This window comes from Trachurus trachurus (genome assembly GCF_905171665.1).
Source record: "Trachurus trachurus genome assembly, chromosome: 22".
Taxonomy (NCBI): domain Eukaryota; kingdom Metazoa; phylum Chordata; class Actinopteri; order Carangiformes; family Carangidae; genus Trachurus; species Trachurus trachurus.
This window is the reverse complement of record NC_139907.1, coordinates 23,565,008-23,709,186: the sequence shown is the minus strand read 5'-3', so window position 1 is coordinate 23,709,186 and position 144,179 is coordinate 23,565,008. Positions and strand designations below refer to the sequence as shown.

The 144,179-nt window shown below is 42.3% G+C and overlaps 3 protein-coding genes across 3 annotated transcripts in view; 1 reads left to right on the top strand and 2 right to left on the bottom strand.

Annotated features, from left to right (window-relative positions):
* Positions 1-44,976: 44,976 nt before the first annotated feature.
* vrk1 (VRK serine/threonine kinase 1) lies at positions 44,977-58,141 on the bottom strand. The gene is made up of 13 exons (XM_083997527.1): positions 58,041-58,141; positions 57,306-57,465; positions 56,551-56,606; positions 55,032-55,101; positions 54,339-54,426; positions 53,817-53,925; positions 53,220-53,312; positions 50,926-51,058; positions 49,622-49,742; positions 49,108-49,166; positions 47,659-47,828; positions 45,674-45,761; positions 44,977-45,292 (listed from the first exon to the last, which is right to left on the bottom strand). The coding sequence occupies exons 2-13, from the start codon at positions 57,463-57,465 to the stop codon at positions 45,162-45,164; spliced, it is 1,278 nt and encodes a 425-aa protein (XP_083853653.1). The 5' UTR covers positions 58,041-58,141; the 3' UTR covers positions 44,977-45,161.
* Positions 58,142-59,964: 1,823 nt separating this feature from the next.
* Positions 59,965-125,175, top strand: LOC311005876 (NACHT, LRR and PYD domains-containing protein 14; the record flags this gene model as incomplete). Its single annotated transcript, XM_083998483.1, has 11 exons — positions 59,965-60,127; positions 62,328-62,428; positions 74,626-74,671; positions 79,680-79,780; positions 79,975-80,094; positions 81,566-81,713; positions 84,481-84,636; positions 85,779-85,891; positions 88,374-88,515; positions 90,047-90,213; positions 125,047-125,175. 11 exons carry the CDS (start codon positions 59,965-59,967, stop codon positions 125,173-125,175), a joined length of 1,386 nt encoding a protein of 461 aa, XP_083854609.1.
* Positions 125,176-141,322: 16,147 nt separating this feature from the next.
* ak7b (adenylate kinase 7b) overlaps positions 141,323-144,179 on the bottom strand; it is a gene marked incomplete at both ends in the record, with an annotated part of 9,106 nt that continues 6,249 nt past the window's right edge. The window contains 6 exons of the mRNA XM_083997616.1: positions 141,323-141,361; positions 141,455-141,613; positions 142,949-143,169; positions 143,283-143,480; positions 143,579-143,632; positions 143,725-143,853. Coding sequence (XP_083853742.1) covers positions 141,323-141,361; positions 141,455-141,613; positions 142,949-143,169; positions 143,283-143,480; positions 143,579-143,632; positions 143,725-143,853 — 800 coding nt within the window. The remainder of the gene's footprint in view (positions 141,362-141,454; positions 141,614-142,948; positions 143,170-143,282; positions 143,481-143,578; positions 143,633-143,724; positions 143,854-144,179) is intronic.

Here is a 144,179-nt window from a genome sequence, read left to right as displayed (position 1 = left end):
CATGAGAGATGAAGACCTTGTGCTTCTGCTCGCCTTCACCTTTTTTATGTTATTATATTTTTGCCCAGCACCTAACACTGCCCTCTCTGTATATTACAAGTGTCCTTTTATGTGTCGTGTTGTGCTGGCTGGATGACCCGCTGCTGACAGTAAACAGCTGAACTTCGCAGTACGGCTCTGCATAGAGGGCGACTGAGATGAACTGAAGAAGAGGAGGAGGAGGAGGAGGAGGAGGAGGGGGGAGTGAGGTCGAGGATGAACAACAGATGCAAATGAAGACCCTGTTTGACAGGAGGAAGCAGCTTCACTAAAGTTTGGGAAAATGTATCTTAAGTATTTCCAAACCACAACCCTGGCTGTGGAATCACTTCCTCTTCTTTTGTACATCCACTTTAGCTGTCTGCTTCAATTATACAATATTCCCACTTCACACACATTTCTTTTTCTTCTTCTTCTTCGTCTTCTTCTTCTTTGAAAATTCTGAAATGCAAACTAGTTGGCAGGCATAGCTTGTTGAATGTGTATTTCTATCAAGGGGCCCAGAACAAATGCATTTCATTTTATTGAACCACCCTTGTTGTGTTTTGGCCATGACTCAATCTGTTCTGATTAGGCTAGAGACAGGGACAACACACATATTCAAATGGGCTAGACCTCAAAGGGTCACTGAACAATTTCCTCTGTTCATGGAAAAAGGATATTGCTCAGCCATTGGTATTCCCTTGTGGCTCTGCCGTTTTTTTTTCTCCAAGGGTCTTAGAATGAATTCCTGGATACATTAACATATAAGAAAGTACAAATGACATAGAATATAGCCAGTGGTTTTTTTTCACCAAATAGCCCTTAGTTAAGGACACCCTTAAGTCGAGGTCAAACTCAGAGCCAGGGAAATTATGCATTCTCGCCCTGTCTGAAGTAAACTGTGGGTTTTCCATGTATTAAAATGAATTGTTTTACAAGTTTTATCCCCCAGAAATGGGACACCACTGGGAGCCAGTGAGCCAATTTCAGTGGTGCTGTCATGGCGTGTGAAAAGAGCAGGGGCATACATTTCAATATCTTCCTCTTGGCATTTACATTGTTGAAAGGAGGAGAAACTGATACTGCACCGATGCTACTGTTGTCTCTGGTGTTGCGTTAAGGTTTTTTTTTTAATCTCACTGCTTTATTGGATAGAGCGGTTTTACATTACACTCATCCAGGGTTTGAGGGGAAATTCTCTGGTAACCTTGGCAGATGTGCCAGAAATAGCTCTTACGCTGTAATTACTCTATGAGATAAAGATTCAGTGAAGCCTCTGAGATGCCTGAAAGCATCAGATCATCCAACAACACACCTGTGACAGAGGATCAATAGGAACATTGAGTTTAAGGCAGGCAATGTAGGCAACTGTACCAGAACAAACATAGCAATGTGTTGTTGTCCCCTGTGTATATTGCTTTTCGGGAGGCTTTCATTTTATAAATTGTGTTGTTTTAGTCACTATCAGGTTTTACTGAGGAGGGTCAAGGCCTGGATTTCACTTTGTACTGGTACTTTGTTGTTATAGTAATTACCAGTGTGTTTATGTGTTTTTATAGCATGCTAGCTTTTCAATCCAATGCTAGGCTGATGGAGCTTGGAGATGTTTTGTTTTGTGTTATCTCTCATTTGGTCTTTTACACTATGTTTCTCCTTTTAGCTCATAAAACTCAGACTAGAGAGGCAGTTATCTTTGTCTAGTTCCTTATTGTCCTCCAACACATTGTCAAGCTGGTGTCAGGCCGGGCCAGCTACATGAACACAGTACAGTAACAAGGATGTGAAATCATTATTATTATTATGTGGAGCTCCTATTTAATAGCTTGACACATGCTGTATCGGGAGGAAGGTGGAATAGATACATGGTTTGTCTTTGGTAGAACAGTAAGGGAACTTACCAAAAGCTACATGCTGTGTCACAGATAATAGAAAACCAAAAGCTAAATTGTTTTTTTGGTGTCTTCCAAAAAATGTGTATCCTCTGAGGATCCTGCATTCAAAACTTTTAGTCTGAGTGTTTTTTGTTTGTTTGTTTGTTTGTTTGTTTGTTTTTCTCTGTAGCCTCTATGGTTGAGGTTTGGTTTATGAACCATTTTGACCAAAGCAGGTCGGTCATAATTTGGACACTCACAAGATGACACTGTTCAGACAAAACACATATACTGTAGGTTGATAAAAAATCTTTGAAGTCAAGGTCAGTGTACTGGCTGACTGGTTTGGGACCCTGTAGCTGCAATAAAGCTGGAGTCCTGAGGTGCTCACAATCTGAGTCTGAACACAAAATCAATAGTTAACTGACAGTTAAGAAAACAGCTGTACATTATATACCATATAATAGCCTACAGTCAAATACTTCAGAAAACATGAGTATGCACACTTTGGTTATGAATTAAGCACTTAACTAAATTTAAAAAAGTGTTTTTATGCATGTGAAAAACCAGTTGTGTCATTTTTTAGGTGATTTAAGTCAACTTTATTTCTGGATCACATTTAAAGTGCTGTACAAATGATAATTTGTGTTGAGGCTAAAGTCCTCGCTGCAGGCGGCCCCAGCTCGAATCCCGCATCGGGTGGCCCTTTCCTGCATGTCATTCCCTCTCTCTCTTCCTCCCCATTTCCTGCCTCCCTCAACTGTGCTATCTAATAAAGGCATGAAAAGCCAAAAAATATACTTAAAAAAAAAACTAAAGTATAACACATTAAGAAACACAAGAAAATATATGGGAGCAAATGCACAATTATTAACAATGGACTAAAAACATGTTTCTGTGCCAAAAGGAGGCAGCTATAGCCTTATATGAAGCAAGATGGTGGAGGGTGGAGAGAGCATGCACGCTTACTAAGAGGAAGATATGTGTGAATGGAGCAAGCTGGTCATGTGGATAGGATAGTAGGTTGGATGGGGAGGCGTCTCAGGCGAAGTTAGCTCAAGAGGTATGTACTGGTTGAGACGGAGGTAGCCTTCCAGGTAGAGAGGCTGATAGGTAAGTAGGAAGGAAGAGGTGGAGGGAGGCAGAGGAGGTATGTAGATGGGCAGGGATGGAGGAGGGTGTCAGGCGGAGGCTTTTTAATTCAGATTTCATGTGGGCTCACTCAGCAGTCACTGGAGTCTAAAGTGACTCTGGGGAGCCTCACAGTTCTATATGCAAATAGATCAACGCACCTGGCCAGTGGAGCAGGCCTGCTGAGAGGTTACTTATGCAAATCTGATTGAGTGAGAGCATATTGCCAGAGCACAAGCAGGCAAGCAGGCATGTGTGCATGATCATACACACACACACATACGCGCGCACACACACACACACACATACCAGCAGTTATTTTTCACAGAGGCTCTGGGACGCCATGTTCGCTCAGAATTGAGGTGGCAGACAGAGAGGGAAAGGACAAAGAAGAGGACAACTGAGAGGGAGAGGGAAGAGAGCGGAAGTGAATATGGGGAGGGAGTGAAGGACAGTGACAAGACAGATAGATAAAGGCTGGAGGTGGGAAGGAGGAGGACAGGTGGAGGGAGATGGAGAGAGAGAAAATGTCAGAGGGGGGTGAGAGAGGGAGAAAGAGTGGGACAGGAAACGGCAAAAGAAGCATAATTCTTCTGGACATAATAGCATCTCTCACTCCCTCTGTCCTCATCCTTTTTTCCCTCACCCGTGCCCTGTTAGCTTTAAGGGCACGCTGGAGGTATTAGGGGGTAGGGTGGGGGGGGGGGGTATTTCCCTATGCACACTTTGTGAATGGGCAGAGACGGACTCACCCCTCCACCCCTCCACCCCTCTCTCCCAGAGGCTGCCATTAACCTGCTGATTAAGTGGTAGAGCTTGGCTGGAGCTCAATCCCAGTCTGATGCACAGGCCCATGATGTAGACAAATGACTAGAAATCACATTGGCATGAACAGGGCTCTCAGTCAGGCTGCCCCCCACCCCCCTCCCCCCAACAGTGCAGACCCCGAGCACAACACATTAATAAAGAGAGATTTAGTCTGGTGATGATTATTGATAACAGCGTGCACAGTGTAAAATGGCGGCAGGGATAAGAGAGGGACGTTGATGTTGTACAAAAGTGTTTTTAATGGTTTTGAAGTTCCTCTTGATCCATGCTTTTCACAGCAAAGCAGCTATCACATTGCTAATAGGAGAGTATGACAAATTATTACATTCTGGAGGAGTAAAATTATTTATCTAATGAAAGCTATTTGACAGCTAGGTGACACACTAACATTGTTTTCACTCCAGACTCATGAATAAAACTGACAAATGTTGATATAATAATATTTCTAATTCAACATTAGATTCAATTGATATTGTTTTTTCAGTTAAAATATACATTTGGTAATGTTAGCATGATAAAATGCCCACAATAAATATGTCAACTTTATTTCTCGCCAGCTTTGTTGAAAACAAATGCACATGGCTAGGAGGAGGGTTAGCAAAACAGCCGAAAAGCAACCAGACTTGCATAGTTCCCCTTTAACATTGTCCTTAGTTATGTTCAGCACCTTAGTTTAAGCTGCTAGCATGGCCAAAAGTTAAATAATTAGAGCTGAACAGATCTGATCCTGATGATATCAGATGGAGAGTCAGTCAGAACACCAAAGTCCAACCTACAGTACATGAGTCATTTCACTCCAAACCCTGGCAGTTGTTAGGATTTATTGTCAGAGCAGCTTGAATATCTGCATCAATTTCAATGAGTTTCATTCAGTATTTGTCAAGAGAGTCTGGATTACAAACGTCAGTTTCAGTGAACAATGTCCTCTGGGGGTGTCTGTCCAAATGTTACAATTTCTGGGCAGGACATCAAAGAGTTGACTCTAGTCCCATTCATAAAGTCAAACATGATACACTTCCATCCACCAGCTTTACTCTCCCCCTACAGAGGGCATGTTGCTTTCTACTCTGCCAGCAGGGGTACAACTGTCAAACATACTGGACCATATGTCATTTATAGAGAGGGGAGGTTTTTAATTGTACATTTCATCTGCAGCCATAATTTGTACTCCAGTGGATCACATCCCAAACAAGTCGTCCTCCATCCTCCTGAACCCTCTGCCATGTCCATCCACACCACACAGGCCTGTCAGGGAATATCTACAGTATGTTTTCATTCTGATCGATGACCCAGTGTATGAGCGCAGAGGACATGCCTTTTACTTTTACTGCCTTGCCTCAGGTGTTTACTGCTCTTACCTCAGTGGCTGTTTATCACCTAAGTGGTGTTTTGTGTTACATATCGGAATATAGCTGCCTCCTCTGTTTGCTAGAAGGATGTGGAAATCTTCAAAGACAGACTTGAGGATAACATGAGGTTTAAGCGTGCGGTATTGACTGAGCTCAGTATTACTCAACCTGTCAAAAATGTATAGAATTCAGTCAATACCATGCTGTGAATTTAAGTTAATTCATAATATGATCTTGACTGGCAGTCCTATATTTAGCTTTATGATCAAATAGAAATAGAAAATATCTGTCCACATGAACCAGTTGCACCCATGTTTTGAGTGAATGATACATCAGGTGCACTGTAGTCAGTCTGCAGCTATAGTTGCTGAAACAGATATTAGCATCAACAGGTAGCCACCTTCAGAAATGTTGCCTACAAAATAAAAGTGAAATTAGGTTATTTTTTTTGTAGCAATGCTTTACGTCAAATTATTGTCAGCTTTTATTTTGAAATAGCAGGCATACTGTACACTGTGATGTGGAAACTATAACACCAGTTCAATACATGAGTCAGCTGTACAATATAGCCATATAATATCTTATATTGGCCTTTGATTATGTTCAGATGGCCATCTAATGGATTATAAATCCCCTACTGTAAACTTGTGAGACTACAAACCTGTCTGTGTTAGTTATATCTTGATAATGAACACTAAATATATTTGTGTCATTTGTCCTTTGTGCCCTCCTAAGTTCAATAATGTATCAACAAAATCAAAATGCTGTTGATGCCATGATTACAAGCATATTAGCAAAAATGCTAAATGAACGGTAAGCGAGCAGCGCAGAGTAAAGTATCTGACGGACTAGAACGTCTCCCTGATTGTCACATGACACTTGGCTTTCCGCTTTGCTTGAGTGCACTTTTTTCCACAGTGTGAACCATCGCACCCGGCATGAATCATTCCACCTGACATCAACTGTGTTTAATTAGTTTTAATGTTGGAGGAGATACCCGTCCTTGCTATATGTGCTAACATGTCAATTTGCTCTTTAGCAAGTGATGAATTGGCTCTGACAAATTCATTTGATAAATCATAATCACTGTATATCCAACTTGGATGGGGTGGTAGTGGTTTGGATGAGGAAGATCATATAAAATTGTTACATGTTTATGTGTTTGACCCACCACACACAGGTCACATGACAACATGTTAACCGAGTGTGTATGGAGACTCGTGTGTCATCTGCAAATGCGATGATTTTTCTTTTTTAGAACAAATGGATCCCTAATAGACGCAACACCACTTGAACTAAAATCGTTCTCTCAACACGTATTTGTTTTTTGCTTCTTAACTGAGGGGTAGAAAACCAGCCAACGCAGCCAGTGGAGGGAAAAATAATGCAGTGTCTGGCTAATAATAACACAGCCCCTTTCTCGTTAGTCAATGCCTCTTGCTCCAGTAATGGCCCAATTAAGGGAAACCAACCCTGGTCCTCTTTAGGTATGTCACAAATTGATTATCTCACCATGAGCAGACAGCCCAGTGCTCCCAGATCACAGATAACAGAGATGGTGTTTGTCACATGTGGAAAGTCTGCCCGGGCCCAAACTGGGCTAATAAGCGACTGTTTTCACACTTGTTTAGGCTTAAGAGTGCTCATGCAAAAGAGTGGAGGAGTGAGGAGGAGGGGTGGGGGGGTCAGGGTGAGAGGGAGGAACAGCATGGATCGGTGAGTTGCTCGTTCAGTGCCACTCTCTAAGGCCTTTTTTTCCACTATCTGCACATTCAAACCACCCTCATCCCTTTGTTTTGTTTTTCTTCTCCGCACATTATTCTCATGCATGCTTCCATACCTTTCACTCATCCTTCTTCTACCAGGCCTCCATCATACTCTACATGTTTTCTTTAACTCAAGCTCTTTTTTTATATATATATATATATTTTTTTTTTTACCCCTGTGTGGCCATGTCTGCCACACTTCCCTGTTTTCATTAAGCTGAATAACATTGGGATATTTGTTCTCCAACATAATAATCTCCAAGTTATCAACCCCATCTCTCATACACACTTGCAATGCTTCATTGCCTTTGCAGACACACAGATAAGGAGGTGTTTCGAGGCTGGTCCTTGTCTCTGGCTGCCGCTTAGGGTTAGGACCTGACCAGATGCCCTCTCACGTTGTCCCTCCATTCCCTTTCCAGGGCCCGATCCTCCACTCACTCCACCCTCCTCAGCCTCCTTGCCAGCTGAACAACAACAGGGTCCCTGCCTTGGTGACTGACAGCCTCCCTAATTGTATCCACTCACTCATGACAATTTGATTAAAATATTACGCCAAAGTCTCACCCCCTGTTTGTTCCTCCCTTCCAAATCTAATTTTGATTTAAAAGAAGAGAGATTACCTCCACGAGCATGACTGAGGATGCCATTAACTTCTACTTAATCTTTATTACTGCTGCAGTTTTAACAAATGTATAGCTTTCGTTTCACTCCCTTTGTTTTGTTTTTTTGGCCATGTTGTCCACTTTTTCATCTTCGTCATTGTGTCAGTGATTCAGGACTGGAATACAGAGGAGGTGCATCAGTGGTGTCCAGAGGTTTGACCGTCATTACCCATGACATTACACTGAGTTGAGAAGAATATCAGGGTTTTGGAAGCTCATGAACTCCACCTTCCGTGTTACAATCAGGAGCAGTTGCAAAGCAGAGTTGGTTATGTCACAGATAACTACGGCTCTCTACAGTGTTTAAGACCTTTACCTTTAATTGATGAGGGAAACCAAGAAATCCCATGAGCCTCTGTAGTGTAGCTCTGAACAGCTTGCGGCTCTGCTCTGCCGTTCTGAAAGTAGCTTGCACCGACAATTAAAGGTAATGAACCTACTCCTAAAACTATAGGGATTATGGCAATGGGCCAGTTTGCCAAAATGTTGAACTATCCCTTTAAGACAAGATGTAATGAACCAGAATTGGGTTGTTACTCCAGTCCTGCTCATAGACTCTGGACAGGAAGCATAATGACCAAGAGAAATCACTGTGTCATGAACTTCCATCTGTAAAACCATTTCCCTCCCATTTCCAGAGTTGAACCTCAAAGGGTGAAGCTCAGTCACCCCGTAACCCTCCCTCCCCACATACACAGAAAATACATACAGATTCAGGATCAACACTGGTATGTAATGTATGTTCGTATATGTACTGTATATGCGTTCAAACACACATGAATACGCACAAAGAGACCTGTACAAACATGTACTTTTACCTTAAGCTGCCCCCCACTCCCTCCAGCTACATGCTTGCCAAGCTTTTGAAAGAAAAATAAATCCGGTGTAATATGATAGTTGAAAGTTGTGAGGGTGATAAGGCGGTGGGAGGTTGCAATGGGTTTGGAGAGGGGGTGGTGGTGGTGGGCAGCTCAATCATTCACTGAAAAAAAATTGCCATGTATCATTCACCTGATTTGAATTGTAGTCCCCCACACCACCACACCACCCCCTCTCTTTTTTTTTTTTTTTTAACCCCTGCCAATTCATTTTGTACATTAAAAATTGGTCAGGGTTGATAAGATTCCATTTTCACGGTTGGCAATGCAGAACTGGCGAAAGAATACAATTACAGACCCCAGAGTAAACTCTCCGAATGTCAACTTGATGTAAATGATCAGAAGGCAGGGCGCCACAAAAGAACTGGCTTCAACTTCAACAGCCCCCACAACCCCTCTCCCCCCCCACAAACCTCCACCTCTCTCCCCTTTGTATATGTCTGTGCCTCTCCACCTCGAGCTCTGCGTCTCTACTCGACAGCCTTCAGCCCCGGCCGTGGCAGGCAGACAGGGCTGCTGAAGTGCTGTTTGTCCTGGTGGAGCACAGAGGAGAAGTTGGGTGTCGCGGTGGCAGCTTGACGGCAAACTGACATTCATACGGCGTCTGAAAGGATTCATAACACCGGGGTTTTTTGGTGGTGATGAGCTTGTGCTAATGTATATGCAGACTGGACACTCTACACTAGCCTGTGTGAGGTGAACATGTGTTTTTCTTGTGTACAAGCATGTCAACGGTTGACATACACATGTACGTGGATGTTGTTTCATATTTTTCATTTTTTCATATTAAACCTACCTATTAAACCTAAGTAGTAAAATGACAAGGAGTCCCATCTCTGATCTGTTCTCAGATCTGTTGAGAAGTTGAAATTGGAACTTGTTTCTATTGAGGAAGGGATTCCACTAAGTGTTTCCAGTTATTAGCCAGTTCCATTGAGGGAGCTGTGGAATAAATGTCCTCATTTGATGTCACTGGAGTCAGTAATGGTCAAGTCTCAAGGATAAGCCCATAATACTTTACCTGCTACCAACACAACACACTGGGACCTCTGGTCAAAATGCATGCAGTTGAGTTATATTGTGGGATCTAGATCAGAAACTAAGGTTGGGCAGCTTTGAGGTCTTACAGGCCGCCTAGCAGTGTGGAGGTCACACATAGGAAATAATAGGGACATCTCTTCCCATGTACTTGGTATTTTAATTTAAATTTTTTATTTTATTTTACTTTCCATGTGGGGGTCCACTAAAAAGAAGAAGCACAATAGTACTGGGAGAAGCTGTTTACACCTTCCTTTCACTTTGCAGGCCTTTTTATTAGTTCTATTAGTTCTAACTTTTGATTTTTCTGGTCATATTTTATCAGTGGCTTTTAGCTCCTTCAAATCAATTTGTTCATTTATCCTAAGCGGATTTCTTTCTTCAAGCTTAACCCAGCATCAGTTGCTGCCTAAAGCACCAGCAGGACTGTGGACGTGAACCTGGACTCTGGGTGTGGGTGTGTGTAAATCGATGTAAATGCGGGAATCATAATAAGTACATTTCCCCTCGCTGGCACCGTGTTTGATTCAGATGTCGCCTCCTTTGACTATGAGGTGTCATCAGCTTTGACCTGAACCCCCACTCCCCCACACCCCGCGGTGTCACCCAGTGTCACCCAGATCCGGATCCAGCCCCTCTGTGGTGGCAGCAGGATGCTTTGACACCTCGCAATTACAAGGGTTGTGTCCCTGCCATCCGATCACACATTACCAGCCACCAGCGTGCCCGATGACTCCCCGCCACTCTCCCTTCCTTTCCCTTAATGGCTCTTCCTCACTGCGTCTCTGTCTCCATCTCGCCCCACCCACCCACCTCATCCCTCTCTCCTCTATGATTATTCAGAGGTTTGCGCATTAGTCAAGTTGGCTGTGAATGGCAGGGTTATGCATAAATTGTTAACCATGGCTGAACTTTGACACTCTGCAAATGGATGGAGAGCATGCACAGGCCAAGACGTCTAATGCAAAGAACACAGGCCGGTGCTCGCCGAGGTCAAGGGGTCAAAGAGATGGCTTGCATCAACAGCAGCTTCCTTAATACGAGTGACAATATGTCTGCTTGTGTACAGCAGACAGGCAGTGGTTCTACTCCAGTGCATCTGATCCAACAATATGCTTCAGTTTAATCTGTGACATTTGCGTAGGCTTTGAGACCACAGAGCATGTTGGTAGCAGCAGGCAAGATAGAAGGAGGCTCGGCTCAGAGCAGGTCTGTGCTCTGAATGGAAACGGCTATCTACAGAGAGAACAAATAAGAGTATGATGATAACAAACTGACTGTCATATATCAAATAATGAAAAGGTTTTATATAAGAAAATGTAAAATATGCTGCGTCTTTGGCCATGATGCTGACTGCAGGTAGGCCTATCACCGAGTAAAGTCCTGTTGAAAATTGTATTTCATATAATTTTTTTTATCATGATCAGTATAAAAGCACACGAGTCATTCTCTGATATGGGATAATTATAATATAATTATATTATAATGCTTCAGTGTTATTTATGGTATTTTCCTGGAAGAGCATGTGGCCGCTTAAACGTCCACTGTAATTATCGTTTTATTGTGTGTCGTTACTTGGTTACCAAAGATGTCCATTTGAATCGAAGCTCACCGTGCGCTGGTGCTCCATTGACTTTGCCAACAGTTGCTTAATGTATTTTGTGTCTCTAGAATCACCTCCATGTGCTCGTCTGTCTCAACCAGGCAACGGTAGTTCCAGGTTATGTCCCTGTTCACCCTGTCATATAAAATATGAACCGTTTATGTGCGTAATTGCTGGGTGGAGTTTTGTGTTATGGCTAAAATGTGATTTGTGAGGTCACTCTGACCTTGACCTTTGACCTTTGGCCACCAAAATCATATACATAATGTACATTAGCCCAGATGAACGTTTTACCAAATTTGCCATCCCACTTTTACATAAGAATAAATTCCCTAAAGGCTGAAACATGGTTTTGGATGTGACCTTTGACCACCAATGCTTTCACACATTAGGCTGTGTTGAGGGACTATTTCCTCGCTATGACGACTTGTGGTGGTGTGTTCAAATTAACATATCATGGCAACCGCAATATACATATCGAAATAAACACCTCTTTTCAAACTTATGTATGTTTCTTTGTCATCATGTCATTATCTGAGTCAAACTCAATCATGTTGATCCAGTTTGCTGCTGAATATTTAAATAGTTAATTTAATTTACTTAATTCACAGTATAGTCAGTATCACCAGAGCAGTTTAAAGGTCACTCTGTATTTAATAGTGGTGGCTAAGTGTCAGGTTGTGTGTTTGTGGATGTACTCTAAATGGCTGTGGGGCCATATTTTCAAAGATGTCACATAGCATGCATCACGGGGCCTCAGATCATCAATATTCATTTCCTTAAGACAGTGGCAGGCAGCGTTGTGTGACGCTCAGCACTTAACAAACGCTGCACTCCCACCACTTAAACATATGTCAGTTCACCGTGAAGATGTTTTCATCAAGGACAAGGGATCTGAGCTCGTCCTCAAACGTACAAACACACCGTAAACACAGCTTGGTGATGGGGGAGGGCACACACACACACACACACATATACATAGAGCCATGAAGATGCACATAACCTCTGGGCACACATGGACAAACAAATCCTTCTGTCCAGGGCATCTGGGTAGAGAGAGGTGAGAAAACTGGAAAAGACACAAGGGGAGAGCAGAGAAGAAGGAATGACGAGGGAGAGGAAATGAGAAGAGAATGTGAGGAAAGGATACAAAAAGAAATGAGAAAAGTAATGGAGAGGAGAGAAGATGAGAAGAGGGAATCAGGGGAATGAGATGAATAGATTGATGAAGTTAAGAGCAGAGGAAATGGGAGAAAAGAGGGTGGAAACAAGAGACACGAGAAGAGAAATTGAAAGCAAAGTATTTAAGATTCGAGAGAAGAAGGAAATGAAAGAAGAAGGGAAGAGGAAAGGGAAGAAGGAGAGGAGAGGAGAGGCTGCAGGAGAGTGTGCCAGGGCACAGAGAATCAGTCAGATGATCTCCTCTCCCTCGCCCACCAGACAGCCTTTGACACCAATGAAACGTGGCTTCTCTGTCCCTAATGACCACATGGCTGAAGGTGGTGGTGGTGGAGGGAGGGCTGGGGTGGTGGTGGTGGGGGGGGGGGGGGGGGGGGGGGGGGCTGTCTGATGAGGCCGGAGAGGGAGGATCAGTGAGACAGAGAGGAAGCGGATGGGAAGGGGTTACTTCATTATGCATCAAATTAGAAAAATTCATAATTTATCATTACACCCAGCCCGAAAATGCCACCCAACTGAGCCTCACCCCCACCAAAAACATCATGGCGAGCGAGGAGAGGGGAGGGAGGAAAAAAAAAAAACTAAAAAAAAAAAAAAAAACTGTCAGAGCCCCAGCAGCAGCCGATGGGCAAAATTAATATGCAAATATATGCGAGAAATTAAAAAGCAGAATTACACAGGCAAATGAGGTAGCTACACTTGAATTGTTAGGATTATGAATAATTACTGCGAATTTCCTGCTCCTAATATAACTTGTTTTTTGATAAACAAAGACTTAATTATCGAGATGCGCTGGAGAATTTCCGCGGCACTCATTAATCTTGCAGAAAAAACAAGTCCCCGGTGGCCGCCGGTAATGAAGAGAGCGTGCCCTGAATCGGCGCGAGGATCAGAGCCACGGGGCGCCAGGCGAACCGCCACCAGACGCCGCCCTGCCACTGTCCCTCGCCATACCCAGGAGGGTCATAACTTCTTCCGCTAAGTATCAAAGGGACTTATTTATGCTGGCAACACAGCCATAAGTCCAATTTTATGAGGCCCGGGGCTGGGGAGGGATGGGGAGTGTGTGATGCAGGGAGGATGAGGGAGGTAGAGGAGAGAAGAGGGTATCTGTTGATGCGCTCTGGAAATGCCACTTTTGTCACTGCAACCTCCTCTCCTCTCCTCCCCTCCCTCCCTCTCTTTCTCCCTCTTTCTCTCAATGTGTTCTCTCTTCTCACACAGACATGGAGCCTTAGGTGTTTTGGCAGAGTGCTGCCCTCTACAGGGGGCAGGAGGCCACTCAGGGGCCGTCCAGCGCTTTGTGTGTGTGTGTGCGTTTGTATGCATAAGTCAGTGCCTGAGTCCCTTTAGAAGCCGTTTGAGGCGAGTGTGCCGGTTGGCTGGTGGTCAGTTCTTTAAGAGGCTCTTTGAGCACAGTTCAGATCCTTTACTTGAGGACATTATAAACCTCCTGAGTGCTACTTGAGTACAAGTGTTATGCAAGTGTTAAATAAAATGTACTGAAAGCAAGTAAATGCCTCATCTGGGGGAGTGTTATACTCGTGTTACTTAGTGATACATTATAAGTGAGTCATTCTTTGCACTTAGCACCTTACCATCCGGGTTGTCAACTTTTTTCTCTAGGGTGGAAGGGAAGTGAGAACAGTGTGGACACGTGCTTCAGTGAACTAAAAGCTGTCGAATGGATGGATGGGAGTAAAAAGGACATATTGTATGAAATGGATATACTGTAAATTCTCAAATAGAAGCTTGGGTTTTATTTGCTTCACCTGCCGAACTGACCCGGCTTATATTTGAAGCAGGCGTCAATATGAGACAAGCTTTTATTTAATTTTGAACAAATCTTATATGCTCAACATCAATTACTCTCAAATCGAGGCTGCATTCATTCATTTAGAAGTTTAAACGGCACCCATTCAATAATTGCATACTCTGGCTCCAGTTCTTTCCTTGGGTCAATTGGAGTTCTCAACAGGCCGGCCTGAACAGCAAGACCGGACGCCCCTTGGTTCGGGTCGAAAACATATACAAATACCTCGGGTCGGACCACAGGATTCCTTTTTTTTTTTTTTTTGGTCACATTTAGGCCGAGAGTCCAGCCGCATCGGGTCCGAGCTTGAACACCCACGGGTCGGACCGGGTTGCGGTTTAATTTTCAGGTCCGTTGAGAACTCTAGCATGAGTTAAACAGCTTAGAAACTGCTCAAAGGGGTGGTTGTGGGCTTTGAGAGGTTTTGTTAATTCACAAGAACTTGCAGAAAATAGAAATAGACCTAGCTTTAATTGAGACCGACTTTAATTTGCTCAAACCTGTAGCCAGACCCCGACAGTAGAGGAGACTGGCGCCTATTAGAGAATTTATGGTAGCATATAATTACTTTCCACCACTGACAATTTACTCAACATCCAGCACAAAACTCCTGACCTGCCAGTAGATGCTGTCTAGCAGCAAATGTCAAACAGGTGAAACTAGAAAATAAACTCTATAGCCTACTGCTAGCCCCTGCTAAAACACTTAAGTATATTTTAAATTGGTAATGAAAAGACAGCAAGCAGTGGGAATTAAGGATACAATCAGCTAGTTAACATTAATTAGCCAAGCTGTAATTTAAGGCTAAAACTAGAAACTACAGTACGCCTATGAAGCTGTTTAGCCCAAGGTTAGCTGAGCGAACTAGCTCTCTCTTATATTGTAAAGCTTTTTATTCTACTCTAGTCATCAGATAAGATGTCACTGATTGACATGTACTGGTGTAGTCTGGCCCCTCATGCATGAGACAGGGATGTAGTTGTGTATTTATCTCATTTAGCAACTGCTGCGTACACGCTGCGCTAAAGCATTTTGGGAATCAGCTCCAGACAGACTGATTCATCACGTTAGGTTCCACAAGAATTACTGGCATAACAGCAAGACGTTCTTTTAGGTAAACCATATCCCATCAAGATAAAAATACACTTTTTTCACATAAACAAGGAGCTGAGGCATGATCATTTGTTATCACCTGTAGACTGAGTGATGGTGGAGGATAAGGAGTGTATCCTGTGGGGGAGCAAATAGGGCCAAATCATGGCAAAGACTAAAATCCAGATTTCCAGACACATAAAGTGTTTAATGTGTTAATGAGGATCGTGTTGATACCTTTCATCATGTTTGCGTCATTTTGCTTCAAAACCCATTGTATCATATTAATCTACTTTTTAGTTGTATTACTTTAACCGGACACCTGAAGGCTGTGACAGGCCTCCATACTAACCTTTTCACTGGCTATGCCTCTGGCAACTCTGTTTTTCACACCAAGGCATGATTTATTTGTTGCACCTTTTTTAAATAGCTTGTGTCCCTCTGAATGAGGTTATTCCTTTTTAATTATGTGGAATAAAAATGTTTTTGTTTTGTTTTTTCAGCCAGAAAGTTTGACATTGTAACATGAGAGTCTATGTGAATTGACTCAGTTTTGGAGATAAACTCTAGTGGCAAGTAGAGGAACTGCAGCTTGTGGCACCTGGACGAGGTGGGGCGTTGCCAAAATTCACTTTAATTTGCCTTAAGTTTCTTATTAACACTTTAACATTTAACACTTTTGACGCCCTGTCTTAAAACCTGACTTCATCTATTGCCATAGTCATGTCAAGATTTATTTTAAGTGTTTTATGTTCTTTATATTCTTAATTCATGCATATTGGTATCATCAATGATATCATCAATACCAATAATAATTCATGTTTTAATCCAAAAGTGTATTTTTACCCATTTTGTATCCATTACCTTTCAAAGCATTTTGAATCTTGAAAAGTTGTATCTTGCAATCCTCTGAAAAGCTTACAGCATCTTTTCCAAACAAAGACACAGCACCGTGTGTGTGTGTGTGTGTGTGTGTGTGTGTGTGTGTGTGTGTGTGTGTGTGTGTGTGTGTGTGTGTGTGTGTGTGTGTGTGTGTGTGTGTGTGTGTGTGTGTGTGTGTGTGTGTGTGTGTGTGTGTGAGAAACACCAACGTTTGCTGTTTTCCTGACCCTGACCCTGAAATCGATTTTTACCAGAGTTGCAAAGCTCAAATAAAAACAGAGCATTATGAGCTGTTGACTCTGGCTCAATAAGATCCATGTGATGTAAACCATGAAGTGTCCGCACGCCGCACAGCGAGTAAACCTCACTTTTATTACATCACACCACAGCGAGGGTCTGTGATATTTAACTCATTTATGGAGTTAGGAGCAATACGGGTGTAGCCGATGCCGTGGATCTTGTCAATATTTCATGTTGAGAGCAATTTAATATATTACATTCTCTCTGTGTGCTCATTGAGCTGCTGCAGTCATCAGCCTCCTCTCTGATTCTCCTCAAAACATATTTGTGTGGCATATATTTGCTTTGTAAGCTCCCACCATGTTCCAGGGCTGCCGTCTCCTCCCTGCTGGTCCGTTCAGACCAGCCACATGTGTCTGCAGAAAAAAAAAGAGAAAGAAATAACAGACACAACATGAACACGGGAATGTGAGTTCAGAATAAACTGTTAAAGGTAATTTATTGATTAACTTCCAAATCAGATTTTTTTATGTTAATCTCCAGTTTGGGTTGAAACTAGCCGGATTAAACATGCTTTCCTGATGAATTTACACACATTGAAGCAGAGATGATCAGTGTTTTGTTGACAATGTCTTGATGGTAACTTGAACAGACTGATCTTCGTGTATAAGTATCTCACACATTCAAATCTTTAAGTTTTAATCTTTTTTGACGTGTTTGATAATAGCAACATGAGGCAATTTTACTAATATTATTTGAAGGCATTAAAACAAACATTTGATTTTTGTGATCAACACAAAACTTAATTACATCCTCAACAAGCATTGCATAAATCTGTATGCCTCTTTTGCAGCAACAGTCAGAACCAGAGGCATATTGTCTTCTGTCTATCCATATATCCTATTCATCTAATTCTTCAAATTTGGTACAAATTCACTGAACTTAAGGATGAACTGATTATTTTGGTGATCAAATATTTAAGGTCAAGATCACTGTGATTTCACAGACATGTTTTAGACACAACCTACGGTAACTCAAATGGTGTTTTATCAATGAGGTCAAAGGTCAACTTCAGCGTGACATTATGTTCTGCTGAAACACTGTGAACATTTCCTGTAACTTGGGTAGCTTTTTTGATGGACAACAATGAGGACGTGAGCACCTAACGGGGAACTTCCCTCAAATTTGGTACAAACATTCACTGATGAGACTTTGGTGGTCAAGTGTTAAAGGCCAGCCCTGTAGAAACATCAATAGGTTGGTGCTGTACTAAAGTTTGTGACCAGATATCTGCAAAGTGAACACACTTTAGCAAACTAACTCTGAACGGCCTGTTAACATAACACAGGCAGGAGTGACAGATATCACAGCATCTGTTTCCACACTCAGAAACACTTTGTGCAGCTCTGCAGGGTCAGCTACAGTATCTCCCTGTTTCCTTTTCAGAATCACCAGAGAGCCTGACAACCTCCGTATGAAAACATGATGGGAGTGACGTTACATTGTGAGTGACGATAACTTTTTTAGGTCAACTCCACACACACACACATACACACACACACACACAGGCAATCATTAATTAGACAACATCCTGCCATCGGCTCAAGATGTCTGTTTGAAAAACAAAAGAAAGGGCGGAAGAAAGGAAGGAAGACTATCTCTCTCCTGATGAGGCCCGTACCTACGAGCTGACAGACCTGCTTTGATGCCACCATCTCTCTCTTCCCTCGTTCTCCTTCTCTCCTGTTCCACTTTTGCTGACATGTCTAAGAGAGAGAGAGAGGGAGAGCGGCCTTTGTTAACTTGATATGGAGGCATTAAGTGAGCAGAGTCATGCAACATATTTTGATTGAGAATATGACATGGACAGACACCCCTCCGAGTACTGAGTGTGAGCTGCATTTAGCAAAGGCATGTACTACAGTATGCTTATAGTGTATATAAGAGAGCAATACACTACTGTGGTGTTAGTGATTACACATCCTGTCATGTCTGTGTATAGTGTGATTCGAGATTAGGTCGAGGTTTGAGAGTAATAATGTGAAAATATCAAAGCATCAAATGCACACAGCCTGTATTCAGGAACAGAGCCTTAAAGACCAACTATGCAAGTTCTGTCGCTTTTCCGCTGTTTTGCCAACCCTTGTCCTGGCCATGTGCATTTGTTTACAACGAAGCCGGAGATAAATCAATCAACAGATCGGTAGATAACTTTATACAATGTTATGACATGTGTAGTTTAATCTGTCATAAACAAGCCCCAGCAATCTTGCAAAGTTGTTTTTCAGCAAAGGGATGCAATAATTGACACGCAAGGCAGAGAGCCTCCATTCTCCCTCATAGCCATTTACTAAACCATCACAATTACTCCAATGCTGTATAATTAAGGTAAAAATGTAGCATAGTTAAGCTACAAATCCTGCATAGTTCCTCTTTAAAACCAGCTGTCAGGACTTCTGTAACTTTGTGATGTCACAAACAAGCAGTCACCAAGCCCCACCCACTTGGATCCACCATCAAACTTTGCAGAATTTGATTTCTCTGAGTGTTTGACCAGAAATCATCTCTATTTGTATTCAATTAGCCAATCAATGGAGAGGCTCAGAGCCTCATCTGTTGTCATTGGCTGACACCAACCCATTGCTACTAGATCTCCAGAAAGACACTTGAAAAAGAAGATGTAAAACCTAATAGTGACCTGTTAGAGGAACAAACAGGAAGTATTTGTGACTTCCCCCCATGTGATGAGGCCTGTGTGTCTGTGTGTGTTCATTCACTTTCCTCTCCTCATGAGGGAGAGTAACTTACCACGATAAGTAGGCTAACTAATGGCCACCGTGTCATCAGGGCAGTGTGTGTGTGTGTGTTGTGGTGCTTGCTGCAGACTGACCTCCCCGCTGCCTGGCTGCGGCCCAGCGCACCCTTGTCAGTTTAGTGATTGTAAAGTAGCCACAGGAGGTGGCGAAGCTCAGCCAGCGCCGCACCGGCCAGCAGCATTAACTGGCTACTCAAAGCCAATTAAAACGCTTGTTTTGACCCAAGGGGCCAGGACAGCAGCACTAGCACCACCACCACCACCCCCTCTCATGGCGTTTACGCTCTCTCTCCCCCTATCTCTCTCTCTCTCTTTGGGGCCTTCATTAAGGACGGGATGCGGAGGATTGATCTCCAAGGACACCTCGGACAAACAAATGTGCAGCACACACACGCACACACACACACACATGGATACTGCATTATGAGCAACAACGCAAGTGCACAGTCAACCACACGCACGCACACAGGATGTAATTAAGCGGAGCGGTAATAACAGCGGCACGTTCTGCGGCCAACAGGATTACATCAGCAGGAGTGGTGTTGAAAGGAAAAAGCGAGGTTGCGTCACAATAGCGCTGAAGTTGGGGGGGGTGGGGGGGGGGCAGTCTGCTATAACCTGCAAGCACCAACATGAATATGCATCGTAAGCATTCTTCAACATGACGCAACCGAAACCCAATCAGCTGAAGAATCACAGCCGTGGTGCTGATGAGAGGCAGGCAGAGTCTTTGGCCAGTCGTCGTGGTTTTTGCATTTCACAGTCTGTCCAGCCTCAAGAGACTCCCCAGAGATCAGTCTGGGTTTATCCCATAGGGATTTGAAGGTGGTCATACCTGCTTTTATCTCCTCTAGTCTGCACTGCTATATATGTCTGTGCCAACTGTCTACAGCAGAGGCGTCAAGCTCAATTTAGTTCAATGGCCACAAACAGTGCAATTTCATCTCAAGTGGGCCAGACCATTAAAATAATAGCATGATAACCTATAAATTAGGGTGACCAAACATCCTTTTTTGCCCGGACATGTCCACTTTTCCCATCCTGTCCGGGGCGTCCAGCTTTTTTTAAAATTAATTTATGAATATGTCCAGTGTTCATTGTTTTTCACGGGACTGCTGACCCTGAGAGATTAAATTACACACACACGAGTGCTGAAGCCCGGACCCGACGCGGCCCGACTTAATTCTCGGCCCAAACCCTCATGTTCGATTGGGTTGGTCAGAGCTGACCGGCCTGTAGAGAACTCAAAATTTGCAAGAGCCCATACAGATCCATGAACATCTGGACACTCAGAGGAACAAACGGCCCACTGCTTGAGAGCAGGTAGACAGTAAAGAGGCAGGCGCGTGTCTGTGAGTGAGTGAGTGAGTGAGTGAGTGAGTGAGTGAGTGAGTGAGTGAGTGAGTGAGTGAGTGAGTGAGTGAGTGAGTGAGTGAGTGAGTGAGTGAGTGAGTGAGTGAGAACTCCCCCCCTCCCCAACTCCAAGTATCATTTTAGTATCTCGAGCTGGAGCCGAGTGTCCTCTTTTTTGGAAATTAAAATATGGTCACCCTACTATAAATAAAAAGATCTCTGAATTTTTCCCTTTGTTTTAGTACATAAGATGTTTATAGTTGATGAACTGTCGTTTAACAAAACATTATGAACAACCTGAAATGACTTGTTAAAATGATGTGCAATTTCAACAATATTCTGCCTCTTCTATCTTACAGTATATGTAATTTTCACTCTTGAAAATTCATGCCGCGGGGGGTGTGGGGTGGTGCAGTAGGTTGAGTGGGTGCCCCATATGTAAAGGATACAGTCCTCACTGCAGTCGGCCCCGGTTCGAATCCTGCAATGGGCGGCCCTTTACTGCATGTCATTCCCTCTCTCTGCCTCCCGATTTCCTGCCTATCTTAACTGTACTAACCATTAAAGGCATAAAAAGCCTAAAAAATATATACTTAAAAAGAAAAAAATATGCCGTGGGCCTGATTGGACCCACTGGCGGGCCGGTTTTGGCCCACTTGCCGCATGTTTGACACCCTTGGTCTACGGAAACAGCAGGCAGACTTTTTCATCAGCTTCTGATACATTTTACATAGATTTTTATGATGCTTTTCAAGTTATTCCAATGGCACATTGAGAGAAAGAACAGAAAATCAGAGAGGGAGGGCCTACAGGTTGGGCTGGGGATGTTCCTATTGATGACTTTTAAGGCCTGCTCTGGACGTGCACCTCAGCATCCACATCCATCTATGATCAGAGTCATCACTGACCATGATGTGCGTGTCATTTTTTTCCTTTTTCCTTTTACATCTAGGTCTTCCAGAGAGACAGACAGAGTTCGATCGATACAGAGAGCCGGTAGAACTTTGTCCCCCGTTGGCAAACACGCCCCCATAAAGAGAGGCCTGAAGCCATGCCTGGAGGAAGCACCAGCTCAGCAGCACTCTGACTACATCTGACCAGGACCCAGGGACCAGTGCCATAATGTGCTTTTAATTGGGGGACCAGGAAGCGTGGTGCGAGGCCAGGTTTCACAACACATGTTCCAGGGTTACTGCTTAATGTGTAATAAATGGGATTTATGGCACGTTACTCAAACATGTCCCCCTGGCAGTTGCAGAGGGAGTGATATAGGGTGATGCACAGATGTGGCGATGTCTTGCTCAGCAGTGAAATTCAAAGTAGGGCCGCGCGACATTTACTGCTGTTTGTTGTGGCTTTTTTCTTCGGCATTTGGGGTTTTACTGTTAACGGAGAGGAAGAAAAGACGGAGGAGGGAGAGATGGTTTGGGACGGAGGTGATAAACTGTTGTGTGAACATGATGTGCTGCAGGTTGGAAACCGTTTCAACACTTTAACAGTGGCTTAGCGGGATATGAAAACATTCCCAGTAATGAAGCTGTTCTTCTTATGGCAGTAATGTTCATTGCATCCCATAATAATAAAGGTTTGGATTGAATAAACAGCTTGTTTGTCCATTGGAGTGGGAATCTGCTAACTCCAATGGTGTCTTCTTTTTTAGGAGCCTGGAATCTCAGTAGAAATTACTGCCTATAAGCCACTGTTTAAATGATACATAAAACACATGTATCAGTATTCAAAGGTATGACACTTAACTTCCCCTTGATTCTTCTCTATAGTCATGCACTGACTGGATCATGACATTGGACTTCCTGTCTGAGCCTTTTAGGGCCTGCTGTTCACAGAGGTTCTTGATCTCTGAAACAAGTTATGCTTCCATTTTCTGAATAAATAGAATAAAGTTTGGTAACACTTTATAATAGATGCACTATTAAGCATTAGTTAAGCATTAATAAATACTGATTTCTTCATTTATAACACATTAATACTCATTAGTACAGTTAGTGCTTATCAATGATGAGTAAAACATTTTTAACTGTGTTTATAAACTACATTACTAATAAGTATCTGTGTGTTATAAAATTTGAGGAATTCAGTATTTAATGCTTAATGCTTAATAGTGTATACTTATTTATAAAATGTTACCTAAAGTTTTTTTTTTCCTGTTCTTTTTGCCTCTTTTGGGTTTATGGTGCACATGTCCTATTCTTGGAATCACAAAGAATGTAATGGTTTAATTTTGGTGGTTAAAGGTCGAAGGTCAAGGTCACAGTGATGTCACATACTGTAACACAATTTTGGCATTGTTAGCGACTTTTCTCCAAATATGGTAAAAACATTGATTTGGAGAAACTGATTATGCGTGAGCTTAGAATTATAGGGTTCTATCTCTGTTTTGGGTAGTTCCGAGATATTGAGCATCAAAGTTCCAATTCGGCTTGTGTTTTGGTTGATAGAACCTTTTCATTTTATGAATAACTAATTAAAAAAATGTTGAAAATGTAAAAATAACACCACACAGGCATTAACAGACCACTAATGCATGATATTATGCAAAAAAAACTCAATTTTGAAAAAAATGGAGATAGAACCTTATAATTCTAAGCTCACGTATGGTCAAACCATCACACAGCTTTTATGACAAAATGCCAGACAAATGTTTATCATCCTTTATTACTCTGGCTCGTAACCTGACATCAGTCTGAGTCTACTTTTAAGAGTCAGAAAGTAACTAATAATCTAAATGTAAATGTGTTCAGTGTCCATCAGTGATGACTGCACCCTGCAGGTGACTGTTGGCACGTCACAGTGACAGACTCCTTCAGTTAACCCTCAGATAAACACTCGGAAACAAAGGCACTAAGAGCACTGATACTAAATTTATAACCCAAGCATTAAAAGTTAATGAGGGAGCAAACACTCTCACCCGTGAAACTGTTGCATGACCTGACAACAAAAAGCCACCCAGTGTGTTTTCCCGCTCTCTGCTCTTTATCCATCACAGTCTTTTGTTCATTTCCATTCAGTCAAAACAGCAGCAGAGTGATAGCTCTGCTGTCCCCGAGGACCATCCCTCTAAGACATGTAATGCTCCTGGAGACACTCGACCTTTTTAAATATTAACATTTCCTCCCTTTTTTCATTTTATTCACCCGGCTGAGTGAAAAATAAATAAATAAGAATAAGCGAGGTGCTAACAGGCAGGCACCTCACATGAAACACCCTGCAGCTTGGGAGCGTTGCAGAGTGCAAACAAGTAGCTGGAAGGTAATTTCACAACATGCTCTCTCATCACCTGTGTAAAGGGAGACTGTACTCTGAGCGCTGCTAATCAGTTCCATTTTAACATGTCATTATGTTTTAAATATAGACGTTTTGATGCAAGATCGACCATCTGCCTTTTGCAACAGATAATAACAACATACCATGCAAAGTAAGATCAGTCATCTGGAGAACAGAGGGAAATCTGCAGAGAAGATAAAGCCACTAATGGCGATTGTCAGGGTCTGCATTTAAACACTTCGTGCAAATGAATTAACACAGATACAGGCCACCTTGAGTTTCGAACTCCTGACCTGGTCACATCAGGGAAGGTGTCGCCAGGTCACTGTGTAATGCAAACACATTTACTTTATTGCTGAAACTGCAGTAACCCACTTCACACACTATGGGCACTCTAGAGCCCGTCTACACAGATACGGGTTTCGGTTAATCCGTTTTTTATCGTTTCAGGGTTTCATCCAGAGGGAAATAGTGTTTTTTTTTCTGGTGGGGTGAAAACGGTATTTTTTGGAAACAGGTCCCAGAGTGATGAATCTTAAAACGCTGCCTCAGCCTTTTTTGTGTTGACAAAAACGGATCGTTCGTGTAACACCGCATCCTGACATACAGCGAGCGAGCGAACCAGCAACGAAATCTCTCCTGATATGCAGCGTGACGATTTTATCGCAGGTATATGCTATTGGTTCAGAATCCAAACCAATCAAATTATTGAGGGACGTAAACAAACTTCTGGTGCTATTTTTTAAAATTCCTGACATTTCCTGGTTGCCATTTTTGACATTTTGGAGTATTTTTTAAAATTGTATTTCAATGCAATTCTCTCATATTCTCCTCTGGTCAACAGGAAGCAGGGTGTACTTTTAAACCAATAAGAAGTGTTGAGGGGCGGGACACGGCCGCGAAATGTCGTCCAGGATGGGATGCAACGATGATGTCATACCCCACCTGTACCTGTAACCAGCCACACGGTTTGACGTTACGTAACAACAACAACAACAGCGGCCGACTACTGCCGCTCAGACACTGTGGCTGAACTGCACCCATTAAATCATCACCGATTGTCATATTCGCACTGACACGACTTCCAGTCAACATTTAATCGACTTATGTTTGGACTTTGAATACCGTGAGGAAGTGCTCCGTCTTCCTCTCTTTTGTTGGTGTAAATGCGTGCCATCGTTACAGCGCCACACAAGCTCCACACAGGCCTGGCAGAGGTCAGCGTTTTCATTGGATCCATGTGTACGGAGATATTTCTTGAAACTATGCCATGTTTACAGAAAACTTTAACAAAACGAAGCAGCAGTGAAGCTTTACTCACCCCATGACTAATACTATCTGAGGAGAAGTGTAGGTCTACAGGTGTGAAGTAGATATGGTGAGAATCATCCAACACCTTCAGATTGCTGCTCCTGCTTGTACCTGTATGGGAGCAGAAAGAGACAAAACATCTGTATGAAAACATCAGCGCAAAAAAACTGGGAAGAGGTCAAAGGTCATGGACAAGGAGAGAGTGGACTGCTAGAAGAAAATCAAGAAGGGGTCTCAGTGTTGGATGGATCCCAGTGCCGAATGTATGAGTAATGTCAAGCATTCATTAGGAGTTCAGTGTGTGTGTGTGTCTGTGTGTGTGTAACAGGCCACTGGCTGCTGTGTACATGGAAACATTTTGTTGGCGTGTGTGTTTGTGTGTGTGTGTGGCAGTCAACGCCCACGCCACGGATGCGTTTGTGCATGTGTGTTGCTGTGTGCGACACATATGTGAGTCCATGTCCCTTCTCCCTCAGGAGGCCCTTCACCACGCTCTTAATGAAGCCCCATGGAAAGCATGGAGGAGAAGGAGGACAGTCTGTGTGTGTATGTGTGTGTATGTGTGTGTGTGTGTGTGTGTGTGTGTGTGTGTGTGTGTGTGTGTGTGTGTGTGTGTGTGTGTGTGTGTGTGTGTGTCTTCCTCTTGTTTTTCTCCCCAGTCGCCTTTTGAGCTGTGGCCTTAATTGGGGGCCCGAGCGTCCAATTAATAGCGAGCCATCGTGGTTGTTTGGTATGGTGAACATGTGGTGGCCAAATGCAATGTTTTCGTCCCAACCCGGCCTTAACCCCCCCCCCCACACACACACACACACACACACACACATACGTACACACACATGCACACTCCACCCCCAACCCCCACGAGACCTCCTCTTATCTTGAGAGACCGCACAGGTTAACAAGTTTCCCCCGCCTGGTGCTCGGTCCACTCCACTTCACACCTTGAAAGAGGTGAGTCTCTCTCCAACCTGTGTCCTTTGTCAACCGTCCCGCATGTAGGTCACAAACAAGGGGGTGGGAGAGCGGAGAGGGGGGAGCAGGAGGATGGTGGAAGGACGAGGAAAGGCAGGCGGAGAGGAGGGGATGCTGGGGGAGCCCCTCGGTCCCTACTTCATTAAAACCAAATAAAAACGGGAGGTCATTTATCTCTTTCCCTGCAAAGCCATAAACACAAATAGGTTCAGCGTGGTCCTGCCTCCCTCCCTCTCTCAGCCTGGGAGTATATATCACCACAGATAAAGCCGACCTGTGATGATAGGTTGTATTCAATTGTAATGTAAGTGAAATTTTAGATTGCTGATATGACTAGAGGGGTGTGGAGCCGGTGTGTCTGCTGTTTTGTGTGTGTGTGCGTGTGTGAGAGAGAGAGAGCGGGAGATTAACCTGCATCTTCCTTTCTTATTTGCTTGTCAGGGACAACATTAAATCACTGCTCCCAGTCTGAATGATGAGCACTGCTGCTTTTTATTCTGCAGTCAGGTGTGTGGGGGTTTACTGAAGTGGAAGTGTTATATGTCGGATATAATGTTGTAGATCAGTCGACGCTGGGTAGAATTAAGGCAGGTAAAAATTTCTAGATTGGAACCAGCTCAACTTTTAAAAGTGTAATAGTGTTAAGACGAAGGCAGCTCATGTCCTCACCTTTGGTAATGAGTCTCAAACAAGTCGAAAGCTTGCTCCAGAGTCCAGGAGACCTGAGCCTTGGTGGTTTTTTTCACCTTCAACTCACAGCTGAACACACTGGAGCATCAACAGAACAAGTCTCAGACATTTTCCATGATGAAGCAGGAGAGGATCTGACTGTCAGAACAACACAGACTGACCAAATCCAGATAAGAAGAGCCTTAATAGATTGAGCCAAGAAGACCAGAGGTTCTACCTGCTGCCATAGGGGATTCTCTCTACAGAGCACTTTGGTGTCTTTAAAGGGATAGTTCAACATTTTGGCAAATTGGCCCATTGCCATAATCCCTGTAGTTTTAGGAGTAGGTTTGTTACCTTTTATTGTCGGTGCAAGCTATTTTTAGAACTGTGGACCTCTGCCCCTGACGGGAACACGCATCATCGGTTTTGCATGAATTTACCTCAAAAACAACTCGTAACATTGTTATTATCTCATAGCGTGGTGAATGTGCAGGTCACAACTTGTCCATGAGAGCGTTTTGTATTTGTTGGATTGTGTATTTGATGAGCTTGATGAGGGAAACCAAGAAATCCCATTAGCCTCCATAGTGTAGCTCTGAGCAGCTCATGGCTCTGCTCCGCCATTCTAAAAAGAGCTTGCATCGACAATTAAAGGTAACAAACCTATTGCTATGACTATAGTGATTATGGCAATGGGCCAATTTGCCAAAACGTTGAACTATCACTTTAAGCATAATTTTGGTTTTGTTTGGTTGGGTCTGGTTCACCGTCTCTCTCTCTCTCTCTCTCTCTCTCTCTCTCTTTTCTTTTTACAGCTCTTTACATTCAATTTCTAGTTATAATTTTTCATATAGTAGCTACACTCACTCACTACATGTGGCAGCTAGTTTAGCTGGGGTTGAGGGAAGATCCCATTCTATTAAAGTGGGGTCCAAAGGTTATGTTATACATTGGTTATGGTTACAAACCACCTAAGACTTTACAGCACAATTCATACTGTGAATCTCTATCACACACACACACACTGGTATTACATTTTCAGGATTTACTGTTAAAAGATGGAGACAAAACACTAAATTCCCGACCTGCCCTGACATGAATTTTAACACCTCACAATGTGAAAACAATCCTTCCTTCCAGTGACCATACACAACACTAAAACTTAATTTGGACAAGTAGTTGGAGTCTAATTAGAGAGGATGGCTCGCTTTCCTCTGTTGCGGCCCCATGCTGTGATATTGGCTGATGAGACGGTTGGATTTTTACACGAGCCATTATTCCAATCCATCTTCCTCCTCTGCTGTCTGGAGCAGCAGAGGAGAGGAGGTTAGCTTCCTGTCCTCCTCTGAGAGCTGGAGAAAGAGAGAGCATGGCTACAAGACCGGCACCTGTTACATGGACCGATGAGATGAGGGTGCAACATGTAGCTCAGTTTGCTGTGCAGCTCTCCCATATATCACAGACTATAGTGAAACACACACACACACGGCTCACAGTTACATTTCCCAGGACACTGACTTCAGGGGTCTTAAGGTGTTGTAAAACAATTACACACACTATAATTTCTCCTGTAAAACCTCTGCAGTAATTTCTGTATTAAATAGTACAGACCACAGCCCACATCATTTAATAAGGCAAAGGTGCTGTTCTATAATTACAACCATAAAACTGTGCAGATGATGGGATTTAGTATGACTCCATATTAGAGGACCTGTTTAACTGAGCTTCATCTATTTTCATGTTCATTTAAACCTAATGTTGTGTATGAGAGTAAAAACACAAGATTTATTCTTTCTATTCACAATGTGTATTCACAAACCGAGTCTTAAAACCAGCTATTACGCGTTCTGTAACGTTGTGATGTCACAACAAAGCCGTCAAAAAGCCCAGGATTTGGTTTTTGTGGATTGTGTGTTGTGTTTATTTCTGAAATCTGCAATGTTTTTATTTACGCACCCAGAAAATACAGTCACAGGTACAGTCAGCCAATCAGAAGGGAGGCTCAGAGTCTACTGTCTTCTAATTGGTCCAACAGCACCAGAGAAAAGCCCAGGAGCGATGTGCCTTCTTATGGATCAACACTTTATATTAAACATGGAAGAACTGTAAAATATGGACCTTTAATTGGCAATTAATTTCTGCGTTAATGGTCAATAAATTATTTTTAATTATTAGTATCATCATTAATTCTTTATCACCATCCAGGTCAGTGGAGAGGTATATTGTTATTATTTTGGTTCAGGGGATGATATTTGCCTCAATACTTTGTACAAACAACAGATTAGACTTTAATGGTCAAAGGTCAAAGGTCAGTGTGACCTCAAAAATCACTATTAAGCCATAACGTGAGAGTTCACACAGCAATTATGACACATTTCACACAAATGGCTGATATTTAGGACCCTGGACAAACGTGGGATGTAACCTGAGGCTATTCTGAGTGGTGGGGGGTGGGGTGGGGTGGGAGTGGAGCGTTCAAGGGGGGATAATACTGCCTTTGACATAAATGCAAAGTTGTTCTATGTATGGAGGCATGGTGGGTTTGACGAAGATGTGAAAACTGTTGTGTAATTAGTCTCTTACATGATTTATAAGAGACTTTTATATGATGATGACGAGCTCCATGAACCCTCTTCTCTAATAAAGCTGGCCAGGCAAAATACAGTGGATCACTACAACCATAACCCAACTAACCAAACTGAAGTACACTTCATCCTTAGATTCCCCATAACTTGCCATTAGTCCAGATGAATAAAGGATGCTGGTCTGTTTTGCTGGTGCAGTAGAATCCAGTCCTCCTGTCCCCTCACTCTGTCTCCATGTGACTTTCACTCTGTCCTGTGTTATTCAAATCCATCATGTTGCCCTCGTCCTGTGCTCTCGGACAGTCAAACAGGAATAGTAAAACGTGGATCTGTATTTGAACGGCCTCCGTTGCCTGACCCCCTGCAGCGGCCTGTGACCCCTGCTCCACCGTGCAGCCTGACGATTGAATCTATCCCCTAATCCAGGATCCGGTCTCCGGGCCCCCTGCTCTCACCTTCGCCCCAAACCCCCCGACACCTTTGCATGGCGCTAGCGTGAATGTAAGTGGGTTAACGCCGGGCTAAGGCTATACCTGCATCTCGCCTCCATCAGTCTCCGAGGCGACGGCTGGAGCACAGGTCTTAGGGAATGTCCTTTTTTTTTTGAATGACATCCATATTCTCTGGAGCGTGGGAGAGCAAGAAGAAGGGGAGGGGGGGTTAAAGGAAGGGGAGAAACAGCACTCCTTTGGATTTGAGCTTCAGCGTGACCTCTGACCCCTCTCTCCCTGGCTCAGATATCAAAACACACAACCATCTGCCCCATACTGCAGGGCTAGCGGGGAGCACGGGGTTAATATCATACACTTAGGGAGCAGAATACAGACTGCAATTATCTTCTATTCTCAGACAGAATCCTATTATTTGATCCTGGAGTTGCGACAGATGGAAGGGGGGGCAGTCGAAGCCTCACTTCCTCGCTCTCTCTCCCTCTCTCCCCGTTCCCTGCCATTCCTCCGCAACACCGACCGACGGGACGAGCGCGGAACGAGGACATAATGGTGAGAGAGGGCGCGGAAGGGGCAAGGGGAGGGTGAGAGAGGGCACGGGGGTGAAGGCGAGGTTGCCGGGTTGTGGCAGAAAAAAGAGGAGGTGGAGGAGGGAAACCTGAGCCTGGAGGGGCCAGCCTCCTCCTCCTCCTCCTCCCTCCTTAATCTATCCGTCCATCACAATGGGAGGAGAGAGCGTTTGAAGGCGATAGATAAAGACACACAGTTTGTGGAAAGAGGAGAAGGAGGAGAGAGAGAAAGAGGAACAGCTGGTGGAGGGGAGGCACATTCAGCTTCTCCATGCTGCATCTCCTGCAACTAAATATTTTCAGTGGATCGTTTAAGGTTGAGAGCGGCCTTTTTCCATTTGCTTTTCTGGGATCGGAACACAATTCTCACGGTGCCTGAGGAAGACTCTCACCTGCGATGTCTCTCATCAGTGTAATCTGCTGACCTGGAGGGACACCAGCATTGATGCTCTTCATGCGGTCCATTAAACACCTGTAGTCATCACACTACAGCAGAAATGACACCTTTGTCTCTGAGTTGAGCGTCTGATGTTGCGAGGATGTTCCAACAGCTGCAGCCTCACATATTATTTCAATCTACACTGAATTGTAAACACCACCCCGCGCCTCTGTGGTTGTTACATTAGAGAGCAGCATCAGATCAGTTCAGTCTGTATAGAAATATTAATAGCAAAATGAAAAATGACAGTGTTCAGCCTCTGAGCTACTATATACATACCGTATACACAGCCGCACCTACAAGTCTTAGCTCTGGCAGATGGAAACAGCTGTTTTGCACAGTAAAACAGTGTAGTCGTGGCAGGAATACAGTGTTTTATTGGTTCATGAACTGTATAGTTAAAAATGAAACAAAAACAAAATATAAACTTCAATGAATGTTTTCTATACTGGAGCTTCTGCAGGGAGCTCACACACTCCTTTGTCAACTAACCTGAGCTTTAACACACAGCTACTAAACTAACAATCAGTTCTAACACCTAACAATCACATACTCAATTTAAATTTTAAATGCCTATTTTATTCAAAGAGATTTTTAACACTTCTATCAATATATTCATATATCATAATGAAGCACTTAAAGGTCTATAAATATCTGGTAAGTGTGTGTCCTGAAATAATCATAAAATGTGATATTTTTGAAGCTGTGAGACATTTTTGAATGCTGTACAAACATTCCCAGATGAGTGACCAGATTTTTTTTTTTCCTTCTCTCAAATGAATAAACCATGAAGATCAGGCCCGCATCTCAAACACAGATCATACATACACATCTGCATAGATTTGTGGGAGAAAAATATTTAAGTTAAAAGATTTATTATGTGTATTCCCCAAATCCATTGATACCATGTTCAAGTGCGTGCACGTACACACACACATACACACACAGTCGAGGCCTGGGAGCGGGTGTGTTTTCCAGGCCGACATCTGAAAGTGGATCCTGAATTTCCATGTAGTATCGGGCCCAGGAGAGCTGGTTTACAGGGCAGGGAACCAGCCTCGCTCATTTAATTACGACCTATCAGTGGCATCAGAGTGTGCAGCTACTGGTTTAAATGGAAAGTGGGATGAAGCAGGCGCTGGCATCAAGGCCGGGGAGCGAGCATGCAGCGAGCCGCTGGAACAGTTTCACGCAGGGATTTGAAACTTTCCTCTCTCGGAGCGGTTCATCGCACAGCTCCACGCTAATGCGGGATACGCAGTGATTTAAGAAATAAAGGCCACATCCACTTTGAACGCCGGGAAACGGTTAGAGCCTCATAAGGGCTATGAAGGCTCATTAGAAAGCAATATGAATCAAATATGATTGAGATCAGTTACTACATGAATATGATAATTATCGTCGCGATAATGATATTTAGCAGCGTGGTTGTGTTGTAGCTCATGTGTTGTTCAACTGATGAGGACGTTTTCCAAAGTTGTTTGTGGTCTGTATGTTTGCATGTTTTCTTTACTTGCAGCCTGTTGAGTGTCACAAAAATGGTTTACCTCCCTCTCAGTGACCAACTGACAAAACACAAAGGCGAAGATGTTCAACATGCCTACAGATTTGATGTTAAAGTTTCATCAATAAAATCTAATAGTCTTACTCCAAATATGAGCCACATTATGATTATACTAACCAATTCCTTATTTCTAAATTGGCAATTAAATTAAATGATTAAGCACATAATAAAATTTCTATTCTATTTCAATTTCTATTATTGGGCTTACATTGCGGAACAATACAAATATGTAGGCTACTTGACATTCTAATTTCAAATCAATGATTGACAAAGCTATTATTGAGGGTTACAAATATGAATTGGTGTTATTTTCTGAAATTATGGAACAATGTCGATTTGCTGTTTTTTTGTTTATTTGGTTTTTTTGTATGCGTGTGTGTGTGTGTGTGTGTGTGTGTGTGTGTGTGTGTGTGTGTGTGTGTGTGTGTGTTTTTGGTTTGGGGTGGTTGTTTGTATGTAGAAATATTTATGCATCTTGGTTTGGCCTGATTCTTTGTATTCACTTCTTTGATACATCAGACAGATAATACATTGACATTTTTGTGTTTTATTTTACAATATGAGATTGTCTACTGTATATACCATATTATGTGTGTTGACCAAATGGAAGTACTGTAGGCTACATACGGTAGGTAGTTTAAGTGAGATGTTGCACATTGTTTTGAACCTGGAGTCCATTTGAAAGACTGAGTCTAAGATGACCACAGCAGTTTTTCCACCAGCAGGTATAGGCTATATCATGTCATCATGTCAAATAAAACCTGTTTCCTATCAACTCAAATTATTACAGAAACAGGACAAAGGAGAAATGATCAGAAAGACAGAAGACTCTCAATCACATGATCTGAGGACAAAAGGAGCAGTCTGGCAGGATCTGTTCTTCAGTTGACCGCAACTCTGATGTACCCTAACCCAGAGACTTTCACCACAACATTGTTCTGTGGCCCTGGTGTGGGACATTGCCTGGGGCTCCCCATCGGCCCTCAGTGTTCACTGAATGAGCACAACTTCCCTGTGGACAACAGACAAGCTCCTCCACCCCTCTCCCCCTCCAGCAGAAGCGGTCCCTCCTCCTCTGCTACAGCACAGGCCTGGTCAGGGAGAGCACCGCCTGGGGCCAGTCTACCTGCCGGACCCACCGACGCCACTTCCAGACATCTGGGGCAAGAAGACGGGCTCCCCCAGGACTGACTGACTGCCCCACCCACTCTCACTGTCTGACTGTGTGGCTATTCTGACTGTGTGTCATGCACCTGCTACTTCTGTTGTAGAGGTCCAGGTGTGGGGCAAGAAAGACACAAACTTGGACTTCACTTGATCTTTTCCTTAAATTAATTGACTTACCGGTACTTATGTTTTTATTGTTATCATTTGCCATCATTGTCATCAGATGCTCAGGTTGAGTGGTTCACCTCCCAACCCAGACTCTCTCCCTGCTTTCCTGTCACTCTCCTCTAATCTATTAAATAAAATATAAAATGCTCAAAAAAACCCAAAACAAAACAAAAAAAAATGCTTTTTTGCACTTCCAGTTCCTTTATCCTAAAGCAGTGTTTTTCAACCTTGGGGTTGGGACCCCACGTGGGGTCGCCTGAAATTCAAATGGGGTCGCCTGAAATGTTTAGTAATTGAAAACAAAACAAAACAAAAAACTGATAAAAATATATTTTTTAACTAATTATTATTCTTTTTAAAATGATGATTGAAAACACCACACACAAAAATCAAGAGTCCCCCATATGGGGGACTTGAAGACATAAATAACAATAACAGAGCCCCCAGTGCACTGATTATGAAAGAATATGGTCATATTATATGTCAAATTAAACAGCAGAAGCCTGGCTACAACGTGTAAAAAAAACATGTTTATATGACCCAAACACAGCCCAAACACTACTCAAACAAACAACTAGACATCAAACTTCATAAAGCACCTCTGTGTGGACCCAGTCGCCACATTTCTGGCTCTTATACTACTGTACATTATGCAAAACACATCAGCGACCGCTCATCTGAACGTCAACACTGGGGCGTCCCTCAACAAGCGGCTAACACAGAAGCTAACAGCAGCAGGCAGAGGGAGAAGACAACAACGAACAAAGTCGAGCAAAACCAGACGCTGCGTGGCCAAAACATGGTCGTGCATTTGCTCTTACCTTTGCTGTTTTGCCGTGAAAAGGTTGTGTTATGGGTAAATCCACAATATTTCCAGTTGAACTCTGCCTACTGTGCCTAGTGTTTACATCTGAATCAGCCGGACTGCTACTCCGACGGCTGGTGAAGCCTGGTGCGCGCGCACCCAACCCATGACACAACCCCACGTTGGCCTGCACGTGGATCTGCTGATCTGATTGGTTCATGGCTGTCACATGGCCAGTGCGGCCAATCACATCGACCTGGGTCTAGCGTCATTCCTCTCTCTCTCTATTGGTTCGAATGAGCCGCCACTCACTCGAATCGACCAATGCGCGGCAGAGAGAGAGGCTGAAAGCCCAACCCCCACCCAAACAAGCTGCTCTGAGCAGCAGGACGCAGAGAGACTGAATCCACTATGTTAGTTATTAGTGTGAATGCTGAAAGCATTCACACTATTGTTCTTCTGTTCGGCCATTTCCTTTATACTTTTGACACTTAACTAGTCCTTCATACTTTGTGCTATTTCAACAATTCTCACATCAAAATGTTCAGCCTTTTCGGGACAGGTGTGCTATTACTTTTCTCTTTTCAACTATTCATACTTTTTGCAATATTCAACTATTTCTCTTTCCCCATAGAGAATGCATTGGAACAGTCTTGAAACTCTTCAAATCTTCTTCAACCTCTCTTCTCCACAACTCTGTCTGTAGTCCAGTTGGTAAGGTGGCCGCTTGCCAACCCCAAGGTCACTAGTTCGAATCCAGGCTGAGCAATCTTGTTATGTGATGTTGAATTCTGCTCCCCTCCCCCACCCTCAATTGGTTACAGGTGTTCGTTAAGAGAGGCATTAATTGCTACTGCCACCGTTTGCAGCACATCATCACATTACAATGGCAACATGTTTATGTCTGTGCTCTCTGTGGCGAAGCGGCAGAGTAAAGGTTTAGTGATCATGAGGTTGTGGGTTCGATTCCTGGATCAATTCTTGCCTCAACAACAATTATAGTGAATTATTTTCCCAGTCGTCCTCTGTTGACTTCTGATAACTTGCTTCATGTTGAAACTGCTGCTCTCAGCCTGAAATTCACAGAAATTTTCATTGTAAGTCATTCAAGCTTGACTCTCAAGCTTTCTTGGTGTTGACACAGTGTGTTTCCAACAGGTGCAGCTTTGGGCTCATTAACTTCAGAGTGAGACAGAGTGCAGCTCATCAACAGACAACAGTCTCTGTAACTGTGTACACTGTGGCCTAGAGGCAGAGTGAAAGTCTACTGACCATGAGGTTGTGGGTTTGATTCCTACCTCGGTCAAACATTTGTGTGGTGATCACTGCTTGCACTATTTGCTAATTCTGCAACAGTGTTCAGCTGCTTTCAGCATTCACACCATTTCCATTCTTGGAAATGCTTTTTCTAGTTTACAATCGGTTCCAGTAGATTTATTTTCAGTTAGTTTATCCAAATTGTGTGAAAATAAAGATTAAACAATAGTTTATAGTAGCAGGTGGTTCCAAGCTGTGCCAAAAATGGACATTTTGGAAAGTTCGCCTGGATATTTTGTAGTAAAATCTCAATAATTTTGTCCTGCTTCAATTAATCAGAATCAACCACTGCAGAGACAATGTTCACATGTTGTACAATGATTTTATAGAGAGTTTGAGCTTCATCAGCATTATTCTAAAGGGCACTCATCAAAAATATGATTTTTTTTTAGGCGAATATTAATTTTATTATTTTTTTTTCTGTGTGTCATCTTCATTTACTCTTCACCAGTAACAGATATACTGAAATTTACACATCTCAGCAATTCCTCATTTTTTTCCCTTTACTATGACACCAAAAGTATTCAAATAGACCTTGTGGTTGCAGAGATATACTCATTTTATTATGGATATGCAATTTTCGAGAAAAGGCCTAAAAAATAGGCTCGTTTTTCAACTGTAGTCTATACTTTCACTCTCTCAAATATAAATTGAGTTCAAATAAAATGCAGCATATAAAAACATCTGGGGCCTCATTTATCAAAGAGCGTGTAAAAGTCCTCTTAAATTTTCAGTACGACGGAAAGGCAAAATGTGCGTACGACCAAAAAATATACGCTCTTTTCAGATCTATCAAACTCCGCGTACACACGGCTGCACGGTATTTCCCTTGAAAAGCGTGGATGAGAACACACCTCATACCCAGCCCCCTAAATGGCCCCACACAACCATATATGGTCAATGCAAATCAGTTACGTGCATATTAAGTAGCCATGTGCACTCTGGAAACGTGTGGAATGACGTCAGTGGAAGACGGTGAAGACAACAGACGGACGGAGAGCGGAGTTTCTCTGAAAGCGAGATACACGGTAACACGGCAATATCAGTCAGAAACATGATCTTGCATTGAAAGGCTACAATACAAACAAAAAACTCCAAAATCTAAATGAAACAGAACAGAAAGAAGAAGAATCACATTCATTCTGCCCCTTATTTTAGATTATGTCATAATAATTTAAAGCAGGGTTTCCACTGCCAGTTAGTACTACTTTGCACCCCTTTCCACTAACCCCCAACTGCCGTTCACTGCACGACTTTGATTTTCATTTGTGCATAGCTATAAAAAAAAAAATAAAAAAAACATTGAAGTCCACCAGTCTGTGACTTTTCCTAAAATGATGTTGGGCAGCACCAATTTTTGTTAAATAGGCTACAATAAATATTATTCACACAAAAAATATCGATCATGTTTTCTCATTTGCTTTGATTTGCGCCGACATTATTGGCCTTGCTGCTTGCTTGTGTGTGTCCACAGTCTGGTAACACACGCACGACGCAGAAATTATTTTCCAGACTGGACAGACTGGTTGTGGAAGAGGTGTAGCCTACATGCAAGGGAAAAATATCAATATGATATCAAAAGAAAACGAAATTCGTTTTATAAAGCCAGTATTTAGGAGCAAACTAGTGTAAATGCACAGGGGAAAAATCAGAGTCGCTGTGCTTTTCATGTAAAGTGCCGACGTCAACACGTGTGCGGTGGTGGTGGGGGTGCTGGGGGGGGGGGTCATCATCACCACCACTTGCTACTTCAAACAGTCTCCGCGCTCCTCTCTCCCTCGCATACTGCAGTTCTCTGACTCTGCAGCGGCGTCGCCAATTCCTCCTGTTCTTCAAAAAGCGTGTAAATGCCGGTACGCCATGGTCAGACTGGTCGTAAATTTCGGCACTTTCTCCCGACAGGTTTTGGTTTGATAGATCCCAAATTAGGCGGAGAAAAGTGCGTACGCACAAAACGGGGGAAAGAGCGTGTAAAAAAACGTGTATCCACAATGATAAATGAGGCCCCTGAGCTGGCACATCTGGGGCCTCATTTATCAAAGAGCGTGTAAAAGTCCTCTTAAATTTTCAGTACGACGGAAAGGCAAAATGTGCGTACGACCAAAAAATATACACTCTTTTCAGATCTATCAAACTCCGCGTACACACGGCTGCACGGTATTTCCCTTGATAAATCACACCGGACCTGAGAAAAGCGTGGATGAGAACACGCCTCATACCCAGCCCCCTAAACGGCCCCACACAACCATATGTGGTCAATGCAAATCAGTACGTGCATATTAAGTAGCCATGTGCACTCTGGAAACGTGTGGAATGACGTCAGTGGAAGACGGTGAAGACAACAGACGATGGAGAGCGGAGAAAGAAGCAGAATTTCTCTGAAAGCGAGATACACGGTAACACGGCAATATCAGTCAGAAACATCATCTTGCATTGAAAGGCTACAATAAAAACAAAAAACTCCAAAATCTAAATGAAACAGAACAGAAATTATTTTAGATTATGTCATAATAATTTAAAGCAGGGTTTCCACTGCCAGTTAATACTTTGCATCCCTTTCCACTAACCCCCAACTGCCGTTCACTGGACGACTTTGATTTTCATTTGTGCATATAAAAAAAAAAAACATTGAAGTCCACCAGTCTGTCACTTTTCCCAAAATGATGTTGGGCAGCACCCATTTTTGTTAAATAGCCTACAATAAATATTATTCACACAAAAAATATCGATCATGTTTTCTCATTTGCTTTGATTTGCGCCGACATTATTGGCCTTGCTGCTTGCTTGTGTGTGTCCAGTCTGGCTCATACCAGAACAGAAATTATTTTCCAGACTGGACAGACTGGTTGTGGAAGAGGTGTAGCCTACATGCAGGGGAAAAATATCAATATGATATCAAAAGAAAACGACATTTGTTTTATAAAGCCAGTATTTAGGAGCAAACTAGTGTAAATGCACAGGGGAAAAATCTGAGTCGCTGTGCTTTTCATGTAAAGCGCCGACGTCAACACGTGTGCGGCGGTGGTGTGGGGGGGGGGGGTCATCATCACCACCACTTGCTACTTCAAACAGTGTCCGCGCTCCTCTTTCCCTCGCATACTGCAGTTCTCTGACTCTGCAGCGGCGTCGCCAATTCCTCCTGTTCTTCAAAAAGCGTGTAAATGCCGGTACGCCATGGTCGGACTGGTCGTAAATTTCGGCACTTTCTCCCGACAGGTTTTGGTTTGATAGATCCCAAATTAGGCGGAGAAAAGTGCGTACGCACAAAACGGGGGAAAGAGCGTGTAAAAAAACGTGTATCCACAATGATAAATGAGGCCCCTGGATTGATGGCCATGATCGCGGGGTCACCAGAAATTGTCAAAATGGGGTCACGAGCCAAAAAAGGTTGGGAACCACCGTGTCCTTAAGTGTCCGGATTTAACATTTTCACGTTTCCTTCTACAACAATGTTAAAAAGTCCAGTTGCTATAACCATAACAGAAAACTGAGCTATAGTCACAAGTCCACCATTAAAGCCTTCTCTTCATGCTCTCACAAACAGAAGCCTAACAGTAGCTTTTTGCATGTGATTGCATTAAAGCTTCAAAGGTCACAAAGCCGCATTCACCCAGGTGTTTGTAATGAAGCTGATATAGAAAGCTGTAAATCCACATTGTCATGACAACCACATTTGACTAAGCCCCTGAAAGAAAGAAAAAATACAGCATGACGTTAACTTGAACTTGAAGGATAGTCAGAGTGTGCAGTCAGCTAGCTTCCCTGATTAGTCATGTTCTATGGCCCCGAGGTGCAAATTTCCTGATAAGTATGTCCACATAGGTTTATTTCCTCTTAATGGCACACCCAGCGTGACATCCATTAGTTGCTGTGACCTAATTTAAGAGCCATCGTGCACATCGCCGAATCAGTGCAGAGGAATGTCTCCGCTGTGAAACCTATGAGTTTTTGAGTGGTGTCGCCGGGCCGGTCGCTTCACATTGACAGAGGGCCTCAAGGTGGCAGGGTTTCCCCAGACAACATAGGACTGAACTAGTGTCATTGTAAAGATACGGGTCATTTCACTTCACCCATGAGCAGCAGCATCAGACGACTCTTGGCTTATTTAGCTCATATCAACTTAGTTCTAATGAGCAAAATACCTGATTCTCCATTTATTCTCACACAGTCCACACACAAACAAGTATGAGTCATGTAAATATTTGAATAGGTTTTCTTTAAATATTTGACTTTGGTTGTTTGAACATCCTGCTATCTTACTGTATGTGGACCATCGACCACATCTGGTAATGATTACTTGCATTAAAGGTTACATAGCCTACAGGTGTTGACTTATAGGAAGGGTTGAAGATATTTTTGTGGAGCATTTTTCTTTTTTTAACAAATTGCTTGAAATCCTCTTCACATTGCAACCAAGTTATTAAATACTTTTTCACAAAAAAGTCACCTGTGAAGTGGACAATCCTGTAAAAACATCATCCAATCATTTTGTTCAAGTCAATTGGATCTTGATATGTCAATCAAACTGCCATCTGCCCCTTTACAGGTACCGCTTCCCATCCCATGCATGCTCAGAGTCTTCAATGCATTACGCTGTGGAAAAGACAACAGCAGTAGCCTAATCCGATACCACACTGAGGTCTGGTAGGTGGCAATGTAGCCTACCTCTAAACTGGATGCTGAATGGTTTATAATGATGTTATAGGCGTTTTCTTACCCGTGAAAAAGCTGGCGGAACGTTAGCACTGCTGTTCAGTGAAGCCCAACTGCACGCAAAAGTATCGTGGAAAGCCTCACATTGGGATTACGTTGGGTCGCGCCCGAAGCATGCTGGGATATGTGATCCAACGAAATCCCAATGTGTGCGATGCAGCTTTCCGCGATAGCCTAACTGTTGCATGCAGTGGGGCTTCACCTGATGTGAACCCAATGCTGAACAAGCATTGTGCGTTACTGTGGCGTGGCTTTGCAGAGAAGTTTTGACTTTTGTAATGTGTATTTTCAAAATGTATACCGCTCTATATAGTTTTTCCAGGATCTCCTTCCCTACGTTTCACTGCGTTTTAAACAGTGGTGAGGTCTCATGTGGAGTGGAATCCTCATGAAACGTAGCTTTAAGAGTCTTTAAAAATACACAACACATTGAGGTTTGTAGGATTATTATGGTAAATGTGCATTCATTACAGTAGGTTTTGCGTCATGTTTCTGACATGGTTGCTTTTCATTGTTGTCTTTCAAATCATTTGCATGAAAGTGTGAAAGCAGAGACGCTCCACATATCCTTGCCCCCTTTGTTGAAAATCCTGTTACAAATGTTGTCAACAGCAACATCAATGTGACAAGAAACCTACAAGTCCTGCGGAACATCTAAACCTCCATTGTGCAGCATACAAACTGTGTGTGTGTGTGTGTGTCTGAGTGCCAATAAAGGCGTCTTCTTTCCCCGTCAACACCTCCGCCAGCGAGAAATCAAGACTCCCACGTGACCTGGGGTTGACCCCCTGCGGCAGTCCATCGCCCAAAGGGCCCGGGGACAGATGTTGACACTCGCGATCCCGGTCTTCCTCCGTCATGGTGCATTCACAACAAGGAGAACAGACAACAGCTAAAAAAAGAAAAAAAACTGTTCACACTTTTTTCCCCTAAGTTCCCATGTGTCTGATGCCTGTCCCTCCCCTGAAGAAAAAAAAAAAAAAGACAGAAGCGAAGAAAAGATGAAATTAAATGTGTGTGTACATTTTATCACGTCTGCCATCGCCTTTTGAGAATTTCAGGTAGCAAAGTGTTTAACATTCTCTTGTCAAGCGTCCTCCTGCTGGGACAATAAATGCCTGTCCAGTTTTGCTCACAGTGGCGGCTGCAGATTACAAACAGCAGGAGCACGCCGGAGACTGAACACAATACCGATAAGGATGCCTGTCTTAGTGCCGCCGCTTTGGCTGGCTTCTCCTCACGCCAGGAACCTGCTGCTTTTAATATTTACACACAACTAGAATGGCAAATGTACCGTAACTTCACCCGCACACACCCCCTTCTCCTCCCCCCGCCTCACACACCTGGAAACAGTGTGCATATTTTTTGTGTGTATTTTTTTGTCTTTTGGGAGAGGGGCTCTGGCTTTTTTTTGTGACAAAAAAGGGAGAGGGAGGGCTCAATTACAGCACAAACAGAGTGAAATTTCCATTGCGGCTTTTCATCTGGGAGTTTCAGAAGGAGATAGGTGTGGATGATTGCGACTGTTGAAGAGTTTTATTCTTTTTTTTGGGGAGGGGGTGTCTGAAAGGTGGATGGTGTACAGCGAGTTTCTGTTTTCAGGTGAGGGAGGAGGGTGAAATGCAGATTTACTGTCGAAGCTGTGACAATTGAGGAGCCAGTGGATGTGGAGAGAAGACATAGCAGGCCACTGACACAGCGCATTATCCAAAAGCCCAAGACAAAGGAGCCCTTATCATTTAGATTTAAACACAATGAAAAGCGAGAGTGACTTTGTTTACCTTCTTACTGCTAATTCTGTGTAATAGCTGCCACCAAAGAGCCAGTGAATACATGTATTCTTCAAAAATGTCAACACTGTAACATCCCAGATATTGGTATGATTCAGTTCACAGCGTGCTACTTTTGTTTTTGAACTGTCTGTCTACTGATGACAGAAAAACTTTAAAGCTGCATGACACTTTTTTTTTTTGCCACTTGGGTGGAAGGCAACAAATTGAAACAAAACATGACCATTTAATGTGCTGTTGCTAATGTGATACGAAATAGAGACAGAGCAACGTTGGCGGTGCTTGTGCTCCGTTTTTGGTCTCCACCAGTTCTAGGTCCTGTAAAAGGAGACAGTTTTCCAATTATTGTGTTTCCTTTTTGTTCACTTCCAAATGAATGAAACTCACTTCCTAATTTCTCCTAGAAAACAATTTATTTTATTCCTTCTTCCTCAAATATTTTGTGTCTTCAGTGAGTGGGGCTAAGGAATAGACATACTCTCTATAACACATTATAACCATACTTATAATGAGTTATAATGCAGTTATAGCACTGTATAACTAGTTATAAACACTCATAAATGATCAAAATGCTTTTTTAACAATAATCATAAAACACTATAAAGCATTTTAGTATGACTTATAAGGTTGGGTATTATAATACGTTATAGTAACTCACTGACAATGCCCACATTGATAATAAATTATAAATATAGTTATAATTGCTTATGAACGTGTATAACTATCCTTATAAACACTCATAAATTACCATTTATTACTTTATAACAATAAGCATAACACATTATAGAGCATTACAGTATAACACATTATGATCATTTATGAGTGTTTATAACTGTAGTTATACAGTGCTATAACTGCATTATAACTCATAAGTATGGTTGAAATGTGTTATAGAGATAGGTGTCAAATAAAGTGTTACCAATATTTTAACTCTGTTGCTGTCAACAGTATTCTTTGCCGGCCTTCCCCAAGTTTTACCATCATTCTCTCGTCCACTAGGATGACATCCAGTTTGCCGTCTGCCAGACTCCATGTGAAGACAGCATAAGGCTTGGACACAACACTTTTGGTCACCTGATTGTTTTTAACAAAGTAGGATTTATGAGCTGGGCTCAGGGTGGGCAGCTGTCTGCTGGTTGGGGTTTTATTGTTATATTTAACAGTTAAATTGTGCATTTAGGAGCTGCCTGGTATCAGGCACCATAGGGATGATGCTTTTCGGCTTGTCATTCACAACCATGACTTAAAGCAGAGAATAGACGAGAACATTCCAAGGCGACTTTTCCTTTATGTGTGAACTTCTGGACCCTGCATGAATCCTGCCCTCGCTTTGCCTCACCCTTCATCGCACCGGATTCCCTCCCTCCCCAGGCCACCAAAATAGTGACAATTGTCCCAAACACAGGAAACCCACTGGTCGGGGAAACTGTTATTGAGTTATTGGCGCGTGGTCCCGGGGAGGGTTGGCATCCATATCATGAGAGCAGTGGTTAGGCCACTGCTGTGAGGCTTTAACGCGCCACCGGCTCGCCAGTTGGGGGGGCCGACCACGGCAAACACATGGGCGACAACTGCCTGCCTGCCAGCCCGGCCACTGGATAACACATCCATGCAAAATGAAAAAGGCCAGCCGGGGTGAAAAATGTGTACCTGTCTCTGCAAGCAGAAAAGATGTTGTGTTTAAGTGCCATCCTTTCTCCCCTCCATCTCTCCAGCCTCACCCCCGCCCCTACCACCACTGCCACCACACACCTACATTCATTTGCTGTCATTATGTACTACTGCCTCCTACTGTGTGACTGTGGCTGTGCCGCCCCCAAGGTCAGTGTCTGGAAGGCGAGGGTAGGGGCTGGGTAGGGGAAAGCCAGGCAGGGGGCTCTTTACTCTTGAAGAGGCTAGAACAATCGATGGTGAGCTACCAGCCGCCACTGGGGCCGCCACAGGGGCCCCCATGGGCCATCACAACACTAACATTGGTGGAGATGTCTTCCTCCGTGGGGAAGGAGGGGAGGGAGGAGGGACAGGGACAGCCTGTTGGGAGTTAATGAGGAAGGTGGGGGGGTGTCCCACTGGGGATGGTCCATAAGCTTGGGGACAGAGGTTGGATGGGAGGAAAATGGGCAGCCTGTCAGCAGCTCCTCATGTGTGAAATGTCCCTCTGATGATTTGACACAAGTTTCACAACAATTTGAAAAGTATCCGTCAAAAAAATGTGACATCTGAGCAGCAGGACAGAGAAGGACAGGAGCACAAAGATCTGCCCAGAGAACATCATTTTTAAAACTTCAAAACCATTTAATCACTCGTATTTGTATATAGTCTATGACGTACATTTGTCCTGTTTTACAGTATCTCAAGTGTTGATCATAAAAAATGGTTTTAAGAAAAAAAAAGAAAGACGAAAAAAACATCTTGGTATTGTTTCCCCATCTCCTCCCTCAGGACTTAGTAACAGGTCAGTGAGCCAATCAGAAGAGAGCAGACTCTGAACCTTGTATTTCTTCTTTAACTATATCTTTCCTTCATATTCTCACAACAGCACTTTGTAATCTGGGGGTACTCCACATAAAGTTTATTTTTTTAACCTCCTGTAAATTAACAGTGTTTGTTTTGGCCCACAAACTTTCATTAAGGAACAAAAGAGACAATTTAATTTCTTCTTTATTACAATGGTTCTGACGTAAAGCACACCAAATTAAATTAGACATCAACCAATATCAGTGCGTAACAGATAGAAATAGAAAATATTACCATATAAAACTTGAAAAGGTCCTGTCTTAAAAGGCAAAGGAAATGGAAAGACGGAAGACGGAGTGCAGGCACAGGGTGAATGTTTAGGTGTTGGTTTTCTTGGTTCTGCCTCTGGATCTCAGGGCAAGTCCAGGTGAAGTCTGAGTCCCCATCTCCACTAGTCTGGATTTGGGGTCAGCCTTTTTTGGTTTACTTGCCTTCACTCCATTCGATTCTGAAAGCGGAAAGTTATCAGGTTTACTATGATTTATACTGTATAACTTTCTCTTCATACAACTGCATTGCCAACCACTTAAATGCGACACTCACACCTTACCTTCGTACTGTTTTTATTTATATTGTCCGAATTAAACCTGTGACATTACTGTTGTTGTGGTGTTGTGTATGTGAATTGTTGTTGTGTGTCCGCACGACTGATCATGAAGGACAGTCCTTATCAACTGCTCAAAGTACCAACAACTTACATTTAATACAACCTTGCTCCTTTTATTTCCAACAGCTAGACATGACACAATGTTAAGGAAAGTTTCTTCAATAGGAAACAGCTGGAAACAAACAGAATGACCTCAAAGATAGATCTCTAAAGTGATCTCACCTTTTTTCTTGGCGACTCTCTTTTTCTTCACTGGACTTCCATCAGTCTCACTCTCGTCAACTTCTACTTTTCTTCTCTTGGCCGTTTTCTGGAAGAGGAAGAAGAAGAAAATAAGGAGCAAGGTCAACGGCTTGTGTCCGTCAGCTGAAGGTGGGTCAACATGCAGACAGTATGTGCCATGTTTAATCCTTTTCAGTCAGTATAAAAGCCTTTCCACTTCCTTCTGACAGACCTTTAGACACAAGCTGATATTTTCTTTCACCGCTGCAGTTAAGCTGGAGACATGGCTCTTAACTTTAACTTGAAAGAATCAAATGTCTTACAATTAAGCCATTTTTTTTGTTTGGAACGAAGGACAGGAAGTCTGCGGAAGCTCTCGGGGGGCCTGCAGCATCTGATGCTGAGAGCAATGAAGAGATGAGGCCTTGACTTGGCAATGAGGCGACCTGACTTTTCACAGCCTCCAGCCTTGTTTGTGTGAAGCCTGAGCTGAGGAAATTATTGCTCTGCCATCTCAGCAGCCACCGAGACCTCGCAGACATTAATCCATTAAAACATGCGACTATTTGTTCCACTGTTTTGATCGCGAAGCACCAAACAAAACTTCATCTTGCCTTCCCTCTGCTCTGAAAGTGAATGTTTACAGTGGGGTCAAAGCGGTTGAAGGCTTCCCAGAGCCACTGCTAATACAGCAAACACTTTCCATCAACTATAACTTTATTATTTCAGTCATCTACGGCTATGGGAGTGTGAGTCTTGTGAAGACGCAGACATAAATGGTGGCTCCTGACAGAGTCCTGCACTTAACGAAGGTAATCAAGTCCTGTGTCCGTCCTCCTCCTTCCCGGGCCTCTATAATGAAGCTCCACTCTCGGTCTGAACTATCGCTCACCCCCCTGGCCCCCCGTTCCATTTTTGCCTCCATTTTGACAATTGCTACCTCATGATCACCATGCGGCACCCGCTGAGGTGAACAGATTGGCGGGATAATTACATACAATAACCAGCGCTGGGGCCCTGTAACCCTTCGCCTGGCAACGCCACATCCCCGGTGGCATCTTCCATATGCACAAAGAGCGAGACAAGCAAGAGAGGGACGGAGAGGGGAGGGGAAGAAGGGCAGGAGTGGAGGAGGGATGGAGAGAAAGGGAGATGGAGAGCAGGAAACAAATAGAGACAAATTGTCTTGGAAATAACAGAAATGTCAGAATGTAGACCTGTGCTGTTTAATGATCAAATTATGATCCTGCAGATTTCAGCGACCTGCCATTTCATTTCCTGACATTTCATCCTCTAACAATGCAGGCGGGAAGAGTCAGTCAGAAACATGAGGCCATTCATTATGTACTTTAAATGCATTTTGAATGTTTCAGGTTAAAGCACCAGCGTCTGTCTAAGCCGTAGTATGTGACACAAACCATCAATGGGACTCAAGGATGAACTGTTTATATTTTAGTTGGTTCAGTTTGATTTTGGCCTGAGGTCACAGTGACCACCCACACAACATAACCAAGAAATCCCATGAGCCTCCGTACCATAGCTCTGAGCAGCTTGCGGTTCTGCTCCACCATTCTAAAAATAGCTTGCACCGACAATTAAAGGTAAGGAACCTACTGCTAAAACTATAGGGATTATGGTAATGGGCCAATTTGTCAAAATGTTGAACTATTCCTTTAAGACTGTTAATCCACAGGGAAGCAAAAATATGAACCATTTGTGTTAAATTTTGTTGAAAAAGTCTTGAGCTGTGTATAAAAAATGTTGTGTCACTGTGACCTAAAATATGAATCCTTGAGTCCCACTGAGGGTTTTTGCACATACTAAGGCTCAGACAGATGCTGGTGGTAGGCTCTCTTAAAGGCCAAAGAGCTCAACATAAATATTACTAAATGAAATTAATCTGTGAGAAGGAGATCAGTTCTACAAAGGAAATTCAGAACTTGATCTGCTGAAGATGTTGTCTGTATCAGATAGTGGGTGTTGACCTTAGCACGAGGTGACGCAGCGCCGTTGGTGGCAGCAAACTCCAGTTTGCCGTTGTCTTTAGCCTGGATGGACTTGAGCCCGGCCTGCAGGATGGAGCGCAGCTTCTCGTACGGCGGTTTGTCTTGGTACCCAAGAGATTTCACCTCCTCCATGAACTTCTGGATCTCTTCTGCAACTCAACAGAGGAATATTATGATGCCCAGGTACTACACTGTATATCAAGTCCTATTCATGTATTTCTCCTGCGCCTTTATTAGTATTTTGAATGAAGTGCTGTGGTCCATGGCAGACTAAATAAATAACCCCGGCTCGACAAGAACATCTCTGTCTTCATAGAATCGTGTTGTTTGGTATGACTTTTTTCATATTTGTCAGAAACACAAATGCAGATGGACTTGCAAACAGTGAGGTTGTGATCAGCAGAGCAGAAGGAAGAGTGTTTGACACTTGTGTCTCCACTGTCTGAAATAACACTCTGCCTGCAGGTCAAAAACCCAACACTGAACTGGCAACTCTCACCCTGGTGAGGCTCCATTTACAGCCACAGCTATGTTTTTTGCTGCAGACTTAATAATCTAATGAAAACCAAGTAGGTCTCATGTTAAAGGATAAAAACTCAGATCAGAATGAGGGTAAATTATGTCATTCACAGTAGTGTTGGGCGATTTTGACATTCTCAGATCGTCCCAATCGCCTTCCCAGGAGATCGCCGATAGACCTATCTATCGCCGGGGTTCCGGGGGGGGGGGGGGGGGTCGTTCCACGTGTTCGTTCGACCGGGGGGGCGGCGGCGTATGAGTTTCGCTTTTAAGGTGCCCTGCTGTCATGCATGCGCGCTTCTCTGTGTGTGTGTGTGTGTGTGTGTGTGTGTGTGAGGGCTAATAACGGAGAAAGAGCGCTATGATCAATAAACGCAACGCTATTGCGTTGCCGAAAGCCGAAAAATCTATTCGTGGCGGACGTAATTTATTTGTGGCATATCAGTGAACACCTCGTCGGGCTGTGACAGAGCTGGCGTCGGCAGCGTCACAGCCACAACACCGGCTAAACGCGTTTCCTCAAATTTGAGGCGGAGTGGCCATCCTGTTTACCACAGAGATTTTGTGTGCGGTCATATGACTACCTGGCTCCGTCTGATTGGACGTCGCCAGTGGCTGCATTTGATTGGTGAAACACTGTCATTTGACAGAGTATCTGTTGGAAGCGGAAGCAGCCAGAGAAGCGGCTTCATTAAAACAAAACAAACAGATCGCGCATTGGATCAATAAAAAAAAGTAGCGAGTATGTGTGTGTGTAAAATCGCCAAGAAAACAAAACATCGCTGATCGTCCTTCCAATCGCCGATAGACGATTGGATCGCCAATCGGCACAACCCTAATTCACAGTGGCAGACACATGTATATTATGTACAAACGTGTGCATGTACTGTATGTGTATGTCTTGCTCACCTGGCTTGTCTTGAGAGGCGAAACACTTGGTCATAAACTCAGAGATGTTTTCTTGACACCTGTAAGGCAGAAACCCCACACATGAACAGAGAAACACTAAATCACTTTGTAGAGCTGGATTCACCACCACTCAGACTAGGTTCAGGCTACATCCATATTTATCTGGAGTCACAGAAAGTATCCGTCATAACTGTCTTGTGAAACCTTATGGTATATGTTTGCACCAAATTTAAAGCTCTGGAAGCATGAATGATCATCTCACGGTTTTGTTTTCTTTGCTACCTGTGCTACTTTCAAGCTGCAATTTATATTACTTTGTAAAGGTAATGTCGTATTATCAGAAATAACGTGACTGTAAACTGATGATTTTGGTGCTATGGGGAATACCTTTACCAAAGTGCTGATAAAAGGACCATAGACCAAAACCGCCTCTGAATTTCATTCATTTCACATTGCATCACATCACAACACAGATCTACAGTGATGCTGCTTCTATCAGGTGTTCCCGTCTCACCTGATTTTGGAGTCTCTGACGTATATGGGGTCCTGCAGCTTGTCCTCCCAGGGGAGCCTGCCACACAGCCACTGAACCATGCAATAGCTCAGGATCTCCAGGTCGCTCCGCCTGCATGCAGCTGGAACCAACAACCACATCAGCAGCAGCAGCAAACACTCGCAGCAGCTTCTTTTAGGAATTGAAACTAACATTAAGGCCGATATATAGAGTGGAAATGTTTCATCCTGCAGTGAGCTCTAGAATATGAATGACTACACGTGTTTTATCTTGTAAAAATATATTTAAGATAATAGGCTGTTTCTTTCTTGGCCAAAGCTGGCTTTAGTCAGGACATAATCAATATAAGTCAGGGGCCCATGAAGGAGTTCCTGGAGGCCCCAAGCAAAAAGGGGCATACATTATTTTTCACCATTGGTTTATCAATAAGAAAACAATGACAGAATATAATAATATGTACACATTTATTTTTTTTATTTACTTAAAGCAGATATCAGTGGAATGTTTTTGTTAATATAAGTCCTAAATAGTCCTATTTTCCGTCAGCAATCACTTACATGAAGTATTTCAGCCTAAACACGAGTCTCTCCGTCACTCTGCTCTGCTGTAACCCGAGGAGAAAATTTTCCTTGTGGGATACAAGTGTTATCCAATGAGGAGAGAGAACGGCATGAAGGGCTGTGTGTGCAGCCAAGGGATGCGCGTGAATGTGGTGACTTAGCACGAGGACCAATTGATGCCTGACAAGGGCGGGGGCTGCTAACTCATGGTGCGTTCAAAGAAACTCGTACTTTGTGTTTTTCCTTCCTGTGAAGTCATACCAGTTCGATCTGGTACGAGTTCACGGGTCGGAAGTTACGAGTGGCCGTTATAGGGAACTTTCACAGACAACAGGATGGTAAAAACACGAGCTACGGGTTACCTGGAACGCTACCAAGTCGTAGTTGTGACTTGAAGCTGTAACTTACGGTTTCAAAAGCCTGCCTTGAACGCAGCATTAGCCGAAACGGCCGTGAAGCTGATATCTGCTTTAAAAAAAAAAGGTTTTTTGTATAATCATGTCAAATTTACTTGAGTGGACACCAGAGTGGTAGCATGGTAACAACTAATGGGGAGCCGAATACAAAATAAATAAAAAATAGGAATAAATGACATTAAATAAGAAAAACATGAGGAACAACATCTGGAAATGAACAACAATAATCTTTTTTACAGTAATACTGTTCACACTAATATGGCCTTCCATCTACAATTATACATCAGGCCATTTGGTTTTCCAGTCTGTGTAGTCTACAGTCACCTACCTACTCCTTTGTGAGCGTCGATGCTTGTGAACTCGATGGTGCCGTCGTGACATCTCTTGGGGTCTTCCTTGTACTCTTTAGGGACACCTTCAGGGCAGTATCTATATGCCAGCCCATAGTCTACCAAGTAAACCTGAAGTGGACAAAAACAATAATGAAGACAAATTTACAGACTTTTGGACCCCGGGAAAAGATGTCTGTGCACTTTACTTCGAGAAAGCCTAGCTTAGTTCTGCTTAGCACAATGGCTAAAAGCAGGAGAAGCAGCCTTTAGGAGTCAAATATAGAATTCCATATGCTTTGTTATAATAATTTATTATGCATTGTGCTTTATCCAACAAAACAAAAACAAAACAAAAACCCACATCCTAATGACTTCAGGGGAAAGCATCAGAAATAGCACAGCTACAAATGTACCTCATATGGAAATCCTGAGGGACAGGTTTTTAAACTGTCATTTATAAATAGCTTTTTAATAATACCAACACTGATATATTATTAATCTTTTTGCCCCTGCCCCTACCTTAATTGCTAGGAAAAAAAGCTCTTTGCTGCTGTCATCTCACCCACCCCACTCCACCAACCCCCCACCCTCTCCAGGTCTTAATTGAATCTAATGAAGCAGCAAAAGAGTCTTATGACCAAATAACATAACCATCAATGATTCCCCTAGGTTTCATTTTTTGGGGGGGCTTCTTTTGTTTTGTTTTGGAAGAATAACAGTAGTAGGCTGACAGCTCGTTTTGAAAAAAGAAAAGAAAAAAAAAGAAACAAACTAAAAGTAATATTACATTCCAACATTTTCTCACTGGGCATATTTGTGACGTGTGTAGTAAGACATCACTAACCCTTTGTCTTTCATAATTTGGAGTTTTGAATGGTCCTAGCAGTGGTGTGCAGATCGATACACAAATATCAGTACTTCTAATACTGAATGTATCTTATGGCGCATTTCCACTAGCACGGTTCGGCTCGGTACGGCACGGCTCGGCGCGCTATTGCGTGTTTCCACTAGCACGCAGTACCTGCAACCGGGTACATTTTTGGTATCACCTCAGCCCTGGTTCCAAGCGAGCCGAAGCGTTACTAAAACGTGACGTCAGCCGACTGCCTTCCACTGATTGGCCGATGAGTGTCGTCACTGGAAGCGACGACCGACAACAGAAATGTTCCTGCTGAAGCCTGAAGCCTGTTATTACCAGAGAATTTCTAATATTGAGACTGGCTCTGTTATTACGTGACTTTATTAAGTTTTAATATTTTTTCATGCGAGAAAGTAACTGTTTAGATCCCCATGTGCGGTTAGTTTATCCAAACGACGGCTGTTTAGAAGTTTGCCCCGATGTTTTTCGGAGAAGTGAAGCTCCAGGTCCGAGCAGCGACCGCAACATCACAGAGGCAGCAGCCCGGCTCCTGACGTGCTCCGCCGGCCAGCCTACCACCGTCACCCCGAGGAGAAAACGACCGCTAATTAACTTACCCGATGGGTTTTAGAGGTTTACCACCGGCTGGTTAAACTCTTAAATTTTGGTCTCATTGATGAAATCTAACAATTGTGGCTGTAGCAGCAGTTTGTTTGTGGTTAGAAAGAAGAGCAGCACTGCCTTGGGGTCTGAACGCACAGAAAACACCACATTTACATCAATAAATAAATGTTTTACAATGAACCAGGTCGATCTCAGAGCTGGCAAGACTCTCCGGTAAGGCATATTGAACGGTTAAATGCCGTTAACGGGACGAGAGCAGTCAAAACGGCGGTTTAAAGCTAGCTACAGCGAGGGTAGGTTCACTTCCTGTTTACAAAGTAAAAGCACCAATTCTATCGTAATGGCTTTCCTTATGATAAAAGGCAACGGGTATTTTATTTTGTGAAAATAACCGGAAGTGCGTTGCTCACTACGGCTAGCTTTAGTAACGCCGACTTCGTTGAAACAAAATTGTAAACAGCTGGTATTTTGTCAGATTTTCAACATGTTGGGGATCTAAACGACTACTTTCTCGCCTGAAAATGATTCAAATGTTGCTAAAGTTATATATTTACAGAGTTTAGAGCGTTGCTCGGCGCCGTGTAAATGACGTCACGGCGGCACTAGTGATACTCAGTTGTAATGGAAACACAACCAAACCGAGCCGAGCCGTGCCGTGCCGAGCCGTATCGAGCCGAGCCGTGCTAGTGGAAATGCGCCATTACATGCTTCACTAATTTCCTTTCCTTTCCCCAAAATGAAAAACACAGGGATGAACCTTTACGGTTGTGAAACCAAAATAGGAATAAAGTTTCAATTGCCACTTACCTGGTTGGGATCACTGTGGCTCAACATGAGGTTGGATGCTTTAATGTCAGCATGCACGTACTCATGGTCATGGATGAATTCCAGAGTATCCAGCTGAACAAGAAAAAACAGTTGTAGATTAAAAAAAAGCATATTGTATATGTGGATGTCCATGTGTTCTTTGATCATCAAGCAGGTCTAGGTTCTATGTTGAAACTGTGTATCAAAGCCTCAAAATTGGATGTTTATTCTGGACGCATTTTGTCTAAGTGAAGAAGGCAGCATAATAAAGGGGTGAACACATAACACATGACAATCAGAATGTAACTGGATATCACCGACCACCTCTGACTCTACGATGTGCTCTAAACAAAGAAATGTGCCTAGTTAACCTGGATCTGCCCCTTCCTGCCAGTTAAAAGACAACTAAATAGACTCTTCCTTTGACTCTTCAGGGATGTCTGCACCATACAAGACGAGGGTCACGTGACAAGTGTTGCTGGGCTTAGTGTTTTATTATTTTACAATGACCATAGTTAGCAAAAACCTGTCTGGGATTCACTAACTGTTGTATGTCACGCTTCAAGCAAAATGAACATCGGTCATGTAACAACCCACCAGTCGGAGGCCGAGCTGCAGAACCAGCTTTCTGGGGAACCGCTTTTCACACTCTTCAAACTTCTTCTGTAGGTCTGTGCCGAGCCGGTCAATAACCATGAACCTGTACCTGAAACACACAAACGGGACTTTTATTTTTTTGTTTATGTTCCTGAAGTTTCAAACAAGGCTGATTACTTATTGGTATAACCGTAGTAAAATCAGCAGACATATGGCACTTCAGAGCTTTCTGTTGTCCTGTTAAGGCTATATGGTTTTTCTTATAGGCATTTTCAGTCAACAGGTCTGGTGAAATATATAGAGGATATTATTACTTTTATACAGACCTTAAAACTCACTTGAAACTTCTTGTTAAATGTTAACAAGAGCCTTTGAGTCCTCATGACCAGTTTTCTACTTTTTCTGGTGACGAATCAACTCAACTTTTATAGGATTTTTTTTCATTATACTTTCCATTTTATTACTTGGGAATAAATTGGGAGTGGGTATTAAATGTGAGGTTTTTCTGGGTCAGGTCCGTACCTTTTCCCTCCTCTCTCATGCAGACCCGAGCCCCAGTACCGTGGGACACCCAGATGATTCAGCTTGCTGGACTTCATCCAGTTTTGGACTGTAGGATAAAAAGGAAATTGTGAACAGTTATATACATACACACTACATACCTGTACATAAATCTGTGACATGCAACAATGCCATGTGAAGTGAGTTTGGATACAGAAAGTTCCTGTGAACACACAAGTAACTGCTGGTGTAAGTGGGTGATGGCTGTGGTGCTCAAAGTAATAAGAGTGTAATTCCGTGGGGGGGAGCCGGGCACCGTGGCTGCGAGCTAATCTGCTGCTGGGACAAATATTTACCAACAACGTGAGATTCAAGCATGAATAAAATATGAGCCTTTGGTTCCTTAGTAATATAACAGTTAATTGTCAGGGGAGATTGACATTTGGATTGTTATTATATAAAATGCAAAGCTGTGGCCTGGGGGCCAACGGCGCTTCCACCAAAAGCTTGCCTTCCTCTGTAGCCCCTCCCCACATGCCTCTGCTACAAGACTGTCTTTTTTAATTAAGAAAGTTAGCTTTCTTTTATTTGTTTGCCCTGGTGGTGAGAGACTATGCTGTGCTGTGATCAGAAGGGTAACTATGGTTTGGTGGCATACTTCTAGCAGTGTGTGTGTGTGTGTGCGGCTCATAAGGAAATTACAATGTGGCTTACTCAGATCTGGCTTAGCAGCTCGCATGTAAAACTTGAGCTCAGAGAACAGTGGTCCATTTTCACTGGGCTCCTGTGGACAAAACAACACATTGCATTACAATGATTCACTTTCATGGGTGTTAGGACCAAAACCACAAGGCTGTGTTTGTGCAGATGTGTTGGTAAAAAACTCCAGTGTGACCGATAGATGCTCGAGTCTGAAGGTTTACCCCTGGAGGTTTATAAGACACGGTGGTTTATAATACAGTGATACAAATTTTTTACAGCTCTGGAAAAAATATGCATTACATCACTCACCCGAACATGCGGGCTGACATCAAACCATGTTCGGGTTAAACTTAGGTTCAGGAAATCGTTCATAGTGCCCTTTCTATTGATACACTGCTTACAATGATCACGTGAACACAGGTCTTTAATGGACAGGCAACAGCCAAGCAAAACTTGTAACGGTTGACAAATTTAAATCACCTCACAGCGAACTTCATAAGACTGCCCAAATACAACAATAAAGGCCATAAATCAGACTAAGACAGTTGTTTGATCCTTGACTAATGACATGAAATCATACGACTTCAGCTAAAGACAACCTGACAGCAAACATGTAGATTGTCTTACACTATATCCACACTACTATTATGGAGCTAAAACATCAGAATACAAATTGGTTTTGTTTTAAAACACTATCTAAAAATGAAAATGTAACAATGTGGATGTAGCCTAAGTCTGGAATCAATCAATGGAAACCACAGGTAAAAAATGGACATACAGGTCAAAAGAGCAAGGGAAGCTGACTAGGGCAGACAGATGGAAATTACAACAAATAACACAGAGGACAAACTTTTTTTCCCCTGCTAAATTTGGTGATTTTAATGTTTTCCAAATGGTTCATCAAAAGCCTCCTCTCTTAAAACTCACTAAACTAAGAGACTGTGAGTGAAATGTGATTTATGTTTCAACTTACTGGCTGTTTGCTGGATGTGCTGTCATACGTTTTGATCTCTCCAGATGAGGTGCCAGGCAGACTGGCTGAACTACACCAACACCTCAAATCCTGAGCTCACCCCAGTAACACTACATTCTTGATCTACAGTCGTCACTTGTTGGGCTTTGTTGCTAATCGACTGTATTAATGGGGGCGGGACTAGATAAGCTTTTGCTTCTCCCGCTTTCCCTTTCGGCCATGTGTATTGTATTATTTGAACTAGGATGAAGTGTGCTGACGATGATTTAAATTGACATGCCCGAAATAAACAAATTGATTGATTGATTGATCTATACGCATATTATGAAGTGACAGAAATTCACGTTCAGTTCAACATGCAATAAAACAAATTCCTAATATATTTAAACAGAACATGAACTACTTAGAACAATGTGTAAGTGAAACCAATGCATCATGTTGAGGTGTGATGTTTTTTATGGGATGTGCACATGTGATGTACAAACTGTTCATAAATGAGAAAGCAAACATGTTGACAACAGAATTCATGGAATATATTCAGGTTGTTAAGGCTCTTACCACTTTGATGACGTAGCGAGCATCAGCACCCACAGATTTTGCAGAATTCTCATCAGCTGTAGAACGATAATAAACAATGTCAGAGATAAATAGCACTTCTAAATAAATCAAAAATTAGACTCTGCAGGTTATCTACTGGACAATACAAAAATTGATTTTAGTACATTAACCCTCTGGTTATGAGTCATCATTAGTTTTGTAACTTACACATTTGAAGCCAATAAGGTACATACAGTAGGCTACATGTGAGACTTTGTGAAGCACATGCTCAGCAATACGTTTGACTGAGCATTTTCTCATTTTAGCAAAGCTGCAAGGAGCCTCACTTGAGAAAAATGACACTGATGTTATATATAGGATAATTACTGTAAATATACACAGCAGTGTTCACAGTTGTAAAAATAGAGGTTCACTTTGACAGACACATCACAGCAGACACATTCAGGAAAACAACAACAAAACTGCAATACAGCTTGTTTAAAAGTATTTGTGGTTTTCAGCAACATTATATATAAATTAGGCTATATTCCTGTTAATTACCCATGTTACTGTCGTTGTAATGAACTAATAGACTCCAGAGGGTTAATTAATTATATGGCTCAGTATCATCAATGTTGTCATCGCCAGTTTAAGTTCGGGCATTGCATTTTACATGAGGAAGACAACGCCTGATTAATGATGTCTCACTAGATGTCCTTTAATTCTGCATGTTTACCGTGAGGTCTGTCTGTCATAGGTATCACATCAGTTCTTACCCAGATATATGAGGCCGAATCCCCCCTGGCCGACTGGAGCCCCCAGTTTCCACGCCTTCTTCCCAGTGTCTGTCAGGACTTCTCCAGGTGGGAACTCTTCTGCCAGCTTCCTCTTGGCCGGAGCTCTGCCCTTCCCCGCCGCTTTGGCTTTAGGGGGCATCTAAAAAACACAGTCATCTCTGGTTGTCAGTGCTGCTCCATCATGCATCTCTCTCTTAGTAAGATAACACAGCTGTTTGTTGTGAACAGACCAACGATACATCGCTTGTGACCTATATTACCCATAATAAGATGAGGGGTTTTGGATTCGGTCTTAGCCTGTATGGTTTGTGTTTGATCTAACTTACTAGTGAAATTGCTAACAACATCCTGAGTCCACCTGTTACCTCGCCGTGACGTAAAGTGCATCCAGCGTACACTATCGTTTTAGATGGATTTGCTGCGTATTAACAAAGTCCTGAACGTCTCTGGTATTAACTGTTAGTACGTACTATGTAACGGAACAGTAACATCCACAGAAAAAGGACAGAGCAGCTTGTAAAGGCGAGTGACATTACGTTTTTACAAATGATGGTTAGCTACATTGCTAACTATGCTATCGCGTTAGCATCGATGTGTCACGTTAGCTCCCGCGTGACGACGTTTAATAACACACGCTCGTGCAGTGAATCCCTTCAACGCTGTCAATGTGAGCGACAGTTACACGCTTCGCTGATATATAATATGAATACACACCTTCACTTCGTTGTTTATCGTTGACTGCGTGAGCTAAACTATGAAGAGGACCAAACTTCCCGCAAAACCACCGGCCAGGAAGTAGTGTCACGACACTTTGCAATTCTATTGGTCGACTGCGATGCGTAATGACGACAGACATCTACGTAAGCGTACGTGCTTGAATGTTGAAATGGTTCATCCATGATTTGAAGCCCTAATCCCAAATGAGGAGATGCTGAGTTCACTGAACAGGTAAGAAAAATTCATTGTACCCATTGTAACTCTACTTTCATGTCCCAGAAACATAAAAGTACGGTAAGTGGTAGTTTTCATGTTTGTATAAACAAGCTCAAGAGTTACAGTAGCATCTTGAAAGTTGGCTAATGGGCATCTTCAATAACTAACGGCTAATGAACTGTAAACCAAACGATACTAGCAAAAAAGTTTAACGTCCCTCTTTGTTTTATTATATGGAGTCACAGGGATGCCATAAAAACAATGCATCTGCAAAATATTAACATAAATAACTAAATTAATAAATTAGTAAGTTATATGAAATACATATTGAAACATAAAGAACAAAAAACATGCTTTTACCTTTTGCTTTTGTTTTTACTGCGTCATGCTCTTACTGATAGGTTACCTAGTAGGTAACCTACAGTAGTAGGTAATACCTACTAATTTTTTTGTAAGATAATTCATTCTTCTACTCTAATCACCTTGAAACATAGTTGGGATTTTCCTAACAATCAAACTCAAATTCAAATTTTATTTATTTATAATGCACCTTTCATGCTAGAAGCAACACAAAGAAAAGAAGGAGAACAAAACAAAAAACAACAAAAAAACAACCCCACCCCCCACACACAAATACAGACAGTGACATATATACAGACACATAGAGAAATACACCTACACACACCCACATAGGCAACACACACACACACACACACACACACACACACACACACACACACACACACACACACACACACACACACACACACACACACACACACACACACACACACACACACACTCACAAGCTTTCACATTTAAATGATGTTTATATTTCCGATTCTGGCACACGGCTCAACCTTGATTTGAATTTTTTAAAATGTCATAACATGTCAATATGTTAATGGCCACTAGGGCTGGGTATCACTACTAATTTACTGATTGTATTGATTCATTGCAGATTCACAAGGTCCCGGTTTGATTAGATTTTGGTTCATTTAGTTAAATACCAATTTTGATTTGTTATTGAAGATATTTTCACAGAACTAATGCTGCGAATTGTACAAAGATGGAAGTCTCCAACCCTGGTACATTAGTGTAAATATTAATGTTACGTTAAAAAATGGATCAAAAAGCAGTTAGCTACATTAATGCACATTTATTTAACATGACCCACTCCAGAAGTTAGCCTAACAGTGCAACTCTTTAGTATAGTCATGGGTGAGAAGAGTTGGCTGTTTGGACAAGAGTTAGGCCTAATAGTAGCCTCATATTTGAGAGTTTCTTGATCAAAGTTTCAATAAAAGTGGAATTTCCCATATCACACCTGCTCATTTTATTGCCTGTAAACACCTGAGTGTTGCTGTAAATGGTGAATGTGAATAGGTATGGCCCTTACCTGTTTTGAATGTGCCATTGGATACAAATATATTGGGTTTCACCTGCGACCCGGCGCACAACTCATGAATAAGATATTGTTTCTTTAGTGTCTCGCCGTTTCAAGTGGCACAGAGTGGAAAGAGCAGCACTTTGCATGCAACTGTTTGTACATGTAAGCTGTTGTGTGCACATTGCTGTTACCCCTCTCCATCAGGATCAGGAACTATATAGTCATGGCTCCACAGTGGACCTACGCTGGCTGTTGACATGTCGAGCGCTTCCTGTTTTGAAGTTCAAATTCTGAAAACTCCTCCTGAACACAGGGATGACCCACTGCAGCGACCAAGAGAACGATGAGCAGAGCGACGACACCGCAGAACACGAGGATGACAACCAGAGGAAGAGGAGTAAAGGAGGGAAACATGTGTCTTTCCCCCCAGATGAACAGATAGTGTCCGGCTTTGCTGAGCACAGGAACACCAGAAAGGGTAAGCTGCTGATTAACCCTGTGTGGTCCGATAGTGTAATATTAAGACAGTACAGTACCATGTTATTTTTGTGTTCTCTATGAGATTGAATACTATTTTACATTGATTTAACAAAGCCACCAAATAATTACAGTAGGCTATATCTATATTTCCATCAGGGATGTTGTGATGATTAAACCCCCTGTAGTCAGCAGCAGAAATACCAGTCAGTTAAATTAATATTTTATTACCATACTGGTTAAACTGTTGTTTCTAAGATCCCACGCTAATGCTATAGGTTGTTAACAAACAAGGTGGGAAGTTGGGCATACGTCTCGTAAAGCCAGTGTGATTTGGCAGGATTTAAATTAGATTTAAATAGAAATGAAAATAAGGTTGTATGTAAGCTGTGACAAACTAAACTGACAGTTGTAATGTTTCAGGCATGTGGTCTTAACCTGCAGGGTAAAAAAAGGCTGGCACTAGCACTGCTAATGTTGTATGACATGCAGCGTTTCACATACGAGTATTAGGGCCATTTTAAGGGAGAAAAACTGATCTGACATTGCAGCAAATAACTAATAATATTTAAAGAAGCAAGCCCTAACATTTGGAAGCTTTGAAGCAAAGAAAAAAAATATAGAGAAAATATTTATAACAATTGATAAATTCATAAAAAGTGACCACATTATTTTTAATATATTATGAGTTTTTCTCTTGCAATATGATTTTTTTTTTCTTCATTCTGGTAATTCTTCCTCAACGAGACCCTAATGCTCCATACCTTTTAAACTAGTGGCCTAGAAATTATTAAAGGGATAGTTCACCCAAAATTCAAATTTCACTCTATTTCAATTTTCTACTCACCCTCATGTCGACTAAGGGCTGGGAGAATTTTCAGAGTCCTCCGTGCCTTCTCGGAGTTACGGGGGGGTCCGCGCAGCAATATTTGTCCATATGATGGTTGTGAATGGGGCTCACTTTTCTTCGTCCAAAAAGACACACCAAAAAACATATAAATACCTCCATAGTGCTCGTCTGTAATGTCCCTCTTGTATTGAAGCCCCAACATGAGAAATTGTTCCAACGGTCAGTGCAAATCTGCACTGACACAGGAAGAGCAGTGAACTGAGACACTGGGAGCTTCTGCTACAAACAAGTTTAAAATATAGACTTATTTAATTTTTTTCGGAACAATTTCTCATGTCGGGCTTCAATACAAGAGGGACATTACAGACGAGCACTATGGAGGTATTTGGATGTTTTTTGATGTGTCTTTTTGGACAAAGAAAAGTGAGCCCCATTCACAACGATTATATGGACAAATACTGCTGCGCGGACCGCCCCGTAACTCCGAGAAGGCACGGAGGACTCTGAAAATTCTCCCAGTCCTTAGTCGACATGAGGGTGAGTAGATAATGAGTGAAATTTGAATTTTGGGTGAACTATCCCTTTAAAAATCATGTTTTGTTTTAAGATTTATCAAGAGAACAACAACAATTTTCAAACAACTTGTCTAATCCTGGGAACTTTTCACCAAATATTTGTGTATGAATCTGGCTTCAGTGAACAAGTGACCGTACATCCTCCTCACCTCTCACCTCTTTACCACACATACACATAGCCTATAGATTGACTAACCTCTGATTTTAAATGTACAGTTTACAGTATGCCTTGGTCAGGATATGAGACTCACATTTTCAAGCCAAATGATAAATCATAAGTAAACCATAAGTCTGGATCTCATTTTGATAAATGATACACCATTTATATACATTTGTTTTATTATGAATATAAACACAATGAACTAAAATGAAATGCACTGAAGCTTTTAAAGGATGTACAGAGATCAAAACGTTTACATGTTTTAGTCATAAAAATCCTCTGTAGGCTCTCACATCTGGAATTTCCCATCCCATACGGCCATGGTTGATAAATCAAGCTGCCTGATTGGTTGATTTATTGTTAGACAGACATTCATGTCCCTCTCACTTCTCACTGACTGCCATCTTCCCCCTAGTACACACACACACACACACACACACACACACACACACACACACACACACACACACACACACACACACACACATACACACACACATGGCAGAATTTGCCGTATGGCATTTCTGGGCCTCTTAAGCACTTGTGAATGGTTGCTGGTGGCTCACTGGGACGTGCAGACATTAAAGCAGTGGATGATTGTATTGTTCTATTTTAGGTGACAGCTGCCTCACTCTGACAGAGGTAATGGTGGCCTACCAGCAGAGCTGCAGCAGACACCAGGTCCAACCCAGAGAGCACATCCTGCAGCAGCTCCAGGTACACGGCCTCACACATCAACGCCAGTTTTGTACTCGTCAGTCAAACTGCATGAGGCGAGCGCTTCTGTTGATTTACTGTTGCCGTGTGAGTTTGTGTGGGTGGAGCTTAGTCGTGTCTGTCCGAGTTTTTGTATTCCTCAACATGTGTATCCCTGAGCTGAGGAAGGGAAAACATCTGCTGAAGACTTGATGTAAGCTTAGGTTTATGTTTAGTTTAGGTTTAAGTTAGCTTAAGGTAAGTAATAGCTGTATTTATGGTGTGTGTGTGTGTGTGTGTGTGTGTGTGCATACGTGTGTCCACTATCTCCCTCCTTCCTCTTGGGTACTCCTCATCTCGCGCCTCTGATTCATGTCTGAGTCGCTGCAACAACAAGCACATTCTGCTTTTGGCTCCGATGAAATAAAACATGTTTGAAAAATGTTGCGGTGCCTGGAACAGCTCGCAGCGATGTCAAGACGTCTCTCAGAGTGCAGTGCCAACTGAAGAGGTTTTTTTTTTTTTTTTTGTCTCAGATCTCACAAATGTGTCTGGTAATAGGCAAACTTGGCAAAAGTTGTGTGGTTTGAAATAATAAGATAAATGTGATTACAAGGTGGCTGTTGAGATGTAACAGTCTATAGAGGGCCAACAGACCGGATCAGCACCTGTTTCAGCCACACACATTTCCCAGTCTCTGAGCAGCAGACACTGAATGAGTGAGTAAATACCAGGGAGGGACAACACACCCAATGACAGGTGGACTATGATTAGTGTTGCTAGGCAACCCCTAAAATCCTTGTATTTTCCTGACCCAAAACAGAATTGGACATTCAAGACAACCGCTTGGCTGTGTTTATCTATGATTTATTGAAGCTCATTTAGCCTTTTGTTCGGATTTTTAAAGATTTTTTTGGCAGTTTCGGATTCTTTTAACAGTGAAGTGTAGTGGTAGGAAGCACAAAGAGAAGAAGTGTGACCTTATGTGTCTTATTTTGGCTTCATCGTCACTCCTATGTATTAGCCTAGTTTTAAAATAAATGCTTCTCTTTGCTCATGCATCCACAATATCAAGCACCTAAAACTGAAACTTGTAATGAAGTTGTAGACACTGGATGTTGCAGTGGATGTCCTGATTTTCAGTTCTCAATTCGATTTCAGCTGGATTGGATTACATTTTTGAGTTAGTCAGAGATATTTCAGTTAGACTGTTAGTTGTGCTTGGATATGAAAGTGATTCTCAGAGAACTAATGTTAATTAGTTAATCTTAATTGTTCGTCTAATCTTGTGCACTTGCAGCTCTAGGTTTGTTACCTTTAATTGTCGGTGCAAGCTATTTTTAGAATGGCGGAGCAGAGCCGCGAGCTGCTCAGAGCTACGCTACGGAGGCTAATGGGATTTCTTGGTTTCCCTCATCAAACTCATCAAACACACAATCCAACAACTCCGAAACACTCTCGTTTTCCGTTATTATCTCTAGCGTGGTGAATGTGCAGGTCACAACTTGTCCACCAGAGCGTTTTAGAGTTGTTGGATTGTGTATTTGATGAGTTTGATGAGGGAAACCAAGAAATTAGCCTCCGTAGCGTAGCTCTGAGCAGCTCACAGCTCTGCTCCGCCATTCTAAAAATAGCTTGCACCGACAATTAAATGTAACGAACCTACTACTAAGACTATAGGGATTATGCAATGGGCCAATTTGCCAAAATGTTGAACTATCCCTTCAAGTGTATAAGATTTCAAGCAAACCTTTATACTTGAAGGAACTTTTAACATGTCATTTGCAGTGAACTTGTAAAAGATGATTCCACAGTTTCTAAAGGCTTACGGAGCAAACAGAGTCAATCTGATGGTCCGAACTCCCAACAGGGAGGGAAATGGCCCAAGCAAATTGAAATGTACTAAAGTGTGTGTAACCCTGTTCTTCTATGCAACATCAGCAACTCTGCTCAGAAAATAAGTGTACTGTAACTGTAAATGATATTACAGCACCCAGACGAGGGATCAATATCAACACTATAACCTGGTGCCAGGAACAAGAGGAATGTTACAGTCGCTCCCTCCTGCAGCATGTCACAGTAAATCTGACAGTAAAACCTGAGATTTCATTTAAAACGGTTCCATGCACAGTAACAGTAGAATCTTATAGACACACATAAACACTGACTGTAGAGCTGCAGCAAGACAAGTTCCTTTCTTGACTTGCAATTTTAGGAGGAGTCATTTTGTAATTGAGTGAGAGACATCTTTATTTCAGAGATTAAAGGTCTCTGTGCACCAAGTCTGTTTTTCTCGTATGCGTTATTTTTAACCCGTCACCAGACAAAAATCGTAACACAGAGACACCTTACACACTGAGTCTGATGCGTTTTATTACTATGCGTTTTTATTTTCTATTCCAAACTTTGGAAAGGGAGACAAAAGTCGTCACGCAGTGAGGATGGTTTTGTGGTCCTCTCTCTTATAGAAAAATAAAAAGAGAAAGATCAAGCTTGTAAATGAGCTGCAGAATTATCATGATCACCTCCATAGTTTATTTTAGAATCCCAGTGGTCCAGTTTGATAGATTATTAGCTTTGCTGGAGCCACACATTAAAAATAAGATGACCGATTTCCACTGCAGCTCAGCCGGAATCTATGGAGCAGCCTCGAAAACACTGATGTGAGTGGTCAGGAAAGCTTTTTACAGATGTGAAAAATGCGGGAAATTGAACCTGTTCCGAAAACTTTAATGAAAAAAAAAAAAACAACGAACTCAGTGTACAAAAGACCTTAAGACTGCATGAAAACACACAACCTGCTCAAGACACTACTGTCTCTAGAATCACAACAGTATGTGTATTGTTTGTTACTTGAAGTTTATTTCAGTATGAACAGGGTAAATACTGCTGGTTTATTACAGTATAATTATTAATTATTTTTGACCAAAAATAAAGCTTACACTGAATGTGCTAAAAGTTCCTCTCAGACACCGCCAAAACGACAGTGGCAGAGCAGCTCACTCTTAACTTCAAAACCACGTCCATAGAGTCTATGGCACCGTTTTACCCATGTCTTGGCTGCGGTTTACCTCCCCATCATCAACATATGGGATAAACTTATGGCCATGTGCTAATCTCCCGTTCTGTCCCGTTCTAAACTGCTGTGCTGTAGAGTTTGAAGGACAAGAGTGATCCAGAGGAATCTCTTACATCTTTGGTCTTCACAGACATCATTCTGCCTCAAAGATTGTTCTTGTCATTAATTGGAAACCAAACACTGGAAAACATGCTGATACTTATAATTTAACTCAAACTCTTCAACCATCCCCTAATATTCAGTCAACAATCAGCCACACTCAATCAGATTTTCTGGTGCATGCACATAGTTTTATCTAGTTTTCTGACGTAACTTCAACTACCAGTTTCTCCACGGTAGAATAACTGCAGTGTTATGTGTGTTTTAGCCTTCTGTTGACATCCTTAACACTGATAACAAGGACACAACAACTCACTATTACCTTAAAGAGCACAAGTGTTGTTGTGTTAGATGGTGGAGAAATGCATAGTCTTCATTTTTAGAACAGTCACAGTAAAATTCATTAATTACTTCGCCTGGTTCTGTGTGCAGCCGCTCTGCTCTTCACTCTATGTGTGTGTGGCTATATGTGTGTGTACTGCAGCCCTGCTTCTCCCAGAGAGCAGAGGACAGAGAAACAGTGCGACCATAAATGATAATTGAACATAATGCATAGTGGTCAATAGTGACCTTTCCATGCAGCCCAGCAATGATTAGGGACCACTCTTCTATAAGATGTCAGAGTCTAAAGGATTAACAGGCTCTAAAGAATCTCTTTGATCTCCAGTTTTCCTACATCACATTCTGAAAACCTCAGGCCACATGGCTTCACTTCCACAGCTCTCTCATTTCTATTGTCTTCAGTTAGAAAAACTCATCCGTGGCGCGGCGGCGTGATGGCAACAGGACCATGAACTTTTAGGACTCGGTGGTGCATTCCTCGCAAACAGGACAGGAGAGCTAGCATCAGTGACTGTATTCGTCCACCTCCTCACACCGGACAAATGACTGAGTCAAAATCTCTCAGATACCTGATTTAAAGCCAGAGTCTGTGCAGGAATGATGAGGGGGTGGAGCCACTGAGGTTCCCGCTCTTCTGAACAAACCATGAGTCAATCACGACATTAAACTCTTGTTTAAGAGCATCAAAATGACAAATTAAATCCAAACTTATCAGGTAAATGAACACTAAAATGACACAAAACAACAACAACAAAAAACATCTTAGGTGTGTACCTGCTACACGGGGCTGTTGAGATAGGCTACTTCACTTTTTTGGAGTTTACAAGTAATCCATCTTTATACACAGTCACCGGCAAGCAGCAGAGTAATCGTGGACACATACAGTTGCTCTCACAAACCCTCTAGTTTTTTTTTCTCTCTCTAAATCTCTCTCAAACACACACACACAAACGCACACACACGCTCGCTATCTCTCTCCAATAAAATAAACTCACTTATTCTCTCTTAGCCACACACAGTCTGCCATTTATAATTCATTTTATGTACATACTTACTTTACTTGGACCAGCCATGTTAAAGCACGCTGCTCAACCCCACCACAACGCCCCCCACCCTCCAAACCCCCCCACCCCCACCCCACCCCACCCCCCTGCATAAATTTCACTCGAGATCAAGGGGAATTATTTGTGGAAAATTAGAGACTTAGCAGTGCTTACATTAAGCATACAGCCGGCGTATTATCTCTGAGGTGCTAATGAACCCGGTTGCATTGGAAACAAATGTAGGTGGTCCTCCTGAAAGAGTAAAATATGTATGGTTAAGCATTAGCTAAGAGGGGCAATATTTAGACCAAAAGGGCTGCATGCGAATGAATTCATAATAAGACGACGCAAAACGCAAAGATGAACGCCTAAAGAGCAAATTTATTAAATTAGGTCTTTTCAGGCAAGGGGCGATTCCCCCGAGGACCAGCACTGAAGACTATTTAAAGCTTTTTTTATTGCACCCTTGGGCCCCTTTTCACTCCTTTGAAATGTTGTAAGTGGATAAAACAGTATTGCTGTTGGTGACATTTTCATAGGAGTGGTAAACAATAATAGGCTGCAGGAGCCAGCGGGGTCCGAGACCGCCACGCTCAAAAACTCTTGTGATGTCACCGTGCCAACTGTGAAGCCTGTGTGTGTCTGTGTGCGCTTCGTTCCCTGGCTCGTAACCGAGACGATCGAGTTCCGACTCGCGACGCGAAACCAGTGACAGACATCAGGAGGTGATTCGCAGGTGGGAACATAGTATAGGGGTTCACCTTGCCGCCTCCTGATTGGCTGATCAGTCTTTAAATATGATCACTTCTATTAAAACTGAGCTGCAACATGAGGAATCACAAATCCATTTTAGATGAAATCATACATCATGCAGATGTCATTTGACAGAAATCTTTTTTTTTTTCTTTTTTTTAAAGCAGATTTTAATTGCTGATCTTTTAATTTTGGATGGAATAACAGAGACTAAATCATTTTAATTAAAGAAACCACAGCAAGAAATGATTATTCTCACAAAAACACAACAAAGTCTCATGAAAGAAATAAAAATGTATTAACGTTCGATGTCTCATCCCCTCTTCTATAATCTGTTCAGGTAAACTCTTTATCCCGCATGAATTTTGATCGTATGCATCAGTTTGTGCGGAGTTAAAAGAGGCAGATTGGCCCGGCATTCCCTCTTCCCTCATGTACTGAGGGTTATTTATTGATTTATTTATTTCAGTTTACAGAAGGGGAAAAATGTTGTCTGTGGGCTTCCACTGAAGTGTTTTCCAACCCTCTAAACACAAAAGGATTCTGCATCAAGCAAAGCTTTGACTATGAGTTTGTATTCGTTCCATGATGTTTGGAGAATAAGCTCAGAATTAGTTGCATGTTGGCAAATCTTCTAATGAATAGCTTAGTGGTTGTTTCCCTTGTAGATTATTCAGTTGAGTGGACTGAAGAGAAATCAATTACCACAACTTAACTTTCATTATTTATCCTGCAGCCAAGGAAAAACGGCCTTACATGACAATGCACCTCTCTCAAATTCAGGAGGGGGTGGGGAATAGGGGGGGGGGGTCAGATTCAATTCCTATAAATATTATTTTTCCTGGGATAAATCCCTCCGAGGAGGAGGAGGAGGAGGAAGGGTAGGAAGAGGGAGGAGGAGGAGGAGGAGGGGGAGAAAAGAGAGAATCCCTCCAGAAATGAAAAGACAAGAGAAAATCTGTTTTTGCAGACCACCGCTGCTTTCTCAGCTCTTTTGATTAGCATTAATGTTGCACTGCGGAAGTCTGCTGGCACAACTGTTATAGCTCCCTTCACACGCGCACTCACACACACACACACACACACACACACACACACACACACACACACACAGAAGTACACAGAAAGCTATATCTCTCCCTGCCTGCGTAATTGTAAAGGGAACATTTTTTTTCTTTTAAATTAAATGCATGCTGATTGTTATTGCACCCTACACACACACACACACATACACACCACCCCACACCCCCGTGTGCGGAATAGTCGGCAGCGAGGTAAATGTCACTAAGTAAGTGCCACACTATTTTTTTTTTCCCGTGGTGGTTGTTAGCAAGGTTTCGCATGCAAAATAAAAGCAAAGGGAGGCGGAAGAGGAGTGCGTCTGAATGTGAGGGCTTATCGGGAAACAGCGGGGTGGGGTGGATGGGTGGATGGGGGGGGGGGGACTGGACATATGTCACTCCTCTCATAACAGGCCGAGACGGCGTAACAAGGCGGTTAGTGTCACATCTGAATGGAGAACGGCGACAGTCATGGAGAGAGGAGGGGAGGGGGGGAAAGGAGGAAAGTGAGGAGTTTGGGGTCAGGATGATGATCACACTGGACCAAGCAGACACACACACACACACACACACACACTGTAAGCCACAACATGCTTTATTTAAGACACACATCGTGGCTGTACATGATCTGGCTTTAATGCCGCGCGGGGGGAACCAGGCAGCGCACATAAGTGAAAAAAGGGATAAAAGCTTGTCTACATGTAAAAGAGTCTATTTTACATCCTCTGCCTCTAATTGAATGGGAGCAGGAGCAGTTAAAGCGGAAGCCGTGCGCGATGCACTATTGGTGGTGCACTATTAGGCTGAATTGAATTTGCACGGTCGGATGGTCGCACAAGTAATATGAGTGCTTTTTGTGAGTATAATATCACAGACAGACCTGGACTCACTGAGGGGTTCACACACACAGGAGAGAGGCTCAGTGACCACAAATCAGCACGGTAAAAAAAGAAAAGTACAACTTCCATTCCCACATCAACACACCTGTCAACACACCTGTGCTGGACAGGGGGGAAGAAAAAAAAGAAAAAATAACTAATACCACAATAAAACCTCTAATTGTCCAAAGTTTCCGCAAACTGAAATGTCCTGATCACTCTCTTTCTCTCATTCTACACTGAATCCTAATCAAATGTGAGCTGATGTGACGCACCGACGTGAAATTATATGTGATATATTCACATCTTACATGTCATGTGAAAAATCGCATGTGTCTATACGTATGTGTGATTTTCACGTTTTAAATGGAGCGAGTGATTAACATGTGAAATGTGTTTCACATGATATGATTGATTCCTATTTGGTAAAGCCGTATATTTCTACTTGTGTGATGTGACTCCTCCCACCCTGCTTTTAATATTCTGTCTGTTACATTTACTCCTTTTTTTTTTTTCTTTTTTGTGATGTGAAAATTTCTCCGTGTGTGGTCACTGCGTTGACACTGATTCACGATTGTGTGTTTTCAGATTCAGATTTTTAGGATTATTTATTCAAATTTTATATTTTAAATAGGTTTTATTTATTCATTAAAATGTAGCGAAATCAAATGTTCGTGCCAGTGAACAGATCCCGTCGATGCAAGACTCCCAGAATCCCTCAGCACAGGCGTCCTCCTCCGTCAGACAGTTTTTTGATAAACACTTGCTGTTAGAAAGAGTGAGACGGCGGCTTATTTTAGAATTCACTACACACACACACACACACACACTTCCTGCATGTGTCTCCTGTAAAAAAGTGTCAATTTATGACAGTGGCCAGCTTGTTATTTTAACACATGTTATTCTAAATATTTCTCATGTGCACATTGGAAGAGAAAAAAAAACTGCACCATCACTGATCTCATCTCTGTGATATTTTGTCTGATACTGTCATATAGAGAAAAAGGAAAGAAAAAAAAAACACGCAAAAAAACTTGAATGTGAAATTCAGCAGGGAGTTAAATGAACAAAACAGCCAAACACACACACACACACACACACACAGATGAGACAGCTGAAGCTGTGTCGCGCTGCTGTTCGCACACACACACACAAACACACGCATGAATGTGTACATTATTTTTGATATCAACCATTTAAGGGGACAGTGTATTTTACATAAAGTGGCATTAATTAAGTCACTAAATGCCCGCTATCATGTATTTCAAAAAACTGCGGCGGACGAACAAAAGCAGCGACAGTGGCGAATACTGTGAAAGTCAATTAGAATTTTTATGTACATTTTTAGATCTCCCCCCTTTTTTTTTTTTAAATGATAAATGAAGTTACTAATTTTGTCTGTGCTCTTTCACACTGCAGCTTTAATTGCTAATTGTTAACAGCGAATGAATATATTTGCATATTAATTAACTCCCAATTTACATTTTTAATTTGCTGCCTTCAAAGGGTGTGAGATAAAAGGTCGTGTTATTTTAAATAATTTATCCTTTATTGCAGAAAAGATGCTGAAAGGAAAACGTGTGGGTGATTTTTTAACCCGTAAAAGCTCTGGAAATACATGTTAAAAATACATACGTATATATATACATATATATGTATCTGTGTGTGTATTTGTGTATGTGTGTGTATTTTTGTCAGTTAATTAAATGGGCTAAGAGGAGAAATTGTGCACTGAAACAGTTTTTAATACAAAGCCACCCGCAGAGGCAGAGCAGCTGTGGACGGCTGAGTGAAGAATAGTGAATGCACCAGAGATGACTTCTGTGGAAGTCAAGTTTGGAAACCAGACCCCCCCTCCTCCTCCTCATCCTCCTCCTCCCCTCTCCCCCACCTCCTCTCTCTCTGTCTTTTCCTGCTGCCTGCGTGTGTCTCAGAGAGAGAGAGAGAGAGTGTGTGTGAGAGGGAATGCTTTTCTTTTTATCACTCCGTTTTGTCCTCTCTCCCTCCTGACACATCAATTGATTTGGCAGCCGGCGTCTTCAGTTTCCGTCTTTCACCACGAGGCAGCGGCGAGCGGAGAGGGAACGAACAAGTTCAGAAATTCATTAAGATGAAAAACAGCCGCCACTGTATTCCTTGTGAGGAGGACGAAGTGCTTGCGTGTGTGTTTCTCTCTCTCTTTCTCTTTACGTGTGTGTGTGTGTGTGTGTGTGTGTGTGTGTGTGTGTGTGTGTGTGTGTGTGTGTGTGTGTGTGTGTGTGTGTGTGTGTGTGTGTGTGTGTCATATGGGTAGCCAGCCAGTTGCTTGCACATTCTTACTGAGTATCGTTCGTTTGGCTCGGTGCCACAAACAAAACCAGTTTCACAAGCAGTTGCCAGCCGGACGCCAGCACACCTTTTTTTTTTTTTTTTTTTACTTCTGTAGTTGTTGCAGTGACAGAAAGAAAAACTCAGAGGTGACAGAAAAGCGCACAAAGACTGTGAAATAGACCGAGCTATAACCAACCCAAACATGCCTCTATCCAGCTGGGATTTCACGGTTTAAAGGTATCGACGCTGTGGATGCGTGGAGTAAAAATAAATGATAAATATATCAAGCAGACCATGGATCATTATAATTTGTTATAGTTTTGGAATCAAACTCGGGAATTATATCTGCTCTCCTTCCTTTGTTTATGTAAAGCAGTGTACTGTACATTACTTATATAAATATATACATCTATACGTATATATATATATATATATATATATATATATATATATATATATATATATATATATATATATATATATATATATATATATATATATATATATTTATACACCCTGCACATGTACACATTCCCACATTTGTGCATGAGTATGTGTGTGCATGTGTGTGTGTGTGTCAGTTAAGATGATTACAGGGGGAAATTCAACCACCTCTACCAATTACACACCAGCCTCTTGTATACATAAACAGTGCAATTTATGTCCCATTGATCTTCCTAATTCTTTCAACAGGAGCACGTTATTGCCACTGTCCTTTTGTCTCCAGCCTTGCTCCGCTCTCTGTAGCACGAGAGCCGAGCGAGGAGAGCCTTCCAAGTTCCTTTTGTACTCCCCGTGTCCCTTTGAACAATGAATCATATTTAGCAAAGATGAAGGAAAATGAGGCGCCACTCGCAAAAAAAACAACAACAAAAAAAACAAGAAGAAGGCAGTAATTCAGCGGGGCGGCCAGGACGAGCCGGCGTAACAGTGGTCAGGGTTTGACTGAGGTGTGACAGGGCCGAGACAGGCCTGGACACCATGACAAATTATTGTTTCGCAGACTTCTAATGTTAATCTAATGAACACAGGTACACAAAGTGTAGCTAAAAAAAATTTTAAAGTTCACAAAAGTTTGGTTCCTCAAACATATTAAAAATATTTTTTAACTCTTACTTAGTTTAACAATGAAATATTTACACCAGAACTTTGGGGGTGTGGTTTCAACAGCAGCTCAGCAAACAACCCCAGAATCATTTTGATTTAAATGTTGGTGAAACCCGATTGGTGCTTAGATGTCTGTGTGATGTCACAAGTGAGCCCCGCCTACTTGAAACGGAGTGAGAAAAGTGGGGACAAAAGAAACAGACATTTCTCAGACAGTCACAACAGGCTGTTGAGATACGTTTCTCAAGATACTACATGTGCTGTACTGTTAACGCAGTGAATTATGGGTAACTGCTCAGAAAGGAGCCACACATGGGTATCGAACAATCTGATTGATCAACACAACTCTACCTGAGTTCAAACCAAGGATGGGAAACTGATTAAAACACATAAATGAAAGTGGGGAGACCCACACATCCCGACCAGCTCCTCTCCCTCCATCTCCTACACTATCCAATAAAAACAGACATAAAATGACCAAATAACTTCCAGTACAAAAGAAGCCACACACACAAGAAAAAAAAAAGAATCACGTTGAAAAAAAAATGTTTTTCAGGACGCGCACAATAAACACAGTATTTTTCCTCACAAAACAACTGTAAACAACCATTTTAATATCTCCACGGTAACGTGTAGACCAGCCCACTACATTTACAATCACTCAAATAAAATACAGAGAAAACAACTCACACACTAACAGTGCTCAGTGTGACTTCCTCCCCATGAAAAGTACAAATGAACAGAGGTTCACTGTTTTAATTTGCTCACTTTTGGGGCCCCCTGGTGGATGCAGGGCCCTTAACCAAGCTTCCACTGACTGATATTTTATGCTGATATCCAGTCCTCCAAAATCTGATAAATAGGCCTACTGCTGCTAAAACAAAACAGTCATCGAACATCTCTTAGAAATGTCTTTTTTTTAGTGAGGCCCTAATTTGATACCAGACTAAATAAATGATTAGCGATAAGATGTATTTGTATATCAAGATAAAAGGAGTCAAAGGTAAAAAACCTTTATTGATAAAAAGTCAGTTTTCCCTTTACATTTGTATCCACAGTGATCCCTGTTTCTGAATTTCCCCCTACAATCAGCTAGAAAACCCTGCTCCCTGTCTCTGTTTTGCTTGTCAGTTAAAAAAAAAAAAAAAAAAAAATCAGTGTTTTCCACCATCCGCACAAATCTGCCACCTCCGGTGATTGATGCAGTCAAATTAGATGTATGTGGAACAGTGGCTCTGGCAAATGAACACATCAACTGATGACCAGCTGTTTCTAATTATTATACACTGGTTAATTAGGACGCCGTGTCACCATCAACGGCGGCGGTAAACTGTGTGAAATTTATAATTCATGCTCTGGCGTCCAATAAGCCTCCCTGATCAAACCGGTACAGTGTGGCATGGATGGAGAGGCCGCGCAGAGAGAGACCAGGGAGGGTGGATGATGCACTGCTGTTGCCAAATATCTGTGTGTGTGTGTGTGTGTGTGTGTGTTCGCGCCTTTCCCTCACACCTCCTGCTTCTACCCCTCTCTCTGTCTCTCTCAGCAGGGTGTGTGTGTAGGTGGCAGTGTGAAATGTCTGGATCTCAAAGGTAAGCTGAACGCCTCACTCCATCATTATTAAATATGATTGAGGGCTTTATGTGATACAAGACACTGCGTTTTTTTTCCTTACTGTTTCACATGTTCAATGAAAATGATTAGAAAAGATTCAAAAAGGGGACAGCAGTTAAAATACAATAAAAAAATATCCAAGATAATTATATATTTTTTACTACTTCATGTAAATATTAATGTCGGTTAACAGCAAAAATCTCTTGTGATGCGTGTGATACATTTGATGCCGCACACAATCTCTGAGTCTGGAACTCTTGCCAAGTGAGTGTATTTGTGGAAATGATCATGTTGAGCAAAATGTGTGCACAGCCTTTGTTTGTAGTTCATTACTTACCATGTTGTAAAAATTTCCCTGAGCAGCAGTAACTGTTCAATCATCATCACTGGACTCTACGGAGCAGAATTATTCCACCTCCATTATTCCACTGTTTCTCCATTTTTAACTATTTTCTAGAAACAACACAGAACATGTCAGACAGAACACTTCTCAACCTTTACCAACCCATGGCCTGCTTGAATCTCAGGGATGTTGGCGACCTGCACCCAAACCTGCAATAACATTTTAATGATGACTGAACAGACTGGAAGCAAAAGGACAAAAATCATTCAGTTTAAAACATTTAAAATATTATTAGTTTATTTCTTTAATTTTTTTCATGAAAATGAAGTGATAATTAACCGATAATTCGTTATTCACTTGTAATAACTCTGCAACCCACCAGGGGTTGTGGCCCATAGTTAGCGTCACAATAATGTAATCCTAAAATGAATTTTACTGTAACTGTTACATTGATCCAAACCTAGAAGCCAAGTACTTAAGCTGAAGCCATGTCCCGATCCTAAAAATTAAACAGTAAATTAAACCACCTCTACATATTAAATAAATATTCTGCATACCCTCAGTGAGACACTTGAGTTTGCTTCAGGGAAATACTAATATCAAGTGGTGGTGGGGAGGGCGACACACAGAGAAGCATCCAAAGCTGCTCTTAGCTCATTCTTTGCCTTTGATTTAGTGATCAGTGAACAGTGGAAAAGCCTGACTCATGTACAGTGGTGGTGGTGGTGGTCAAAGCCAAGAGGAATTTGATTTGATTGACAGAGGGCGATACTGACTGGCAGCCCAGAATGGAGAATGATCAAGAAGCAGCAGCTACAGAATCCAGAGGTTTCCCTGTTGCGGGTCATTTCAGAAGTTGGACCCAAACCTTCCTGACAACTGAATCAAATGCTGGTCTGTTTCTTCTTGAAGAACTATTGGTCATCGTTCCTCTTCCTCAGTTCTACATGACGATAAATTAGCCACCTTCCTTCTTTATGGCAAACAACCTGTATCGTCTTTCATACAGAGCAGTGGCGGCCATGAAACGGTGGCTCCTTTTGCACCTGTCGCTCTCTCTTGGTTCTTTTTGACAGTACGATGTGTCATTGATGTGACATCATCTGTATGGTACCACCATTCAAGGTCTTCTTCGGCAAAGAAATCATTCCTCATATTATCTACCAAAGCTCCCCGGAAAACATTGCACCATTTCTAACATGAGTGGTTCTTGTGGTGTTCTGTTCTTTGGTTCCTCAATGGTCCCACAAGCTGCTCAGAGCTGGACGTCCCTCATATCTTCAAGACTCATCTCTTCAGAGCATCTCTGCTCCTAAAGCCTCCCCATAGCCAAAGGATGGGAACGCACCATATGCGTGGTCATGAGCATGGCGGCGGTGGGATGTGATGATTTTCATTTCAGCACACGTGGATTTGAGATGCCCGCGTTTCGTGTTGCGGCTGCATCATGTGGTTTAGAGAATAAGACCTATAGTCTATTTTTAATGCACGCGTGCTGCATGCGGTTCCCAACGATGGCAAGCAGAGAAAAGACCAGTGATGTCATATCCTTGTAATGGCAGCAATTATACCTAAAAATTAGTTGTGTATGAAATCTCCTGTTATAAATAAATCAGAAATTAATTGAGCAGGAGCATCATCACAGCAGAGATGTGGCTGGTGTGAAGACACATGAACAATTCTCCACAGGACTTCAGCAAAATCTGTTGCACACACACACAGACCACTTCTACCTTTTTTTGTGGTTGTTGAACTGATGCAGTCTACTTAGTACTTACACCAAGGCCTCATACTGCACTGGAGCTTTAGGGTTGTCCCTCACTGGGAAACCACTTTGAATAAAAGCTTCTGCTGAATGAGTAAAAGTAAAATGTAAATGTAAACGTCAGAAGACTTGTCCAGCTGTACGGCAAAATAGATCACTGTCACGGCACACCAGCGTCGTACTTCTCAGGTCGTGCTCTTGTGTTATCCTGCATTATCGTACATCCCACAGTACGCAAGCAACATTCAACAACTGGGATGGCATGTTGCCTTTTTTGTGTTAATTCAATAACATCAAAGGCAACATGAAGGCTACTATAAACCAAGACTGACTCAACTTGAGACAATGGTCTCTTTCTTATTCAGTCAAGGTTCTGGAGTATCTCTGCTTTTGGATCGTGCCTTGGAATCCTATTTGGTCCACCAGTCACACTGGCCACCAGTGACACAATGATGCTCCAGCACTCTCCAAGTGATGCCACTTCTCTCCGTCCTCTGGCGCTCCTCCACTGTGGCATACTTTTTTATGCAGCCTTCTGTTTGTCTATGATACATCTGCAGATGATGCTGCAAGTTCATGAACTTCCTTTCTAAGTAATGGTGTACTGGATCTGCCTAATGCCTTCACCACCTATGGAATATGTGTAGGCTTCAGTGGTCTTTGGGGTTCAGATAATGTTTACACTGGACCCAGTGGTGCTCACCGACAGTGGCTCAGGAGGTAGAGCGGGTTCGATTCCCGGTCCCTCCAGTGTCCTTGGGCAAGACACTGACTGAACCCACACTTGCTCATCGGATGTATTAATGTGTGTGAATTAGCACCCCAAAAACCTGTCTCCAAACATGAAAGGGTCAATGCCAAAAAAAAACAGTATAAAGCAAGTCCATTTACTATCAGCCAATAACACCTTGAAATCAGACTCTGTGTTGGAGGCTGTGGCCCAAGGTAGACAGTAAAGTGACCAGTGGTGCCAATCTAAAGTTGCAGGTGGAGTCCTTCAGGCCAACAGGGCTACCACTAGCGCTGGAAATGGTCGAAACTGTATGGTAACGGTTGAAAAGATGAGCTGTTCTTAATTAACTAAAGATTAAGATGCTTGGGAGCAATTGAAACTAAATTTGATTGGTTTACAATAAACTAATCCAAACTCTCAGTCAAACTCAAAGTATCAGAGAATAGTGGACTAAGTGTCCTCACTCTGAACTTTGCCGGCTCCTTCAAGTGTAGAAGTACAGCAGCAGGCACATCTGTATTCAGCAGCAGGCTAAAGTTGTGTGTGACGCCATGATGGGCGTCACTGTTGTCACGCACTGATGACATCTGACTGCGGGTGTTGCTGCCTTATTATCTCCCCGACGCAGGGTGGATTAGAAAAATGGGATTTCAGATGGTGCTCCCATCCACCCTACACGCCCTCTGCCATCACTCAGTTAAGTGATTATTGTTAAAACAGAGGAGAGAAGTATCGTTTTGGAAATAATTATGATAGTAATTATCATTTCCCCCTTCTTGGCTGTGGAGATAAGAACCCAGGAGAGAGAGGGAGAGAAGGAGAGGGAGATTGAGTCTCATTTGATCAGTCACAGATTGATTTGGAGTGTGACTTCTGATCAGGGCTGGGGAGCAAACAGTAATCAGATTACAAAATGTTCACTTAAAGCACTTAGATCCACTAGTAAAGAGACATCACTCAGAATATTTATCACACTGTACATTAAAATATGCAATAAAAAAAAACAGATGATGAATGGATATGAAGCAGTAACACATTCCAATAATCTGATTACAATTAAAGTAATAGTGATCCCAGATAATCATTCCTAAAAACATAATAATCACAGAAACATTACGATCAATGGTTGGATAGAAAAGTGAAATAATAAGAAGGAGAAACAAAGAGTGACTGTGTAGATGAATGTAAACTGAACCTCTGATAAGAAATATACACATAATTTTACCTTATCTTTTACCTTATACGTATAACAAACAAGAAAAAAAGTATGTTGCAAAGCATGACAAATACAGGGGCTGCGACTATCAAATTAAAAGCAATAAACTGACTGAAAAAAAAATGCAATTATATTAATGTTTTAATATAACATAAAGCAGAGCATCAGAGTGGAACAGTGGAAAAGTATATGATGATAGAGGATGATAACAACCCTTTGTCTGTATCAGTATCAGTTTCCTGAAGTGGGAAGGAAGCAACAGCAAAACCTAAAATAATATTAATAATGATAATATATTAACCAACAAGTCCTACATTCAATTTATTAAGAGCAGTATTAATTACAAGTGAAATATAATGTCTGTTTCTGTGTGTAGTCAATATGATGTTGACACTGTGATCAATTGCATTTGCATGTGCAACTGAATTGGACTGACAGTTAAATATTATTATTTTGTTGTATATTGTTATTTTGGTAAAGTGTTCATTCCGTACCTCAACGTAATCAGACGTTTAAGGAATTCTCAAAGTTCAGTTGGTGCATAAAGGTGCGTCAGTTCATTGATTACGATGCCGCGCAGGCAGTTGGTAATCAATGGACACTCGAGCAGCCACGTCTTTGGAAGCAATCATGAACAACAACATTCAGTTCCTTCTAACTGGAGCTGCCATCATTATTTCTCTTTCTCTGTTTCTGATTAAGTTGCACAACTTTATTAAAAGAAAACACACACACACATACAAACACAACACAACACAACACACACAAATAAACTTTGCCTATAGAGGAAGTTGTTTTGTCGTGATTTTGGCTGGAATGTTCATTTCAGGGGGAAAAAAATGGATAAAGCACATTTAGGGCTGTGCAATTTTGCCTGTTAGCAAACAGGCTCCCAATTATCTTGTGTTTGATTGCCTGCCTCTATCAAGGTGAGCGATTAGACCACCGCTCCTGTGAAGCTCTGGAAGTCGTCCTGAAATCGCTGCACTTTGATTTCATCAATCTGCAGGCAACCCAACTGGAAGAAAATGTGAGTTTTATGAGCAAAACTTATTTTCCTCATCTTCGTCTTCCAATTCCAATACAGTTTCATATTCAGGCCTTACCCTGTATCAGATTAGAGGCTATTTTTTTTCCTTCCAAAAGAACTTCATAACATTCCTGTCAAATTTGAGGCCTCGCTTTCTTCATATTTTTTCTCCTCCACTATTTCTCCTCTTCCAGGGAGCATCGTCTTTGCTGGATATGATTTTGTACTATGAATCTACAAACCATCTTGACATTTCTGACAACGACAGTATGGGAACATCCGGTTGGAGGGCCCTCGCTCATTTGATAAAGCAGGTTGGCTGACGCCGTGGAACAGTAATCTTTTCTTGTAGGCTTTCTCCAGGGGATAATGTACATCCAGGAAAGTGGGTTTGTTGCATGCTACGTGAAGTGAAGTGGAGGTGCAGGGCAGAGTGAACAGGTTGTAAACTTCTCCAAAACACACACACCAGTGGGCCCCTGCAGCACAGCAAACACCACTGGGCTACAGTGATGCATCTCAGCCAATCATTGCAAGACATGAAAGAAAGAAAGAAAGAAAGAAAGAAAGAAAGAAAGAAAGAAAGAAAGAAAGAAAGAAAGAAAAAAAGAGGCATCAAACCATTCAGTTGCTGTTGCTTTAGCTACATGAGTTTTACACATTGGCTGATAGACCAGACCATGACTTGTCATACTCCTGCAACCAGTTCAGAGTTTTAGCCAAGCCTGCATCCTTCAAATTACAACCATAGCCAACTAATCTGCTCGCGATTATTTACTTAACAAATGCATGCTCTGGATCCGGCTGTTTCCTTCTATTCTTACTCTTTTTAAAAGTAAGAGTAGAACAATTTGGTAGAATTTTCCGTCTTTGCTTAGCAATAATTTATTCAAAACTAAATAATAGACTGTCTCTTATTTATTTAGTTAGTTTAGTTAGCAGTTAAAGACATATTATGGAAATATCACTTTTTTAAGACTCTTTAACATATGTTTGGGTGTTTGTCTTGCCTTCTGGCCTCCAAAATTTGAGAATTGACAAAAATAATCTGTAATGTTCAGGCTCCCTAGGTTGAAATCCACGTGGTTTTACGAGCTGTTCCCTCAGATGTCTTCCAGTGATGTAACTAGGATTCAAATTTGCATAACCCCACCCCTACCTGGGACCGGTAGAAGGGGGTAGGGTGGGGCAAACAGTGCTTCATTTGCATTTAAAGGGACAGGCACTGAAACCAGCCGTTCTGAACAGGTCAGTTTTGAGAGTTTGAAAAGAGCTGTGATGTTTGATCCTTGGGGTATTTTGACCAAAACATGTCACAGATATGTCTTTAAGACACCTGGGAACTATTTTAATTTGTGGAAAAGGGACATAATATGTCTCCTTTAAAGCAAATAAAAGCCCTGTTTTCTATTTGAGAATTCACAGTATATTATTTGACTCTGGATGATCAGGAATGTAACCTGGAACTAGTCTGAGCAGAGGAGGAGATTGTAGTTTATCTCTGCACCATCCTTCCAGAATGCCCCGTATCTGCCCTGTCTACCTGACCACCACATCACTCAGGCACCTTCTCCTCCTGCTTTCCCTCTCAGTGTTTGATGTGAGGGCGGACAGACAGCTCCCTCCACTGTTAGACTCCAACTCTCCAGCTCCACCTGTTTGACAGACAGTGGAGCTTTTTTTTTTTCTCTCTCCTTTAGGTCAGATTAGACATGCCTTCAACTGTGTTTTTTTTCTGTATTCATTGTATTTCTGCACAATGTGTATGTTGTGTGTGTGTTTCAGAGTGTGTGTCTGTCCAGGCTAGATGTGTGCAACGTGCCCATGGTCAACTACCCGGCCCTGTCTCTATCTAAAGCTCTGGTGACCAGCCGGCTCACAGTGCTGCACCTTCACAATGCCCAGCTCAGCGGCGTGCCTCTATACACACTGGGTATGACGTACACACACATACGCGCACACACACACGCGCTGACCACCATAACCACTAAGATCTTGTCCTTTCTTATTTTATTTTTCTTGTGTGTAAGTGGACTGTGTGCACAAGCATGTGTGGATAGTGTGAGTGTGTGTGTGTGTCCGCGTATGTGTGTCCGTGTGTGTATGTGTTCTGCGGCCAGCAGGACCAGATTTTGACCTGTGACCCTCTCTGCAGGCCTGGACCCAGATTAGAGGCCTAATCTCTTACCTGTCACTTTACACACCACTGCACACATCTATAAAGGTTCTGGCAGCCAGGACACACACACATACACACATACATTTTGGATTCATGTATAGTCTCTTGAGCCAAAACATGACCTTAGACATGCATATTTTTATATTTCCACACATTTAAATATCATATGTATTCGCCTTACACACATTCCTACACACAATCACACACACATATAAAGCACATGAACAATTTTTTTTTTTTTTAAATGATCATCATAAACTATTAAGAAAAAAGCATCGCCACTCTGACCTTCACCCATCGTGACGATGGAGGAGGGGTGGAGGGCTGTCAGTGGGTCGTGTGACCCACACATGAATGGGGTGTAAATACAGGAACACACGGACACACAATTACTGGATGAGCAGATGAGCACACACACATATAAGTTCACTCACCACGGGTGAACACAACACTCAGCGGGGGATTGAGTGCTGTACATGGTCTCTCTCACACACACACACAAACGTTTTAGAGTTACAAGTGGACATAGCAGTACAAGTCATAAGGACCAAAATGATTTCCTTCTCTTTCTTTTTTTTAAACTGTAAAAAAAAAAAAAAAAAAAAGTAATAGATGATCAGTTGAACTATTGTGGTATATTGATGTGTTGATGAGAAGAAACAAGAAAGACCAATTTCACAAAAATGCCAAATCTGGGAGCATCTCTGGTGCCAATGTGAGATCTCTCTCTACTTGGCCTAAAGCCCTAACCTTATACTGTATGTTTTCTAACTCCACCTTCTCTCCAGAAAAGGATATACCTAACCCAAATGGTCCATAGATTAGAATAACATCTGCCACATGGTATTTATCCTAAAAAAATAAAGTAAGATAATTCAAAATATAAAGGTACAGAGTTTCAGGTGGATAATACATTACACTATAATAAGTTCTGGGCCATGATCTGATGTCAGAGTGAAACAATCTGACTTGTTGGGACTCAAACATCCACACGCTGATCTCAGCCTCTCTCGTCCTCTCAGCCGGGAGCAGAAAAAGACCCAAATGGACACAGTATGCTGCCCACTCTTCGCAACAGCAACAGTCACTTCCTGGATCAGTTTGATATTTTAGAGTCTCACACCATACACCCCCCCCCCCCCCCCCCCCATCCCAACCCTACCTCCTCCCACATTCATCCCTCATCCCCACCCCTACTCTATTCTATCTGCCTTTATACTGAGCCCGCCGCCACCCCTCCTTCCCTCCCAACAGGGGGTCCCGGCTGAGGATCATTGCCTTCGATCGGAGGGGCCTCTGATTGCGGGATTGGGTGCTCGCGGTGGAGTCGACCGGATCAATCCCACCGATTCCACCATTTGGTCCCCACTGTGCCTAATGACAATGTTGGCATTCCACATGCAGCCCAACAGGCTTGATCAAATCTGCAGCATCGATTGGGATGCGAGGGGGCAGCGAGGGCCCAGACAACACAAGACACACACGTCTACCCACAGTACAGTACGCATTACACAAAACTCACAGGGAATGCCCGCAAAACACCCAGAGATCTGAACTCTCCAGAGCACCATTTAAAGCTGCGATGAACATGAAAAGCTCGGAAAAGAAAGAAAACATGGACTTGGGCTTGGTGACATTCTGTAAAAGAGGGATGTGAAATTTGACGGGTGTTTTGTAAGGCCTCCTGTGCTGTGGAGACACAGATCTGGCCTGAGCCACGTCGCCTTCATGGTGGAACGGAGTACCACTTGATCTTCACTGCGGTAATTTCAGGAGGCGGCGACGCCTGCTGTGCTCTCGTTTTCATGCTCAAGTTCACTTGTCATTAATCAGGCTACTACAGTTACGATCCAGAGGCCTCATGTTCGGTAGTTAGAGGACCATTTCTTATCAATATGTTGTAATCATGTGAGGGGGTTAGAGGGTGGGCACTCCCTTCCATCCAAAGTAAGAACCCATTCCATCAAGGAGCTTAACATGTAGGAACCTCACATTATCTCCTCAGACTCCATCCACCATACTCACAGGTGTCCTCAAAAAACCAATAAATCTTGCTGGTGCTTCCCCAAGGACTTGATCCCCAACTGGGTTCCCACCAACAAACTACTGTTTCTGGAGAAGAAGCTTACAGCCAGAAGAAGAACTTCCAAAAGTCACCAAAGTTCAGCAGTCAACCTCAAACTTAAAAGAATGGGATCTATTTTGCAGTTTTGCTTGATAAAAAGTCATAACATGTACAGTATACTGAAATCAATAAGTCAATGAGTTACGTGTAATCAGTTTAATGGAAGACACTCTTCCTTATGGAAAACTACATTATTTTCTGTTACTACAATTTAAGTTGTTAGAATAGGTTGCAAAGGCTGTGACAAAGTCTATTTGGATTTGATAAGTCATGCAACATTTCTGCCAGTATTTATGTGCTCAGCTTTATGAATACAACAAATTCAAAGGTTTGAGGATAATTGTTGTACTGAAAGGGAGTGATGACATGTTACTTATCTTTTCTTGCTACCTGTAGTTGGTGCACTGAGGTCAAACAGATCCTTACAAGAGCTCCACCTTCCCAACAACCAGCTAAACAGCTACCAGGACGCCCTGCAGCTGGGAGACCTGCTACGCTACAACACCACTTTAAAGACTCTGGAGCTGAGCAACAACACTGTGGCAGATGCTGGTACAGTAACGTTCATCTTTGGTATAAGTATTCAGTCAAAGCTGTGTAGCACAAAATCACAATTTAAAAAGTCATATTTTCACATCCATCTCTGTTTGACACGTCATAGTAGTATTTTAGTACACAGCCTCAATTTCAGTTGTTCCTGTCTGTCATATTAAGGTAAATACTTTATAACAGCTACTACCACTTATTACAAACTCAAGACTTTGTGTAAATATTTAATATTTAAAACTCCTCAGTGTTTCAGTGAACTTTTCATGTCTTACCAGGGGGTGGTCTCTGCATCTTCAGTTACTGGTGTGTCTGTGCTTCTCAGATCTGCTGGTTTCTTTAGCAGTTTGCGATGACTGCTCTTTCTCGCTCCCACTCTCTCTACTCAGTGCGTTTCTGTCTTCTGTCTCCTTTTATTATGTCCATATAATGAAAGTAGTTTATTTACTGTAATGGAAGCAAAGCTCAGTGTATTGGAAGTGCTTCTCTTCTTCCCTGCAGTTCCCAAGCAGCCGGGAAAGTGGCTTGGTAAATCTGTAACCTAAGCCCTCAGTCAGCATCCATACACGGTCCAGTCATGAACCCAGTTTACACTCAGTCTGTTTTGTTTTTTTTAAACATCTCTAAATCTGAAAATCTGACATGTAATTATCTATCTCCAGAATAATAGTTTAGCTGGACATTATGTTCACAGGACATGCATCCATACATTTCCATCATGTGAGCAAGAGGCAGAAAATCTCTACACAAGTTTGTGCAAGTGCGACACATAATGTTATAATAATTAGTGATCAGAAGCAAGATTTTTTTTTTTTTTTTTTTTGAAGAATGACCCACCTCATTTGCTTGCAAGCAGCCTAATTGGTAAATATAGTGGGAGGTGTCGTCACACTGTCAGAAAGCAAACTTTCACAGTCCAGCTTTATTATCTAATTAATACACATATGTGAGAAGGTTAAGCACATAGCAACCCTCGTCATAGTTACTGGAGCTGAAGTCATAAGCAGCACTGTGGCAACACTCCCACTAAACATCTGTCAGAGCCATTTAGCTTACAAACACAAGCAGAGACAAGCAGTTAAGTTGATCATGTACTGCTAATTACTATAATTTAATTAATTAATTATTTTTTTCTCTTAATAATCCAGGTTTGGAGGAGCTGTGTGATGGTCTGAGGCGACAGACGGCGGGTCTTAAGGTCTTACTGCTGAGGAACAACCAGATCACCGCTGAAGGCATGGTCCATCTGGCCAAGACGCTGGTGAGGAGCAAAATCAAATACTGGAGACAGTCAGTAGATAAATATAGTCCAGATGCCTTTATCTAGCAGCTGCAGAATCTACGTTGGCTCAAACAGAGGCTGCCTTGTTTGTGTCTGTGGGTATATTCGGCAACATGATCCAGACCTTTGAGAATATGAAGGGTCAAGACATGTTGCATAAAACACTGCATTATAAGTTAGAACTGAAGTTTTGTTCACATGAAATGAAACTATGAAGGGCCTCTTCCGTTTGTTAGAACAGCCTTAAAACCACTGAAGTGACCTTCCTCTTCCCAAACCCAAATAAAAAGAAAGTCGATGTAGCTGGTATAAGGTATTGACGCATGAATGAAATTAGAGTCCAAACAAGATTCCACTGATGAATGAAAAAAGATTAATTTATGTTCCTTAAACTCACCAAAATCCAAATTCTTAACAAACTAATGTCTACTTTTATGGCACGGCACAGCACAGCACGGTCAAAAAATTGTGTGCTTCGATCAACAACATCTGGCACTGATTTCCCCTTGTTCAAACCTCTGTCACTTCCTGTTTTAACAGAAGTTTACCAAAATAAAACACAAATTAAACACCATTATAAATGCTGAAATGGCTCCTACAGCCACACTTAAGTGAATTGGATCTGATTCTGTGTGTGGATGTTGGAGGGTCAAGGTGGACAAGTGGACAAGTGGACTGGAAGAACGGGGGACATGGCCTCAAAAGGTGTGGCCCATGAATTTGGAACAGAGCTCAAAAACAACACACTATCCTACAAACAAGAAAGACTTCATCCTCTAGAGTCTATTTCTGACCATGAAGCGATCAAAGCAGGAGCATTGATACCTGTTTTCCTCTATCTGGTACTTAGGAGACAAGGAGCGCCGTGGCCTCATCTAGAGAGTTCCCTCTCTGAGGAACATCCCGCCTCCACGCGGTTCACTGTTAACACTCCTAATAACATGCATTCCTTCCACCTGATTGGCAGCATAAACTGCACCTTCCTGTCATGTGAGTGGCGATTGTGGAAGTCAAAAGGCTAGAAATTAAAGGCCTGCCTTGTAAGCTCTCACACACACACACACACACACAACCACACATGCTTTGCCTGTCTCCTCCAGTGCTACCAAAAGAAGGAACGGTTTGATTAAATAATAGATGTGTGTTAAGCAGGGCTGCTCATGCGGCCTGCCAGTCACGGGGATAAGTAGATGTCCTTGCAGGCCATAATGATGATAATTAGAGCCGTAGCTGGTCGTGTCGAATATGATGACGAGGAGAGCTGTTATTAACCTTTCTGCTTGGTGTATCTGCTTTTCCTCTCCGTCCTCCTGGTTTGTCTTTTTGAAGGGCTAAGATGAGGAGGATGGGTGTGTGTGTGTGTGGGGGGGGGAGGGGGGCAGATCTGGACCAAAATCCACTTGACTCCCATTTGTAGAATTTGGCTAATGACGTTTAAATGTACTCCTCATTCAGTGTGATTTAAAAAATGATGATTGTGAGGTGAGTATGTTAAGCAGGGCTCTTGTCTTTTTTTTTTCTTTTTTTTTTTTTTACTTTCCGTGTTTCTGCTGTTTCTTTCTTTTTTTTTTGTTTAAAGCCAGCATGTCATGTGTGAAAGCATACTGTGTGTTTGGTGGTTTCACACTCCTACCCCCCTCAAACTTCTCACTCCAACCCTCCCGTGGTTTACGTTTGACAGGCTTCAACCATGCTTGACTCTCACACACTCTCAACCACGCAGTCGCCTCTTTAATTGTCTGCTATTATCCCTCGTGCATAGCCATTCGAGAAGCTCTTCCTCCCTCTCCCTCCTCCTCCTCCTCCTCCTCCTCCCCTCCTCGCCGGAGAGAGCCTCTCGCCACGCGTTGGATGTGCCGGTGCGTCTGTGTGCTGCGACTCGGCGATGAAAAAAAAAAAAAAGGAGGAGGAGGTGGGGTGGTGTGGAGAGGGGGGCCCTCTCAAGTGTGTTTGTTGTCACCACGGTGCAAATTAACTCAGAAGAAGACGCTCTCTGGGTCTGTCGGTTGCCTTCCTGGCTTCCTTTCCGCCCCCGTGCTCCCTCTCTCTTCAGAGCAGTGACCAGAGGAGTTTAACAAGGGTGGCGAGGCGAGGGGGCAACTGAGGAGTGGGTGGCACGTTCCTCTTCAAGCTGTTGGGCAACACAGGCCCCTTGTGCCCCAGACACCCCCAGTTTTATGCACCAGCTAATCAACCTTCAATGCTAATGTGGCTCTGGAGAGTGGAAACAGAAGTTCTGAGCTTTTAACATGAGAGGAAACATTTTGAAAAGGAATTATAATCACCACATAATAATGATAATAATGAATAGGCTGAAGCAAAGACCCGTTTAAAGTCACTTACGCTGACAAACCTTTAAATCTTCTTCTACAGTGTTTCCCTGGATCAGGTCTGAATGGCATCTGGTCCCAGGTAAGAGCTGACGTGACTCAGTGTGACCTTTAGGATTCCTGTCTTGCAGCCAGTGCTGAAGGTCCTGGAGGTCCTGGATTTGGGTGAGAACGTCCTGGGGAACGAGGGGATCCAGGTGATCAGGTCGCCTCTGATGGCGAACTGCTCGGTGCTGCAGCTCGGCCTGGCCCAGGCCAGCATCACCTGTGAAGGTATGCCCATCCGCATACAGCGTGGTTGTTTCATCAACATGGAGGCTATTCAAATGAAACATGCTTTGTTATTTAATTTTGAATACAATTTTGATATAATATACAGTATTTACATTTGATATATTTGAAATATTAAAAATGACCAGAATTATACTTGAATGCCGCTGTGGTGCATTTGAACTAAACCATAACTGGTTTTGCCCAAATAAGTTTTGTTATGGACAATGAGTCAAGACCAAAAATATTCCTATTTGAAGAGTTAGTTTGAATATGCTCAGAAGATTACCAAAAAATGAACCTATTAATATTATGTTATCTCGTCAGTAAGATCATCAGTTAATCAACTGACTATCAACTCCAAATTATCAATGTTGTGTTTTAAACTGCTTGTCAGTGACATTTAAATCCACCTCCAGCCTGTTGATATTTTGCTGTTAATTTGCAAAGTGTCATTAGTACTGCGGTAGATTTTCACACGTAGGCCTACTGTATCCTATGATGACTCACATGACTTTAAACTCATCAGGAATCGTTTTATTTACAGCAACAAAGCAGATTTGAATTTTATTTCTTGAAACACTTCTCAGTTATTCTGGAACAGAAGTCTGTCTTCAAGCCAAACCATACAGTAGCTTTTGTAGTCAGTCTAGCTGTGAACAGTCCACTGAAAGAGTTGAGTTGTGTAGTCTGTTTTAGTTAAAGAGAACCTATGCAGGATTTTTCCCGTGGCTATGCTATAATTAAAAAGCTTCGGAGTAATTGTGATGGTTAACTACATGACTTGTGACGAGAACGGAGGCTCTCTGCCTTCCACCTGGCGTCTCATGGCTGAAAACCAACCTTGCAACATCTGTCTAGTACCTGGCCGCCGCCCCGGTGTCCCAGCTCCCGTCTCTGCGCACCGCAACACAAACGCGCTACGTAACCTGTAATATTTTGCTTATGACAGTTAACAGACATACAAGTCGTAACATCGTATATGTTATGTAACGTTATCCATCGCTCCATGTATTGATTTTTCGCCAACTTTGTTGTAAACAAATGCACATGGCCAGGTGGAGGGTTAGCAAAACAGAGGAAAAGCGACTGGACTTATATAGTTCCTCTTTAAAACTGAACAACAACACAGGTCATTCGAAGCCCTTTGATATGACCCATAGGAGTCTCTCCTAGTGGTGCCAGGTGCACTAGACCTTAGTTGTCATGGCTACAATAGTAATCACACAGAGTGTACTGAAACAATGGTTGTGGCTTTGTTAGCTTTAGGAAAATGTTTGGGTAAGAATTGATACTTCCTCAACATTACAATATGAACTACTATCCACCATAACATCCTCCTGAACTCCACTTCCTACTATGTCACTGTACTTCTTGTTCAACTCTTGTCATAATCACTGTGACCACTAGATGTTGCCTAGCAGCAAAACCTGTAACCTGCTGCACAGGTGACTGCGGGCTCTGCTTAGTCTTGATGAAACTCACCTTGCAGCTACGCCCTCTGACTGTCTGTCTTGTGTTTTCTGGGATGAAGGTGCTGTGGCCTTGGCCGAGTTCCTCGCAGAGAGCCATCAGATTCAGAGCCTGGACCTCCGTCAGAACCAGGTGAAGGTCGGGGGCCTGATGGCCCTGTGTCTGGCCCTGAGGATCAACTGCTCTCTTTCTAGTCTGGATCTGGACCTGGTGCCCCCACAAGAGCAGGTGGGTGCAGCTATCATCACAGTTGCGATGTCTGATTGTCTTGTTTTGGTCTTCAGGACAGTGGCTCTTTTACATGGTGGTGATGCTTGAACATGGTTTGGGGTTGAAAGATATTTCTAAATTACTTTATCAAGACTATTGATAAAGAAAAAGAAGAGCTTCAACATAAACCTACCTCCCACAGCATGATTGATAACATCAGTGTGGCTGATATCATCAGATGATTTTAGCTTATCACAGATAAATAGAGTTGAGTGATAGATAACAAGAAACTGCAGAAATGTTAAAGACACGCTTGAAATATTTCACATACATTTTTATTTACCACAGGACAGTGATGAATTTATTTTTTAAGTTGGTAAGTTATGTCTTTGATGGATGGAAAGCAGTACAGACGTTTATTATCCCCAGAGGATGAATCCTGTGACCATGAATATATATTTACTGGACACATAGTGGTCCATAGGTGTTATTGAGTGATTTCCCACATAACCGCAGTCCCTGTTTTGTCTCTAGCTAATGTTGATGTGCAAACACATTAAAACACAACAACATGGTTAACATTATACCTTCTTGATAGGCTATTAGTATGTTAGGACTGCCACTGTAGAAGTTAGCATTATGGTTGCTATGTTTACGTGTTATCTGCTGCTGTGAGGGTTTGCTGTTGCGGTAGTGTTTACAAGAGGTTAAAATAGATACGATGAGGGCTAACGGGTTAGCATGCTGTCTTCACTAAAGGAAACAGAAGTGACAGAAACAGACGCAAAACAAAAAGATGGCTTTTTTTACCACTCTTGGCGAGTAAGGGAATGAAGTTTAATTTCAGATCTGTTAAGACATTTTAATGCTACTCTTTGCTACATCACAATCACTATCAAAACTCATAAATACCGCTAGCTCCTTATTCCAGCATTAGTGTTGCTCGGTGTGGTCTGACAGAGCCATGTGGGTGTAGGGATTTCTCCTCCATCCCAACATGGATGAGAACATGCTCACAAAAACAGGAATGTGGAAATCTGATTGTGTCGGAGCTGGATAGCAGAAACTACATTGACCTTTGTGACATGATCTATACCTCTGTCCTTTCTGCTGTAAATAGCACAAACATATTTCAGCTCAAATGACTGTCGGTGCTTTCATGCACATGTTCCCTCTGATTTAGAATTAAGGGACACTGGTGATTGATAATTCTGTGTGCAACATAGTTTCTTTTATGACAGATTCAGATCGGTCACAGACCTGGACACACAAGTCAGTCATTTGTGTCTCGGTTCATCGGTTCTACTTTGTGTGTGTGTGTGTGTGTGTGTGTTTTTTTTGTCTATATCTCTCCACCTTCCATGGCTGCAGAGGCCCGAGGAAAATGATGCCATAACTTTAATACATGCCCCTGCTGGATTCACAAAATAATTACCCACACTTGCCATCTGTTTGTCATGATTTTATCTCTGCTAACTTATTTGCATATTAAAGCATTAATTAAAATCTCCAAGGAACGGGATGCTTATTTTAAAATTAACTCTGAAGGCGATCCGTACACAGCTTCCAAAGTTGTTTTATTTTTGTTTGCAGTGGTTTTCTGTTTGTCTGCGTGTTGTTTACACGATTAAGTCTGATTTTTATGAAATGTCTCCTCTGGCTAAAGTCAAGCGGCAAGATGTGCCAGATTTTGGAGAAGCAGCTTTTTAAGAGCCATGACGCTTCTGTGAATGTGTGTCATTAAAGCTGGGACTTCTTCTTTCTTTCTTTCTTTCTTTCTTTCTTTCTTTTCTCTTCCTTCCTTACTTTTTTGTACATGCACCAAAGCCTCCATATTGGTGGCTCTGTTTTCATGCTCCTCTAAGCTGCCGAGAGACGTGATTAGCATTTCCTCCATTGTTGGGAGTTAGTGTGTCTGGGTATTTTAAGGGAATGGTAATAAGGGAATTTTTAAGCTCTGTCAGGTTTTGGAGTCACACAGCTGGGATTTGTCTTGGTGTGGCATATCCAGGTGGGAGGAGTGACGATTGTATTAAAAAGCAAATCTTTCCATCAGAAAACAGCGGGTGGCCAGATCAAGTGTGCTCGCTCAGTCACATTCCCCGGGTCGCCAAGGAATACATGAAAATTTCATTCTTGTGACGGAAAATAAGTGTGGGTATGAATGTGAGTGAGTGACGGAGGGGGTTATGGTAGCACTTTGTGTGAGTTTGACAGAGTATAGTCGCTTATAGAGTTTGTGTGTGTGTGTGTGTGTGTGTTCATACATGTGCCTGGTGTGTGTGGTTTTACAGCGACGCAGAGCGGGGGGGCGACTGAGGATGCGCATATTTAAAAGGCGAGAAGAGAAGGTGGCGAGAGGGGAGGAAATCTGGGTCCTCTCGTCTTTGTTTACAAGAGTCTGATTTTTCATGTCTGTTGCCACGCTGCTCCATTTGATCACTGGCCTGTTTGTTGTTAATTATTAATTATTTACCCTAATAAAATATTCATGCACCCTGGCCCTAGTGGAAAGCAGCCGTTTTCCAAGGGGCAACTTCTTCTCTGTAGCCATTGTAAGGTGGAGCTGTTTATACATCCTTATCAGGGGACTCTGTCAGCCCAGCTACTCAGCTACCCCCACCACCACCACACACACATACACACACAAACCGATGCTCTCTCTTGATCAAGGGTCGGACGACGGATGAGGGGAGCTCGCAACCTGTTTACCCGACTGATGCTTAAATATTTGGATTTGGATTTGGCCGGTGCGAGCGAACGTCCTGTCAGCTGTTCTCCAGCAGAGCAGTTCAGTGATAACGCTGAGAGTGTCCTCTCCTGAATGTCGCGTGTCAGCGAGGTGTAGCTGTTAGAGAGTGGTTGTCTCACTGAGTGATAATTACAGCAGCATGGTGTGTAGTATGTGTGTGTGTGTGTGTATGTGTGTGAAAAGCCAACAGGAAGGAGGTTGAGCTGCTGGTGTGACTTGGTCCTGCAGAGGGGACAACAGGAGGAGCTGTTGGTGTTTGAGAGGAAGGGACAACAAAGTGAAGTCTCAGGGTTTAGTGTAAAGATGGTGAACTCAACTTTACTTTTACTTTGTTGAATGTATATCACAGTGTACAGCACTTTTCATATGTTAAACTCTGCAGAATACCCATGCTATTAAACACCACATTTCAAATTAAACATATTCCTGCCCTCAGACAAATACCTACTGACCATTATGATTATAATACTTAATAAGAGTTTGAGGAGAAAGGTATTTTTCTACATACATAAAATGAAAAAACAAATTGTTGACTTAGAACAGCTGCTATATGGGCCCAGGGGCAGATTAGAGCCCCTGTTCAACCCCCGAATTACTGCTGCATTCAAGAATCCATTGTAAAAAATGTCACACAGAGCCTCGCAATACAACCAGTTTCGGGGAAAATGGACAACGATATTAATTGAAATGATTAAAAGCAGGATTTTCATCAATAGCCCCTAAACCAAGAGCACTGGAGATGAGATTAGAAAAATGTGAAGGTCTGATTTTGAGCCTTTGTAATCTCACTGTAATTACGTATTGTGCAGATTCCCAAACAAATATCAAACAAATCTGATAGAATTACCACACATTCCATGCCACATAGTGAATCAAGGGTCAACCAGAGAGTGGTTGTCCATTGGCCCATTGGTAGCCTCTCATGGTGCAGGCTGTGGAGCATGATCCTGTTCATCCTCATTGGAATAAAAGTGCTCTGAGAACACATTAATCAGCATTCAAACAGGTGTAGGGTTCCATGTGGGCCACCAATATTTTTGACATTTCCAAGTGAGTTGGAAACCAGTGCTCCAACCTCTCTGTCTCAGCTTCAGCATGCTTTCTCTCAGGGCCTTCATTTTGCCTTTATTTTGAAGGTCCTGTATATTAAACCAAATGTTAAGATGATGAAGAAGAAAAGATTAATCTTTTCAGCCATGTTTGTGGCATTCTCCTTGGATGTCACAGTCATCAGTCAAGTGGTTTTTACAGTCATCAGTCAAGTGGTTTTTACAATGGATTTACCTCACCGGTGGACCAATGTACTGATAAATAAACCACTTGACTGCTGACTGCACTGATATAGGCTAAGCAACCCAACATTAGCAATCTCTCTCTTGCTCATAGAACACATTCAGCCAGTGGACGCAGTTATTCTCTTAGGCTTTTGTGCTCATGATAATCATCCTGTAGTTTTTCAGGTTGTTGTGACCTCTGAGTGGCCATAAAGAGACATATTGTTGATATCTAATGTCAGCTTATTCCTGCATAAAGATAATCTGTGTCCAGTCTTTACTTAATCCAACAGCTCTGACTGTTCACACCTCAGTTGAGTTTCCTGGCTTTAGATCACAGTTGTGTGAATGTGAGAGGTGTGGGAGTGACATCTTAGAGGAGATACATGTGTTTGTGCGGGTCTACAGAGAGATCGCTGTGGGAAATGGCATGGTTCTTATTTTCGGAGCTGTGTGAAACAAAGAGGTCTCTGGGTATGTTTTTGGGCGCCCATCCTGTCATGGTCAGTCCCAGTAGGGTGGCTAGGTGACAGGACGGCCTGACCATGCATGTAGTCGGCGCTCAGGTTTCAGCTCACATCATGATGACACCGCTGCTCCGGGGAATAGAGCACACAGGCAGACAACAGCAACCAGGCAGAACAAACCTCCCGGCAAGGCCTCGGAGGGCAGTGGGGAAAAGCTCAGAGCAGCCACGGGAGACCAGAGGTTCACACTGCTACCACATCAGTCAGTCACCTGCTGGAAACACAGCACACAATGCAGACCAGAGAGCAGAGAGGAACAAACTGCTTTTAACAACTATTTAACTGAGTGAATCACCAGGGAATTCCTGACCTAACAAAAGAAATTCACCCTGGAAGAGATACGGAAATTAACGCCAAACTAACACTTCCACTGAACTGAAATATGTGCTCCCAGTAATTAAAAAAGCACTGCAGACAACAAGTAGAAAGTGATGTTTATATATTTTTCTCTTTATTAATATATCTATCTAAAGGACTCCCAACCTCAGACAATGCTGCAGTCATTATCTATTTCAAAGGACAAAACATGGACTGTCCAACACAGGTCGTCTGTGCAGGTTTCTTATGATGAAGATGCATAGTTACATTTTGTTGCTAGGCGACATCTAGTGGTTGTAGTTATTATGGCAGGAGCAAAGGGAAAAGTGCAGTGGCGGAATATAAAGAGACAAAGTCCACGTTAGGAGTTGGTGGTTGTGGATGGGTCATTATAAACAAAGATTGTCTTTTCCAAAACCTAGCCAAGCCATGACCATTATTACAGAAACTATGGCAACAAAGGTAGGAATGCCACTCCTGATATAGTCTGCCAATCAAATACACTAGAGGTGGATGAAAATTAATTTGTAGTCGTACCACATTACTTAAAAGGGATAGTTCAATATTTTGGCAAATTGGCCCATTAGCCATAATCCCTATAGCCTACAGTAGGGATGGAGTAGGTTCGTTACCTTTAATTGTCGGTGCAAGCAGTTTTTAGAATGGCAGAGCAGAGCCGCAAGCTGCTCAGAACTACGCTACAGAGGCTAATGAGGGGCCGTCCACACGAACCCGGGTATTTTTGAAACTGTGTGTTTCTCTGCACGGTTTGGCCTTTCGTCCACACGTAACCGCAGTTGTGGGCTCCTGAAACCGGAGTTTTTTTGTAACCGGAGTCCAGGGTGAACTTTTTCGAAAACTCAAAAAGGGGTCAGAAAGGGGTCCATAAAAGTTCGGTTTCAAAAAATACCCGTGTTCGTGTGGACTAGGCCTGAGATTTCTTGGTTTTCCTCATCAAACTCATAAAATCCACAATCCAACAACTCCAAAACGCTCTAGTGGACAAGTTGTGACCTGCACATTCACCACACTATGAGATAATGGGAAACTAAGAAATCCCATTAGCCTCCGTAGCGTAGCTCTGAGCAGCTTGTGGCTCTGCTCCACTGTTCTAAAAATAGCTTGCACCGACAATTAAATGTAACGAACCTACTCTTAAGACTATAGGGATTATGGCAATGGGCCAATTTGTCAAAATGTTGAACTATCCCTTTAATTTATGTTTAGGTTAGTCAGTCAGTTCAGTTGTTTGTAGTGACAAAAAAACTGTAAGAGTTGTTATCATGAGGCTCTCTTCAGAGTCAGGTCAAGGCTTTTCAGTATTATTGAGGACTGGGCCATGCTAGAGAGACTACTAATAAAGTTAAAACTGAAGAAAACCGATTCTTTCTTCTATTAACCCTTCAACACAGATCTGTGTGAACCTCCAGGTGAGAGCAGAGCAGAGAGCATCAAGATGATGGGGAGGAGTCTGTTGAAACCAGAACCAGAGACCAGCAGGTGCATTAGAACAGTTAGTGTAGTTAGTATCCTATGTTCATGTTGTTCATGTTATATTGTTAGGGTTCAGGTTTAGTTAGCCCCACCCCCTGCCCCCACAACTTGACAGGATTAGTTCCTGTGACATGACACCTTGGCTGTCGGAATCAGTTTTCATGTTGTTTGTTTGTTTATCAAGAGAATCTTTGAGGTTGTGACATTTTACCATGGTGGCAGCTGTAGTCAGTGTACCCTGATGACACAGAGCCACTGATCTACTACATGGCTTATCACCATGTCTGTGTCACAGGATCCTGCTTATGTGTGACATATTTGAGAAACAATTCAGTGTGAACTAGCAACATCGTGCGGAACTTGAGCAAAAAAAAGTAAAATATCAGTATTGTGCTTTTCCGATCTTGATCTTATTGATCAACCAAACACCTTCATAATATTCACAAAGGGCTCTTCCTTACACATATTATTACCTTATTATCTAATAAGGAACCCGAGAAGAATTAATATTAAGTCATGCATATGCATATCTATTCATATAAATATACATAAAAGTATAGATGTCTTAGGGTGTTGACTGCTTTGTTGTGACATCACAAAGTCACAGAAGTCCTGACGGCTGGTTTTAGGACTCTGTTTCTGAATACAGACTGTATGCATTTCTCTGTGGACTGAGGCTTTGATACTTTCACAGCATTAATACAGAACCTAGAGCTGCTTTATAATCAAAGAGCACATGGTCATCTTGTGCTATATGAGATCTCTACATGGTGCAAATAGAAAAGTCCATAGGCTGCCAAGATAAGCCGTCAGACTTCAGGTCGTGGATCGTCATTATGTACCAAAAAGATCATGATATGATTTTTTTTTGGTGGGGACTATATGAGCCCATCCACCCCCACCCCCCACCCCCCTACCTCCAGTGCACATCAAGTTCCCTAGTCGGTCCTTAGTTAGCGAAGGCTGGGCCTCACAGACCAGTCAACAGCACATTAATATTCAAAGCCACTGAACTCCTGTATAGTAGTATCCCTCACAACATTACTTGTGCAGAGAGTCGACTTTTCCTCCTGATACCTCTGAGAGGGACAAAGCTGGATGAGTCTCGGATGAGAGAGGGGTGGGGTGCGATGGGGTGGGGGGGGGGGGGTGCGGAGGTTGCTGGGAGGGGACGATCCCCTGTCTCTCTGCAAACACAACAACAACAGCAGCAACACACTCCTCGCTGCACTCCTGATGTATTTTCAGGCAAAAACAGGCATATTTGCCAGCTGTGTAATTTACTGCGGCTCTCATTTGCATATTAAAGCCTTAATTAGCCCCTCTGAGCGTGTGTGTGCTCCTGTGTGTGTGTTTGTGTGTGAGTGAGGGGCTGGGGGGGTTGTAGTGTAATCACTTGGACGTGTAGTTAGGGGAGTGGAGGTGGTGGCGGGGAATGGGAAGGGGAGGGGGGGTGTGCATTTTGGGGTCTGGATGGAGGCTGGAGGGGAGCGGAGTCACTTCCCTGCCCTGGTTCCCCCTGTGGACCGGCTGGGTTTTGATACTGAGCGAGGTGCAGCCCTTTGAAGAATAACACTCGACATGTCTCCTTGTCATTTTTAATCACTCCCACACTACTCTGAAACCAAAACGTGTGACCTGCACCGTTTTAATGCTCTCACTGAGCAGAGGTGGTGGAACAACTGGAAAAAAGGAAACGTTTAATATTGTATGCTACTGTTAAGAGTCAAACTGCAACACAACACTCACCACATGTGTGAATCTGATAGCCTACATCTTTAAACAGCATTGTCCCTCAGTTTTCTTCTCAAGAAGCTCAAAGCTATTGAAATGTTTTTATCCACATTGATTATATATCTGCTCCTTCCATTGATGTTTATATAGGCTAGTATATTCATGTTCAATTCTTGGCTAAATGAAAGTTTCCATAATCCTTGCACACTGATAAAAGAAAAAAAAAGAAAAGAAAACAATGCCTTAAGCAAAGTCTTCAACAATTTCAACAACTCCTCCGACCTGAACAACCATGTAGGTTGTTTTTTTTGCCTCCCTCTTAATACATCCCATAGCAGTGTCTCATATGGTGGCAGGGGTACTGGTCCTTGGATGTCATACTGAAGGTACAATAAAAATAAAACATGCAATTTGTATCCAGAGTGGCATACCTACCAATGTTGTCATGGTTACCTACTTCAATAACAGTCATTTGTTGCTTTGAGAAGACTGGTTTGAGCTGGGATAAGTACTTCCTCAACATTAGACAAGGCTACAGAACAGTAACATTAAAAATAGAAACTCATATGTTTGTAGGGTAGAAAAAGGTCAACTAACAAAACATCATACAGTACCTGTATATAGTTGTTGGGCCAGGAAGCTAAAGCATGTATCAGGTTAGCCTATCTTAGCATTTAGACTGGTAATTAGAGGGAAGTACCTTGAAAAGGCATCTTAAAATGAAAACATTCTGTTGCCGTCGCCAGTACAGGGGGTCCCGTTGCTGTTGCCGGGACCGGCGCTGTTGCCAGTAGCCATCGTACAGGTGCGGAGCAAAGCTCCAGAGGCTTGTGGGGGGATGGTCGGCCGTGCGGCCCGGCAAAGGGCGCTGGTGTGTGGGTGAGAGGAGCAGGGAGACTGGGCTTGAGCTCGGTCACTGGAGCTCACCACGGTGTTCCTACCCGCGCAGGGAAGTTACATTCATACATAGTTTCAGCCGATGCGACCCCGTTCAGGCTGCTGCAGCGGTGGCACCATTCATCCTATTAACCATTTTTCTACCACTTTAGAAATATTTTAAGGGCGAAAAACTACATTGCTTTAACTGCTGCTATCAAAGACAACAACAAATCATTATCTATTTTGTATACTACTGGTAACCAATGATGATAGCACCCAATCAGAGAGTGACCAATCATTATTTCCAAAAAAGTCTCAATTTAAAGCCCTTAAAAATGAGAGAAGCCCGAGCACTGAGATGGTTTCTGCTACTTAAAAGCATATATCTTCTTATGGATAAAAACTAGCTCTCATAAAGTGTCTTTGTAGTTGTTAATTTTGGTGAATGCACTCTATCAACATGATGTATTCACTCACTTATAGCTTAACTAAACCAGACCTCCTTCATCATCATGAAATGACAACATAATCTAAACTTAAAGGTCCTCTTACAAACTTTTTCAGAACTTTTTAGCAGAATCCCAGTGACTGTGAATAATCCACAGACTTTTCTAGAGAGACCAATATAGCTTCACTTCCATTCTTTTGTGCTTTGAGGCAGAGAACTCAAGGATGTATAAGTTCTGTCACTTGTCAATATAGTTCTCATCTTCATCAGAAGTTAGTGCAATACTGTGTAATGACCAAATAGTTTACGTTCCTCAGACCAAACAGCCAGTTCTCCAAATATAGTTTGACCTCAGAAACTAAGGGGCTTTATTAAAACTTTATTCACTTAGCGGCTGTGCTGACACACAACAGACTGATTCAACATGTCTGAGGAGCCACAAGGTCGTTTTATGCAGAGGAGGCTTTTCTCAGTGGTCATAGCCCAGTAAGTCCACATTCTCCATTCAGACATGCAAGGCGCGCGCTCAAACAACTTGGCATAATGACCAAAACACTGAAAGTTCTGCAATTGATATGGGCCTTCTCTGCATAAGCGGGGGGCATATGTATATAAGCCCAGCATAAGTGGGGGTATCGGATCGCATCGCCTTTCAACGGGCATGTCCTGAGGCGCCACGCTCAAACAGTCACCCATCAGCAGCTGGCAGCCTCTCATCTGACTACCATGAAGCCCCATGCGTGTCTATCTCTCTCGCTCCCTTCATCCACAAGCCACATCCCTTTCACTTTTGAATGGCGGGCTGACTGCAGAAATTGCCCCTGTCCACCATGTGCACTGAATATTTAACTATGAATATGAAATATCATGGCTAGATCTTGGCAACCACCTTCAAAAGTGAGAACTCCCACCACCTCTGTCTCTCACACACACATAAACACACACACACACACACACACACACACACTCTCACTATCCCCTCAGTTTTTGCTCTCATGAATCGATCATCCCGTCCCTGTATGGAGAGATGTCAGGAGAGGAAGTGGTGAATGATCTTCTCCGGTTCGGCACCAAAGTCAGCGACTGAAGGCGAAAACTGCCGACACCGTAGCCGTGTGGATGATAAGGTGAGACTCCACCAACACGGCGTAGCATTCTGGTGGAGAGGAAAGACTGACGGAGTGAGGGAAAACGGCTGAGGGGGTTCTGCTTTGGCGCTTTGCCTCGTTTTTTGCTTTCCTCTCCATCCCGGGCCCTCCCTCCCTCTATCCTGACTGCCAGACAAGTTCCCCTGTCAATCCACACAGGGGACAGCAGTTGTGATTGTAGATCAATACTGACCCAGGATGATCAGAACTTAACATGTTCTGTCCTTTAACCATCAATAGGAACCAGCTTGTTACACATCCAGAAGCTTTTCTTTTTCAAATTGCCTGTCCATCTGTATATGCCCCATTCTTGTGGACTTGATATCATAGTAATTCTTTAATGGAACTTTAATGAGACATGAATTAAGACTCAAGGCTATATGACAAATTCACAGAAATGGTTCACATTAAAGGAGTAGTTCACCAAAAATTAAATTCAGTCATTAGTGACTCACGCTCATGCAGATGAATACTCCGGAGTAGTTTTTTATTCCTCAAAGTTCATCTGGAGACCCGGGAGGCCGGTTCGTACAGTAGTCCAATGAAAACTTTATATGAGATTATTAGGGACAGGCACAAAAACGTCCATACTGTAAAACTACACAAAAACCTTGTAATATTCCTCCACACTACTCGTCCAGTGCAATCCTAGTGTCCCGAAGAGATGTAGTCCAGAGTTGACTTGAAACTCATGTCATTTAGGACATTTTTACAGCCAAACAGTCCTGTATTGAATTTGCCTGGGGCATGCGTGAATTTCATTTCTTGGCAAACTATTCCTTTAAAGGGCATTTCCAGTCGTAATCAATGTTTACCTTAGATATCAGGTCACCTATGATCAGTTCATTTCATACCATCCATACTCCCAACTGCAGCATGTGTATGCTTACAGTATATTCGTTTTTGTTCAAGAATCTATCATTTTTTCAATGTTCATGAATGGGCTCCGGACTAATTTTAAAATTGTTCTGTGGTCGCAAGTAATGTCCTTTTGACCATCATTCAAAATTCGCTTTACAATTAAATTAAACCAAAATTCGGACTTGGGAGTATGGATAGTATGAAATGATATATCTAATATCTGAGGTAAACCTTGATTACAACTGGACATGCCCTTTAATGACTGACTGAATGAAAAGAAATGTAGCCTGATGGAGGCAGACAACCACAAGGCGCTGTGTGGATTGAGTTACTGTTAACTCAACTGGATCTGAAACCTGGGCCTGTACTTCTACCTCTCTCTGCTTGATCCTGAAATAAAATGCTCTCTGGCCCCTTGGTTTAGCTTTACACCTTTAGCTGTGTAATGACTTACAGCATGAAAAATACAGTAACTTCAGCATCCAGAGGCCAAACTGAAAGCCTTCGCATCAGTCTGGTGTCAGTATACCACCCCTTGTCCTGCCGTCCTGTCCCCCCCCTACGCTTCCAGTTCACCCCCACCCCCCTTCGTCTGGTCCGGGCACCATGGAGGGGAGGTAATTGGATTTGTTGTCACCTCCGCTAGCTTGCAGGCCTGGCCTGTCTGCTCAGCTTAAGGATGAAGACATCAGTGTGACAGGGACCCTGGGAGAGGATCAGCTGGTGTCCTGGAAGCCACTAATAAAGCTGTGGTCATGCCATGGCCATGCCGCCAAGGCTGCAGCCAGCTGTTACCTCTGCCACCTCTCCCCCAGTGCCAGTGCCCATTCCACAGCTTAGGGAAGTGGGGGGTGACACAGTGAATGAAGAGTGGCCAGCCTTATTAAAGGAGATGCCAGTCCCCCCCTTTGGTTCTGTTGGAGAGGTCAGAGGAACCCTCTCCAAGCCTTCCTCTGTGGTTCCGGGCAATGCTGGCACCAGACGCTGGTGTCCTGGCATTCCCTGTGACACACTGTGTCGCTAGGCATCTTATTAAAGCACTGACAGGAGGGTAGCCAAAGTCAAGGTCTGTAGTTTAGGCTTCACTGCAGTTGTCCCCTAGTTCACCCCATCAGGGATCAATTAGTTATGTCTTCAGTGTCCTGCAAAATACATTATCCTCAAACAGTCTGTTAATGAAGGCAAAGAGACGAGAGTCTAGTCAATCTTCTTCAGAAGCTCGTACGGTTTAGGGAATTGGAAAGATTCGGTTTATAATGATGAATGTGTGTGAGTGGCATCTCCTTGTTAATGGAAATTGCAGAGAAAAACATAAATAGAAGCTATCATACTTAACTTAAGATCCAACTGCAATTACAGTCCTATTCCAGTATCATATGCCATGGTGACCACACAGTTTCGGCCTTGTGAATGAATTATGTCAGTAACACCTTGCGGGGATGTCTTGGAGTTTGGCAGAAATGTTCACCTGAAGTCAAAGGTCAAGACAAGGCAGAGCCAGCATATTTATACAGCATCATTCAGACACAAAGAAATTCAAAGTGTGTTTCAGCCTTCTGAAAATGAACTCATCTGGTTAGCAATAAGCATATTTTTAATTGTCTTATATAGGTGATAACATTAATGTCTAAAAGGTCAAAGGTCAAATTCACTGTGACATGTTCGTATCCCTAACTTGGCTGGTTAGTGGAGGTAGCAACCACAAATAATTTTTGTTAATTTTTTTTTTTTTTTTTTAATTTTGTAACATTTTGCAGAGAGGGTTAGGTTGGGTAGGACTCTGACTGAGTGACATTGCCATTGTCATTTCTGATTCTTCAGGTACTTTCTTCATGTGGTAGGTGGAGATCACACACATCACAGCTTTATCTCACCTCTTGGAAATTTGTCCTAAGAGTGGATAAGAGTTTATTCACACTCTCTGAATAAGTTATCACTAGGAGGCTGAGAGATGGGCCAGACGGTTGTGCTCTAAGTGAGTCTTTTTGGCTATTAAAGTTGCCGCTGACCTCCACCTTAATATTTCTCTGGAAGAGCTTTGAGTTACATTGGGGCCTCAGCACACCAAGGGTGTCACCTGGTTTAACTTAGATTACAGTAATTACCTTGTGATACTTCAAAATGATAAATTGTTTTATCAAAGGAAATTATTACAGTATAGAAATTGATTATTCCTCATTCATTGAGTAAAACAAACACAACATTTGGGTTGGGGTTAGTGTTGTTTCAGTGTTGCAGTGCATCTAGAGCGGATAGCGGTGCTCGTGCACAGCAGTCTGCAGTGAAGACACATGGGAGCAGGAGTGAGTGTATTTGATATGAGGTTTTGACCTGTGCATTAATTATGTGATGGCACTGATGGTGACTGAAGTTTAGGTGGTGAGAAGCGGCAGTGACAGTAGTAATGACGTGGTCGTCATGATGGTATGTCACCACCTGCAGCACATTCGGCTGTGACAATGGTGTAGGGGTGATGCTGAATTATTTTCTATAGATTGTACAATCTCCCAAAGAATTTTGATGATATTTTATCCTGTAAAATGTGTCTTCAGTCACCTAACAGGGAGCGTTAATTGACCGAAACATAGTGACAACTTGTGTTATGTGTGGCTCAAAGGTGAGGTAATTGTCAAAAGTTACTGGAAGTGAGTTGGATTTTGGTGGACAAAGCTCTAGTTTGGACCACAGTGTTTTGAAAGCAGAAGGAACTACGCCTTCTTCTCAAGAGCTATTGATGATTGATTAAATTTTGGGTCCAAGTATAAACTTATTGACTTAAACTTATTTGAAAAACTTCAAGACTTTAAATAGTTGTATTCATACGGGATATGGTGTCACATAAAAATGACAAGGACACAGGCTCAAAACTGCTAAACTAGAGGGTCTCCCTATGGGAAGTAAAATGCAGTTTGGTGGAATGATTTGTTGCATCCTTGACTTTGTTTGTAAATGAGATTAAGAACTTTTTGCATAGCTTTTGAGGGGCATCACTAAAATTACAACAAGAGGTGGCAGTGATGAATTGTAAAACTTTTCTTGGATTTGCTAAAATCAAATACCGCTACCCGAAATACCTGAATACCTAACAAACTGTTTTTTCTACTGTCTCTATTTTTGGTCCAGTATGGATTATGTTAGCCAAGGCTGGGGTCCACTTTTTAACCTTATAAGAGGCAAAAGAATCCAGGACAGACTGACAAGTGTAATTAAAAGGGGAGACCAGCTCTTCTATGTTAAATTTGGATGGAAGGCAGAAATAAATAGCTCTGAAAACTTGCAAGCAGAGACTGAGTCATTGTTTATACAGGGCAGCCGGGATAAACCATACTGAAAAAATACTGCTTTGTGATGTGACACACACATATTCTTTATCTCAAAGTTGTCAGGCCTGAGACCACTGGATTATCTGTAGATAACAAATATAATACCAGATCTTTTAAATTAACAAGAAACAAAATTCCTCTTTAAGGTGGATAACAGCAAACCCCCCACTTCCCTGCCTGATGGTGGTGAGTCAAATCAGGGGGTTTACTTTGATGAGAGGACTGTGATCTCCTGCGGTCAGCAAAGTCTCTGTGATCATATAAAAAGACCAAATTATTAGAGGTTATAAAATCAAGGCATGTGAAGGATTTATTATTTAAAGATCTGATGCTTAAAGGACCCACATTTTGCTGGAGCACAGTCAAAGGCAAGGGAGGCAGCAGGGGTTGTAAGTGGACTTGGATAAGGTTGTTATGATTACCACTACAGGGGTTGGTACTGTATAGGTGGTGGATGCGTCCTGACTGAGGACGTACTGTACAGGGGGCATCGCTGGGTGTGCCAGGTTGTCATCTCTCAAATGTTTAACATCTTAATCTTGTGTCTGAGAAGTGAGAAGATTCACATTCTCCATCTGATTTTTGTCTGGCCCAGGCCGTGCGGCAGAGGATGAATGAATTATCAAGACAACACACAACACACAAACATTCCATGACATAAAACATAAATACATTATAAAAACTTTAATGACCTACATACTAGGAACAGAAATGTAAAAAATCCATATGAAAGCCACATGAATACTGCATAAGCCCTTAAGGAGACAATGAGTGCTGAGTAGGCTGCCATTATTTATTTATTTGCTGCATGAATTACTTTTTGTCTGTGCTATAGATTTAAATATGATTAATAATTAGGGTTTTTATTTTTATTTTTTTTGTGTGTTTCATGTTTAATAAAACTGAGAGAAGGCTGAAACAGGAAGTTGATTTCTGTTGGTTATTTTCTTCTGGAATGCGGAAGGGAAAGGGATTATCTGAATTTGTACATTTATAATAAAACATTATAACCACAATAGGATGCTTTTTAGTTATGTCCACTTGGAGACCACAGCTGCTGCTTCCTTTAAGATAAATAGTTGATCAAATATCAGAATCAGAATAAACTTTATTGTTGTTGTACATGTATCAAAACTTGGTCTGGCAACTCTCTACAAAAAAAAACAATATTCTTCAGAGCAGTATATATAGGCTATCAGCAGCATTGTTGCAAGTGCAAGTGTTGAGGGAACAGACAGACATCCGCTGTGGGGGATCACTCTGAACAACTGGAGCTGTTAGCATGGGTCTGCCTGCACATTTTTTTTATGTCATGGGTTAGTTTTAAAGGGGACATATTATGGAAATATCACATTTTGAAGGCATATATCTGGGTGTTTGTCTTGTCTTCCGGCCCCCAGATTGTGAGAATTGACAAAGAAATCTGTAATGTGCAGGCTCCCTAGGTTGAAATCCACGTGGTTTTACGAGCTGTTCCCTCAGTTGTCTTCCAGTGATGTAATTAGGATACGAATTTCCATAATACCACCCCTACCTGGGACCAGTAGAAGGGGTGGGGTGGGGCAAACAGTGCTTCATTAGCATTTAAGCCAGGAACACACTGGCCTGACAGTCGGGCGTCGGGTCTCGTCGGGTCCGTGTCTGTTTGGTGTGTCCATCTCCGTCGGGGAGCGCCAGAAGCCGTCGGGGCCGATTCAACATGCTCAGTCGAGGCTCGTTGGCCGTCGGGAGAGTAGACTCGTCGGGTACTCTGATTGGCTGTGTGCTAGCTATGGCGATTCTGATTGGCGGTGCCCTAAGCGAATCAGCGGGGTGTGTGGGAGGGACGGAAGTGACCACAGTAAACAAACGGTGTCCTAGCCAGTCCTACAGTAAAAATGGCACACAAAATAAAAAGAGGAATAAAGCAATATACAGTATTAAGCGGCAATATATTTAAGCATCAAAGATGTTCAATCAAGCCCACATAGTTTGAAACAACGTTCAAAACACACACAGCTAGTGTCCGCTAGCTTACAGTAATGCTAACGTATAATGTAAAACACCATAGACGGGCTAACAGAAATCCACAGTCTGTGGAAGCCGCGACCGGGGACCAGGGCAGCGGCTGTCACAGCGGCAGCATATATGACATATTCTGCCGGGGCAGAGCTCCGTCCTCATCCCGGGGGATCCCGCACGCTTTTAGAGGTTTACCGCTGGCTGGTTAAATTGTTTTTAGGAGATTAATGTTGGTCTCATTAATGAAATTTAACAACTGTGGCAGTGGCATTAGTTTGTTTGAATGAAAAGTGAGCAGGACTGCCTTTGGGCTACGTACTGAAATCACCACATTTCAGTCTTTAAGACACCTGGGAACTATTTTAATTTGTGAAAAGGGGGCATAATATGTCTCCTTTAAAGTCACCCAGTGCACACACATCATCTCTTTTTTGTACTTTGATACAATAACAAGTGATTTTTATGGCAGAGCAGATGAACAGACAGGGCACCCTCTAGGAGTCAGTGGATGAGAAGGACATCGATACAGCACCGACCATAACACAGACTCCTGCTGCCGTGTGTTTTCACGTCGTGCAAAAGCAACCGAACTGACTCAATTATCAAGTCAACCACTGTGTTGACTGATGAAGAGTGAGACGCGGTGGAAAGCTTTGGCAGTCCTGGGTGTTATTTCCGTGAGACTCATTTTCACTTCCTGTTGTGAAGCAGCCCTGACGGGAGGGGAAACAGTTAATGTATTAACAGCTCTTTCTACCAGTTTTGGTTAATAACGGTGATTAAGATCCTGTCTGACAGATGACCTGGCACGGCTTAGGTGTAGGTGACCTAAATTCCATCCACACACACACATGCACACACACACACACCTCACAGTAACCTCTGAGAACATGTCGGGGGTGACTGTTGTCACCTGAAACATTTCCACACATATGGCATCTCAGCTTTCCCCCCTGTCCCCTGCCTGTCCCTCTGCTCTGAATAACACCCAGCCGTCACACCCACATAAGCTGCAAGTGTGCACGTATGATGCATATTTGCATATACAGTATTTACTAATGACTTTATCAGATAATTGTTGTGTGCTGATGAACAACAGCTGCTGTCAGCTGATGCTACAGATCCCTCATTTGTTGTCGTCTTCTCCCCGGCTCCGTCCTAACAGAAAAAAAAACACACATAAAAGGCGTTTGAAAAGTCACCTCCTAATTCCCTCCTCCATATATTCCAATTTTCAGGTGGAACTTAATGCCACAGCATGCATGATTTTTTTTTCTTTCTAGAGGGAGGTGATGCTCTGTTTTGCATTAGAAGTACGACTTTTAAAAGTATCAACCCCCTTACAGACAACACAGAGACAACATTAGCGGTGAGACAATCGGCAGGATTTGCCCTCAGGGAGTCCATTTGTGAAATGTCACGGACATAAAGGCTTTTTAGCGAGCCTGGGATTGTATATTCACCTGTGTAAAGACCCAGTCACAGGTACTGCCACGGGCTCCGTCGACTCACTCAAAGTCATTAAACGCCTCAGAGAAGTGGCGCTGAGTAAAGAGAGACAGTGAAGTGTTCGGACATGTGCTCGCTGTTTGCTCACTTTGTGTTCATTGGTTCTGATGCGAGAAAACAAACCGATCAGATCCGGTCTGCAAAAGTCGTGTGGACATTACAACACCTGATCATGTGAGTGGTTATATGGGCCAAGGTGTGACTCATCAGAGTTTACGAGTCACATGGTAGCGATGGATCCTCTATTTTAGGAGTTTGTCATTATGGGGGGGGCACCCGCCATTCTGACATCCCACCAGTCCAACATAAGCCTGTGCAACACTTTCTAATTTTCTTTCAAATGTCTCGTCATTCCGACAATCCTTGCCTCCTATGGTTGGAATGACAATATTTTTTTTATTTTTTTTATTTTTTTAAACATCCTGCCTTTCTGACAATTCCTTTAAAAGTGTATTTTTTCCCCAAAAGATTTTGCACTGGTTGGGCTTAGGTAATGATGAAAGGAGTTGGTTAAGTTTAGTAATAAGACCAGGTAGAGGCTAGACAGGCCAGATAGATAGAGAGAGTCCAGATAAGTAGGAGGGAGTCACCTGTTGAGTAACGCACATTTCCTTATAATGAAAATCTTGTTGGAAGGGTGGGGCGATGGTATGTCGGAATAGCGGAAAGTCAGAATGGTGGGATGTCGGAATGACAGCATGTAACCTGTCATTATTGGGACTTGTGCTGCGTTCAAGACAACTCTCAACTTGGAAAAAATGAATTGAACGGTGTCAAACTCAGAAATGATGTGTCGGAAATGCAGGTATCATCTCAGAGCTCCATTACAGCAACGTTAGTCATTATTAGTAGGAATGAAATGGAAACAAAAGTTATCTTGCATCTTCATCTGCTTTTTTCATGTTCTGCAATCAGCCAAAATATGCCAAACTTCTTTCGGGCATCCATGTTTTTCTCCTCCATCTTGTAGCGTGAACGCTACCATGTCGGAAGCAGGAAATTTCAGACTTCTCGGTTACCTCTGAGTTGTCTTGAACGCAGCATTGATATTCAGTCGTAGACTGGTGGTTTAAGCACAGCAGACTACAGTTCCTCAACTGACCCCTGTAGTGTGTCTCCAACAGTCAGTGTCAGTCCCCAGAGATTCCAATGTAAAATGCCCCCCTTTACCTAAGGTGATGATGTCATTGTTTAACCTGTTTTCAGGTTAAAAGTTTTCAGACTAAATATTTGATGCAAAATCATAGCAGAAGAGATGCATTCAAGTGTAGGAATGTGGAGATGACCTCAGCTGTTTGACTTTCCCAGCCACAGAAGCAGATGAAGCATGTTTCCAATTGGGAACCTGTCAAATTTGTCAACAGCGTCCAAAAGATGCAGTGTAATCTCCTGGAGCCAGAACAACCACAGAGTTTCACCAAGTTTATTTTTTATTCTATTTTTTTTTTTTTTACCTGTTTTCATTTAGGCAATGTGAAGTGAAGATCAGTTAAGCAGAATTAAAGCAGCGCTGGCTTGGGAGAGCGTGGCCGGGGGTCTCTGTGGTGGTCTCTCCAGATAATCAGCAGCCTAGGGTCCTCCATAATCACATGGAGTGTTAGCTTTCACACACCGCTTCTAAAGAGAGGGATTAGAAAGCCACACAGCCTGATAAATACAGGGAGGAGAGAGAGACACATAGGGAAGAGGGTGTGTGTGTTCTGGTGATAGTTGGGGGGGCACTGTATGGTCATGGGGTTAGGAGATGATGACTGATCACTGACTAACAGATGTAAACCCTGTTACTGACGACCTTAGTGACTCTAATAATGTACTGTATGTCCATTATATTTAATATTATATATAATATTTAATTTTAAATCCACTTCCACCTTTGTCATAGGACAGCTTCATTATATGTTATTGATGTTCAAAATAAGATGCCACTTTTAATCCAATATATTTATCTAGTCAATGAATGTATTTTATATTTGCATGAGACACTACAGTGTAGTTGGTAATGGATGGATTAACTCTCCATTGTGTCCACTCCAGTCTCTGTTTAATATGACTTAATACCAGAGTTCTTTATTTCATGAGTGTATTCATGTCAGGTAAATAAACTCAGATCTGATTTACAGTTTCAGAGTCATGAAACCCAACAACTGCCACACACACACACACACCCTCAGGGTTCTCACAAGCCCATGTTCTCTGTATGTGTCATTTTATAACAATATGAAACATTGTCAGACCACATAGAGAAAGACCCAGTAAGTTATTGTGTATAATTAGTGGACCTATACTTTCAGGGGGCCTGGTATAGTTGAGTGGTTAGAGTATGTCCCATGATCGCTGGTTCGACTCCAGGTGGAGACACTCTTCATTTCCCAGGTCTCCCTCCCTGCTTTCCTGTTTCTCTTCACTGTTGTATCTAATTAGAAGGTATGCAATTATTTTCTGATATTCTATATTTACTCATCATCAGCAGTGTTTGTCCCTCCTCTCAGCTCTCCGCCCATTGGCTCCAACTGAGAATAGAAATCTTTTTTTTTTTTTTTTACTCACTTAAAGCAGAAGTGAGTGATCCGGTCGTTTTCGCTAATGCTGCGTTCCAGGCAGGCTTTTGAAATCGTAAATTACAGCTTCAAGTCACAACTTACGACTTTGTAGCGTTCCAGGCAACCCACTCGTGTTTTTCCGACCTGTTTTACCGGTGAAAGTCACTATAACGGCCACTCGTAACTTCCGACCGGTGAACTCGTACCAGATCGAACTGGTACCACTTCACGGTCGGAAAAATACGAGTTTCCTTGAACGCACCATAACAGTCCTCGTCGCTACGTCACCACATTCACGGCGTTCCTTGGCTGCACACACAGCCCTGCATGCTGTTCTCTCTCCTCATTGGATAAAAACTGTAGGATACGATAAATGTTTTCTCTTCGGCTCAGAGCAGAGCAGAGGGACTGAGAGACCCGTGTTTCAGTCCAAACACTCTATGTAAGTGATTGCTGTCGGAAGATATAACTATTTAAGACTTATATTAACACAAATATATCACTCACTTCTGCTTTAACAGAGTTTCTATTTTTTTTAAAGGATATTGTAAAATGGAATTTTCTGGTCATTGTAGTTTTTATTGTCAAAAGTTACTCAAATATTGGGAAATGGAATTAGCAGGAACTATTTTCAGGTGAGCAGCTCACAGCTTGAGGCTTGTGCCGCCTAAAGAGAAGTGTTTCCTCTCTGGTGGGAATTGTTAGTGTCTGTAAATATTATAAAGAGAAAGTCAAGACCTGCTCCAACTTCTGTTGTGATTCGGAGCTATGGAAATAAAAAGCGACTTGACTTGACACGGCTCAGTTTTGCAGCCACGATTAGGACGGACGGATAACGCTGTGAAATCATCTTCAAGTCAGACTGCGCAGGTTTGGATTTGGTTTCTGATAATGGACGGACAAATGATTTTTTTGTATGTTTAAAAAAGGAAAATTATTTTCTTTTTTTTTTTTTTTTTGAGAAGCAAGAGACATAAAAACTCAGCCAAGTTTACGCATTTTAAATAGAACCAGGGTGTGTTTTATACTGAGGTTCATTCATGAAAATGTTAACACAGTATACCCCATAATCTCACATACACAGACACAAAAAAGAAAAAAATCACTGCATCATATGTAGTGTTTCTCCTGAACACAACACTCTCTTCACCATCACGTCCTGGATGCTCTGAAATACTGCACTTATGTGTCAAGTTGTGGGGAAAAAAAAAACATACACAACCAGCCACATCACATACTCTATAATATGAAATCTATTTAAATACACAGACAGGAGTAAATTGCTGCACAGTAAGATTGTGTGTACTGTAGGCGTGTGTGTGTATGTGTGTTTTTATTTCTGTATTCAGGGTCAGAATTTCTTTTTTCCCACTGCTCTGACCTCTCCCCTCTTCTCCTCAGTGTGATTATCAAATCATAACTTCTAAATATGTTGATGTTGTAATTACCCAGAAACCCTCCACCCCTCCCTCCCTCCCTCCCGCCCCCCACCCTCCTCGCCTCACCTCCACGCGTACAGTTAGACGGCAGCCGCGATAACAACGCTGGTGTATGTTAAAGCAGAGCGCCGCACCAACCTCCCCGCCCTTTAAACACCAGCCGTCATTTCCATAATTGTTGTAATGAATACTTAAGCTCGGCAATATAACCCATTATTTCTGTATTTTCAGAGGCCGTGTTGAATGTGACACCACTGTGCAAAATGAATGTGTTTTTCTAAAAAGATTTTAAATTTAGACAAAAAATAAGGCTATGAAAAGTGACATTTTTCATACCCTGAGAACTGCACTTTAACGCACCCCGAGCTTTATTTGCTCAACAGGAAAAATTCCAAAATGTAATTTAGTTGTATTACATTTAAATGAACGTGTTTATCTCTTATTTAAAGATCAGCCAGCTGGATTAATTCTATTGGATTTCACTTTTTGTTTGGGTGTCTGCTGTACCCCCCGCATTGTCAAAACTCCACAGTCAAACGCCTTAAATACAACAACATAGCTTTGTTTCTTGCTGATGAACATGAAAACATATTCTCTCATCTCACACACACACACACACAAACTCACACACACATCACACACAAGTTTCCAGAGCAGATATTTGGTATACAACAGTGACATCTTCAGTCGGAGTGATGGAGGGAGCAGAGGACAGAGGCGAGGAGGAGAAGGAACAATGGAGGAGCGTGTCGACGGAGGACACGCTGGTAATTAGTGCCATTTATAGGGAGAGAAAAGGGCTCAAAGTGCTTTCATTAACATTTACTCAGCATTATTCCACGTCGGCTGAATGACAGGCTGAATCTGTACAGTAAGAGGTGTTTGAGTTCCCTGACACGGGGGGGGGAAGCAGCTGAGCGACTTAATGCTTGTTCTGCACAGAGTGGAAGCGTTTAACCATCAATGTATTGCAGAGGAAATGTACTGCAGCTCCCTCACAGAGCTGATTGTCTGTTACACACAATGGTGCTGATCAAAACGTGTCCACAGCTGCACACATTCACCGATTGACATCTTCAGTTTTTTTGTTTTTTTTTCCCAACTGGATTTTATTTTAGCAAAGTTTTCTTTTTCAATCACTTTTTTCAATATTCTTTTTCTTCTCTTTCTCATTATTTTATCATTCATCATTCCTTGGTTGGGTATATTAACAGGTAGCATCTTTGAGTTGAATTATTATTATTTATTATTTTTAGAAATTAGAAATCCCCATCACTTGAACGCAACGCAGCCACTGGTGTGTGATCTCTTGTGTGTTTTCCGTTTCTCTGACTTTGGGTGCGATGAGAGTGTGACGTGGCAAAACTGTGTCACTCTGGTGAAAAAGAAAATATAAGAGCAAATACTCAGCCCGCATCTGTTCACATGTGAGTCGTTCAATCCACGTACAGCACATCACATCACATCACACACAATATTTAAAACACAACCGACCCGATTAAAGATTTATGTATTGTGCATAAACTATGAATAAATGAGTCTTGACATTTAACTAATGCTCATATTTAAGGTTGTTATGGGTATTTTATTCATCCAGCAGTACGACCTCAAACTATTCTCCACAGAGTGATGCTCTACTGTTATTGATTGTTATTTAACAGAAAACACACTGTGTTTTTGAAAGGAGTTCAGTGTCCTCTTATGACATAAGGATAATATATATATTTAATCTTTGCATTTTTTGGTTTTTATTGTATAAATTGATATATATAATATCGTAACTATTATTTAAAAAGCCTGTGCCCCTGACAAAAGTCCAACTCAGAAAGAATCATGGTTTTCATTTATTATTTTACACGTAAGGAAATGGGAGGAAATTCATAACTTAACATACCTCCAAATTTAAAGTAGTTGCATTGTTGATGAGCCTCAACAGTATGACTAAAAAAAAAAGACACAATACACCACTCGCATGATACTTGAAACTGGCATCTGAGATGTCATTTACATATATTAGCATATAAAGTAATTGGCACAGATGCCAAGGAAGCAGCCGCAAACAGATTAATTGTCATCGAGCAGTCGTGGTGACATAGTTAAAAATGAGCTCCTTTTAAGGCACCAATTATCAGAGAATTTCCAAAGTAACCTTTTTTCATCAGCGACTCCCTTCCCCACTGTTGTCGCCTCACACACACACACACACACACACACAGTGGAGAAGACAGACAAGTAATATGCATAGTATCAGCATCCTAAATGTATAAATATTGTAAATAGCTGTCTGTCGTCTTTCAAGTTGTGCCTTTGAAATCAGGCCGCGCTGCATCCCGCTCTGAAAACGAGCACATGTGCCTTTGTTTAGCTGGAGATGAGAACAAACGGCAAATTCTCACACACACTCATTGTGAGAATGCGTAATGAATTTTTCACAGATAGAAATAAGAATGCGTCTGCTGGGGCTTCCATATGCTGTTTTCTTCCTCTTTTATGAACACATTTTAATGCTCTCTGAGCCCGGGTTTAGACGCAGGTATTGTCTCTCTGTGTGTGTATGTGTGTGTGTGTGTGTAGATCTGATCTCCCTCTGAACCTGTGCATGTTCTTCTTGAACACAAACACCATCTTCCCTCCCTTTTCTATTGCTTTATCTCTCTGATTTTTCAAATTACGACGTCAGTTGACATTTACCAGATTTAAAACACTCGCACCCTGCTAATGTAGCAGCTTGAGTTTGAACCTTGCTGACCTTTCGCCGTGTGTTTTCAGTGCGCCGGGTCAGCGCTGAACCAGGACCCTGACTGACTGACTGACTGACTGACTGACTTTGGGTAATTGAACGGCGGCTCTGTCTGTTTGCAGGTTGTTTGCTCCTCCTCGGGAATTGCAGGGGCTAACAAATGAGCTAGCTTAAGCCGTGTGCACTTTGGAGAGCTTTAATCGCTGGTTCCCAGCAGCCACCGTGCAGCCATCTTAACTAATGTTGAGACAGCCGAGAGAGAGAGAGGCTGTGGTGATCCCTCGTGGAAATATCAAGCGTCAGGGAGGAGGGAGACTTCTCAAATCACAACATCCCAAATGTGTTGTTGTTGGAATTAGGGTTTAGCTGGAGAGACTAAGGCCTTTTTTACCTGACATGCCAGGGTATTTTGTTAATTTCTTTTTTTATAAGATGATAAACATCAGACTGAAGTGAGCTGGAATTGATTTGGGGTTTGATTTGTTTAAAAATGCTGATAAAAAAAAAAAAGTCACTACTGATTGTTCTGATTTGACTGTGGCTCCCTCCTGAAACTGTTAAGAACACAAGTCGACACCGACTCGTGTTCTTAACAGTTGGGCCACTCAGTCCAACACAAAAATAAAAATTACAGTGAGCAGCTGCTCTTGGAAATGACTGCGCTTTAACTATATGAGTTTGTTCGATTTAAAGTAGCAGCTCACAACCAGCAGCGGTTTATTTACTAATGCTTATGAGTTGGAGTGTTTGTCGTAGATGACATTTAGCAGCATTTACTTATTCAGCTTTCTTTCATTTCAAATTGTTCATTGTATTCTGTAAACAAAAAACCCATAAGAATTTATTCTTTTATCTTTTTTTTCACCTCTGACATATTTTCTAATAGGTGTTAATGGTGATAATAATGATAATAAACCACACACACACGACAACCAGTCAAACGCAGGCCCTGACACACATTAGAATCTAGAGATGGCAGAAAATAGAGAAGAATGTGAAGAGGAGTATTATTGTGTAGTGACAAAAAGGGACTGAGTCGGGAAACACAAGTTTGTTTGGACTGTCAGCATTGTCAGTGTGTGTATGTGTTGGTGTGTGTGTGTGAGTGAGTGAGTGTGTATTGCTGTTGCAGAGGCGGAAATGGATCAAACTTACAGTCTGTTTTTATGCATGCTTGCTCCAATGCCTTTGCATTTTTTGTATGTACATGTGTGTATATCCGCTGTATGTGTGTGTGTTGTGGGAGTGTGTGTGCGTGCGCTCCCATGTGTGTTTATATTTCTTAATGACTTTCTAATTCAGGGCCAGCAGGAACCTGCCTTTATCTCTATTAGTTTAGTAGCCTGGCAAACAAAGAGAGTCTGTGGCCGTGGCATCGAGCCAGAGGAAGACTCAACCGTAAAAGCACTTGTCCATCTGCGTCTCCTCCTCCTCCGCCTCCTCCTACTCCTCCTCCGCCGCCTTCTCCCCCACTCTTATTCCTCCTCTCGGGGTGTGAAACACTCTCTTCCTCCTCTGTGTTGGTATAAGAAAAAAAAGTCTTGATTCCAGGCTCAGGAGTCCGCTTATTCAATCTAGAGGTATTGATTGTTCCATTAGCTGATCAAGTGCAAACTACATATATATTGTGCTGAAAGTCTGGCACCTCTAGCCCTTGTATTAAAAAAGATATTAAGGCATGACACTCCCGTGAGATGTGTGGTGATTTTTACACATCATGATCGCCAAGAGAGAACTAAATGCTAGAATAGTATTAGTCAATAATGAAAGACTGACACTGAAATAACTTCTGTTGAATTCAGTGAGACTCAGATTAATCATTAAAGCTCCGTATTTTATATTTTTCTTGTGTTGAAATTGAAATGTTGGTCCATAAGAAGATACTTTTGTGGTTTAAGAACCAAAAACCAGCCCATTATAGTTTTACATCACCTCTGTGTGGCTCTGAGCCTCTGATTGGCTGACGATTTCCTTAGTGACCCAATAAAAATGGAGCAAATTTCAGGTGAAACACCCAGATAAACCAAATCCTGCAGAGTCTTATAGTGGCTCCAGATGGGTGGAGCTTTGGGCATAGCTTAGAGCAGTGGCTGCTTCGTTGTGACATCACAGAGTCACAGAAGTCCTGACAGCTGATTTTAAGGCTCAGTTTCTGAATACAGGTGTGTGCATTTCTCTGTGGACCGAGGCATTGATACTTTCACAGTATTATTAATGCAGAACCTAAACTTGATTTATAACTAAACAATGTTATATCTCTGTACTATATGGGACCTTTAACTTTTTCTTTGTAAACTCAAAAAGTGCATTAAAATTAGGGGAAAGTAAATCAGAAGTTGAGCCCTGAAACATGAACATTTAGATTCTTATGTGAGTGTCACATCTGTGCCCTGTAAACACATGTAAAACCACTTTTAACAATGGCCACAAAAGTCATTTTTGGCCCTTGACAATATTCTATTCAAAAAAAGGATGAAAGAGGTGATATAGAGCCCCTTTTGTAATTACTGATAATCACTGTCAGTTTGAACCATGTTGCATTCAAGAACACCAAGCAGCAGCTGATAATGTTCTTTCTGCTGGAGAACATACTGAGCTCATATGAGACTGGTTCGCTGTCTGTTTCATGACTGGACCAGAGTCGTGTTCATGATGTGACTGAGTTAATGAATCCCTCGTGTCTCCGCACTTTGACAAAGTTAATGTTTAAAGCAGATATCAGCTTCACGGCCGTTTCGGCTAATGCTGCGTTCAAGGCAGGCTTTTGAAACCGTAAGTTACAGCTTCAAGTCACAACTACGACTTGGTAGCGTTCCAGGTAACCCGTAGCTCGTGTTTTTACCATCCTGTTGTCTGTGAAAGTTCCCTATAACGGCCACTCGTAACTTCCGACCCGTGAACTCGTACCAGATCGAACTGGTATGACTTCACAGGAAGGAAAAACACAAAGTACGAGTTTCTTTGAACGCACCATGAGTTAGCAGCCCCCGCCCTTGTCAGGCATCAATTGGTCCTCGTGCTACGTCACCACATTCACGCGCATCCCTTGGCTGCACACACAGCCCTTCATGCCGTTCTCTCTCCTCATTGGATAACACTTTTATCCCACAAGGAAAATTTTCTCCTCGGGTTACAGCAGAGCAGAGTGACGGAGAGACTCGTGTTTAGGCTGAAATACTTCATGTAAGTGATTGCTGACGGAAAATAGGACTATTTAGGACTTATATTAACAAAAACATTCCACTGATATCTGCTTTAACACACAAGTGATTTGCAGCAAAAAAAAAAGAATTACAAAAAAAAGTCATGTCTGGCTGGACTTGTCCTCTTTTACTATTTACTTTGTCGTCTCTCCAACATATGTGCACATCACATCAGTTAAAGGCTGATTCCACTTGGTTTTCATTATTACATTTTCTGGCTGTGTTACAGTGGATCCATATTTGGCCCAGGCTGTTTGCTGGGGCATCATGCGGTGCAACAGTGTGGTTCACTGATGTGTTTTTAATAGTTCTGGACGACAGTGGAGTTGAGTGGCTCAGTGGAAGGAGATATATCAGGATTTCTGAGCCAACAACGAGTATGAATCACCATTCAGTGATGCTTTTGTCTTTTCAATAGATTTGTTGACATGCATTTTACAAATAGACATCACCTCTGACCTTTAATGCTTCATTCAGGGGTTGTGTGTGGAGGATACATCTCCTATTCAGGAGATTCTGGGGGAAAGAAGTGGCGGCATGTCTGATTTTACCAGTTCTACTGAAGCAGCTATAACTTGTTCTTGGGGCAAAGTCTGGTAGCATGAACTTGAATCTTTTCATCATTTCAGCCATATCTACCGTAATACAGCTATTATATAACAATATTGTGTACACGTGCTGATATTAGATTTTGTTCATGAAAATGCATGCATGCGTTTCTTCATAATGGATTAGGTCAGAATGTATTTTCCTTTCTGATATACTCAGCAGGTGGTTAAAAAGCTGGTTTAAGATAAAACATCCTATGAGAAAGATAAAAGTATTTTAAAGATACTTTAAAAAACTAGGCTCCATGATATGCAGAGGCACAAATTTACATTAAAAAATCATCATTATAGATTATGTGTACTTATGTAACAAGCTGATCACCAGCCGCAAGTGATAATGATGGAATAACAGTCAATGCAAATGCAAGTAGCAAAGTGTCATGAAGTCATTAAGTCAGTGACTTTTTGTCCACGAGCTGAGAAAACAACACTTACAATTATCACCATACAAAGGTGTCGTAGCCGAGCTCCAACCTCCAGAGGATGAAGAAGAACAAAGCCAACAGTGAAGTGTCAATACCTGCAGTTCCTACACTGACCACTAGAGTGTGTCTCCAACACCGAGTAAGTCCCCATAGACTCCCATGTTAAAATGTCCAACTTTACATCAGAAATAAACATGTTTACATACAATGTTCACTCTGTTTAATAATGAGGATTGTCCCTTGCTGTGAACTCTGACCCCCACCACCGCTAACACACACACACTCACACACACACACACACACCTCTTCCGGCAGCAGAAAGTTGCTTTGCTGTTCTCCACATGCCCGCGTCTCACCCATCCAGCCCCCCCTCCCATCCTCCTCCACCACCTCACCTACCCCTGTGTTGGCAAAGGCATCTGTGTGCGGGGGTGTGTGTGTGTGTGTGTGTGTGTGTGTGTGTGTGTGTATGTGTGTGTGTGTGGGTGTGTATGTCAGGCAGGCTGCTGCGTGGTGAGCATGCCCTCTGTCATTCATGCAGAGCAGCCCTGTCCAACTGTCACTTCCTGACAGGCCGATAATCAATCTCTTTATTAACTGCTCTGCTGCAGACCACCGCCACTGAGGAGGGAGGGAGCGAGGGAGGGAGGGAGGGAGGGGAGGAGGGAGAGGTGAAGAGAAAGGAGGGAGGAAGGGGAAGAGAGAGGAGCAGGACTCAAGCTGTAGCTTCAAAGACTTTAATTAAGGATCAGACCCGGAACAAATTTTAAGACAGCTGGAGCGGTTTTAAAAGCTTTTATTTTGGAGGGTTACATCACATTTAATGACACAGCAAGAAGAATTTTTCGTGTAATCAAAGTACAGTGGTAGAGTTGTAGTACTAATTCATAATGGAGAGTCTATAGAGGGGAAGTGGATGGCAGTATGAAATTTTATCACCTCATGAGGTTGTTGTGCATCCAGGAGTTGATGAGTTTGTGTCGACCTGATCAGGCCGAGTCCTGTTCTCTCCCTCTTAGATGTGATTTTGTTCTTTAGAGAAGAAATGTCCAACACTTTAGTGGCGTCATGTTCCAACTAGCCCCTAATTTTGCGGCTTCATGTCTGACAGGTCGCTCAAAGCTGGCTAGGATGCGCTCTGCAAACGCATGGCCCTTTATCATTGCCAAAAGACCAAAGCTGAACTCGCCCTTATTCTATCACAAAGAGCAGCTCCCGTACAGTGGTTTTCAAAGTGGGGGCCAGGGCCCCCTAGGGGGCAACCAGGGGGCACTAAGGGGTCCTCTGCAAATTGTAAGGGAAGATGAGAAAAAAAATACACATAGCAAAATGAAATTGAATTCATTTTGTATGCATTAATATAAAATCTGATTTAATATAACATATTGAAATCAAATTTCAAATGAACTGCCAGTCAAAAACATAATTTGTAAATGTCATAAACTGTTGACCAGTGTTGATCTGGCAGTTTGCACCTGATACCAAGATACTCTGCTGCAAAAAATAATCAATATAATATAATGTAATAAAAAAATACATTTAAAAACTAACGTTTCTTTACATATTTCATTGTATTGTCAGTGGATTTGCAAAAGAGGTCCCCCGCCAGAAGCTAATGCTATTCAGGGGGCCTTGGCATGGGAAGCTCTGGGAGTTGGATGTGCACCTGTCCTAGTTGTATTTTCCTGTTTTTTGAGCAGCTGTCTCGCAAAATTCATATTCTTTCATGAGATACAAATTGTTTCAGTTTTTCTGAAGATGCACTTCTAATAGAGAATTTCATAGTTTCAAATAAAACCTCATTTGTTTCCTTGTACGTCTGTCCTGTTTTTTTTCCCTCATTATGTCCAAACCTGTGTCTGTAAAGATATGAAAGCAGGTGGCAGCAAGACTGTTCAAAAAAACAACAACCTGCAGCCAGACCCAATGGCTGCGTGGTTGGGTTGTCTACCATATGGGCGCACAGAGCCCTTAGCAGCAAGTTTATTGTGTTTGTCTGGTGAAATGGTGGCGAGACGGAGGAGGACGAGGACACGGCAACAAATATAGACAAAAAAAAACGTAAAGCCTTTGACAGGATGGACGGTAGTCGCGCCACGGTTACGCAAGCGGATGCAGATGTTTTGGGATGCAGCATCTAAAGGATGAGACTTGAATGAGTGTGTCCACGTCAGCCTGTTTCTGCAGGGTAGAGAGCGATGCTTTTGTTCCACCGAGGTTATTTGCATTCCTGATAGTTGTTGCGAGAAGCAATTAACATTTTCCTCATTCATTTTACGAGCTATGATCTTCTTGAAGTCTCGAAGTCAACTACATCGACTTCATCCATAACTGTAACTAGTGCTGTTGCCTGTTTTTCTTTCTCTTTTTTCTTTTTTTTTTTTTTTGAAGTTAATGTCCCCATTCCTAATCTTTTCTTCAAAGCTCATTTGTTTTACATGTAGCCAGGGGTGTAGTGAGTCTGATGTTTTGGACTCAGCCGTGAAAACCAAAATAGTGAGCTAACTACAATCATCTCCCCCTGGGTTGTCTGCCTCCACCGCTCACACTAGTTCCAGGTTTCATCTGTTTATCCAGAATCACTGGAAAAATGAAACATTTGGTCATGAATGTTGTAGCTTGAACTAAAAGCTACAAAGTGTTTCACCATCTCACTGTGACCTTGACCTTTAGCCACCAAACTCTAATCAGAGCAGCTTTTTTTACTATATTTCTTTCTTTCTTTCTTTCTTTCTTTCTTTCTTTCTTTCTTTCTTTCTTTCTTTTAAATCTCTTTTTATTGAAGGTTTTGCAGAAGGGGATATACAATTAGTTTAAGAAAAAAATGACAAAAAAAGTTGAAGGCAGGGAATATCTTATTCAACTCAGAATCCATTCAAAGTTCATCATCCCCAAAACATTTTCAATGTTCAAAAAAAAGGGAAGCACAATCAGTTGAATAAATAAATACTGAAAAGACTCTTATAAATAAAGACAAGAGGAAAAAAAACAAAACAAAAAACAATGCAGATATTCGATATGTCCAAAGACATTATATCAAAATGAGCACCATAATTTCCTCATATAACATATGCTATACATCCTTCACATATTAAATAATTAAAAAGGGCTGGCAAGTCTACCTCGGCAGAAACTATATTTTGTACAAACAGGAACATTACTCTCAATCCAAATCAATTTTATTATCATGCCATAGCAGATAAAAATGAAGACGAAAAAATAACTATATCAGCGTGTTTGTTTGACAGATGAGGGTAAAGTTCTGGTCTGGTCTTCGTGGTCCGTTTCCATGTGTTTGGGAGGAGACAAAGCCGAGTGTGATGACAGAGGAGGAAGAGACAGTGTCTTGAGCTGCTGTCCAGACCTGCTGCTGCTGCTGCTGTTGCTTTTTTGGATGCTGGGCTTCCCTGACAGCATCTCACCCGTCGTCACGGCGATAATTTATGAGGCGGGAAAGTGCATCAGTGATTCTGGCGGCCAGCAGCCAGCCAGGAGTCAGCGCGCTGCCTTTTGTACTTCTCCGTCCTTCCATTCTCCGCTCGGTGCTCAGTTTCTTTCTTGGTCTCTCGACTTTTTTTTTTTACCACAGTTCTCCAAATGTGATATTAAGATTTAAAAGTGTGTTTTATTTCTTATGTCAGTCAGTAAGTGGTCATACACTTACACACACATACTGTAACAACCACAAGGCACCAAATGGCAGGGATTCTGGGTAATGTAGGACATAACTAACCGAAAACTGGGTACCATAAAAGTATATTACAACATTTAATCACAAAAGGAGCTGAGAGCTGAGGTGGAAGGAGATCACCAGGGAGGTTTTCCTCTGCCCTGAAAGCAGCTGCACCAGAGGACATCAGTCTGTCCGTCCACACACTCACCACAACGAGATGTCAACTCAACAACTAACTTGAATTTTAATTTGTGTGTATCCGTGCTCTCCGGAGAGGACTTTGTGAGGATTTCAGTGACTCTATGACATTTCCTTCAGTGCCGCTATGAGGTAAACATTTCTGCAATAAAACAGTGGAACCGGAGCTGTTGATGCTTATACACTCACCAATCATTTTATTGGAAAATGCACCAGCCTCTTTGTGCTATTGTGCTACCAGCCAATCATGTCTTAGGTGGCTTAACGCATCGAATCATGCAGATCCAGGTGTGGAGCTTCAGTTTATGTTTACACCATACAACACAATGAAGAAAAAAATTGATCTTATACCTCTAAAGGCCCCCACACACCGCCCCAACACAAGCCGACGGCCGACTCCCTTTATCCGACGACTCCGTCGCCTCTCGTCGGACACAGTCAGCAGAAATGAAGCATTGAAACACACAGCAGCCTGTACGTTCTGTGCTTGCGTGAGAAGCAATAAGTCTCCTTAACATCGGGTGGCGCTTTTTCCGGTTGACCTATTAGCCAGGCGGCAGACCGGCATTTTCAAACAACAGCAAGATGGTTAATCGTACAGCTTTGTTCACCTCGTACGTAATGTGTGCGTTACTTACTGTGCAGATAAGGTGCACGCTATCCCTCGTGGTCATGGTGATTTCGAGAGGCAGACAAGAACGTCGTAAATTCTATAACAACAGCTTCTGCGACTGGCTTTCTTGGATGTTTTTGTGCAGGTATTACACCAGCACGGGGGGTGTGGAGCATGCGCACATGGGATGTCAAGTTAAACTCAGATTCAGGCGTATACATGCCAGAGAAAATCGAATTCCAATCGCATTATCTGGGTGTCTTAATCGGAGTTGGAGAACTCCGATATGAGTCAGACTAACGCGTTTACATGCACTCAGTTGTCCAGTTATAGTTTGGTTTTCTGAAGTGTCATGTAAACGTACAGTACTGACTAACTAAAACAACATTTTGTGATTTCTGACATCGGGGTTAACAACACCACCATTGGTGAATCACCCCTCTAAGATGAGGTGTAGTATTACAAAGGTATTTCCATCAGTCTTCAACAAAACAAAGGGAATCTTGTTAATTTCTCACTTCACATCTGACAGGTGTTTTTATATGACTGGCCTCTTATCCGGTTCTTAAAGCAGAAGTGAGTGATCCGGTCGTTTTCGCTAATGCTGCGTTCCAGGCAGGCTTTTGAAATCGTAAATTACAGCTTCAAGTCACAACTTACGACTTTGTAGCGTTCCAGGCAACCCACTCGTGTTTTTCCGACCTATTTTACCGGTGAAAGTCACTATAACGGCCACTCGTAACTTCCGACCCGTGAACTCGTACCAGATCGAACTGGTACCACTTCACGGTCGGAAAAATACGAGTTTCCTTGAACGCACCATAACAGTCCTCGTCGCTACGTCACCACATTCACGGCGTTCCTTGGCTGCACACACAGCCCTGCATGCCGTTCTCTCTCCTCATTGGATAAAAACTGTAGGATACGATAAATGTTTTCTCTTCGGCTCAGAGCAGAGCAGAGGGACTGAGAGACCCGTGTTTCAGTCCAAACACTCTATGTAAGTGATTGCTGTCGGAAGATATAACTATTTAAGACTTATATTAACACAAATATATCACTCACTTCTGCTTTAAGTATTTTCCTAATTATCCTGATGCTGGTTGAGTATTCTAAAGTTTGTGTTCTTGTGTGTGATCTACAGGATGAGTTCATGATGGAGATCCAGACACGGCTTCAGTCTGAGATCGCCCAGTGCTGCCTCACCAACGCTAGGTTCTCCAGCAGCACCGCGATGCCCCTCGCTGAGGCCGACAACACGACTACAGCCTGAGCTCAGACACACACACACACACACACACACACACACACACACACACACACACACACACATTGTCACGCAACGCACAGGAAGAGAAGAAATGGCAAACCTTGTACAGATCACCTCAGAAACCACTCATAGATTCAGTCACACAGACGGCATGTCCCAGTGTCCCCAACCCAAACAGCTGACTAGCAGATCTATGCGAATAATAATTCTATTGCAAATAATGATAACCATAAAACTCCAAATCCGGGTAATAAAGGCGGAGTAGAGCTCCCTAATGAAACGCAGGCCTCCCCGCTGCTTCCCACCTAATGTTCCCGCCGAGCCGCTCGCCACTTTCCATAAAGCAATTTTGCACGCCCTCTTCAAACGTGAATCACCTAGAAATGAAGAGACCCCCCCCTCCACCCTCACACGTTCCCCTGCCATGTCCCTCTACCCCCCCTAACTCCCCCACCATCACCTCCACTCTCCCCTTCCTACAGCACTTATAGTAGAGCTCTGTGTGTGTGTCTGCATGTGTTGCAAATCCCTGTTTGCTTGTGTTCCATCATCACTTAATGTTAAACTGATGCATTTCAGGACACTCCTTAGAGGTGGGCTTGTGTGTGCGTATGTGTGTCTGTGTGTGTGTATGGGTTTTTTTTTTTCACAGTGCTTGTGGGGGTTGGCAGTTTTGTGGGGACCCCACAGGTTTAAATGGCTGTTTGAGGCCTTTTCCGTAGCCTTTGAGGCTAAGGAATGTAATATGCCAATGACAGGACCCCACAAAGATATGTGATCGTGTGTGTGTGTGTGTGTGTGTGTGTGTGTGTGTGTGTGTGTGTGTGTGTGTGTGTGTGTGTGTGTGTGTGTGTGAGACGTGAAATCAGCTACGTTTCATCTGCATTAATCAGCTGAGAAGCACAGGCAGATGTTCATCATTAATACAATGTGAAACAAATGAGCAAAGTGTACGGAGCTACAGCAAACAGAGGTGTGTGTGCCTGCAGAAACCCGAAGGCCTACACACACACACACATGCACACACACACACACACACACAATGCTTCTATGGACTCACTAGAGGATTAGAAAATGACAGAGTTTAGGTATTTTCCACACTGCTGTGTAGACGACCACTGATTTCATTTGTGTCTTGTTTATATTTCAGATGTAAAGGTTAACCACACATTCACAAAAACACAAACTGACCAGTAACTATACATGTGCAAAAAATGATCTTAATTAATCATGTGTGTGTTTAGTTGTAACATTCAATAAACCAATTGCTATTCTTTTTTTCTGTTTCCTAAGTTCATGAGCTAAAAGAAAGTATCAGAACATTAACATTTGATGAAGGTTTGAATGTGTGTTTGCTGCAGGGGCTGGATTTAATCAGCTACAATGGATTTGCTGGTAATTAAGTTACTAAATGTCCAATGTGCTGTTTTTATGCTGTCCCTGTCCAATATATTTACTCAAGTGTTGATGGAAACACAATAAAATAAGAATTTACTGATAAGCTGCAGGCTGGTTTAGTGGAGGAGACCAAAAACGGAGCCAAAATTGAAGTAATTCTTATAATCTTGTACATTCACATTTTGATTCTGTCTATAAGTATAGGTAGTCTAGTCTTGCTGCCATGAATGCAACAACTTCTTTGGATTAACTTCCTTGATAAACTGATTTTATCTAAATGCAGGTGGGGACACTCGTAGCTCATTTAGGAATAAAGCTTTATTAGTCGAGAAATCATGTTCATCTTGTTCTGTACAATCATAAAAGTAAAACTTTATATTTTAATTAAGAGTTCTTCTTTCTGCGGTGGAATTTACACTGTATTCTAAGATAAGATAAGTTAAGATAATAAATTGTACATTCGCTGATCCCCTGTGGAGGAAATTCAAAATTGACACAGCAGCACAAAAGAATAACGGCACAATAAGAATGAATAAAATAAGAATAAAAAGAGCATAGAATAAATAGATAAAAGGGATAAATAAATAGAGATGCTATATATACAATATGAAGATTGAAAAAAAAAGTTATTTTTATAACTGCATAACTCCAGTATTGACAGTAACTTCATACAGAGCTGTGTGAGCTGCTCCTCCTGCTGTGGCCTGGAGGCAGCAGGGCATCAAACTAAGTTGCGCCGTGTGCTGTGATCTGCTGTATCAGTTCCATCACTCTCATGACTAACACGTCCACAAACAGCCTGCACCACCAACACATCACTGGTGGAGGATCCAGTGATTGACAGATGAGATCAGACGAGTGGATTTAGCAGGGGAGATCTCTGCTTCCCTCCGCGGGGTCTGGGATTCACACTCAGTGCACCCATATATACAACCCCCTCCCACACACACACACATCCTTGTAAATCTATCTTTGTGAGGACACTCATTGACATAATGTAATCCCTAGCCCCTTACCCTAACATTAACCATCCAAAACAAATGCCTAACCTTAACCATTACTCTTTACCTAACTTAAACCTAATAATAACCTAAAGTCTTAACCCTCAAACAGCCCTTGGAAAAAGTGAGGACCGGCCAAAATGTCCTCACTTCCCAGAAATGTCCTCACTCTGTTGGTTAAAAACTTTGTCCGGTCCTCACAACGTAGTACGTACAAGAACACACACACACACACACATACACCCAATCCTCCCAGATGACTCCCTGTTTTTCCCCAAACCAGTAGTAGTGGGAGGTGTGTATGATTTTTGTGTGTGTGTGTGTGTGTGTGTGTGTGTGTGTGTGTGTGTGTGTGTGTGTGTGTGTGTGTGTGTGTTTGTGGAAGCAGACTGACAGCAGCATGTGGTCACCAACATGACTCACCCTCCCTCCCCCTCCCCCTCCCCCTCCCCCCAACTTCACCTGATGTTTGCAGGCTCCTTGTCTTCATCCACCTCCTCCTCCTCCTCCTCCTCCTCCTCCTCCTCCTCCTCCTCCTCCTCCTCAGCCTACTTCATCATAACCCATGTGGGCATGGCGGCCGCCCAATCACCATCCCCATCTAGCCAAAGTGGCCCCAGGATTGGTTTCGAGCCCAAACTTGAGTCCAATCATTGAACCACCCCCCGCCACCACCAGCAACAACACCAACCCCTCCACCCTTCTCTGAAGCCCGGGTGATCTGAACCCAGTCCAGTCCTGATGGCAGAGGCAGAGGAAGCAGATGCCTGGGCAGTGGGAGTAGGGCAGCGTCCATGGCAGCACTGGGGCTACTTTATCATAGTTAGCAAGGAGTGAGGGCAAGGCATGAATATCAACACGTACACACGCACGCACACAATGCAGAATGAAGCTTCCCTCACCTGATGCACAACTTAGATATTTACTTATTGTTACTGTCACTGATTTCAAACTTTTACCCTTTTTATGCTGTTGCTTTAAAGGTCCAGTGTGTAAAATGAGGGGAAAACAGTGACATCTACAGTAGCATACCGAGTATATTATTTATCTGTTTAATAATTATATTGTTTATTTTTAAACGTGAAACTCTTGAAACGTGCTCTCTGATTGGCTGGATTTTCCATGCCGTACAAACATGGCGGTGCAAGATGGTGACACTCTCTAAGCAAGACCTTTGCCATGTATAAATAAATGAAGAATTATAAGGCTGTGAAAACCAAACAGATTTTATTTTATAGCGATTATACACCTATACAAATATATTCATTGGTAGTATATTCAGATTTTGCCAATAAACCATGACAACTTTTACACAGTGGACCTTTAAGTCAATGGCAATAATACAACCAGAGGTGATTTCTTATATAAAGTATTACTGTTGGGAAAAGTGAAGACATTAGTGGTAAACAGCTGTAGGATGAAAATAATACATGCTTATTTGTTGAGATGTGTGTCACCATGAGACCGCACACTGCCGCTTTGTGTGTTTTATGAAAATAAATGACTTCATAGTCACATGCGTGTGGGAATCATTGCACACTCCACTGAGGAGGAAGAGGAGGAGTCAGACAAGTGACAGTTGTTTTCTCTGATTGTTCAGGTTCAAGCTTTCATGTCATGGAAAAACTGGAGATGAGAATTCATACACACCCTGCAAAAACTACTTGCTCTCCATTATGCTGTGTGGCTATATTCACCGTTATGTGTGTGTGATAATTTGAATATTGTACATTATTTATGCACATAGAGAGCCAGTTAACAGGATAAGCTATACCCACATGCTACAGCTGTGGAGGCCATGTACTCGCATATACAGTATACCCAGGTGTGCTATCACGCGAATACTGTGTAAGTACATTACACTTGTGAAATGTAGGATCCACAGGTCGAGTAGTGTTGTTCAGATGCTGTGAATAAAAGAAGTGTTTGTACAAAAGAGTGTGCGGTTGAAGTATGAACCCAGTGTGTTGTCTCTTTCTTCCTCCGTTTGCTCCGGGTGGGATGATGAGGTGAAGTTTTCCCGAGCTCTGATGTAAAGGATGGGTCAGCACTCGATGTAATCACTCATCACAGTCTGGCATTATGGCTGAGCAATTAGGCAGGACAGTTGTGTACTTTACTAATGAACAATGGTTGAACGAAGCCTCCCTCAACGCTCCCATCCATCACCCGCAAAACATCCACAACTTTTCCAAGCTCGCTCCCTCCTTCTCTCTCTCACACACACACACACACACACACCGCTGGCTCTCTAAAACATGAGCATCCACCTCACACATACAGACACACACACACGGGTCCTGCTGTTGCTGGGCTGTTGGAGATGTTTCCACCGGTTTGATGAGTTTCTGGCCGACGCTCCCAGCCTCCCCGCTGAATGTGTGGCTGCCGCGCCCCCTCCCTCCTCCTCCTCCTCCTCCCCATCATCATCTTTCCCTCTTGTCAACACAATCCCTCCATCCATCCGTCCTGAGGCCCGGGCGCGGTGGGGGCCGATCCGCCCCTCGCGGCGTCCTCTGGGTGCTCTCTGCGTCTCCTCTGGTCCCCCTGCCATTCCACATACAAACATTTGTCTTTGGACACCGGCGAGGACCTTTGATTTATTACGTTAGTTCTCTAAACTCACAGCTCAGTCCTCAGCTCTGGATTCATTTACAACTTCACCCTGACTGCTCACAACAATTTAACATCATAACCTGAAGTTCAATCCAACACGCTAACCTTTTTCTGGTCCAGGTGAGTCACGCTTAGTTAATAAGAAAAATAAAACTGGGCTATTTTTACCATCACCAAAACTTCAGGTATATTCTACAGCCAAGAAAAAAATCTATGGGTCTGTGTGGCTTTGCTTTACATGAAATGAATGTGTTGGATTCTTAACAAGACTATAAATCCCTTAAGCCCTACAATCCCTGGAGAAAAGTGGCTTCTGCCATACAGGGTCATTTGTGGATAGCTACTTCAATCTTAATGATACTATAGATTTTCAACTTCACCATTTTTTTTTACTCTTTCACAGCAAATGGCTGTAAATCAAGCAAATACATTATTAATACTTAAGTTCCTTATTCCTTACTTAAATGAGTCAGTCCCCATATACTCCCATGTTAACATAATATCCAAATTTACAGCAAAAACAAACGTGTTTACAGCCTGGTACAAAAACAGGTTTGGTCTCTACAGATAATTTCCTCCTTCATGGCGACTGTTTATAGACCTCACCTGTTTACACTTTATTAACCACCAAAGGTATGGAGGCCCAGGGGACATGGCCTCTTTGAATGACAGTTTGGGTGAGTGCCTGCTTCAGTTAGGGACCGGCGGGGTCAGACACTGCCATGGCAGCAACAGGGCAGTTCAGTCTGAGCTTCAAAACCGCTCTTTAGGAAAGCCTGTGGGTGATGTCACTGAGGCTACGTCCTTCCTTTCCACACACTGTAAATACAAGACTATTCACAGCTCTGTGGTTGCATGTTTGAGACTGAAACACAAGCACTATGTTCAAGTTGTAGTTGCCTACAGTACATACAATATATACACTACTGGTCAAAAGTTTTGGAACACCCCCATTTTTCCAGTTTTTTAATTGAAATTCAAGCAGTTCAAGTCCAGTTAATAGCTTGTAATGGTACAATGTTAAGTGGTGAACTGCCAGAGGCTTAAAAAACAAAAAGGTTAGGTTACTCAAAACTGAAGTAGGCTATAATGTAAAAAATAAAAAATAAAAAGAGAGAGAGATAAAAAGGCAGGCCTGGGCCATGACCATGAGCCACACCACCAATGGACTACAGATTGGAAGGTGTTATGGTCTGATGGACTGAAAATTTGAAATCTTTGGTTCATCACGCAATATTTTTTGTACGCCACCCAATAGACGGAAGGATGGTTCCTCATCAACTGTCAGACATGGAGGATGGTCTGGGGCTGTTTTGCTGGATCCATGGTCGGTGATTTGTGCAGAGTGAAATGGCTGCTACAGCATTCTGCAGCGCCATGCAGGACCCTTTGGTATCAGCCTAGTTGGTCATGGAACGTTACGAGACAGAGTTGTTTTCGAGGTAAATTCATGCAAAACCGCTGATGCGCGTTCCTGTCGGGGGGCAGTTTTTCAGCAAGCAGTCTCTGCATTTGCCTCGAAAACAACTCCGTCTGGTAACGTTCTGTTATTATCTCATAGCGTGGTGAATGTGAAGGTCACAACTTGTCCACGAGAGCGTTTTGAAGTTGCTGGATTGTGTATTTGATGAGTTTGATGAGGGAAACCAAAATATTTCATTATCCTCCGTAGCGTAGCTCAGAGCAGCTCGCGACTCTGCTCTGCTATTCTAAAAACAACATGCACCAACAATCAAAGGTAACAAACCTACTCCTAAAACTATAGGGATTATGGCAATGGGCCATTTTTTTTATTCCGGTGTTTTAAAACTTGTGACCGGTAGTGTATAATATTTAAATACCATCTAAATTCCAGGGTTCCAGAGTGCTGGACACCAGTAATGCACCAGTCTACATCACACACACCTCAGCAGCGTTTTTCAGTCTATATTATATATAAGATGCACAAACGTCGCTCTCATGGGGGTTTTAAAATCATGGAGACACTAAATATCTCTATCTTAAAGCAGATATCAGTGGAATGTTTTTGTTAATATAAGTCCTAAATAGTCCTATTTTCCGTCAGCAATCACTTACATGAAGTATTTCAGCCTAAACACGAGTCTCTCCGTCACTCTGCTCTGCTGTAACCCGAGGAGAAAATTTTCCTTGTGGGATACAAGTGTTATCCAATGAGGAGAGAGAACGGCATGAAGGGCTGTGTGTGCAGCCAAGGGATGCGCGTGAATGTGGTGACGTAGCACGAGGACCAATTGATGCCTGACAAGGGCGGGGGCTGCTAACTCATGGTGCGTTCAAAGAAACTCGTACTTTGTGTTTTTCCTTCCTGTGAAGTCATACCAGTTCGATCTGGTACGAGTTCACGGGTCGGAAGTTACGAGTGGCCGTTATAGGGAACTTTCACAGACAACAGGATGGTAAAAACACGAGCTACGGGTTACCTGGAACGCTACCAAGTCGTAGTTGTGACTTGAAGCTGTAACTTACGGTTTCAAAAGCCTGCCTTGAACGCAGCATTAGCCGAAACGGCCGTGAAGCTGATATCTGCTTTAAGTGTTGATTAAGTGGGAAGTTGGATGATGATGATTAGACTCTTCAAAAAAAGGTCTAAGGTTTCCACAATATTCTGGGGAAGTGTCTCCTGGGTGCCATAAATACCCATATATACATTTCCACTCTGGTCTAACTGACTGTAGTGTACACATCATAAACGGGTGTGGACAGAGATGACTGATTGGTTGCTGCAGACATTCTCCTTTGATAAAAGCCAACAAGCTTCTGGTACTCATTAGTGGGGAAGAGGAAGCAGACTGCTCCTCTTCCTCTCTCGCCTCGGCCTGCTTGTTGGAATGACACATTACTGGAGAAATAGGGAGTGAAGAGGAGGAGGAGGAGGAGGAGGGGCGCGGGGCGGGAGTGGGCGAGCTTCTGTAGGGCTCTTGTGGCCGTGCCAACTTTTGGGAAACAGACGACAGCCGAGTTAAGGCTCCACGTATACTCCCAACGAAATCCAAACTTGGCTCGTTCACAAAGGCTGCTGAGCTGCTGCTGCTGAACGCGGAGCTGAGAGCGAGTGTCAGCACAGCCCTGACTGCAGATCTGATGGGTTTAACAGGGAGGGAGTTCACAGGTCTCGACAGGAAGTGATGGAGAGGGAGGAAGTGACACAACTGGAAATACAAGACAGCGAGTGATGATGTCCCCCAGGGTGAACTGTTCAATCTGTGGTCATGTTTATTTCACATCTTAGGGTCCGGTGCTTTAGGATGATTATCACTTTATATACACATCATAATTACTGTAATTGGTGAAGAGTGGAGTTGCTTACAAGTTACATTACAAGACCAACATCCCATCTTGGCTTGAGGTCACATGATCACACCTGAACCACACTGATCAAGACTGTGACAACTCTGAAACTCTAGTAGTACACTACGGAGACTCATGCAATTTCTTAACCTACTCCTGAAACTATAGGGATTATGGCAATGGGCCAATTTGCCAAAATGTTGAACTACCCCTTTAAACTGCTTTTTTTTTTTTTTTTCGAAAGGAATGTCTTAACTAGACAATTCTGTCATTTCATTTTGTGTTGTGCTGTAATTTTTGTTTTCAATATCAATTTAGTTTAGTTTTTTGTTTTTAAATAAAATTTTATTTGAGTTTTGATTAATTTGCAGTGTTGGTTTTGTTCTTTTTTCTTTGTGATAATAGACAGCCCACCTGTCACGGGCGAGATTCAACAAGGAATAACTCAGTGTGTTTGTTATTGACCAGAAAAAAATCAAACACAACAACAAAGCATAACATAAAAACAGTCAACACATGATGCAGCCTGAAGTGTAAATGTGTGTAGCTATTGCAGTTCTTCTTGTACCTGGGTGAGTTCTCTCTTGGTTCTCTGTCCCACAGGTCCAAACACAGGCACATTAGGTTAATTGGCGTCTTCAAATTGCCCATAGGCATGAAAGTGATCTGTGATAGGTGACTTGTCCAGGATCGTATACCGGAAGCCAATCAGCTGTGAGATATTGGTCCTGACACGACACCACAGGACACTGGAGGCAGAAATAAACTGACAAAGACATTTTCTTTAGTTAGTTTTGTAAACACAGTCACAGTTAGTTGTCATTTTCATCAATAAAGCCTTTTTTTTCCTTTTCAGTCAACGAAAATGTTCTTCCACATCTAGTTTTCATTATTTCGCTAGTATTTGTTTTTAATGATAATAACCTTGGGGGAAATTTCAGGGCCCCACGTTGACTACAGTATGTGTATTCAGCAAAATGAACAAACACGGATTTAGTTCACCACAGCTAATTTTAACACTTTCATATACCGGTGGCAGTACCTTCATGTTGGTAGTAACATTACTACGATGTTACTGGGAAAGGGGAAATGAGTGAAAAATGAACTTTTCCACTACAGTATGTGTTTCAGCTCCAGCTGTTTGCTGACATTTCCTGACGTTGTTACCAGAACTGAGCAGATTTCACCCAAACGAATCTGATCTGTCAAATTGTCATCATGACCATGAATGCAACTTTACTTAATATGCTGTGTGTGGTTCCTGGTGACTTGATGAAGTGCATGCAGACTTGTTTGTGAATTGCAAATCTTTGTCTCACGGTTCTGGAAGATTTCTACAGGAGCGATCATTTACAACAACACTGTGTTGAAAGTTTTATCATTTATACTTAAAGTTTCTTTTATTATTTATTTTATATGTTTATATTTTATCTGCAAGGTGTATTGATATTTATATCAATCGAAAAACAGCCATATTTTACATTGACTTTGTGAGGATATCATTATCTCATTATCTCTATGTGTAGTATGTTAATCATTTTTGAGATCTGAGAAAAAAAAACTGTCTTTCAACTATAGAACATCAGTCATCAGGGGTTCCTCATGATATCTGTCATACAAACAGGGCCTGCTAACAGCTGATTCAGTATAGTTTAAATGTATACACATATAGATTAGGAGAAGAGGGGGAAACCCTAACCCACTGTGCATGAATGAATGAGTTCTGGCATTCTGATTCTCTCCGGCTCTGTGTTGTAGCAGCAGTCTATTTTCAGGCAAAGGCTCTCAAACAGCCATACATTCATTTTTATCCTAATAACCATCCTTTTTCTCTCCTCAGGCTTCTGCCTAAAGAAAAGCAAAACAGCGCTGCCGCTAACCTTGACACCTGCCACGGCTCCGTGCAGCCGTTTTGATAAATTTACATTAAAAGAGGTGAGGCGTCTGGCGCTGGAGTCTGCCTTTCCTCCGCCTTTAATCAATGAAAACGTTTTTGTGGGCCTCCGGAGAGCGAGTAGAACCGAAGATAAATATTGGCAGAAAAGAAAAATGTGTCGTCCTCCCCAATCGAGGGAAGACATAATGATATTCAGAAGGAGACCCCCTGCCGAGACACGAGGCAAACTGTTCCTTAGCAACAAAACACATTTTCCCTCTCTGAGTGCTCACAACGAGGCTGGTGGCAGTTTTTTTTTTTTTTTTTTTTTGGGTGGGGGGAGTTGGGGTGGATTAGGGCTGTGAGTGGAGGGAGGGGGCTTACCACTTACACCAGCAGTTTGATGTGTGTCATTCAGTCTTGTCTGTTTGGATATGACATCGCTGTTTATGTGTGTGTGTGTGTGTGTGTGTGTGTGTGCCAGCCAGGTTGTGAATGTTTGTTTGTCATCTCTGAGTGTGCAAGTCCATGTGTGTGTGTGTGTGTGTGTGATCCCTCCATGAATTAAGGGGTGTTAGGGAACAGTGACCAGCATAAGTGAGAGTGGATTCAGTCCAGATGCTGCCACACACTAAGACATACACGGCTTACAGCAGCTGATGGCCTGTATTAGTTATGATGGAGGAACATGTCATCTGCCACATGCTAAAGGTTGTCACTGCCATGAGATGTGGCGCTGATATCACGTTGTATTTCCCTCATGCCAAAAAGTCAGTTTGTTGAAGAATAAAAACAACAGACAATCTAATATTGCTTAGTATGAGATCATTTTTGAATTGAATGGATGAATAAGACAAACAGCAAAGGTTTAGTCTGCTGTCCAGAGGGAAGTGAAGGTGTGAGGGTCCAGTTATTATACTGAATGAGCATCCTGCCCTCCCTGGGTGGCAGCATAAGTGAGCATTTCCAAGAAACCAGTCCAAGTAGACCCATGTAATTACAGGGAGATGATTTTATATAACTCACGTCTTCATCTCAGAAGACGTAGAAAGTATAATTTCTGCAATTAAGCGCAAAATGTGCATAAATCCACCTATCTGAATGGATACTGGAGGAAGTTTATAAGGTTTTCAGACAGCATGGATTATTCATTCACAAGAAGCAAACTTTTACATGGACAAGTGGACAAACTCCCCCAACTCCTCTGAAGATCGTGTGACACGATTGAAAGTTTCAATCTCCACAGATAAGTTTACTTCCCGGCAAGCAAAGGCCTCGTTCTGTTCCTTCTTTCAAATGCAACATGGCAGGTAACCTCGATGACATCATTAGAGTTGTTCTGTCAGACGCAGACTTACAGCGCTGTATGTGAAAAGTTGGCCAGGAACCCCTATAAACCGCTGCCCTTGGGATTATCTTTCAGGCTGTGCACATAGGCTGCACTGGGATGAACAAGGCCCTGTGTCTGACTGATGTAACAGTGATGTAACAGCGAATGGTATAGAAACTCTAACTTTAACATTACACAAGTTTGGTTTGCCTTTTTGTTCACAGAAAAAGTTGAGTGTGAATGGAACATGTTGTACGTCCGTGACAACAGTTCATTTACCGTCTAAATAAGAAGAACACAGCGATCCCACCATCATCACCTCCTCGCTGAGTCTGACTCACTCCGGCTTCTGTGATCTAAGACTGACACCTACTGGTGCAATGCACACATGACATACAGGTCAGGCCTGTATGAGCTCTTAAGTGGGATCAGACCCGGCCGATCCAAAATGCTGCCCCGAGAGGTTTTTCGCTGGAGTTTAGCCTGAAGGTCAACTGTGATCTGGAGGATCCTACTCCCAATGTCCAAAGGTCCTAAATGTGTAAATGTGCTTTGGACTTTAATCAGTGACACACAGTGCTATATAATAATTCATGATATGAAATGTTTGAAATGATGTATAAATAATTTCAGTTTCCTGTTTAAAACCATTTACTGTGTGGAAAAGAATCACAACAGAAATCTGCAGGGCTGTGAGATGATTGATGGGTGAGCACAGAGGAAATTGTGTAATGGGTAAAACTGTTTTCATTTTTTGGAATGTGTCTTACTGTACTGTATATACTGCACAATTTAACATCTTATTATTTTTATATTTTTAAATGAAACCACCCTGGAGGTGAAATGATAGCTGATAGTTTAGATAAAACAACCCCAAGTCTATGTCTAAAGGGACTTTGTACTGTGTCCCACAGTTTTATTATCAGACCAGATAAATGTGGTAAGGCACAATATTGGCCTTTGGAATGTTGAAAAGATAAGTATAATATATGATAAAATGTAAATTGTACTCGGTTACATTCTACTACTTCTACTACTGTAGCACACACTGTCCCATCACAGATAAAAATGGTGTTTATACCTCCCCCTGCTGGACATACAGAGTAACACAAGAACATCAACAGACAAACAGCAGTATCTGTGGTATGTAGGTCCTCTGGGGTTTATAGCTGGGCAAGTGTTCCCCTTAATATTTGTCATGATCCTTGATCAATTTTACATACACTGCTACAGTGATGACATGTTCTAATCAGTAATATACAATGAATCTATGGCTTTATGTACACTTGTGCTGATGTTTCAATATGACATGAGTGAAATTTGAGTGTCTGAATTCATCCATTGAGAGCTGAGAAAGATCATGGATACTAATTATGATATGGTGGCATGGACAGACAGATGATCCAGTGGCACAATCATAGGTCAGCTACCGATGGCTGTAGTTTCCCAGGAAATATACCCCTAGAGTAAGTGAGAGTGGGATGCAGGATGATTTAACAGGTGACACAAGAGGGATAAGGGACTTTCATCAGGGAGAGTTGAGGTGTGGAAACTGTGGGGAAAAAAGTGAGTTTTTTTTTTTTTTTTTTTCAGAATTCTGAGTTAAATCTCAGAAATCTCCAGAGACCATCTAGGAGAGAATTCTGAGTTTAAAGTCAGAAAAAAAAGTTTTTCTCAGAATTCTGAGTTTTTTTTGGGGGGGGGGTTTGTTTAAACCGCCGTTAAACCGAGAAGAAGAAATATCCGTCAACGGTTGCCAACCGTCGTTAAACCGCGGACCCAAATCCAGTTTCCAACCGACAATATTTTGCAAGCACACTGTTGCTATGGCGCTGGCTGCAACGATTGCGACTGGTTGAAAGAATTCCAAATGGCCAGAGCGTTTTTTTCTCCGATCACAGAATCATATATGGGCGGAGCAGCCAGACCCTTCTTCTCTGGAGGAGGGTCTGGCTGGCAAGCGAGACAAAAAAAAACAAAAAACAAACAGACTCAGAATTCTGACTTTAAACTCTGAATTCTAAGAAAAAAAAGAAAGTCAGAACTCACTTTGGCCCTAATCCTTTTCTCTAATTATCAGATGAGGAGTTAGTATGAATCTGTCTGTTTTTTCTTCAGCAACATGGTCAGTTATGGTGTGAGGTTTGTGGCAGGGAAACTGACATCAGTTTGTCCAGACACGTCCATGATGAAACTAGAACAATCAGTCCAATTAGCACCTTAAAAATACATAGCTACACTACTCATAATCCATTCAGCTACCAGTATAACTTAAACAGTGATGAATACATACAACACAAACATACAAACTCTCAGCATATTACAGGGTACAGCAAATTAGTCCTGCAAAGTTAGGAAGTATCGACGTCAAAGTTACATCATCCACCATGACAGTGCATCCAACCGTTACTGCATAAAGTAGCTATTGTCACAGCTGCAGCTGCATCAATGGCAACAAGCAACAGACGTGCTTGTGTTCTTGTGGTTGGAGGAGAGTTACATCACTGGGTTCAGGATTTACCAGAGAAGGTGTTTGAAAGAACTGAGACAGATGCATAGCATTGACTGCTTTCTACAAGAGGAACCAAACACACTGACCCGAGTATGACAAGATACTTGGAGACAGTGTACAAGACAATGAGGGCCAGCATTTACCAATATTCGAGGAAATTGCATCGGGATATGAGGAGGGGAACAAGGTGAGAAAATGCTTTAATACAGTGGTTCCCAACCTTTTTTTGGCTTGTGACCCAATTTTGACATCACAAATTTCTGGCGACCCTCTCTTCCAGCGGCCGCCAATCAAGATGTGCCAGCTCAAATATTTTTATGTGCTGCATTTTATTTGAACTCGATTTATATTTGAGAAAGTGAAAGTATAGAATACAGTTATTTAAGATTGTGTGTGGTGTTTTTAATCATAATTTAAAAAATAATAATAATTAGTTTTTTTGTTTGTTTTTTAATCAATTACTAGACATTTCAGGCGACCCCATTTGAATTCCAGGCGACCCCACGTGGGGTCCCAATCCCAAGGTTGAAAAACACTGGCATCATCTTCAAGGATATTGAGTGCCTCATTCAAGAAAGGAGACAACTTAGGAGACAGGGCAAAGTCTCTGGGGTAGGAAAGAAGGTACAGATGTGCCTCAAGTTGACAGAGACAATAACAAAAAAGCAAAATGTATTTATTGAGATATGCGATTAGATTATGTGTCAGTCATTAGCATTTAGCAAAATACATGTCCATGATTCTGTAGTTTAACATTTAGTTTTGAACTGAAAAGTAGAATTTCAGGGCTTTCACACAACAGTTCAACAAAATGTAAGACTTTCTGGTTCAAACATTTAAATTGAATTAATTAATTAAATTAAACTATAAAAAAAAATGTTCCATGTGTAACAGGCATAAGACGACAGCAAATAGGCTACAATAGAGTTGACATCAGAGAGAATAAATAAACACATTAGGAGTGGTTAACTTAATGATATATGTAATACGTATGTATTTGTATAGCATCATTTAAAATAAAGACTAGGTTTACTGTACTGTGTGTATGCTAGTTTAGTGAGAGATTACTTGTACTGTAGTCTGGTTGCATTTTTTTTTAAATTTACATTTAATAAATTCCATCACTTGCGTTCAGTGCAATCATATTTATTTTACGCATGAATATATATTCAAATCGTTCAAATTGTATTGTATTCCTTGTATTCCCTATTTTATTTCTTACTGTGAAAGGCACCTATAAATAGAAATAATCACCATTAATGCTATCATTATTTAATTAGAATAAAACGTCGCTGTCAGAGCTTCAGACTGTTCACAGACACATAATAAAATATTTGTCGCATGCTTCACATCACATGAGACTATCACAATGAGGGCATGAGAAGATTGTATCACCATGTTTACTTAAATCTGTGTATTTCACCTTCAGGAAACTCTCCGTGTTATGTTTGTACCTAGGACTCACAGATGGCGCAGTCAAATTGCAGCAGCTTGCGTCACAATGTTTCCCAAATAAACTCAACTAATTTCCCCATGTGGTGATTAAGTATGTACAATGAAATAATTTGGTGTTCTGTTGCAACCAATTATGTACACTTTGGAGTCGCGAGTGGCGACATGAGAGAGACACAAATTAGCTGCCATTTGTAACATTTATCCTTCCTGGAAATCGGAAGCCAAATCAAAGCAATTATGACCCGAGCGTGTCTACTTTGGAGTTTACCAAGTTCATTACGCAAATTAACTTCCTAATTAGCTTTTGGCTTCATGCAAACTTTCATCCTCTTTTTTAGGGTGCTTTTTAAATAATGGCCGGCGCACAAGAGCCCAAAACAAAGCTGTGTGTAAATACATCAGGGGCAGGGGATTTGGCCACTTACAAATCAGACCTAATCAAAATCCCAGCATGAACTGAGGGACACTTGGCATGTTTAAAAGACTGCAGGAGGTTTTCCTCTAATAAAAAATGTTACCGTTAACGTATTTGACTCCAATATCTAATAACCTAAAGAGCACAGGAAAATTAGGAGTGGAGAAAAATATTTTATTACTGCTTTTGTTTGGTTTTTTGATGTTCTGTTTGCAACCCTGAGAAAGGACTTGTACCTTTAGAAGGCCCTGGGGTTGTTCTTAAAGAGGTACTCTGCCTGGAACGAGATAAACCAAAACACACAATCAAATCAAAACCTACTGATCTTTACATCTTAGAATGAGGTAATAACAGGTTGTGAGTGTCGTACCAGGAAGTCCACTGGGTCCTGTGGCCGTGCTCTGCAGCATTCGATCAGACCCTGGGTGAGAGTGGGCATGACGTGCTCCTGCAGGTAGTTCCTCATAGGGACTGACTGGACCTCCATGAGCTCCTGCTCCTGCTGCTTCACATCATCCAAACGCTTGGTCTGACACACACACAGACACACACACACCAAAATCACATGAACCACCAAAGCCAATACCAAACATCATGATGATACCACTCTGATGTCAATCTGCTCCAGCCTTCCCTTTCCCTTCCCGGTCCCCAACAAAATCTTCTACTTCTGCTATAAGTACTGTGATGTCCTTGATATTCCAGGACAGTTCTGACAGGGAGAGAGGTATCCACCCACAAGTTGATGTACTCAGTCATTAGTCTGTACGTTTATTATATCCTTAAAGGGGTATTTAAACGTTTTGGCAAATTGGCCTATTGCCATAATCCTTATAGTCATAGCAGTAGGTTTGTTACCTTTAATTGTCGGTATGTACAGTTTTTCGATCGCGGGGCAGAGATACAAGCTGCTAAGCTAACGCTACAGAGGCATATGGGATTTCCGGCTTTCCCTCATAAAACTCATCATATACACAATCCAACAACTCCAAAACGCTCTGGTGGACAAGTTGTGACCTGCAGATTCACCACACTATGAGATAATAACGGAACGTTACGAGACTGAGTTATTTTCGAGGTAAATGCAGAGACTTCTTGCCGAAAAACTGCTCCCGACAGGAAAGCACATCAGCGGTTTTGCATGAATTTACTGTACCTCGAAAACAACTCTGTCTGGTAACGTTCTGTTATTATCTCATAGTGTGGTGAATGTGCAGGTCACAACTTGTCCACCAGAGCGTTTTGGAGTCGTTGGATTGTGTATTTGATGAGTTTGATGAGGGAAACCAAGAAATCCCATTAGCCTCCATAGCGTAGCTCTGAGCAGCTCGTGGCTCTGCTCCGCCGTTCTAAAAATAGCTTGCATCGACAATTAAAGGTAACAAACCTACTCCTAAAACTATAGGGATTATGGCGATGGGCCAATTTGCCAAAAATGTTGAACTACCGTATCCCTTTAACGTTAGCCTTGAGGTCTAGGGATTTTGTCCAGTTGAGGTCCCTGGAGATCATGAAGGTCATCATTATGGTGCAAGAGACTGCAATCTCACAGCAGCAGAGTGAATTAATTCACGTGTGGTTGCAAGGTTAGTGACGGTTAAAGGAAGCAACAAGATGACGTGCACAAACACATCATAGAAGTGTCTCTGATTCCACTCTAGAGTGGACACCTCAACCATTTAGTTGTCAAATTATCTCACATTGCCCATGATGATGGAAAGAGATAGTTTCTCCATCTCTGGTTGACACATGTGCACATAAAAATGATTTAAGCAAACAAGTTAGAAGTGTCATTTGCAAACACCAGGTACAAGCTCCATATCCTCGTCTTTATCCAAGCTCCAGCTCTCCTCTCGGTACCTACCCACTCCTCCCAGCATGCAGCCCTGCGTCCGGCCTCCTCCACCTCCCTCAGCTCCTCCTGTGCCTTCTCCAAAGCTTCTCTCGTCAGCTTCTCTTCAGCCGTCCTCCGCTCCTCCTCCTCCACCTCTTGGATACTGGGGCCGTAGTTTCTGGGTTTGCCCAGCGTGTTGTAGATCTTCTGCATCAGCAGCAGGCAGTCTGGTTCATCACTGCTGGTGATCTCTGGAGAGAGGAACACAATGGCATTGGAGAAGGAATGATCTGAATTCACAGCAGGTATTACTGTAAAACAAGTTTGTCTGGTCAGGTTGTACTGACGGCGTGCTAAGGATTACCGAGGCACAGAGGGAGGATGTCCTGCTCATCGAAGTAGCCGATGACAGTTTCATCCTTCGTGTTGTTTTCTCTGTATTTGGCGAGGCGCTGCAAGAAGTGTTCCTGCTCATAATTGTGCTCGTGTACCAGCTTCTCAGGCAGGTTCATCACCCGCTCCTTCAAGAAGTCGTCTGTCGCATCTAGGCTCAACAAAAACTCTGAAACACACACAAGGAAGCGATCACTATGATACAGATATAGACTATATGAATACTATTAGGACTATGTATGGATTCATCTTTGTGATGCACTATACCTGGCATAATCTTGTTGCTTTGTGACATTCCGTCTTCAGATTCATCGTCTTCAGCTAAAGAAGAAAGAAAATATACATTTGTTTAGTACAGCGACTTAAAGCCAATACATGTGATTGGCAGTCAAAGTTGTGACTTAGTGTCTCACCACTGAAGAGCTCTGTAGCTTGTTCATATGTCTTGGGGAGAGCGTCAAGAATGAAACCCTGGTTTCTGCACGGGTTAGACGTCAGCTTATCCCTCAACAGCTTCACCAGCAGCTGGTCATCCACAAGTCCTGAGGGGCAAAGGAGGTGATGGAACAGTGCGGTGAATCATCTTCAAGGGAGATTCAATTGATGTAGTATCGATACTTCAACGTCTGATTTTTATTTTGACTTCTTCTTTCATGATCAGGAGTTGCAATTTGGATAAAAATAACAAAGCCACTCCAGAGCAGTTTCAGATTTCATCCCTGTTTATCCATAGTCTGTCTATTACCCATTCATGTGAAATGTTGTCATTATAACTTTCAGTTTATGTTAAAGCAATACTTACCGATCTGGCATTTCACTCAGCACAGCACAAACATTTGAAAATCAACAGCTCCACCTCCCTCACAAG

Excerpts from the sequence above, each read along its gene's own strand:
- vrk1 (XM_083997527.1), bottom strand. The coding sequence starts at position 57,465 with ATGCCCCCTAAAGCCAAAGCGGCGGGGAAGGGCAGAGCTCCGGCCAAG. Across the intron at positions 49,743-50,925 it reads CGACGCTCACAAAGGAGTAG|CTGCATGCAGGCGGAGCGAC; the intron begins GTAGGTGACTGT and ends TGTTGGTTCCAG. Across the intron at positions 49,167-49,621 it reads GTCAGAGACTCCAAAATCAG|GTGTCAAGAAAACATCTCTG; the intron begins GTGAGACGGGAA and ends TCTGCCTTACAG.